This window comes from Tiliqua scincoides, chromosome 1 (genome assembly GCF_035046505.1).
Source record: "Tiliqua scincoides isolate rTilSci1 chromosome 1, rTilSci1.hap2, whole genome shotgun sequence".
NCBI lineage: Eukaryota > Metazoa > Chordata > Lepidosauria > Squamata > Scincidae > Tiliqua > Tiliqua scincoides.
Genome location: NC_089821.1, coordinates 13,323,690 through 13,445,585, shown reverse-complemented (window position 1 = coordinate 13,445,585; position 121,896 = coordinate 13,323,690). Strand labels below are relative to the sequence as shown.

At 45.4% G+C, this 121,896-nt stretch overlaps 1 protein-coding gene across 1 annotated transcript; it reads right to left on the bottom strand.

Annotated features, from left to right (window-relative positions):
* Positions 1-5,921: 5,921 nt before the first annotated feature.
* BAHD1 (bromo adjacent homology domain containing 1) lies at positions 5,922-67,131 on the bottom strand. Its single transcript, XM_066631084.1, has 7 exons — positions 67,035-67,131; positions 23,564-25,191; positions 12,921-13,282; positions 10,822-10,981; positions 9,493-9,569; positions 7,145-7,236; positions 5,922-6,357 (listed from the first exon to the last, which is right to left on the bottom strand). Exons 2-7 carry the CDS (start codon positions 25,173-25,175, stop codon positions 6,168-6,170), a joined length of 2,493 nt encoding a protein of 830 aa, XP_066487181.1. The 5' UTR covers positions 25,176-25,191; positions 67,035-67,131; the 3' UTR covers positions 5,922-6,167.
* Positions 67,132-121,896: the final 54,765 nt, after the last annotated feature.

Below are 121,896 nucleotides of genomic sequence, written 5' to 3'. Positions count from 1 at the left end.
TATTTATAAAGATTAGTATTTATGTAGGGTTGGGTGGTGACAAGGGTGTTCTGCACTGTGTATTTGGTTTTTTGTGGGGAGACCCACATACGCAGAGAGATCATGCTCTGAATTCTTTGCTGAAATTGTGACACTGTTACAGGAACATTCTTCACCCCCTGGCAATTGCAGGGGGATTTCAATTTTCACAAGCGTAACTAGCATAAAAGCAACATATTGATGACCTATGGAGCTGTATTCCAAAGACTGGCAGAACACTGCAATGCTGGGAACACCTTGCACAGGTCTGTGGGCTCAGAGACGAAAACTATTCAGAAATGGCTCCTTCATGTACTCTCACCATTGAGGCAGGCAGGGACATAGCTACATCCATAGAAACTGACATCCATGAACTGCAGGCATTTCAAGCCTTGGGTAGAAGAAATAACGGCAGCCACAAGGTACATGATGTTCCTAATCAAAAGAACAAACCAACCAAACAGAAAGTGTACAAGCAATAGACTGCTGCATTGAAAACACAACTTGCTGGCTTTATGGAAAAAAAAAAGAAGACAGATGGAAGCGATGTGAGAGTCTGCCACCCAGAAAGAAAAATGCTAAAAACAAGTAGGCTAGAAAGGCACCAAAAAGTCAATGCTGTAGAACCTAAAAGGTAGGAAGTAGTAAGCATTTAGGGCCCAATCTTGTTGGGGCCAGCGCTGGCACTGAGCTCCTGCACCGGTGCTGGGTGCCATAAAATGTGCCCAAAAGCACTTTTATGGCACCCTCAGAGTAAGCAGTGCTGATGCTGGGCCCACACCAGTTGTTTTGCACTGGGCATCAGTGCCAAGTACAGGGTGCCTCGTTGCCACCAGAGCCAGCTAAGACCACCAGGTGGGTGAGCAGCATTTCAGAGTGGGGGAAGGATCATGCCTGTGTGGAGACCGGCAGAGGAGGTGTCCGCCAGATCCTATGCTCCGCATCAGATTGAAAAGCCTGACATGGAGCTCCTCCCATCACCACCAGCAAAACAGTCAGTGCAGACTGGAGGGGACCCATTGTGGGGCCTGCACCCCTATCCAGGGGATGGGGATGAATGTCCCCTTCCCTTGAGGAGATTCCGGCAGCTGCCCGGGCACCCACAGGATACAGCCGTAGCCATTTCAGTGCTGTTGCTCTTCTAAGCACTAGGCATTGGGCTGCCTGCTGCGTTAAATATTTCTTGTATAAGAGCATGATATAAACCAGGGGTGTCCAAAGTTTTTGGCAAGAGGGCCACATCAGCTCTCTGACACCGTGTCGGGGGCTGAGGAAAAAAGAATTAATTTACATTTAAAATTTGAATAAATTTACATATGTTTACATAAGTGAATATATTAAAGATGAACTTATATGAATGAATGAAGGTCTTGCAATAGCTCAAGGCCTATACAAGGCCTTGCACAAAGCAAGACTGGCCTTTTCTTTGCTGCCGCTACTGCATCACAGACATGAAAAAGCAAGCAGTGGAGGGAGCCCTCATCCCACAGCTCATGCGAGAGGTCACAGTCGCCCTCACTCTGAGAGCAGTTGCGCTGGGCCAGTGCGGGCTTCAACAAATCTCCGGAGGGCCAGAGGCTCATTGGAGACTGGGGGTTCCCTGAGGGCCACAAGTGCCCCAGGGCCGGGGTTTGGGCACCCCTGAAAGTATCTATATGTGTAAATTTCATACTAGAAGAAAAAATGCTCAAGGGAAAGCTGATCCTGTGTGTCATTCCTCACAAAGAATTCACAGAAATATTCAGCAACCTGCAGTTAAAGGACATGGGTATTACACCAAGATCATACATGAAACCATCACATGTATGGGAAGTTGCAATTTGTAGCACAATCCTATGCATGTTTACTTACAAGCTCAATTTAATGAGACTTATTCCCATATAAGTATGCTTAGAATTGTAGCCTTACATTTGTGTGTGGCACCTACAGTGGGAGCAGTCATGTTTAGACAAAGCTGGTTAAGGAATATTCCACTGGACTGGTAATCAAGGTTTTCCAGGTGCACTGAAGACCAGCTTGCAGAACCTCCATCTTCTGTCAATTCTGTCTTCAAACAGGAGACTAAGGGGTATTAAGGTCACCATTTTGACAGATGGAGCGAAGCTCAAGTTCATGAAGACCTGACTGGTTCCAGAGTCTGAAACTTGTGTTCCAACTCAGAACCAAGCTTACAATTGCCCCAGGCTGTCTGCTGCAGAGATGTAATAACCCTAAGACTCAACAAGCCATAATTTTCCATCAACTGCATATGAGATATCTTGACATAGGCAAGATGAAAACATTGGTTACATATGGTGGCCAGATAATTGAAGTGAGTCATTAGCCAGGAGCTGCTCTGGTGGTTAGTAAGTACACAGTATGCCTGGTTTGACTCCCATTTCATTCACTGAACCGGTCAGTGGCTCTCTGGAATACATGACTTGCATCTGATTTTGTGTATGAAACCAGTGTGGTTCAAACTAGTGATGACAAAAAAATAGCGCCCATCAGTACTGATCACAGGGGAACAAGAACCCAGTGCATCTCCATGACCAACTTCTTGAAATACCTATAGTAGTCCAGATCCTTAAAGACATCACACCTTTGTTTATGTGAGAAAAGCATCCAGTGGGCGAAAACAGTAACTGAACTAGCAGATCCTGTTAACATAACAGGACAGGGCAGACTGCTCATCATGTCAGATATTCTGTGGGGTGGAACAGTTACTGAAAGGAGGAAGGGCTTGTGCTGGTTGCATATCCAGCTTCTCCAAGACTTTTGAGATTTCCGTGTGTGTGTGTTAGGTGCAGAAACAAAGTGAGCAGGCCAACAGGCAACAGGTTTGTCTAATAAAGAATCCATTACTTCAGAGTTGTCTGTCCAGAAGTAGCTGCACTGCAGAATAAGCATGTATTAAGTTACACATTACTATTTACTATGACCAAGTTGTCCCTGCAATATCACAGTAAATACAGTAAATAAAAACAAGAAAATTTCACCTTTGTTTTCTAAATCAATACAGTTTCTCAAATTTATTTTTAAGAATTACTTCTAATATATCTTTTTCACAGAAGAGGGGGTATAGGGAATGTTTTCATTCCATCTGTAAACACTGAAATACAGATCTGGGAAACAAGGGAAGAGACACAAAAAAGTGCATTTTACAAAATTATCAACTAAAATATATTTTACATGTATTACATTTTCAATTTAAATTCTACTGACTGCATTTTCCGTTTCAAAAATATTTCCATATCTAATAGATTAAAAAAGCATGAAATATTTTCATTTCAGATAAGACATTTCAAATCATTTACATGCTGTCCACAAAACAGCATAAAACAACCACACAAGTCTTTAAACAATATTCTTGGCCTGAAGTAGATTCTGACAATATCAGAAGCAGGGGAGGGGAGGGGGGAGTCTCTCCTCTCCAGAAAAGGGGCTCCTCGCCTATCCCAAAATATGGGTAGACAATCCCTCTTTAGACTTTTGTCTGCCTGGAGGAGTTGAGACAGGTGGAAGAGGAAGCAGCAGAAATCAGGCATTCAGGAAGATACTCTGGTTTCTGGAGCCAAGTGTCAAAACTTCAAAAGGGCAGTAGCACCCTGAACTCGAATCTGAATTAAAATGTTGAGGATTCCCGTCACTACACCGTGAACACTACTCTTTCTGCAAAAGAGAATATCTAGCAACATGGTTTCGTCTCCCCACCCGCAGCCCCTCCCGCCCCTGATCACAACAAAAGGTAATCCCAAATCTGATTCTGCATAGATCAGACTGTCCAACTTTTCACACACACTTTTACCCATATCATTATGAGAACATTCCCAGTTCCAGTTGCTCTTTTTCCCCTCGAGAATTCCCTCCTCTCATTCAGGCAAATGGAAGAACAGGCAGCAGCTACAGAACCTACAATATTGCTCCCAAACCACTCCTGCTTACCACTAGACTGCAAGAGTAATGCCAGTCCTACCCTTCTTTGTATCAGACCAGAGCGTCCCCCTAGCAATGCTCTCACTGGCTGGAGTGAAGAAGAGTTGAAAGGAAGCTCCTGTTCCATTCCTGTGCTATAATAAGATGGACCTTGCAGAACTAATTCCTTCTCTGTGTGTCCAAGCAATGGCTCTGGAAAAACAAAACCCATTACTTTGACGCTAGGTGATCTTGGAACAATTTTGAATTCTTGTCCAGATTAAGGTGGTTTTCCCTAATTGCAGGAATTCTCTTTGTGAATCATCCAAAGAGGAATCATCCCCTTGTGACCAGGAGGCCACAATGACTACCAGCACTGACTTTGACCTTTCCAACTCCATCACTATCTCCCTCTTTGGTACGCAGAGCAAATCTGTAGATTCCCTGTGTGTTAACACACAAGGAACCGAACGTGGTAGGGCTACTTTCTCCAGGCCAGGCCAGGCAAGCAGAGATCTCAGGTGACAATACTCTTGATTCCAGCCCCTGGGTAAGTTCAGGGAGTGCTACTTCTACTTGAAAAAGACAACAACATTAAAGCCGTATGAACACTTCTATATTATTTAACACTATTTCAGAACTCCCCCCCAAATGCAGGTCCCTAGTTCAGGTGAGTGACTCCGGCCATCAGCAGGTATATGGACTGATACAGTGTTGATTCGCATTCTTTAGAAATAGTGCAATCTACAAATGGAATCCCAGCTTTATGTGACTGATTCAGTGGTCTCTTCTTATGCTGTCCTTTGGTTTGCTTTAGAATTAACTGAAATAGCTTTGTGTTAAAGCTAAACTAAAAGTATTTCTAAGAGCTATACATGTAAGGCAAGAGGCAGAAGTATCCATAGGAATCAGGTAGCAGTTTTTTTTTTTTCCCAATAATGCAAACCTCTCATTGGTCAGTTCCTTTTGGGAGCCACAGAGTCTTGCCTTGGTGGGCATGCTCAGATGTCAGCATTGTAGAGATTTGGGGGACTGGAGGAGAAGCGAGGTAGACAGGCAACAAGCAACCAGGCCAAACTGGTCAGATTACAATGCCTGTTTGAAAGAATGCAGCCCAAGCAACACACTGGCATTTCTTCACCCTGCTTCTAGCCCTCCCAAGGACACTGGAGTGTGCAAACCCAGGTTCTACAAGGACTGTAAATGTGAGTAAAGGAAATGATACTGGGATAAGGAAAGAATATGAATTCTTCGTACAAACAGGAGGAATGCCTTGCAAGACTCCTGGGGGGAAGAGATCAGTATCACAGCAGCTGTCACCTAAACCTCACGCTCCGAAAGTTTTTCAGAAGCAAAAGTATTTCTGGCAACCCCTGGCAACAGGGGTGATCCTTCAAGTTGGGTTCTGTTTTCTTACGTTTCAGCATTAAATCATATACAGGTATTGGAAGTAGGTTCCACTGATTCCAACGAACCTTTCTTCTCTGAGCAAGTGGTTTAGGATCAGAGCCTTAGAAAGATATGCAGCTTTACATGATGGGGGTGAGGTATTCCTATTAATATCTCCTTCCTACTTCAGAGATGAAGTTCAACGCCAGCCAGGAAAACCCCCAACCTGACTGACAACCAAAGAAAATAAAATGACCTCGAGTGTGGTCCCTCTTCCCTTGCAAAGAGAAATATATTCCACATGTTAGAAGGATGGATACTCGGTACATTAAGGTCTCCAGAAGAAAGATTCCCATGCCAACCTCAAGTATTACACCACCCAAAAGGATCTCCGACCTTACCCTTCATATTAGGACATGAGATCAGGGACTTAACGTATCTCCATTCATTCCTGCACTGGACTTGCCCTTCTGTATAGTCTAACCATACCCACCAAGACTGGCTCTGGATTCAGTTTACTGGCTTTTTCCCCCCTGGACCATCCTCCCCCCACCCTCCCCAATATATGAAGCTCATCGTACATATATATAGATATAGATTTACAGAAGCAAGTACCTATATCTATATACACACACATTTTTTCTATAGATATATATTTCAATGCATGTTCTTAATACGAAGTGCTGTGCTTTCAACATCTGCCTTAAAAGGAAATCTGCTCCCCAGTGCAGAATGTAGAGCTCTTAGGCATTCTGTTCTGTGCCTATGGGCAGTGCTCCAGAAGAGCAGGACCATGCACGGACAATGAGGTCAGCCTGCCCTTAGCTCTCTATCGACACGTGTCACCCCACAGCTGCAGAGCTCCGTTACTGGGGATTCTTCAAAATGCGTCCGTGTCTGAAGTCGTAGACGTGGCGGCAGAGGAAAACCAACTCGGGGTCAGTGTCCTCCGGCACCTTGCGATGTGCAGGGGTAGAATACTGTTCTGATGGAGGAACCATCACTGCTTTCTTGCCAGGGATCCCCTCGATGCGCCGCTTTGCCAAGGCACAAAATCTGCAAGACAGTTATGAAGTCACCATAGGGTGTTTTTTTATTCTCAGGCACCCACAGTTGAACCAAAGCAACTTTGCTATCTTACAAGCTTGGGGCGAGAAGAAAATGAGCAAGGCAAACCTTAGCTCCATATAGGAAGGGCTGGACAGAAATTAAGAATAATAAGGAGGAGGAGAAAGGTACTTTAGAAAACAACAAAATCACCCATTCAGATAACTGTTCCCTATTTTCAGCTTGCACAAAAGGTGGAATAGCCTTTGACAATACACAGAAGTTTAATCACATTTAACACAAAGTGTTCCACCACCATTTCCTTCGGAACAATCATATCATATTTCTCTAGTGAAGAATCTCTTTCCCATGCTGTCTTTAGCCTCGGCAGTAGGAGGCATTTTGATGACAGGGTGATTATAAATTGCACAGAACGTAGATGTTATTTTCAAAACTCCTTTTATTTAAGAATTATTTTTTAAAGTGGCTTGTGCTTCCCAATTCTTGCAAAATTCACTGGAAGAGTGGTAGGGAGGCAGATGGATAGGAAGTGGGCAGTTTTAAAAAGCAAAAGGTGGAGGGTGCCGAAAACATAGTATTTCGTCATCATTTTTTCTCTTACACTTACAAGAACATTAAAAACCCAGTAGTGCTGCCCTGGAGAAGCCTAACAACTAGAGAGATGGAGTGTAGCAGAGCAGACTAGAAACAAGCACATGGCAGAAAGCAAGGCACATGACACTGTGAAGCTACATTAGGGAGACAACAGCAAAAGCAAGTTAAGAGCACCACCTACCTGCAGTACTCTGCAAAGGTCAGCACATAGCACTTCTCCTCAATGCAGGCAACACTGTTCTCATCCTGATGTCGGGATGCAAAGATCTCATTCTGCAGGAGGGCACATGACCGAGACCATAACATTAGACAAGACTTTCTATATCCATAATGAAAAATGTTACATGGCAAACATCACGGACACATTTCAACTGGAATGAGGAGTCATTACCTATTTAGGAAATTATATTTTGTATATGATCTCTGTATAGCTATTTGGGAGCCTAACCACTGGATTTTATGCATGGCTATTTGAAAGTCTGCTGCACAGAGGAGTTTACTCCCTTGTAAATGTGTAGAGGACCACAGTCTTAACCTAATCTCAACATCAACAAGTCTTAGAGCTTCACCAAAAATTGGTCACTGAAATGCTCTGAATAATAGTAAAGGTATATAGCCAGCAACAAAGTTGAAGAATATAAATATACAAGAATAACTTAAGAACCATATTTCCCCCCACTACTACATAAGTATTAAAAATTTATGAATACCACAGAGTTTTCTAAACTTCCATGTATACACACAAAGAGTGATTTAAGCCATTTCTGCCCAACACTGCATATACACAACAGGGATCAAACGTGTACACCTATGGGCCAGGCAAAAATGGGTTAAGACACCTTAACCTTCACCTCAAGAGAAAAGCAGGCTAGAGAAAAGCAAGCTAGAAATCAAATAAAGCAAGCAGATTTGCCACATAGTACCTATTCTCACTTACCTAAGAGCTTTTAAAAATGTTAGTTTTAAAATGAAACCACAGGTGCGCTACTTGAGAGGTTGTGTCCCGATACTCCCAGATCCCTCAGATACCTCCTGCCTTTCTATTAACCAAGATTCCTCAAGCAACTTTAACTGGAATCAACTTGGGTGCTGTTTTAAACTGAACTGCTGCTTCCCCCTCACCCTTGACAATGGATATAAGCTTTTACTCCAAAAATGCAAGGTACAGAGCTAAATACAGAACTCTGCTCACTCAGAGACATGCATGAATTTCAGAATCCTGCATTGCTAACTCCCTCTCCCATACAGTCTGCAGCAGTAGAGGGTGTAACTCCACTCAGCCTGCAGCTTTCAACTTCTGGAACCTCAATGACAACTCTCCATACCAAGAATTCCTGTTCTTCCTCAGAAAGGGAAGCTCCACATTCCTCCTACCTCTTGAAAGTACTATTTTAAGATGAAGACAAGTGACATCATGTTTTTTTTCACTGGGTCAGCCTAAGCATCCTACATTCAAAGCAATCATGAGTAGCTGAATCATCCAGCTAGCTGGCCAACTGGAAGTGTTTTATTGAAAGGAACGGGGGGGGGGGGAGAGATAGCACTTTCACAGGAACAAAGAATGCTATGGGTTGAGTACTGGAAAAATGCACTTGTCTTCTACAATCCCAAGAAGACTTCATTCCTCCATAAACACACAACTCTGTATTAATCGTGCAATTAAACAATTATCTGGAAAGACAGTAGTACAAACAGGGGGTCTGGAAAAAAACAGATCTAGTCTTTAAGAATAATTTGTTATTACAATCATTGCACATTTTTAAGGTCTGGCCAGTGGCATTCCCAGTGGGGGGCAAAGTGCTAAGTTTTGCAGGGCCCCTAAATACACCCTGTAAGCCGCCCCTCCCCCTTGCCACTGGAGCTATTCCAGGCAGTGAGGAGGTACTTTCTCTGTGTTTCACAACTTGGAATGGCTCCAACGGTGGGGGGGACGGGACGGGACGGGGACAGCTTACAGAGCGCATTGAGGTGCTCTGCAAAACTTAGCATTTTGCTTTCCCCCTCTGGGAATGCCACTGGTCTGTGATCTCACAAAGCTCTCTGAGTCTTACAGGGTGCGGGGATAGGGGTGGGGGGTGGTGGAGAGAAGATAATTTTAAGATGTGAACAGGCAACAGTTTCCAACAGATCTGGGCAAGTCTTTGATAGAAATCATGTTTCCAGAGCAGCTGAGCTATCCCAATGAGCTGTGGGGACGAAGCAATGGGGGGGCTCTACAGGATTGCCAACTCTGATTATTTGCCAGTTATACAATATCACAAGTTTTAGCTCATTATACTAGCAGTGCAATCCTATGTTTGACTACTCAGAAGTAAATCGCTTTGTCTTCAAAGTGGTTTACTCCCAGGAAAGTGTGCATAAGACTGCAACCTAAACATGGAAACAACTAACCAAGAATCGGGACCGTATGGTTTGAAATGCTAAGAACCTGCATAGGGCAGGCATGTTAATATCTCACCCTTTCTCTATGCCAAGCAGCTCCCCAGTGATCCCTGCCCAGATGCCCCAATCATCACACAGACAGCTCACCTGATGCATGCTGGGATTGCGACCTCCCTGAGTGTGCTCTGGTCTGTAATACCACAGGAGACTCATCATCAGCTCCCCTGGAAGGAGACAAGATAGGGTTTTAGATTCCTTAACACCAGAGGAAGCAGGCAGGCAGAAATAAGAGAACTTGTGGCAGGTCTCATAAGCCTGGCACCACAACACAAACAGAGGATGCCAGTTAACTGAATGCCAGCTCAGCCCTCCATCTTGGCCTTCTGCTCCAAGCCTTTGGGTTGCCTATCCATTTTCTTTTAAGTGCAAAGCTACTCTAGCTGGTTCCCACACCCCCTAGGGAGGGGGCTTCTTGGTGACATCATGGGAACCTGCCAATTGCACCATCAACAGCAAGCTTCTGCTCCACATTTGCATAAGTATTGGTTCCCCCAGTGCTCAACTCTCAAGGAAAATAGGCAGCATTTTCCTGAGTACAGTAAAGGTGCTTCCAGAGGGGATGCATTGCTCTAAGACTGTTGCAGGTGTGCCTTCACTTTAAAGCCACCAAAAGTAGGTAGAGGTGTATTTTCTCTAGGGTTAAATTGCTGGAAGTTTTAGTCAACTCAGTTTTGATATACAGCCTTTGGCCTTGCCCAGAAGGGGTGCTCTGCACACTGTTATGTACCATAGCCAGCCATATAGATGATTCGTCAGCTATATGCTGGTCCCAAGCCCGGATAAATGGGGAGGGGTGAGGAAACTATCCCGCAGCAAAAAATTTAACCAGAACACTTTATGGAAGGAACTCAGTATGACTCCAATATGGATACTGAGAGTGGATTCTCCAGACTGGATGGTAGCCTACAAGCAACTGGAGAAGAGTAAGGGATAGTATTTAGTAGTCAGAGATTTTATGATGTTATTGGAGGAAAACCTATGGGAGGCCCAACAACTGATGGTGCCTGTGGTGAAACGGGTGGCTTATGCTGTACAAAGTTCTATCAAATTGGTACGTGGAATATCAGAGGCATGTCCCTTGGCAAACGGGAAACTGAATGTCCATCACTTGAAAAAAGCTGTGCTTGATACGATAGCGTGGAGAGCTCTCACCTACAGAGTTGCCAAAAGTCGGACAAACATGCACCATACCAGTTTGAAGGTATCCCTCTGCTTTGGCAGTATCTGAAAAATTTGAAAAACTGCAAAATTTGAGAAGTGTACAGCCAAGCTGGAGAGGATGACCTCCATTTCCTTATGAACACATTCAATATTTTATCTACTTTTACAAGCCACTTGCCCCATTCCTTGTCATTATCCCTTTGCTTTTCAGCACAAGAGGATCGCATATTCATTTTTTTTTTTTCAGTCCAGTACCTGTTTTGGGGTCTTCCCATAAAGCAGATATTTTTGCCACATAAGGCATAGACTTCTTTCGTGGTCCTGATTTCAAGAGGACTGTGTCTCGGACCCGGATGATTTCTCCATCTCTCTCCACAGCCTGGTAGCTCTTACGAACCGCTGGCTCTGGTTCATTCTACAAATATTGACAAGAGAGATGCCAAGAAAAGAAGTGAGACTGGATAACAATGCCAAGACCAAATACTTTTAATTCTCTTACAACAAATAGGAAGTTTTGCCAAAAAAGAGTGTGCTTTTGCTTCCGGGCAACTGGTGGAGAAGTTGGCAAGTAAAAAACTACATGAGGAACCTTTCTTTCCAGAAGGTTATGGTCAGCCCTCCATATTTGCAGTTTTGGGACCCACAGATTTGACTTAATGCAGGTCAGGAGGACCTCTCTGTACCTTGGGATGCAACATGCCCACTTCATAAGTCTTTAAATACACGAGCTGTGCATGCAACGATGTTTGTTTTGTAATGTGGGAGTAGTTGCACAGTTTTGTACCCAACTGAAGAGGAAGACAAACAGCAGCAGTCTCCATTGCCATCTCCTCTGCCAAGCTGGGACTGGCCCCTTCTCCCCTCACAGAGGTCAGCAGAGCCAACTGTCTTGTGAGCAGAGCAAGGAGACTCCACCAGAGCAACATTTTTTCATACATCTTGTCTTAATGATTTGCTTATTGTTGATGTTATGTAAACCACTGTGGGAACTGTGTCAGCAAAACAGTGGGTTAGAAATAAATGAATAAGACTAAGTCCTACTTGACTAGTCACAATATAAGCAAATCTCTGCATCTATTTCATGACACAAATGCATCAGGACAAAAGAATATTCAGTGGCGGCATTACGTCAATAGGAAACATATTTTGTACTATGTTCTTATAAGCAATCAACACACTTGCATCCACAATGTGTTCTGTATAAATATGATGTGGGTATTGGACTGATACCAGTTTTAGCCGCATATGGCAAACTTTTGAGTGCTTTATAGATGAACCTACAGTGCTGAATGCTACTTCAGACAACACTGGTTTTTTTTTTTTTAACTGCTGTATATTTCCAAATACAGGCACCCCCCAGAAACTTGGGGGATCCGTACCAGGTCTCCCCAACCCCCAGGTACGGAAACCACAGATATGGAGAACCCTATCTCTGAAGCTCCCGTCCCCTGTGCCTATTAACATTGTTTAGGTGCTTACTGGGGCAAAAATGTTTCTTCCTTTTACAGGGTGCTATAAGTATGCAAGCTTATAGTGCATGTGGGCAGCCTAAATGCTTGAAAAGACTAGATCTAACAGGAAGCAGTCTTCTTAGGTCACTATTGCCCTACTGTTGCCCGTGAAGAGTGCCATTTTTGGGTTTCACTGAAGGACATCCAATTATAAATTTTAGGGAGTTACACTTGAATTTTCAGACACCAATATATCTCAGGGGCTGGCCATCTTTCATCTCAAAGATCACTGGGAACACCACAGGAAAATGCAGAATTTTGGTACTCTCCCCCACCCACCCTTGTAACAGCAGCCCTGATAAGCAAGTTGAATTCAGGAAAATATTTTTGGTACTTTCCCTAAGGAAAGGCAAAGTGTGGCCTTCTCCAACATTCGTCCCTTCAACAGAATCAAAGTAAGTTTCAGAGTTTCCCTTCCAGTCCAAGTCTGATTTTATTAATATAAATATTTTCTTCCTGGACTTTCAGTTCTCTTTCTAGATCACTTAAAATGTCATATGAACTACTCCAATATTTTTTTTAAAGGCATGATAAAGATCTTCAGATCAAGTTGGTTTTCAACAGAATCTGCAGGGTTCCAAAGGCAAGCTACAACCATATTCCAGAACAGGCTACTCTGCTGTTCTTGCTAGAAAGGCTCTAAGTTTCACAGATCTTCTTAGTAATTAGTAGGCAGAGGCTTCGCCCAACACAAAGAGATAAGAGATGCTGGCAGAAAGCCAAAGACTCTGTCAACCACAAGCATGGCTAAACCAAACACCTTTGGCTTCCTCTGCAGGCTTTACTATGAATCAAACAGTATTCTTGGCCCTGCACACAGAAAAGTAATTGCACAATGCTTACCACGACGTAGACAGCCTTCTCGGAGGCTGCCCCCACAGGTATCCAGCCATTGGTGGCTCTTCGCCGATTGATGCGCTGCTGCTTTGGATGAGAGTGACCCCCAGTGGCTTTGCTGTCGGACACGTGTAAACAGCTGGTCGTATTCCGGAGGCCAGACTTCGAGCCGCTGGGGGGCTTGGAGCTTTGTGGGCACTCGCGAGCCATAGTCTGAGGCTCCGAGTTGGGTGTCTGCAGGTGAGGAACAGGTTCTGCAGCTGGCGGCACACTGGGTACCGGACATCCTGAGAGTGGGTGGGCAGGCGAAGCAGGGTGCCCTGCCACGGGAATAGTGAGGCTCAGCGGGTCCAGGGACTTGCAGCTATCTACAAGGAGCGGGAAGAGGCAGGAATGCAAAACGTGGCATCAGACATTGTCATTTAGAGACAGACTCAATCTCTCAGGAGCATGGTGAGGATTCCTAAGAGGAGGAACACTGTTTGATGCCTAAACACAAATACTACATCTGAAGCTCAGCACCACATTTCAGAAAGATTCTGTTTTACTATATTACTAATAGCGAGTACATAAGAACAGCATTCTGGTTTTGTGAAACATGTTGTACTCCTGTCTTCCTCCACTTTCATCATTAACCTAGCATATTCAGTTTCCAAAGTACCTGATGAGAGCCAAATCTATAGGAACTTCAGATCAGTCTTAATCAAAACTTAGTTAGCAACTTTTTTTTCCCTCCTCAGACTTCGGAGGAGAAAAAAGAAAAGTCATTAACAGCTTTGGACTGAGGCTTAGAAACCAAAACGAGTCTTCCAGCACCAGGATTCCTGAACCTGTCCTATGCTGTTTGTTTGCCCCCGGCCCCTACGCAGCCCAAGTTCCCAAATGAATTTAGTTCATATTCTAGCGGTCGACCAAAAACGTAAACACACATCATGCACAAAGAGCAAGAAAACTCTTTACACCAGAAGATAAGCAGAATTTGATAACGATCTTCACACGAGCAGCTCAGTGGTTCCCAAACTTCCAAACTTTGGACTGCTTGCTTCCTTGATTAACTGGGTCATCGGTCACGGCTCCCCATTAAGGCTACAATCCTTACGTTGCTTTGGGCAGTAGGTTGTTTGCGAGAATTCTGTGGTTCTCCTGGCTGATTTCCGTGGCTCCCTGGGAAACCACAGCTCACAGTTTGGGAACCACTGGGTTAGTTCTTCATCTGAAAACACCCTCCTGCATGTGCTAATCATTCACCAGGTCAGAGCACACAGAGTGCACACAGAGCACTCTTGTTCACTCTCACAAAGCTGCTGCCAATTATGGTGTGTCGGGCCTGGGTCACGGAGGATCCCTTTGGTCGTCGGAGGCAGCGGTGGGGCATCTTGGGGTCTGGCCTCAGTGATGTCAGCCTGGCCCAAGTGGCCTCAGTGTTGTGGGGGAAGGGGTTGTATCACCCAGGTCCTTCTCCCCACCATCTGGGACTCTCCCAGCCGCAGGCTGCTTTGGCTCATAGGCTAGCCGGCATCTGCTCCAGACAGTAACCTAGCCAGTTCTGCCATCATCCCTGGCCAAGCCGGGCTTTATGCCGAAGACCAGACCCCCTTAGGCTCCACCCCTTCCTCCCCGTGAGGGTTATAATGATGGCCACCTGAACCTTTCCTCCCTCTTCTCACCTGTGCCTCTCCTTCCTGCTCTGCCTGCCAGGCAGGCTGCAGGGACTGCGGCCCACCCCCTCGCCCCTGGAGTGGGCTGGGCTTGTGGGCAGTGTTGTCCCCACAGACCGGTAGGCAAGGGGGCAACAACGAGCGCTGAAGCTTCATGTCATCTGCTGGAGGTCTGCCCAGTCGGCCAGGGGCTGGCCTGGTCCCCCATAGCCCCAGCACTGGGCTCAGGAACAGGCCAGTTGAGGATCCCAGTTGAGGATCACTGTAGCTTGCTCCCAGGAGCCCGAAGGCTAGTCCCCTCTAGCCTTGTTACTTCCCTCTTGGTGGGTGTGAGGATCTTCCTGTGGCCACCCCGTGGCTCCATTTCCCCTGCAAGTTGCAGGGGCTAAGGTAGGCTCCCTCCCCCAGCTGCTCTTGCCCACCCTGGGGGCAGGCTCCTGGGTGGCTCTACTCCCAGGTAAGTCAGGGGAACCCTGACATAATGAAAAGATCAGTTACCTAAACACTACTTAAAACTTTCAAGTTTCAGCTTGAACAAATTCAGCTTCTTTGGAAAGATGAGAATGAATTTAACTATCACAACAAAAATTTAAAGACCCTGTACTTCCTTTGGGAACTTGATTGGCTGCTGCAGCACCATGAAATTAGAAGGGTTTCTCCATTTAAATGAAGTTTTCCTACAAGCAAGCATATACTTCTGTCAAAGAAGAGTGTGAATTGCAGGCTGGAATCAACAGGGGTGGAAATGTGCTTGCCCCTGACCAGTCCAGCAGGAAGGAAACCCCAAATTTAAGAACAAAACTGCCTAAGCAAGTTGGCCCAAGCAATCTGCAAGCGTGGAACTTCAGGCCACCTCTGAAAAGTGAGGAAGTGCCCAGAAAAGGAAGCTGTGATAAAAGCAGGTTCCTTGGAAAATCCCAGCAATTAAAAGAATCTGCGCTACAGCTGGTTGTCGTCTAGCACATGAAGCACGCTTGAGGCTTTTAGCAGTGGCAAACTGCTGCCCTCTGCCTCCCACTCTGCAAGCTGTAAGAAAGAAAGGCTACGAAACAATCTCCCCTCTTTAGAGACAGTGTATTAAGAAAGTGGTACTGCCAACCTGCAAGTACCAGGACTGTAAAAACCAAGTACAGATAATAAAACAGGACAAGATTTTTAAATGACCCAGCTATCACCTTTCCAGAGCTCCCTAAACTGCAGCTGCCTCTCCCTTGCCGTGCTAGTATCACCAATACAAACAGGAGAGGATTCCCAAAGCCAGGGAGGGGCTAGTGGTGAGCCTAGGAAATGCTCTCTCCCTGGAAGGGCACAACGTTTTATGCATCTTAGGCCTAACTCCTTGCTGAAGTGGTACATCTGTGCCTGGACTGTACCAGTTCAAACTGCAAGGTGAGCGCTCTGCCGATTCAATGTTCCTTGGCACAATAAATTCTTCTGCACTCAAGCTGAAGGAAGGGGGCTCAGTCCTCCTAGTTTGCTATGAGAATTGAGCCCAGGCATACAGAGAGACTAAGGTTGAATTCTTGCTTCCTGCATTGCTTGGAAGATAAAGGTTGCTATTGAGAGTGAGCAAAGGCATCTTGCAATTAGCATTTAATCTCCATTTATTGTACCAGAAACCCAGTACTGCAAAGCTCATACTAATTTAAACAGTTTCCAGATTATGGTCAAGCTGCAAGTGAGGCACTGGGTTTTACTTGCCTGTTATCCTGTTAACACAAGTAACACAAGACACCAAGCTGTGTTTTATTCTTACATAAGTGAGTCCTTGCCTTGGATGTTCATTCCCATTCTTCAGCATCCCATTTTCTACTTGACCGGTCAGTCCATGGCTTGCCATAACATCTGAACCAGTCAAATACCGTTTGCACTTGCCTTCTAGCCCTGGGTTGGAGGGCAAGTGTAAACAAGTGTTTAGTAGTTCAAATGCTGAGTGCAAACCATGGTTTGCCCTTACAGGTAGAAAAAAAAATTAAGTGTCTCAAAAATGTGAGCTCATCCAACAAAATTGGTGGATCAGGTTTATGACACAGGCACGTACACACCCTGTTCACGCTATGCACAAGAAATGACAAAACTCAATACCACAGAAGATTGTGATGACTGTAGTGCTAATATAAACAGCTTTCAAAAACAAAACATCAAATTAGTACAGGTACAATAAATCTACTGAAACAAGTAGCCACGATCACCAGAAGTGCAACTTCCCGCTTCGGAGTATACGTCTGTGCAGTAGCATAGCTATGGGGGGAGGCTGTGGTAAGCATTACAGGCACTGCAATGCATCATATAAGTGCCCCCCCCCCACTTGCTGTTGGAGCCATTCTGGGCAGTGATGGCAATGCACCCTGCTAAAGAAAGGCCACAAGATGGACTGCTTAGACGGCACGTTCTGGCGCTTGCGATACTTACTGCGCCCCCCATAGCTATGCCTTTGCATCTGTGTGCTTCAGAAGCAGCAGCAGACAAGGGGTTGCCAGAACCAATCTGCCTTGTTTCTGACCTTCTCTGACATTGGCGAACCCAGTGACTTCCTTCAAGGCATTTGTGTGGCCCAAGTCAGAGAGAAAATGCACAGTTAAGGTGATCAGATCCAGTACAACAATCACCATCACAAAAGGCTCACTGATGAATCCTACATGTACAAAGCTGGATTTGGGCCTCATATTCCACTTTTAAAATTCAAACTACTGCCCAGCAGTTAAAGGCAGTTCTGGCTTCCTTCTGCAGGGCTCACAGAATGACGTGCCTGAACTAGGGAAGGCTTGCAGAAAACAGGAAAACATCTGTACCTAAGGTGAAACCCACATCTTCAGAACAAGCACAACACATCTCTAATATTTAACCTCACACCACGGGGGATTCATGCCACTAGGGATGACTGCCTGCCAGACAACAGACAGCTTATTTGGCTGTGGTCAGCTATTCCACAAATCCCAAGAATGCCACCATGAGGGTGGCAGCATCACTTTTTAAAATTCCAGTGTAATTCAACGGTTTCCAAAACTTTTTAGTACTGGGACCCACGGTTTAAAGCAATGTTCTATTGGGACCCACCTAGCTTCATGAGACCAAAAATCAGTTTTACCTTACTAGCTGCTCAAGCCTTTGTTTTTATCCTTTTTACTATGGAGGGACGGGGGATTTTACTGAACTCCAACTTCATTAGATTGGGACCATTCTGGTCATTCTGTATTCCCCTTCACCTGGCCTTCAATAGGAGCTGACATACATTTACTAGAGCTGACACACATTTACCTAATCATGAGTAAATGTGCACGTGTGACTCAGTTTCATTTTCCATAGGACTCAATACTTTTTCCTTGTCAGCTTGGAGGCAGGGGAGCTGCTTGAGTGTTTTGGGGGGAGCCTGTGTTCATTGGATCAGGACCAATAAGATGGCGCTGTGTTCCTCTCAGTCTGCCGTTTGAAGTGGACCGAGGCACAGTTGCCTACTCATGAGTAAACATAAATGTGCGGTTCCGTTTCACTTTCCATAGGGCTCAATACATTTTCCTTGTCAGCTATCAGCTTGTCACTTTCATGACCTACCAACAATCAGGTTGTGAGCCACTGGTGGATGTGGCGCTTGGAATGGGGAACGCTGGCGTAATTTGTTGACAAGGGCAGGAGCACAGGCTGGTAGCTCCATAGTTCCAAGGTATACTGATGACAAGTCTGATGCAGAGGTGGTGAAAAATCTGCTGAGGCGGAGGCTTGAAGAACTGGTCTGCTGGCTACCCGGTACAGCTGTCTTTAAACAGTTGCTCTTACTTGGCTTAAGTTCGGTTTTAATTTTATTTTTTTCAAAAATGGACACTGTAGGCTGATGCTTCAGAACGAAAGCCAAAGAAAAGCACTAGTCGCTGAATTACTTTTTTAACGGGAGCCTCACCTAAACATACAAACAGTTAATTCCATTTTTAAACAACAGTTAATGAACTTGTTTTTATAAACAGCACAAGCGTAAAACCTCTTGAATATTATAAAATATTTTGTTGCTTCAAGTTAGCTTCTGCCTTAAAAATACTTGACCATTACTTGATCATATCTGACCAGTCGGAATCTCCTTTCAACTAGTCCAACCCCTTCTGTCATCGCTCTCATGTAATTAGTGCTAGCCAGAAAACCTATTAAGGTTTATGCCAGTGGTCCCCAAACTTATTGTTGCCAAGATGCTCTCCATGCTGCACATGCGCAGCTTGGCACTTAGAAGTAATTGGCAATGAAGTGGAATGCAATGATGCCACTGCTACTTCTGGGTTGTGAGACCATAACACAACCTTAAAAACAGTGGTAAAGGGTTTAGGGCATGTGGGCAGTTTTTTATGCAGCAAAAACCCTGTGTGTGCAGCTCTGCCTGCCAAGCCATGACTATGCTCTGTGGTCTTCGGCGCTGCATTGTGGTCTCGCTGCCGAGCAGCTCCGGCATCCACACTTCGGTCTGGGAATCACCGACTTAATCTATCAGCAACTCAGTTGGGGAGGGACAGTGATAAGTCACACGCAAGGATGCAAAAGGGCTCTTGTTCAGTCGCTGGGTATGGCTAGGTATGACCCCCACGAAAACCCTGGAGAGCTGTCGTCAGCCAATGTAGACATTACAGAGCTCAATGAACCAACAGACAACTGAGCAGACGATAGCTTTGTACGTTCATTTGGCGGGCAAGCAGGTCTAGAGGTAAGGGCTAAGGAAATGAGTGACAAGGAATTTCCACCTTGGCAAAGTCCTTAGAACGGACTTACTGCCAGCCCCCGGGGTTGTTCCCCCTGTTGTAACCTCAGTCTGAGTTTCATAATAGAAGGAGGCATTCTCTGGAAGGGGAAAGTGAGGCAGTCATACTCAATTGCTGCTAATTAGGCTCCAAATAGGTGATGCACAAACCAGTAGCCTAGCCAGAGGGGGCGACATGTTAAGTACTGCAGGTGCCACAATCCTGTGTAATCCAAGAGGTGACAAAACATATGACCTGCAGGCTGATTGTGGCCCCTGGAAGCAATTTATCCGGTCCCCGTTATGATTGGGCATGATAATTGGGCTCTCTCATACCTTGAAAATATGAACAAGATTTGCACATTTTCTCTTTGGCCGCTTGCAGCGAATGAACTTCTGTATGACAAAGTGCTTATTTCTGGCCAGCTTCTGCTTAATGATGTCGCTTTTGGCTTAGGGATGTCACTTCCAGCCCTCAGCAGACACCATGAATCAGCAGCGTAGCTGGAGGAGTAGCATAGCTGGAATCAGCTCCTTGCCGTACGGCTCCATTTTGCTCCCCCCGCTGGGAATGGCTCCGAAGGAAGGGGCCGCTTGCCCGCCTTGCTGAGGCTCTCTGCCAGCCTGAGCGCTCCGTCTCCCCTCCAGCTACACCACTGCCATGAATGCCAACTTTAGCCCTCTGTATGAAACAAGTTTGACACCTCTGGTGTAACTGCCCCCTCCCACTCACCTTCAGAGCCGTTCTAGGTTGCCTGGAATTGTTCCAACAGCAAGTGGGGGGGGGGCTGCTTACATGGCACATTTCAAAGCCTGCAGTACTTACAGTGCTGCTCCCTCTCTAGCAATGCTAATTTTGGGACCTCTAGCTACGCTAGTGGTACAAATGGTTGTAGCCACCTAGGTGATTCTCTTAACCCCTCCACCTTTCCTGTAAACTTTGTACCTGCCACAAAGTCCACAGTCAGGGGCTTCAAAGTGCCTGAAGGCAGGGCTTTGAATTTCATGGACCACTTAATTCCTGAGAACTACCAACTGCAGGTCACTACCCTCAAAACCTTCTACTTTACATAGGACTAAACGGCACCACCCACCTTTTCTTTATTAAATTCATTCCCTTTCCAACCAAGGTCGTAATTAGTTATTAGGTTTTCCCATATATTATTCAATACTGAAAACACCTTCACAGTTTTGCATATCAAACTACAACCAAACAAGGTCAGCATAATCTGGCTGTTTTGGGGCACTGCCCCTTTATGTGGGCACTGCACTAAAGGCAAGCTGGCAGTCCTCCTTCCAACTTCTTGAACGTACCATGAACCTGACTGCAACTTTTGTTCACTTGCTCTGTTTTGAATTGCACCACCTTCCTGCAACAGGACAGGAGGAAATAAAGCCACTCATTTCATTCCATAGCCCTAACTTAAACATTTCATCCGTCTACCTACAATCCCCAAACAGTTTAATTGGATTAGTTTATCCTTTCCTGAGAAGCCAAGAACAGTTTTCACAGCAAGGCTGCACACAGAAAATGATGTCCACAGAGGCAACTGCCATTTCAGATAGAGGAAATTATGGCTCTGTATTGACTAATTGTGTAAATAACAGTTATTACAGATACAGAGCTGAATCGTCCTGCAGTTTTTATATGAGACACACCAATGCGAATTTCCTAGCACAGCAAGCGTGAGAAGCGGTTTTGATAGTTGGGAGCAACATTTTATACACTGCAGGCAAAATATGCAGAAGGTGGTTGGAGTATAGCTAAGCAAGTACCAGCTTGAGAAGCAGCCTTAGCCCAAGTCTGCCTATTGCTCCATGCCAGAGCCGTAACTAGGGCGGTGCCTGAAGGGACCTGTCTCAGGCACTCTGCCGAGTGGGGGCACATAACTGCCCCCAGGCTCTACCTTAGTTACGGAGGCAGTGCTGGTGGGTTGTGTGCCCTGGTACTTCTCCTCTGGAGACTGGGACCCTCAAGAGAAGAGGGTGCATGAAGCCACCAGCGCTCGCTCAGGCGCTGGAAAATTATTTCTGAATTCCTGGGTCCTAGAATACATGCTACTATTCATTTTGAATTTTCTTTGTTACTTGGAAATAAAGTGCCAAGTCTTTGAACAAACAGTGCAGATGGTAAAGAACCTCCCCCTACCACTGACAGCAGCTATGAGGGGGGCCCACGGAAGCTGAGCGAGGCTCAGAACAGAGCCATGAGCAAAAACGGTTGAGCAACCCTTGTTAAGCCCGTCTATCTCACAAGGCTGCCATGGGGACAAAAAGGAAGGAGGGGGGAGAACTGTGTATGACACTATGAGCTTTGCTGGAAAAGGACAGGCAGGATAAAAATGCAATTAAAAAAACTTGAATATAGCATCTGTTTTCTGGTTATGATTGCAGTCTACAAGGTGCAAGTGAGAGAACTGTTCCCTTACAACCAACAGGACTTTTTTCACTCTGCTGTACCTGAACTTCAGCTGCTCTCCCAGTTGTACAATGACTTGAGATGTGTAGAAAAAAAAGAGCAATCCCTTTAATTGGAGCTTTAAAAGGAGCTCGTTGAATGTCTAAACTTTAAAGGATAACACGACACTTTTCTAACCTAAATACTTCCAGGGATTAACCAGGCTCTCTCTCTCAGCGGCCCAGGAGACATTCATTTAAAAAAAGCAGAGCGGCTGGCTGGCTGGCTGGCTGCCCCAGACGAGAGCACTGGCCAGGATGGTAGAGAGACCCATGTTCAAATCCCCACTTAGCTATAAAGCTTACTGAATGACTTTGGGTTAGTCACTGTCTCTTAACCTAGCCTACCTTGCAAGCCTACTGCGAATATAAGATGGGGTAGGAGAACAGCGCACACCATTCTGAGCTCCTTACAGGAAGGGCAGGGTAAGAATGCACCACACAAAACACAAAGTCCACTCTCACCATATATATAGCTCCCTCTGCCCCTCAGCCTCCTACCTTCCACTTCTGCATCATCAGCAGTACCGGGCACACACTTTCAGCCTGACATGGGAAGCTCCACACAGCTGCCCGCTTACACCCTCCACAGCAGCTTTCTACGACCACTCGCTGAACATGATATTCCCATTTTGGAAAAGCCCAACACAGACTACAGGTTTGGTTTGGGTCGCTGCTTAACTGTGCAGCCCATCAAACAAAAGTTTCCAATAGTTAATGAAATGGTTTTTCTCTCAAACTATCCAAAGCTGCAAGAAAACAGACACCAAATTCCCACATCAGACAAACGGCTCATTTATAAGCCTTTCATCTCATGCGGCAAATTCCTGCAAGAACAGTGGTTCCCAAAGTGGTGGGCTGCAACCTACCGCCCAGGGAAGCAACTGTCCCTGCCCCTTTAAGGGCCAGGGATGGGGGAAAGGTAGCAACACGATCCCCAGGATTACACTGCTGCCAGGGGTGGGAAGGCTTTTTTCCCCCCTACTTACCAGCAGCCAGTCCTGGAAGGGTTCAGAGAGCCCTCCGCAGGGCTTCCCGTGCCTCCAAACACGCAAAAAAAGAAAATGGAACTTCTGGTTTTCATCATGAAACTGGAAGTGGCCTTTTTTCTCTTTTTTCCATGTTTGGAGGCACGGGGAGCACTGTGGAGGGCTCCCTGGACCCTCCAGGACTCCAGCGCTGGCTGCCGGTAAGTTAAAAAAACCCTCCCATCCTCGGCAGCAGTGCAATCCTGGAGATCGCATTGCTGCCATAGCCCCTCCTCTGCACACACTTACAGTGCCCCCAACACCCTTGTGAGAGTTTGGGAAGCACTGAGCTAGCATCATAGGAGCTGGGGAAGACGATTTTAAAAGTCATAAGGAACACTCCCCTCTGTGACACTGACCTTTTTTGTAATCATTCCACTATGGCACAGGGCCACACAGGTGATCAAGCCCCAGACCTCTGACAGGAGAAACTGACTATGGACAGCAATCAAGAGACCATATGCAACACAGCAGGACTTTCTAGAAAGCAACTTTCTATGCAGTTGCTCTGCGATAGCAGATTCTAGTGGGAATGCCACTTCCTTGCCTCTGGCTTTCATCTCGGTTTATGAATTAAGACAGTAAGCAGGGGAGGAGATTGATTTTGACCTCACCGAGGCCAACACAGTATCAGAGCATGCAATCCGACACAGCTAATTTGCTCTTAACTATCTGTATTAAATGCTTGCAACCATGAAGCCACCGCTGGTTGCTACATTCGGCAATACCGGCAGTCAAGTTAACACGCCAAGTTATCCAACCCACCCACCACTTCTACGTTTTAACACTTACCTGCTGCAAAAGGCATCTTATAAGGGTAGCCGTTCCGCCCTGCGTGCACACTACCAATTTTGCTTTCCGGCACGTGCATAACTCCACAAAGACTGTAACTGTTAATTGTCGTTCCTTCCCCACAACAGTACGGAGAGTTACACCAGTGAAATGGCTGATACGAGGGATCCAATGGCAAGGAACCTGGAGACAACAAAAGCCCCTCGCAACCCGTTGCCTGTGGTAGCTCATCCTTCGAGTAGAACGAGCAAGGAGTGTAACTACTGTATCCACTTTGGCCGTAATAAACATAAAACCTGTTCAAGTCTGGCGAGTCGTAGAGAAAGCCACAGTTTGCATGGTTTCCCGGCACAGGCAAAGGATGGAACTGAGGTACTGGGAAAGAAGGCTGGTGAAATTCCTGCTTAGGGGTCGGAGATTTCTCTCCAGGTCTTCCATATTCAGGCTTCATGGAAGCTTGTCCGCCCATCAGCAAAGGCAGCCTGTGATAGAAGCCCTCTGTGCCCTCACAAGAGCTAGATGGTTCATAACCGATAGACTCCGTTTTCCCATAGATCTGAGGAGAATCCAGACAGACGCCTTTTCTAAACGCCCCCTCGGTGACTCCTTGCCAGCCATGCTGACCTTCTAGCTTTATAGTGGATGTCTCCTTTTTGGATTTCACACAGTTTTTCCTGTTGGCTTTGGCCCACTTGAGTTTTGATTTCGAACAGTGGTTTTCGGACTTGCTTTCTCCAGTCGGCTTATTCCTCGGCTTCAGGGGTTGGTCTTTCTCATGGGTCAGTTTCAGAAACGCTACAGCATTGAGACTGGCCAATCTCTTTGGAGCAGGATGGTAGGAATTCCCACTGTCCTCCTGTCTCTTGCTTTCAAAGACATCATCCAGTGACAGGTCATAAGGAGCACACTTCTGATTTGATCTATTTTGGTTCTTTCCCTTCACTGTTTTAGAGCTTGGCTTCTCCAGCAAGGGCCAAGTGCCCTGAGTTTTGCAACATATGCTCTTAGTGCAACAAACTCCCACTCCTTTGGGGGAATCTTTCCGAAAACGCCTGCCAGACAATAACCCTTCATCGCGCTCAAAAAGCAGGTTATTCACAGCCTCCGCATTCAGGGAGGCTAGCCTCCGTTTCCTAGGGGCTGAGAGACAGACATCATGGCTGTCCTCAGGTCGACAGGAGATTGTGCATTTCCCCACAGAGGCATCCTTTTGTCCTGCTCCCACCACCTGAACTGGTTCTGGGAAGCAGACGGACCGGAGGTCATCCATACGACTGGAAAGACCTCGTTTCAGCCCATTCTGAGTCTCCTCTGAGAGTGATCCAGAGACATCCTCCAGTCTGGTGAGGATCACTGAGCATGTTTTTTTATCCACGGCTGAGCTGAGGCGTTTCCTCAATGGGTACGTCTTTCTGAGTTCTTGTGAAGTCCTGCTTTTATTCACGCCTGCAAATCTAGTCTGGCAGTTCTGCCCCTCAGTGCCATTTCCTTGCTTGCCATCCTCCGTCTCAGTCCTATCCATTCTCTCACTGTCAATCGGTGACAAAGCTTGGCCAGCAGAACCAGCTGAGTGTTTCAGAAGCAAGAGCTGTTTCTTCCGGGCATGCGTCATAGGATCAATGTCCACCCTTGAGAACAAAGAAGAAAACGTTTTAGTACCACTGGTGGAGAAATGCTTCCCTCACACTATACATCAATGGATGTCTAAAACTACTGGAAAAGTTTGTGCTCTGTACAAAGTATGGGCTTCAGGGAGGAGAAACAGTTTATAATCTAATTAGAATTCTGGCTACATGGTTATAAGGGGGCAAACAGAGCTTGATGATTACAGACAAAGCTGAAGGCCCAACATCTCACCATTTCCCATTTATTTTTAGACTCAGATGTATATAAGGCAAAAAGCTAGATCAGGGTAGGCAACTGTTTGCGGTAAAGGGGCTAGATGTTCCACAATGACGTTATTGCTGAATTTCTGGGTTGCTGAGCTCCCAGAGGTGGATGTGCAGAGCTGGGCTTCCACCCAGATTGCCGCATGCTGGACAGGGAATGGCACAGCCATACTTCCTGTGCTGCAGCAGAGAGAATCTGCAAGCCTGGGGAAGTGGCTCTATCATTCCCTGTCTGGTACGCCTCTCAAGCACAGGTGTGCACAGGCTATACGACCTTGGGTGGTGGGCAGGATTCGGCATGTGGGCCATAGGTTGACAAGCCCTGAGGCACGTGAACAGTATTTAAGATATCACGGGACAAAAAAGTGTCATCTACAGCTCTTGCCAGTCAGAATTATTCACTTTAGGATCCTTACAGAATGAAAAACCATTCACTTCAGGGGGAAAAGAATGAGAAAATTGGAACATTTTCTAATTGACTTTTGATATATGCCACTATGTGATACATGAGTGCAGAACTACCTCATTCTCCCCCCCTCCCCGTGCCATTATATGTTAATAATCAAATGGCTCATCAGCAGAAGCAGCTACTATGTGGCAATTTGCTTTAAAAATTTAATGTAGTTTTTGGGAATTGGGATCCTGGAGTGTGTCATTCTACTTCATGTTTAATAAATGCTGTTAAAAAGCTCTAAAATGTGTGTTCATAATATAGCTGGCTTGAAATTTACGACTTAAAAAAGCACTAGGAAAGATAAGAGGCATAGCGATGTGGGTCTGGAAAATGACAAGGGAAATGCAATGGGCTAAAGCAGTGGTTCCCAAACTCACAGGTCTGTGCCACCCTTTGAACCCACAGGGGCACTGTGCAGCAGCTTCGTCCTGGCTTGCTGAACTGACATCACACAGTATCTTGTGCCAATAGTGCAAGATGTTAGTCCAGCAAGCCAGGAAGAAGAGGCCACGCAGCGCCCCTATGACTGAAGGAGTTGTGGTCTGAGCAAGGGCCACACAAACACCTGGGATAAGGGATTCTTGAAGCTTTATTATGCAAACACAATTAGTCCAGTCAGGTTTAGTGTGCCCCACACTTCTGTCTCAGCGACAATCAAAGTCATGCGCAACAGCAGATCAAGCATCTTTCCTCCAATTCTAATTAACATGAGTCAAATTTTATACTACTACAACCATTCTTCTGAACAGTTTTGTCATCCAACTGAGTGTTACCTTGGAACTTGTCTTTTAAAACAACAAGCAAGAATACTAACAACTGAAACTGCTCAAGTGCTACAGCCACCAGATCCTGGAAGAAGTTTCCACTTTAAAAGAAGCTCCATACAAGGGCCGCTTTTTACATTGCATTTGACTGTAGTCCCAATATCTATACAGTCTATAGAATATATATGCATCACATCAGAAAGAAGAGCACGCGTGTTCTCTATTCACTGCCTTTCCCTTTAGCATACGCGAGAATAACAAGCAAGGAAGGACTGGGTCTCCTATCACTTATTTAAAGGAAAAACACAGTCATTTATATATGTTCACCTTGTATCCGACGCAAATAACAGCATTATTAACATGCATGTATTTTGGATGTACAATATAATATGCATGTATTTTGTACCAGAACCAGAATACAAGTGGTTTATGCACATTCCATACATTTATACAGTTTTCTTCCAGGTGCATTTTCTAAAACACCAAGTAGCAAGTTTTAACAAGGGAATGGCTGGGGGGGGGGGGGGAGAACAGAAGAAAAAAAGGCTACATAATTCTTTCCCTTCTGGTTGGTTTATTCTGCTTTTTAAAAAAAAGCAATCACAGATTTTTTCCCCCCTAGTGGGGGGATGAGGACAGGAAGAAAGAGGTATCCAGCTCCAGGTACTGAATTATTTCAGTAACACACACACACACACACACACACACACAGAGAGAGAGAGAGAGAAAGAGAGAGAGCGAGAGAGAGAATGAACACAGTTTTTGACCCTTAGTCAAAGAAAAAAAAGAACACCTTAAAACCTGTGGCTGTTAAGAACAGTATATTTAGACTGCCTTCCTATGTCTAGGCTTGGAAGGATTGGTTGTTGCCTCTTTCTTCGCCAGAGACCACATCTGAAAAACATGAGGGCCATCAAGATCTACAAACGCAAGACAAAGACAGTGCTCCATAGACAGTTATTATTTCCATGGCTTATTTTGGAGAATCCTTGGCTTATTTTGACATTGTCGCTGTACTAATGACTTACAATTCGGTTATTTGTATCCTGATGCAAGTCATGGAGTGTTCTCACTCACTCATTTCCACAACTGTAAGCACGTGACAGATGTTGAAATGCAACCTTAGATACTGACATCACAATAATCCATTAAAGGGAGAATAACAAAAAAAAAATCAGTCCGCACCACCACTGTACATGCCATAAACCGCAAACAACAAATAGTTGCATTTTAATGAATCAGCACATGTGATCATTCCCACTCAATCTGTGCATTTTTTAAAGAGCTACCTCAGATACCTTGCAACATTCTCCATTCATTGAAAAGAAGGATCAGCAAACATTCCATTTATTACAAGAGATGCTCTCCTGCCATTTGGTTACCGGGCACAGCCATGTCCCTAGGAAGCAACTGAGAATAAAGTGGAGGGCATGTTCAGCTCCCAGCATTCCCTCTGCTGGCCATTAGAGATAAAGGTGGTGTCGATGGTGGCCAAGAAACAGAGACAAGCCGCCCACAATCCTCGAGTCTTACACTACAGCCCAAGAAGAGGATGGAGCCAGTGTAGATTCCATGGAGGTGGCCAGCTGGGGAGGCAGCAGATGAGCATATGGTACCTCCCGCCAACACATCACCACCTCCAATTTGCTGCTTGACACAAAGTTCTCAACTCACGGACAGGTTCCCCTGTTGGGGGTATACTGGTTAATGCATATTCAGGACTGTATGCCACTGTCTGTAGTCCTTAACCTTAACTTATTCCACTTATGGGAGAAAATTCCCCTTTAAGTGAAGAAGGTTATGGATGTAAGTACAGTTCCCATTAGCCCTCTATTTACACTATTTCTTATGGAATTCTGCTTTATTGTTGTTTTGTTACAAGCCCAAGATTTCAGATCCTTAAACTTGAATTATAAGGGGGAGAGACCCCATACCTCTTCTTCATAATGAAACACACCTAACTGCTTTGAGTATTTGCATTAATACACAAGACAATTTAAAATATTGCTGTGGCAGAGAAGTGAGTGAAGCAGGCAGGGGTTGGGGGAAATTCTCCCTGTTATTCTAATTAATGACAGCACTATCACTGACAGTATTGTTACAAATAATTCTGTCCCTTTAAGAGCTTGGAGGGTGTGGGAAGGAGAAAGAACATGCAGGCTCAGCAATGGCAAAATCAAAATATCAGGGACATCCCTTTAAGAGCTCAGAGGAGTAAAAAGATATGCAGGCAGGACTACAGAAGTTAAGTGCTTTGTGGTAAGCAAGAGTAGGGAATTTTTTCATTTAGCTCAATGGTTCCCAACCTTTATAAGCCCATGGACCAATGAGGAAAAAAATGGAATCATCATGGACCGCATGCAGCCCCTCCACCCCACTGCAGACCAAAAATACAATTAAATTTGCAGTGATCAGAGTGATTATTTAGAGAGAAGATTTGTGGGTTTTTTTGTTGCCAGCTGAGGGCAGTACGTTCTCTACCTCTCTGGAAGTCCTTGGGGGGGGGGGGGAGTTGCATGGCAAGATACTGGAAATGACTGAAGGCAATCTTTTTCCCTAGATCTCGTGGACCACTTCTCAGGGTCTCATGGATCACCTGTGGTTCATGGACCCCAGGCTGGGAATCAATGGTCCACTACTTCAAAAAGTCAAGGACTTAAATGTAGGGAAAGGCATAATAAAGACCCTGTGTAAGAATTGTGAACATTATAACAGGTAAGTTTTAAACCACTGTAAATGTATTAGCACCGGGATATAGAAACGTAAACACGAGTAAACGTGTCAGAGTGAATTTGGATGGTGCTTTGCACCTTTAGAGAGAATTTTAGATAGGACAGCTTTTCCTAGCAACTATTAAAATTCCATGTTCACACAAACATCTCTCTTTATATTGAATCTGGCAATGTATGTATGTATTAAATGAATATATGGCAATGTATGTATGTATTAAACAGTAATAAATACACGTGCTGGGATGCAAGCAGTCTGCCTTAGCTGTCAAAATTATAGAAGCCCCTGAAATAAGATCTCAGATGGGTTAAAGAGTACAATGGAGAGGACCAGTCAGAGTAAGACCCAAGTACTGACAAACTACAGTACAGTACAGGTCCAATCTTGTTATACATGGATTTTTTATACATGGATTTGACTCAACAAGAATGGCCACTGCAAATGAGAAAGAATCTGCTGATCCCTGGAGAAGGGGAAAAATGCACCCCTTTAAAATGCTTTTCTTACTGTTGTAGAGATTTTTATCTCAACATGATGAGAAGGGCCCTTTAAATTAAAGGAAAACAGTCCTTTACAATGGTCAGAGAGAGGGCAGTCAGCTGACAATCCATCAATCATTCTCTCTCCATGGGACCCATCCCATCCCCCTGAAAGAAAATCCTTTCTCAGCACCTGGAGAGAACATAAGAACAGCCCCACTGGATCAGGTCATAGGCCCATCTAGTCCAGCTTCCTGTATCTCACAGCGGCCCACCAAATGCCCCAGGAAGCACACCAGATAACAAGGGACCTCATCCTGGTGCCCTCCCTTGCATCTGGCATTCTGACATAACCCATTTCTAAAATCAGGAGGTTGCGCATACACATCATGGCTTGTACCCCATAATGGATTTTTCCTCCAGAAACCTGTCCAATCCCCTTTTAAAGGCATCTAGGCTAGACGCCAGCACCACATCCTGTGGCAAGGAGTTCCACAGACCGACCACACGCTGAGTAAAAAAATATTTTCTTTTGTCTGTCCTAACCTGCCCAATACTCAATTTTAGTGGATGTCCCCTGGTTCTGGTATTATGTGAGAGTGTAAAGAGCATCTCCCTATCCACTCTGTCCATCCCCTGCATAATTTTGTATGTCTCAATCATGTCCCCCCTCAGGCGTCTCTTTTCTAGGCTGAAGAGCCCAAATGCCGTAGCCTTTCCTCATAAGGAAGGTACCCCAGCCCCGTAATCATTTTAGTTGCTCTCTTTTGCACCTTTTCCATTTCCACTATGTCTTTTTTGAGATGCGGCGACCAGAACTGGACACAATACTCCAGGTGTGGCCTTACCATCGATTTGTACAATGGCATTATAATACTAGCCGTTTTGTTCTCAATACCCTTCCTAATGATCCCAAGCATAGAATTGGCCTTCTTCACTGCTGCAGCACATTGGGTCGATACTTTCATCGACCTGTCCACCACCACCCCAAGATCTCTCTCCCGATCTGTCACAGACAGCTCAGAACCCATCAGCCTATATCTAAAGTTTTGATTTTTTGCCCCAATGTGCATGACTTTACACTTACTGACATTGAAGCGCATCTGCCATTTTGCTGCCCATTCTGCCAGTCTGGAGAGATCCTTCTGGAGCTCCTCACAATCACTTCTGGTCTTCACCACTCTGAAAAGCTTGGTGTCGTCTGCAAACTTAGCCACTTTACTGCTCAACCCTGTCTCCAGGTCATTTATGAAGAGGTTGAAAAGCACCGGTCCCAGGACAGATCCTTGGGGCACACCGCTTTTCACCTCTCTCCATTGTGAAAATTGCCCATTGACACCCACTCTCTGCTTCCTGGCCTCCAACCAGTTCTCAATCCACGAGAGGACCTGTCCTCTAATTCCCTGACTGTGGAGTTTTTTCAGTAGCCTTTGGTGAGGGACCGTGTCAAACGCCTTCTGAAAGTCCAGATATATAATGTCCACGGGTTCTCCCACATCCACATGCCTGTTGACCTTTTCAAAGAATTCTAAAAGGTTTACGAGGCAAGACTTATCCTTACAGAAGCCATGCTGATTCTCCCTCAGCAAGGCCTGTTCATCTATGTGTTTTGAGATCCTATCTTTGATGAGGCATTCCACCATCTTACCCGGTATGGATGTTAGGCTGACCGGCCTATAGTTTCCCGGGTCCCCCCTCTTTCCCTTTTTAAAAATAGGCGTGACATTTGCTATCCTCCAATCTTCTGGCACCGTGGCCGATTTGAGGGACAAGTTGCATACCTTAGTCAAGAGATCTGCAACTTCATTCTTCAATTCCTTAATAACTCTTGGGTGGATGCCATCAGGGCCTGGTGACTTATTGATCTTTAATTTATCAATGAGGTCTGAAACATCTTCTCTTTTAACCTCTATCTGACTTAACTCCTCGGTCAGGAGGGGCCGTTCGGGCAGTGGTATCTGCCCGAGGTCTTCTGCAGTGAAGACAGATGCAAAGAACTCATTTAATTTCTCTGCCATCTCTAAGTCTCCTTTTATCTCCCCTTTCCCTCCCTCACCATCCAGAGGGCCAACCGCTTCTCTGGCGGGTTTCCTGCTTCTAACATATTTGAAGAAGCTTTTATTATTCCCCTTAATGTTGCTGGCCATGCGTTCCTCATAGTCTCGCTTGGCCTCCCGTATCACCTTCTTACATTTCTTTTGCCACAGTTTATGTTCCTTTTTACTTTCCTCATTAGGGAAAGACTTCCATTTACGGAAGGAAGCTTCCTTGCCCTTTACAGCCTCTCTAACTTGGCTCGTTAGCCATGCGGGCACTCTCCTGGATTTAGTGGAACCCTTCTTTCTTTGTGGTATACACCTCTGCTGGGCCTCTATTACTGTTGTTTTAAGCAGCGTCCATGCACTCTGGAGAGATTGGACTCTTTTTACCCTCCCTTTCAACCTCCTAACCAGCCTCCTCATTTGGGGGAAGTCTGCCCTTCGGAAGTCAAGGGTTTTTGTTAGAGATTTGCCTGGTATTCTTCCCCCAACGTGCATGTCAAAACGGATCGCAGCATGATCACTGTTCCCCAATGGCTCAGTAACGTTTACATCTCTAACCAGGTCCTGCATACCGCACAATATTAAATCCAGAGTCACCTGTCCTCTGGTGGGCTCCGTGACTAGCTGCTCTAAGCCACAGTCATTTAGCATGTCAAGAAATCCTGTTTCCTTATCATGACCAGAACACAAATTGACCCAGTCAATATGAGGATAATTGAAGTCCCCCATGATTACAACCCTGTCCCTCCTTGTCACCTCCCTGATCTGTTTCCTCATTTCAAGGTCCCCATCTGAGAGACTGATTGTTGAACTGTCATCTTAATGACTCTATCTTAACATCACAAAGGAGGGCAAGGCTGTTTTTAAATCACTAGAGCAAAGGCACTTTGTTTTTTAAATTGATTTGCTATAGTTCGATTTTTGCCATCCATGGTGAGTTCTGAGACTCAACCTGTACATACTTTTGAAATATTTCAGACAGCAGGTGTGAGGTTATTGGATCTGAAGCATCATCTTTAGACTCAGTCCAGATCAGTGATGTAGCTAGAGGTGGTGCAAAGCACTAGGTTTTGCAGGGAGCCTCACCACAGTGTGCAAGGGGGCCCCTCCCTTTCAGAGCCATTCCAGGCAGTGGGAGTAAAATAGAGGCATTAGCCTCTATTTTGTTCCCACTCCCTGGAATGGCTCTGAAGGGGAGGAGAGGGCCCCCTTGCATGCTGCGGTGAGGCTTCCTACAAACTTAGTGCTTTGCACCCCCTCTAGCTATGCCACTGGTCCAAATACCACTCAATTTCTTCCCCAGCACATCCTTTTAAAAAGAAAAAAATTGGAAGTAGAAGCCAAATTAAATGTATCTTGCCCTCCCCCAACTCCTCAAATTTCCCAAAAAGTTTTCCAAAAATTGGAATGTTTTTCCATTCCAATTGCACCAAAACTTGAAAAAGCAGCACTTTTGCCTCATTTGCAAAATGAGGCTTTGAGTAAGGGACATTTATAGCTTTGAGTATATTCTTGAAACTGGCACCTTCAGAGCACAGAGCTGCTCAGCTCTAGAAAATCACGGGAAGAGGAACTGCAGACCTCTGTCGCTATCGCATAACCAATGGAGTCTCTAATTTTTCCAACAGACCAAAAATACAAGTGTCTGTGGAGTAAGCAGCTTTGTTGCTTTGCACTGAAAACTGGAGTTGCAAACATATGGGTACCTCAAATCTCTGTGGGTGCCTGCCCCATCCTAGCAATTATACTGCTATCAAGCAATCACGCACCACAGTAAATTACAGGACACACTACACTGGCACTTGTCCTTGCCTGACTGTTTGATTTCAAGACTATGAGGAAAGCACATTAGAATGTAGGCAGAAGTTGCAGGCTCACCGCCGACAGGAGCCTGCAGCTTCCCTTGAAACTTGCTGTTAATTGCATGTGTCTAAATCCTCTGGAATACTGCAATGCTTGCTTGCCTTTAATTTCTGGCCAAACAAGCAGCACTAGGAACTTCCTGGCAGGAGAGAACAATAAGCAATCACAAAGTTTTATCACAACTAAAAGAAACTGACATGGAATTTAACAGTATTCAGATAGTGCTGCTCTCTTGCTTCCGTTCAAGGGCTATATGGTGCAATTTGGCTGTGCTCAACCCATTCATGAAAAGAAAACCCATTCATTTGGCAGGTAGCTGCTCCAAGACTTACACAAGTTCCAGGCAATATTTCAAACTCCCTCTTCCAGTTCAATCTGCCAGAAGATACCAAAATTGTTTTTAATGGACTATTGTAACACACTCTGCTTGGGACCGCCTCTGAAGCCTGTTTGAAATTTCAAGAGCAAGGTTTAGAATGTGGACGAGACTTAATTATCATGCCAGATTTCAAATTTTCCAGCTGCATTGGCTGCCAATGTGTTTCTGGGAACAATTCAAAAGTGCCGGTTAAGTCCTAAACAACTTAGACCACCTTCTCTCACCTGAATCTACCGTTCCTACAAGATCTTTTAAAGAAGCCCTCCTGCAAGGTTCCTCTGCCACTAGAGCATTTACAGTAGTGGCCCTTGAGTTATAAAATACCCTACCCTTGGAGGTGTGGGTGGCCCACTGTCTCTGTCTGGGTTCCATCACCCATTGAAAGATCTAGCATTTTAGTCAGACTTCACTGAACTCAATTTTGCCCCCTTAAAATTTATCTGTAGGTTTAATTATTAGCTGCAATAGTTTTGTTATTGCACGGATTAAAAAAATGCAAGCCACTCTAAACACTTGCTGACAAGGGTGGGGCAGAAATGTTTACAATATAAATTCTTCCTAACAGATGCAGTAAAACTAAGACGCTGGCAATTATTTCCATCTGAAGGGATTTAAACTCAAGTCAAAATTTCACAAATAAAATTTATGCTTTGGCTCTCTGAGAGGCATCCTCCAAAATTTAACAAAATCACCATCTCGCCAACCAAACTCCTTGTCTACAAATGGAAAATGGAAAATCTTCCTTTGAATAATAGCCACAATGGTTGCTATTTCCCCTTAGAGTTTAAGTTTGCTTCTCATTACCACACTCAAACAATACTTGAGTCAAAGAAATGTTCTCTCGCACTGAAGGTGCAGTTTGAAGATCTGATGCACAGTTTTTGCTCTTCACCATGGCAAAAAAAAAAAAAAGGCATTTGTTCAATGTACAGCTTTGCTTCTCTTTCAGTTTCTGGCACGTCAACACATTGGGCTGAATCTCAGAAATATGAACAATCCCTGCGCAATTACGCTGCATACTGGGGAGAAAGCGCTATATGAATGATAAATACTGTTTCTGCATTGTAAATGTAAATCTGGTAGTTGGCGGTTCATGTGAAAAGTAGAAAAGGAATCAGTCTGATATGACCCAATGACAGAGGTGGAAGCGAACAATTTCCTTACCAGACGCATTCTGAATTGCCTGAAGAGCAAGAGAGATGGAATGGCTGACTCAATGTTGTTCACACTTCGGGAAAACAATTTCAGAATAATATTTTAGGATAAATGCCGTCTGTCTGCCAACTATTCTCCAACATCTGTCACGTTCGTGAGAATATGTAAATTATGTTCAAAAAGCATCTAAAATATGCAGATTTCTAACGTGATGTCGAGTAACTTGCTCACTTCTGTTACTGACTATGCATTTTAAAATACAACGCAAAAGGAGGGAGTAAAGCAGAGATGCAATCTGAAGAGTGGCAACTTCAACAGAGTAGGAAAGCAGACTCAGGTCCACTGCTGACAGAATTTCACGTACAACAATAATTTATAGCATAATAATAATGAACAGAGGTAACTCAAGTTATAACTCCCCCCTAAAATTATGCAAGTTAGTTAATGAAACATATACCAGCAACTGTTAACATGCGCGAAAGGGAGTTGCCCTTAAATACAACTTGGAAACTTCAGCTGATGAAAACTGCTGTCACATGTTGCAGGAGGATGTGAGATGGTGCAAACATGCACAGCCCACTTATGCCAACCAGGCTGGCTGGAAAATTTGCTTCCCGTTTCAGTTCAATGCTTACCTTCAAAGATCTTCACAATCCTGGTTCCAAATATCTCAAAGAGTGCCTCTCCTTATGTTTCCCGCATTCCAACTTCAAGATCCTCCCCACTGAGGTCTGGTATTCCCCCTATTGGTCTTCCAGAAGTGCATAGAGCAGCCATTTTCAGCCACTGTGCCGTGGCACACTGTGGCAAGTGGTCCACAGGTGTACCACAGGAATTTGGGGAAAGGTCATTCATTAGTAGGACCAATGGGGGATGTGAGTCTCACACTGGCAGCATGGTGTGCCTTCTCAATAGTCAAAAACTTGATGGTGTGCCCTGACAATTTTAGTCCCTTGTCTGGGTACCATGAGATGAAAAAGGATGAAAATAGCTGGCATAGAGCATACCTGTTCTGTGAACTTGAGTTCATGCGCTAGTTTGCTTCTTTTAAGTTTTGCTTGTTTTACTGAATGTTTTACTCTGCCCTTCCCTTTTTTATTACTTTTGTTTGTTATACGTAACCTAGTGTAGGAAAAATGGCCAAACAGTAGTTAAAAGAAAGCCATTATAATCCACACCCCTACATTGGCATCCTTAGTGGTCTAAAACCTGCTTGAAAGAGCGCGAGTACGTAGCAATGATAGCAAAGACCCCTGAGAGGGTTGCTAAGTTCCATGACCAAAACTAATTTTTGTGCTTGTACTGTATGTGCAATCACACCGTTATGAAATACTCACAATCCTGCCAACAGCAACCTTACCCTCAAGACTCTGCATGCTCTTCAATGCCCTGCTACCGTTTCCCGTTTGAAGATCCTAGAGAGTCCTACTTCTGCACTCACAAGCAAATCCACACAAACCTTTGAAGACTCAGAACATAGTCATGTAAATCACTGTGTCAGAGCACCCAACCACAGCACTGAATTATTTCTTCAAGATTTGAACAAGGAAAAATAGCTTCCAATATCCATGACCAGGACTCTGCTTCAGTCATTTTCCCTCAGTACACAGGTGACACTAAAAGGGCTAATCCATGCAACTGTGGATGCTTCCAACCCAACCAGATGGACTACTTCACATGCTTGCATTCAGTTACCAGTCACATTGAACTTTCCATTTTTCCTTTGTGCCACCAAAACTCCTCAGGGGAGGGCAGACAGTGTGGTCAGATGAAGGTAGTGCTTCTGGATCCTTCACCCCCTCCCACCCACACACACCCCATCTCCTACCTACAGTCTATTCTTTACTGCAGCCATTTTCAACCACTGTGCCGTGGCACACTGGTGTGCCGCAAATGCTCTGCAGATAAGCCATGGGAGTTTGAGGGTCACTGGGAGATGTGAGCTCCCCACCAACAGTCTTCTGTCAATTGTCAAAAGACTGATGGTGTGCCTTGACAATTTTAGTACCTGGTCAGTGTGCTGTGAGACGACAAATGTTGAAAATCGCTGCTTTAGAGGCAAGGAAAAGTCTAAGTGGGAGTCCAAAAAAGCATCTTCAGCCAGAACTGTGGCTATTCCATATTTGTGACTCTACTGCCAAGCAAGGTATATGTCTTTCTGAGAATCCTTTTTGGGTTCATGTCCTTGACAGGTGTGGAAAAAGGCTTAAAAAGGCACAATCAACATTCAAAACACTTAGGAGGGCTGCACATGCCTCTAGAGGTCACGAAAGGCAATATTCCCAGGATATGCAAAGTTCTGTACACTTCCTGCTGCTCCAAGTAACACAAATCTTCACGCCCTTGTTTTTGCCAGAGTACCAAAGTCCTTACAATATTCAAATTATTTGAAAATATTCATTCTGGAGACGTCGATAAACAAATATTCTGGATACAGAATTTAGATTTAGGGGGAATCCAGGGAAACCCATGCAATGAAAGCACAGATCTTTGGCTACCACAGAGAAGTCTTGCAGTGCGCGGTTTCTGAGCACTAACCATTTCAAAGAGAGTGCAACACTCTGGTTCTCTCTAACAAGGTGAGATGCAGATTAGGAAATGAAGCAGCTACACATTTCAGATTGATGCTCACAATGCCCAGAATTGTGTTAAAACACTTAGTTAAAATTGTAACTGCAACTAAATAAAAGGAATAAGCAAAGTTGTATTAACAAACCACCAATGAAATCCAAAGCTGCTGAAGCATTACTGATAAGAGCAGCTTCAACAGAATGTTTAGCATATGATTGTTTCCTGTTTTCCTCAAGTAATTGTCTGTACACCTGAATGTGCTCCTACATCTCTGGTCAGGAGGCAACTGTATATTAATTTAGAGAAACGAAAAAGCCTGACTCTCCAATTTAATTTAAAACATGGTTGGGGTGCGAGGAGTGATCCCATAGTCCTAAATTAAACAAGGGACAAACAAAAAGGCACCTAATTCAGGACTTGATAAGTCCCAGATGCCAAGTCACCCTGGCACCCAGAGATTTCATCATGGTATTTAGTATTTTTGACAATTATTCACAACTTTTCAAGTTACTTTAATAGTAAAACACGATCACCAAATGTACCACTTGACTGCTGATCTCAGCAGCAAATCAAAAATAAAATTTCTTTGTTTAGCAACATTTGTGATCAAGTGTAGCATAGTGTATGATTAGTAGATATTCTGTAAACATACGGCACAAAGACCAGAGCACGGTCACTGGTTTGCATGCCGTTCTGTAAGTAAATGCATTGTCAGCACACGTGACGAACAACCTTTTACAGTCTCATCAGTGTGCTCTGTGTGCTTGAAGTATTAATTTTTATTATGAAACTTATACCATTTCCTGATGGCATGTGAGATTGCCAGCCCCCCCTAAACCAATGTTGAAAACTGAAATCCCTCAAAGCTACAAAATGTTTCTGGCTCCTAGATCCAAAACAAATTTGCCAAGCCTTGACCTAGCTAGCAAGATGCCCCCTGCCAATACAGAGAGCTCCTGGTGGTTTGAAAAATCATAGGGGCATGAACTTCTAAAACTATAATTGCAACACATCTTGCTGTGCTTGTGCTTTGGGTGCCCTTGTCACACTGGTAGATACTACCATGCACATTTGGACTTTGGAGTTTAGTCCAAAGTTGCACTCCTGTTCATTTCAACAGAATCCCCTCCCATTGTAAGCAACACAACTGAGTCCTATGGCAATTTTGCTCTCTGCTGAATTTTGGGTGCTTCTAGCCACAGGCACAATTAATGCATGAGACTAGATCTTGTCAGAAGTGAACTAGTGATGATAATACAAAGTTCCACTCACTTTCACCAGAGACATCATATGATGAGTGTGACAACTGCACCAGAAAGGCAAAGCTGCAGCTATGAATCTGTGGGCACTATTCTATGCATGCCTACTCAGAAGTAAGCCCCATTAGAGTCAATGGGGCTTACTCCCAGGGAAATGTAGACAGGATTGCAGCCTGTATTGTGTTTACAGGTTTGGGTGTTTTGGTGCCCTCACTATTTTAACCAACCATCAGGAGATCTCTGAACTGCAAGGAAAAATACACTACCAAAGAGTAACAAGGTATTTTTCTTGGTCCCTTTCTAATATAGAAACAGGTTCATAGAACCCACCTTTACCAAGGATTACCCATCAAGATCATAGGTATGTGGTATGGTGCTGCAGATGACACCCAACTGGACATCTCTGCCATCCCCAGCTGAACAGGCTGTGAATGCTCTGAATTGATGCCAGGAAGCAGCTGAAGGCCTGGTGGCGAGCAAGTTACAATTAAATCTGGATAAGATGGAGGTTCTCCATAAGATACAGGGTTGGTGAAGTGTTCTTGATAGGGGTGCACTCAAGTAACCAAGTTCTACTGAGTTTGATTGGTCTGAACCCATGCACAGCCTTAAGCCTGAGCGGTTAAACTGAGATTGGTTTTTAAAACCAGTCCTTTGGGAAACCTTATTTTCCCCCCAAATAGAACAATTTAGAAAACGTTTGGACTGGCAGATGCCATCTCACACATTCCCTTGCTTGTGTAAGAATGAAGGCCTCCCAGGCTTTGCATACTGCAACATATTTGTAAATACAGGCAGGCGCCCATATCCGTGGATGCTGTATCCATGGTTTCAATTATCCAGATGCAGGGGGCCCTGGCAGCCTAGATGCTTGGAAAAAAACTAGATCAACAGAAAGTGGTTGACATCTGCTTTCTCTTAACCTCGATCTAGTTTTTTTTTTTTTGCAGCATCCAGGCTACCAGAAGACAATCTGAATGTCACTATAAGCTTGAATGCTTATAGCAACCCTGTTAACCCATTTCTGCCCAGCCTACAGCTGTACACATTTGATCCTGTTGCAATGTTGGGCAGAAATGACTTAAAGAAGACCATTTTCACTGGAGTAAATCTCAAAAACATGTTAATGCGGGAGGGGGGGCATGGAGGCAAGCGTCCCCTGTATCCATGGTTTCCGTATCCATAGGGGTTCACAGAATAGATCCCCTGTGGATATGGGGACATACCTGGATCTAAAAATGAATACCTCTCATCAGAGCTATTGCACATGTGAGGATTTAAATGACTGCTCACCTGATAGACACTCATACAATTAACAGATTAAAGACATCTTACTCAGGTAACAACTCTATTGTATAGTAATGGCTGTTGTATGCATTCTCCATAACCTTATGTGCTAAGCCTTAGACACTTAAGAAGTGCAATGTAAATACACTATCATTTTCAGCAAAATACTGGCAAAAGCTTCAAGACAGGAGCCAGTGTTTACTCTGCTTCCCTGCTCTTCCAGTTCCCTCCACCTAATCACCCGAAATGTCATATGGCAGCTACTCCACGCCAGAAATAACAGCTCAGCGTATTCTGCTTGGGAAGGACTGCACAAGGCTTAGGAGAGGCCACCAAGACAGTTGTAGTTGCTGCAAAAAGGAGTGGTGTTAACAGCTCAATTTACATTGATCTTATACATACACCCATCTGGTTCTTACAACCCTCGTGCTGCAGCGCAGAGAAACTGATGACCTTAAACAAATGAGAAACTGACTCCACTGGGTATTTTTCCTCTTGAAGTTAGAGAGATGCAAAGCAAAGGGAAATTTCTCTTTTGTTAACTGACATCTCCCAAGGGATCTCCTTTGGACCTTATGAGAAACAGCATTCCTGACCTGAATTTTTGACAGGGCCTGTGAGGCAGCCACAGTTTTGCGATCACTTTATTTCCATTAAGTTGCATATAAGGACCTGCTGCCAATTTTGTTTCCTCGGATCCAGGTGGACCTTGAGTCATGCTGAAATGCAGAACAATGCAGTAGTATTTAGGGAAGTCACTGAAAGCTGTGCCCCAAATACTGCAAGTGCCAAGACCGCAAACCTTACTCAGTTAGGTTGCTTGCATCTTACGAAGTCAGTTACCTGTACACAGGAAGGCAACCCAACTCAATCCGACCCAACATTTACATTGATTTCAGCTCTTAATTATTGTTCTTGTACAGTCAAGTCACATTATCAGGCTTCGTCCTCTAACTCTTACAAAGCTAGGCTTGCCTTTAAAAGGGTAGGGAATCACTATATTTCATACAATTAATAAAGTAAAATATCTAAAGATATTATGGGTGACAGCCTTCCTATGGAGACAGCCAATTATATTATATTTCCAAATTGTTATACATCATGGCAGATGTCTGAGGTTGCTGCACCTGGACTGAAAGAGAACTCCTGCTAGGTTTTTATATACAGAACACCCATCTCAGAAAATTACACTCTCCTATTGACCCGGGGGCATGAGTGTGCTTCTAACTTCCCTTGGTGAGCAAGTCTTCATACTGTAGTGTAGCCCAAAAGTGATTAAGTGAGAACCAGCAAAGCAGTCATTCTAAAATCCATCCCCATCTTACTACCTGCCTCCCTCCACCCAAATCTTCAGGGTCCAATTAGCCTGAAGGATTTCGTTATCTGATTACACTGATATGTTGGTCAGGTTCAGACAGGGTAGGAAAACCTTTATTTTTATCAAGTTATTAAACACTTCCATCAGAATAGACAGTCTCCGCTAGTCACTTTTCCATAAAACTTAATTGCCTGGTGATTAAATATTTCATTACTAGGCAATTAGCACTTAAAAGGTTTAAGTGCCAAGCACCCTGCTGCATTCCAGACCTACCCAAGGAGGTAGGGAAGGGGCCATCTCTTGGGCAGCAAAGGAGATCAGGTCTGATACACAAGCACCTGTCAGATGCTATGTTGTACAGAGGAATTGTACGAGGATGCAAGCTGATCACCCATGAAGTTGGGCATTCATACAAAAAACAGTAAGCTGCCGGGGGAGTTGGGGGCACACAAGGGAGGAATGGACAATAGGGACACTGGAACCCTTTGAGAGGTTGGGGGCCCAATCTTATCCAATTTTCCAGTGCTGGCACAGCCATGCCAATGGGGCGTGCACTGCAACCTGTGGTGGGGAGGCAGACACAGAGGCCTCCTCAAGGTATGGGAACATTTGTCCTCTTACCTTGGGGCTGCATTGTGGTTACACTGGTGCTAGAAACTTGGATAGGATTGGGCCCTAAGTCATTAAAAGTTATGCTCCTGCCAAAATCCCTTGCCTTGAATATCATCCAGAGTGTTGCTGATGCAACATATCTTCCCCAAACCCCTCCTGAAGTTCCCTGTGTCACTACCCTGCAAAAAAGCTGTTGCTGAGCATTGGGGGACTTTCAGTAGCATGTAGGATGCAGCGCAAGGAGGTTGAATACCCAGAAACCATATGAAGAACTGCTGGTGGGGGAAGATGACTTGTGCTGGCCCACTTATGTCGGTGGAAGGATACTGCCCCTCATTTCCTTATCTGAGCAGGAACCCGCAAAACTTTTTAATGTGAAATTCCACAGCAATAATGGTGGAACAGATATGCTAAAAAGTGTGATACTAAGTAAGTTGTGGAGAAACCACAGAATCCACTGGATTCCAGAATAAGCAATTGACAGAATCAGCTGAAAAGAACACTGGAGAGCATATGTCATTTGTTCAGGAGTCCTTCATAAGGTGGTGCCAGGCAAAAACTGACCACTAGCTTGGATGGGTCTGAAAGGGAATTGGGCAAATTCACAGAAGACTATCAACGGCTGCATGATGATGATGCAGCCATCATGATTGTTGCAGGCTACCTCCAGAGGCTCTAAATACCAGGAACAAGGGAGGAATGGCGGGAGTACGCCTCTTATTCTGGTTTGGCACTTGCGTGAACCATTTCAAAATTTCACTTACGGGTTCTTTAGCAAAACGCCCAAGAACCTGCTACAGCATACTTTACTGAGCACTGTATTAAAGAAAGGCAATACAGACAACAAAAACAGCACAATTTTATTACGTGTGGGATTTCTCCCCAACCACTATGAGAGAGCATTCCAACACATGCATATTTTAGTGATAAGTTATCGCACATTGTGGAAGAATGTCTAGCATTTATTCATCAAAATGTGAATACAAAAGAAAGACGACAATTCCATGTTGAGCTATTTCGGACATTAAAATTTTAGGCACGTGCAAAAACAATTTGGTTTCATTATACATTTTTCTATCCACAGAAGCAAAGCTATTTACAAGGGAAGGGATGATTTCCACCTATTTCTTCTCCCCCTGTAGTCCCCGGCCCAGCCTGAAGATGTGTTCCTCAGGGCTGAAGGGGACCCCCTGAGAATAGATATTTAGGGAATGTAGGGAGCTGCAGAGGGAAGGAGAGCTCAGCAAAAAGTGCCTCCCCCCCTCATGCACACAAATTTTTTCCATAAGCAGAATGTAACATTTGGATGCAGAGGTCCACAATGCCACTTGCGATGGCAAAATTTTCCATCACCCTCCAAGCAGGTCTAATGAGAAGCCCAGTTTTCCTCTTAAACATGAAGCTGGCAAGGGAGACAGACTGTCCCTGCAATTGTACTGCAAGAGTCTCCGAGTGCCCCAGAAAGGCCATGTAACACAAGGAAGGCCACCACTCCTTCCTCCTGCTTCAAGCTGGAGTGGAAGTTAGTATGTCTTCTTTTGGTGCGGGGGGGGGGGGGAGAGATGCAGGGCATGGTGCAATAGGCTCCAAGCCTGCAATTTACAACAATCTTTAGCTGGAGTTCATGAGGAGTCACAGACTTAAGATGACCAGCCCCAGCAGCTGTCAAGACAGAGATCTCAGACTGCAAGCAGGGCTTTTCAATTTTTTTCCCCCCGTTCAAGTACCCTCCTTGCAGGTGTCCTCACTGACACCGGAGACAGGAGTGGGAAGCTTGCCCCACAGTTGCAGCTTCACTCTGCACCCTCCTTCAAACGGTGCATCTTCTGACGGACCAGGCCGTTTTCCAGGTGCATCTTCTCACTGACGTACAACCATTGCGAAGGGATGGTTCCAGTGAGGCAGTGCCATTGCATCAGCACAGCCCTGTGGGGCACATCACCTGCCATGATGCAGAGTACCAATGGCTGAACAATGCTGTGCTACAGGTATTAGAACTGGCTGTTCCCCATTTTGAAAAACTCCTAGAACAGGGGTGACCAAACCATACCTTGTGAGCCACGTGCGGCTCTTTGACATACGATGCGTGACTCTCGGAAATATGTTAGCTGAGCTCCTTTTTGCATCACGATACATACAACAGGTAAATAAGATATTTTCAAGCTTTATATTTATAAGGCATGAACTGAGAGTTCACTGGATATATACATGAGTTCATGGTAAATAAATATATTTAATAATTTAAATGCTTTTTAAATATTGTGGCACTCAAACACCTGAAGTTTATCTTATGTGGCTCTTCCATTAAGTTTGGCCACCCCTATACAGAACCTAGAAGCTACTCAATTCTGTCTGCAGCATGAAACACAGCACGGCAAAAAGGAGAAGACAAGAGAACAGTCTTTATACTGCAGAGTTCCCAAGAACTCAAAAGGCTGCTGTTGCTGCTGTGACATTTATCTGGTCCCAGTAAGAATGTCATTTTTCTGGTCCCAGTAAAGGTACTGGGAGTTTTTAATTTTTCCCCCCAAACAGACCTACAAAGCTACCTATGATTAAAATAAAATAAATGCACAAACATTTTAATCAGAGAATGACCAAACCCTTCATCTCTCTCCTGCAGATCAGCACAACAGCGGCATGCAGTGCAAGTTAGGTTAACAACTTCACTGTGGAATCCTAACAGGACATTAGGCTGGCACAAGTCCCTTGTGCTGGCCTCCTGGTATTGCAAAAGGCACTTCTGTACCACTGGGAGAGCTGGCAGGCTGGCACATGGAGGTGATCTAGCCTCGTTGCACCTGCACAAGATGAGTTCGTGCTGGCAGTGTGCTGCTGGCACAGGGATCTGGCGAGGGTGGGGGAGAGTTTCAGAGGCTTTCAGGGGCAAGGGGACAGTGGGTGGCAGGTAGGCTGGTTGGAGACTGGGTCTGGCAGGGGGCAGGGCCAGGATCCTACTACCCCCCCCCCCCAAGTGGCCCCAGTCTAATATCTGGCCGCTTGGATTTGCACCACCAATGTAGGTGGTGCAGATCCAAACTGCGCGATGGGGCAGTTACTACGTGACACAGGGTAACGGGAATGGATTCTCTTTACTCTGAGTTGTGCTACAACCCGGACCGACCCTGCTCTGGATGCAGCACAGGCCATTCAGCCTGCCTGCTCCGGGGCAGGTTAGAATTGAGCTGCCCATCTCTCAAAAGTACAGTCCTCAAGAAGCAAGCCACGCAATTTCATACACAAAGCTCCTCCTGTTGCAGCCACCAGCCTACCACTGCCTGGCTCCCTTTCTGAAAAACCTACTGCCTCTGCCACTTGCCGTATCCCAATGGGCAGCTGTACCCAGGCAAGCCAAGTAGCCATGAACAGCAACACACACCTTACAGTCAAACAACTCAACAGTCAAAGAGTGGAATCACATTATTCCCATGGCCTCCATATAGATGCTATTGTTAACCATGACCTCAAGCAGTTACCCTCTTACCTTTACAGTTACCCAGGAGAGAGAGCACATTTACATACTAAATGTAATACATTTGCCTGTTTCAATGATCACAACCACTGCTTCCCTCCACTCCTGGAATATCAGCAAAGGCACCATTTCAAGCAGAATATACAATATTCCACCTGCCAAATAAGATACAGTTGGCAGGCCAAATTCCCGACAAATTTATTATTAGCCTATATTTCTACTATGTGGTTCTCAAACCGGTAGTTTGTGACCCATCAGCCTGAGAGAACCCTTTCCCTTTAAGGGGCAGGGGCAAAGCGGCAATGCTATCTACAGGATCATGCCACTATGGGGGAAGGGGAGGCTGTTTTAAACTTAAACTCACCTGCTGCCAGGGTCCGGGGGTTGTGGGGAGCCCCAATGAGCCCTCTGAGCAGGCCTCCCCATGGCTTGTAGAACATAAAAAAGTTCACAACCTACTTCCAGGTTGCGATCGTGAAACCAGAAGTGAGTTGCAATCTTTTTTTTTTTTTTTTACATTCTACAAGTTGTGGGGAGCCCTACAAAAGCTCCACAGGGCTCCCACAACCCCCAGACCCCAGTAGCAGGAAAGTTTAGTTTAAAATAGTCTCCTCTTCCCCAGCAGTGGCACAATCCCTTCCACCCCACCCCTGTAAAGACTTACCCTGGTTCTCCAACTCCTAGAGAGTTTGAGAACCAGTGGTGTATCCTATTTGAAGCCTGATCCCAGGCACATTTATGCAAAAGTTAAGTCCACCAAGTTCAACTGAATATAATTTCAAGTATGCCTAGACTAAGGCCTTCAACCAATGCTCCTCCTTACCTCTAACCATGGCAAGGATCAGCTTCTCTGAAAACAGCAATCCTCACCAAAGCACATTAGGATGGCAGGACCTGTTTCAGTCCATGTTCTTCCCCAACATCCAAGAACAAAACATCCCAAGTTAAGGAGGCCCATAACATCTCTGTACTCTACACTGAGGTCACTTAGAGAAGCAGTACTCCCTGCACTTTAGTACTACATCACCTATTCAAGTTAAACCACATTCCAGAGACACAAGCAAGGCCTCGGCCATGCTTCAATCGTGGTAGCACAGTTGTGTGTCCCATTGGTGATATTACATCTTCGCTGGATGTCCTTGAATTGCTAAGCACCACAGCAGTTATTTTCCATGATCAAAAGGCAAAATCATGCCACAGCTGCTTACTCCAGTATTTATAGCCTAATGATCAGAGGAATTAACCATTCTGAAGTTGTATACTACTTGAGGGAGTAAAAGTACCTTCAAGATTTATAAGAATTAATCACTACTTAATGCTTTCCTTGCCACAGCCAGTATCTGCTCTATTTCTTAAGTCATTTATGGCATGATTTACCACACAAATAGTTTGTGAAAGCCCATTCTCAGCAGGGATCGGAGAGAGTGCAGAAATATGGCAAATATATTGCAACTTCACCTGCCGGGTGCAGACATATGTTGAAAATCTGCAGGTCACCTAGATAAATCTTTTACACTGTTCAGATGTTGCAGGTAACTTTTCCCAAGGTCAATGGAACTTTCTCATAGGCAAGTTTGCACAGGAATGTGTCTTTATCATGAAAGATTCAATCACTAGAGGTGCTTGTTTCTGGCAAGTAAGATAGGATTACAGCCTAAGTCTTACTGAACACAACTGGCTTACTTCTGAGTAAAGTAAATAACGCCATTTTCAAACACCTCGATCAACCATATCTTTATTGAGGAACCATTTGACAGCATGAAGGCAGGAATTGGGGACTATGCCATATCATCAGGGGGCACAAAACCCTACAAGAAACAGTTTACAAATTCTACAATCATGCAAATTAATTACCACTGCATTGTTTTCAGCCCTCCAACCTGCTTCCTGATAGAGCTGAAAAGCAGGACAGGGGAGACAACAGGAGGTCTGCAATCAAGACAAAGATAAGTAATCTCTATGAGGAGAGTTAGGTTGCAATTCTAACCTCACTTTCCTGGGGGTAAGATCCATTGAACACAATAGGACTTACTTCTGAGTAGACCTGGTTAGGATTGTGCCCTTAATTTGTGAACTGCGGATAGAGTTGGGGAATGCCTGTACAACCAGCTTTCTGACTCATATGCAGATTGACAATTGCTCTCCGTGTTTGGTTTTGATTTATTTGCACTTCTGTTAAACAATTCTTAACAAGTTAGAAAGGTGCAACAGAGAGGATGGGTAAAAGTCTCTCTTGTGGCCTTGCTCACATGGATGTGTCCTGATCATACAACCACAGAGCATGGATGGAAAACTACTGCAAAAGAGTTTAAGCCATCTAAGAAGTTAAAAACAACTCTATCCCTTAAGAAAAAAAAGTCATGCAGTTTCTAATTAGCCTAGCATGTAAATAGTGCTTTAATGCTTGCTAATAAGTAGTTTCTACCTACCGAGCACGTGATGATTGGTCCTCTCAGTGACACATTTCCATCGAAATGACACAAAATGTTTTAAATAGACAAGGGAGAGAGATCCAAAAGTGCACTAGCCCTGCTCAACTATGCCTCCACCCACACTGAGACATTTAACTCAAAGTGCCAACATATATTCCTCAAGCACTAACATGTCACTGGAAGACACAAGCGATGCTGCTTGCCACTGCCACACCACCATTGCCCATCATCACAAATTGACACACGTACACCATGTGTTGTGGACGCAGAGAATCAGGGATGACTAGTCACTCAAGTCATGACTACTCGATTCAACTTGTGTCAACTCAAGTCACGGACATCACTGACTCAGATCCGACTAGTAACTTGGGGCCAGTGACTCAGTAATGAGTCATGACTTGAACTGACTCAAGTGACGACTTCCTTTTCCACCACTTCCACATCATGCCAAAGACCTTGTGGGTGATCCAAAAGCCAGGATTCAGATCGATGGCAGTAGCAGGCATGGTAGAACGAGGGCAGGTTGGTTCCAGGAGATGGAGGGAAGGAAGAGGGCTTAAGGTGTGTTTTTTTCCAGCTTCATGAGGCTGAGGGAGGAAGCAGAAGAAGATGGGGCAACCAGGACATGGGGGAGGGGGCTCTCTTAGAGATCTAGGAATGGACAAATGGAAGGCCTGATTTTTTATCCAGGCGAGGGAGAGGAGCAGTCCAATGGACAGGGAGGAACAAATGCAAAGGAGGAAGGCAAAGGGGGGGAGGCATTTCCCTGCGATAGGAAGAGGAACACTTTATGACCTTGTGGCATTTTGCATTCCTGAAAGGCAGGTGCAAGACAATATCACTCTGCTGCTCTCCTGCACGTTCTCTTCCAGACCTGGAACTCCAACATACACCCCAGTAGCACCTCCTTTTCTTCTACAGAGTCACACCTGACTTTCTTCTCACAATGACTCTCAACGGAGTCAAATGACTCTAAGTGGCTCAGGTCGAGTCATAACAGCAGTTCGTTATGACTTGCGAGCTGAGTCGAGTCAGCGGGTCAGCAATTCAGGCGCAGTGGCTCCAGCACTTCCCTACAGAGAATACACACACAGTTTGAGCACTGTATGTGTTGCAATCCATTCACAAGAGTCACAAACAGTGTTGGGGGGAGAAGCTCGGTTTACAGAGAACTGTCCCAAAGTTATTATTAAGCCAGTGGTTGAAAGGCTGGCTATAGAAGTGCTGATGTGGCAGATCCCCCCCCCCCACATCCAGCTTCATTGTACATCCACATGCTGCTAGTTAGGTCAGGAAAGTTCTTTGCTTCATGTTCACAGGTCAAGCAGGACAGCTGATGCAGAACAAAAACGCAGTGCGCTGTAGAGCGTTTTGCTTGGGCCACACAGTGCTACAGCCCAACACTTCTATACTATAGTGCTTAAAATAACTCCTTTTGTTTTTTCTCTCTGAACCGCTGGAGAACTGTTGCATGCCATCAACAGACCCCTGACCTGTGAGAAGGTGACACACACTTTTCTATAACCCCCTAGGAAAGCAGAAGCAGCACACTTTGCATGGATGCCTGCAGGCAACAGAGTTTAATTCCTACACATTTCTAGGATGCTGGTAATCCATGTTTTTATGGATGTTAATGTTTTATGGATGTATAATGGATGTCCATGTTAATATGTTTTTATTTGTTTTAAATTATATTTTTAATCTGTTTTAACCTGTTGTAAGCCGCCTTGAGTCCCTTCGGGGAGAAAGGTGGGGTTAAAATAAAGTTGTTATTATTATTATTATTATTTAGAACCATCAATATCATCTCTCCAATTCAGTTCAGCCATGCTCATTTCCACGCATCAGAAAGAAGAAAGGAAGGTGCTTCTCTTTCCAATCTAAGATTGCTTTGTTTGTGTCACCGTTTCACAGATAGGAGAAAAAAAAAACCTGTTGCCCTCTATAACCATCTAGCAATCTTGATCAGAACCAAGCAAAATGACAGAGTCTTGTGCTGCACGTTTTTGAGTTATCCAATACTCATCTCATTGGATGTTAACATAACAGCTCAGCTCAAGGCGATGTCATTTCAGTTTATGAAAAGTAATGGATTTTGGCTATTTTCTAGGGACCTGTCCTGCTGCCTGAAAATGTTATAGTGATCTTTAGACTCCTAGTAAGAACATAAGAGCCCTGCTGGATCAGGCCAAAGGCCCATTAATTCCAGCCTTCTGTATCTCACAGTGGCCCACCAGATGTGTCGGGGAGCACCCAAGACAAAAAGAGACCTGCATCCTGGTGCCACTCCCTTGAATCTGGCATTCTGAGGTAGCCTACTTCTAAAAACAGGAGACTAGACATACCCATCATGGTTTGTAACCTGTAATGGAATTTTCCTCCAGAAATTTATTCAATACCATTTTAAAGGCATCTAGGCCAGATGCCATCACCACATTCTGTGGCAAGGGGTTCCACAGGCTAATTACATGTTGGGTAAAGAAATATCTTCTTTTGTCTGTCCTAACTGCCCCAGCAATTAATTTTAGAGGATGTTCCCTAGTTCTGGGGTTGTGTTAGAGTCCCCAGTCCTCAAGTAGTCACCCAGTCCTCAAATAACTCAGAAAGAAGTCTCAAAGAATCCTGGGTACTCATTTACTTTACTTCTGCACTCCCAAGGCCAAAGGGACTTCAGTCCTCTGCACATTCTTTCACATCTGCTCTGCTTACATTTTTGGATCATTTTTAACTTAGAAAAAAATTAAAGGAACTGAGAACACCCAAAGTTGAGCTCAACAATCATGCATCTATACCTGCTTCCCCCCTTGTAGTAGTCACTTATTTTGTTTTTAATACAAATTTAACATATTCAAATGTTAACCAATATGATGATTTTATATACTGTACTGATTTCATTCAAATTATAGGAGATGGTGGCAGCCACGGCTCAAAACTTGTGAGGTATCACTAAAACCATAAGCTACATTCCAGTACTGAGTAAACCTGTCACTTATGTAGAAGGGACACAAAATCCCTTCCTTCAATTTTACTGAAAACTTAACTATTTCAAACATTTCTCCAAAATTCATTCAGTTTTCTATGGCACATTTATAGACTTCCATCACTTCACCATCTCTATTTTCACTCCTGTTATGAAACTAAAAAGGATAAGGATAAGGAAATGGTTGCTAGCAAACTTAGGGTTTGTTAACAAACCCTAAATAGCCAAGTAAAATAATAACTGAAGAAACTCATTAGCCTGGATTACTCATATCCAGAGTTTTGGAATCGCCTCACAGTCCCACCGTAATGCCTGCCTGCCCACTTTTTCAAATACTGCTCAGATTATAATATATTCAATTCAACTTTTTAGGTATGATATACCACCTGCACATTCCATTATAATCATCTGCTTTTAGATTAGCAGGTACTGTACATCTGAGTCCATTTTAAAAATGCAGATCTATAAAACTTTTATTATTCTCCCTAAATCTCTTTCCAAGGTCTTCTCAAATTTCACCTTTTGTAAACTTCTTAAGCAAGTTAATACTAATACAGTAACTCTACTTTGGTTTATTTGTTTCAACATCACAAATTTAGTCAATAAGCAAAATATATTGACATTCACCCACCACTGAACATAATGCCTTGTATGGAAAAACAAAATACCAGAGGGTTGCACATTCTGCATTTTAAAACCCTGATAAGGATAATCGTGCAATAAATCATGCAATAAAATCACATTCTTGAAAGATCATATAACTCCCATTATTGCCTAGTTCTCCAGACAAATTAGAACACCTATTATTAAAAAAAAAAACACTCAGAATCATGAAAACCAGGATCTAAATTTAGTCCTTATTTCAGGTGCTAGCAATAATAACCCTTTGCTGCTACCTTAAATGCTCTCTCCCCCTTACAATCCCTCCCATGGTGATGTAACAGGATAAAACCACAATGGTGCACACCAATATTGCTTATCCCTGGCCAAAATTATCAACACCAATGCGGAGTCCTTTTTAACATCAGATTCCTATACTTTTCGTTTCTGCATATCTGATAGTGATTCTGATCTTTTTATCCACTGAAATGAAGATAGGGATTATTTTATGCATGTATTTAATATGTTTTAGTGGCATATATACTGGAATTTAAGAACAGAAGACTTAGTGTAGTCATAATTTTTACACATACATTCCTCCCTATCCACTGAGCAATACCTACTATAAAGCTGCTTCCTTTAACACTCTTTCATTATACACTTTTTGCCAAGTGAGTTTTACAGTATCATAAAAAATAAAAAGTTAAAATCCACAAACCACTCAAAAGTTTAGTGCAGAAAAATATAGCTCTCTGCGCTGTGCCTTCAGCCAATGGGAGCTGCATATTCTGGCTAGAATATCATGAGCCAATATCCTACGACTAGAACGGGGCAAATGAGAACAGTGTATTCTGGCTAGCATAGGGCCAATGGTTTGCTATAAGGAATGCTTCAGGAGAGAAAGCAGAAGGCAAGGTAATCTACCTTATCCTAGATGCCTTCTTCAACAAGGATGACTCTCAACCTGACCCAACCTCCTGAGAGTAGCTCCTCCTATCTTCTTCCATCACTGCCATGTAAGAGTGTCAGCAGGGCTGGCCAATTCTACAGCTGGCTCTGACAGTTCAGTGCTGTGAACATATCTACACTGTTACTGCTACCTCCTACAGCACTCTGTTTGCCAGGAACACATTCACAGTGTTAAGAGTGATTCCTACATTCTGTATGCATGCCATTGGGTCATCCTTTTCCAAACTGATTCACAGGGTGATGATTATTTTGATTACAAGCCATGTGTTAAGGTGCTCCTGCAGCTCCTGAAAATCTATTTCTGCGGATTATGGGAGAAGCAGATTTGGGAGGCTTGGAGGGGCAGCAAAGGCAAGGGGAAAGGGACTGTTTTTGCCTAATAGGGCTTATTTCACAAAGGGAAGGAGCACCTTCGGATACAACCTTCTTTGCTAGATTTGGAAGCTATTGGAATCCTCAAATATTTTATTGGGGTAGACTTGGACATTTGTAATATGTGACATGATTAATGGTTGTTCATATCTCACTGCTGCCATTCTGACATGGTTCTGTTAAGCCATTTTTGCCCAACGTTGCATATACACAACAGGGATCAAATGTGTACACCTGTGGGCTGAACAGAAATGTATTTTAATTCTCTGTGCTTCTCTTTGCTCTCCACAGTCAGTTGCTCCAGGTGAACAGGACACATAACCCTCCACATAGTCAGCTGTACAGACCACAAGGGAAGCCCATGTGTTCGGCAGCAGTGACCCACGTGAGCCAGCTGTTCCTCTGTGGGACTGCCGATCTACTTGAACCAGAAAGACCCCTATTGCTTTGCAAATCCGTGACAAGACATTGAACCAACTGGTGCAGTCAGATCTCATAGGCATATGTTATCTGTCCATTTGTCAGATAACTTGCAGAGGCACAAGAGCCCTTTGGGATGAGATGGTTGGCAGCCCCACTTGTGTGCTTCTCTTTCAGATGATGCCCCAGCTTTGAGACTATGCAATTAAAGAATGTTGACTTGATCATGCTTGTTCCTTTATTTGCAGACACAGGATGCTGCTCCACACCTTGGACTTCTGCTCTAGAGGAGCATCCAACTGCAACTTGTTAATACTCTTAGAAATTGATATTCTTGTCAAATATTCATCTTTTGCTAGCTTTGATGGATTAGCTGATGTCTACAAATGAAACAGTTTCTAAGGGCCCAATCCTGCCAACTTTCCAGTGCTGATGCATCCTGCGCTGGAAGGGCATGTTAATGTATTTTAACATTATCCTTGTAGCTTTAGCCCACTTACTCACTTTTTTACACTTTACAAAATGTAAAGATAGGCCTAAGATAGGCTTAAGATAGAAGGCTCTTTCCCATCCAATTCACACCACGATTGTCTATTTTTCTCTTTCTGATCTTCTAGAAATCTTTTGAGAGCAAGTATATTTGTTTTCTTTTGCTAGCATATTTTCTTCTTAGTTCATTCTTTTATCAAATATGAGATTCTGATAGTCAAACAGATGGTAAACATGGGTTTTGGATTTATCCCAGATTGTTGTAAACATCATATCATTACAGAGTTTTAAATCTTTAGCCTCTTTCTTTACTGCAGTGGTTCTCAGACATTTAGCACCGGGACCCACTTTTTAGAATGAGAATCTGTCAGGACCCACCAGAAGCAATGTCATGACCGGAAGTGACATCATCAAGCAGGAAAATGTTTAGCAATCCTACACTGCAATTCTGCACACTTACCCATAAGTAAAGTCCCACCTACTATTGTTAAAAGAATATGCATAGTAGCTTGTTAAAAGTACAGGTCTGTACCATTTCCCCAGATGCAGTCACATATCATGGGAGCATCAAGTCTAATATATTTAAAATAGAATATTGAAATGAATGGGGACCTGCCTGAAATTGAATCACGACCCACTAGTGAGTCCCGACCCACAGTTTGAGAAACACTGCTTTACTGTATTAAAAAATAATATTGGATTCCCAAAAGCAAAGGGTTCCTAATTGATACACAACTGGTAAATGGTCCTTATGCACAGATCTCTAGGCATCCATCAGAAGCAGGCCCTTTCCAGTGATGGCACCAACCCTCTCTGCTCAATTTCAACATGCCTACCTCCTTTGGTTAAAGCCTGACTTTTTTGCTTTTATTTTTTCAGAAGCAAGAGTGGTGGTGGGGTTGCTGGAATGGGATTCAAGTTGGAAAATTAACCACTTAAATTTTACTGCATATTCTCTGCTTTGTACGCTCCCTGGGTTGCCCTGTGGCAAGAAACGCAGGACAGAAATATTTTAGACCAGTGTTGCTCAAACTGTGGGTCGGGACCCACTAAGTGGGTCATGAGCCAATTTCAGGTGGGTCCCCATTCATTTCAATATTTTATTTTTAATGTATTAGAGTTGATGCTACCATGGTATGTGACTGCGTTTGGGGAAATGTTACAGACCAGTACTTTTAACAAGCTACTACCGTGTTTCCCTGAAAATAAGACACTGGCTTATATTTTTTTTGGCTCAAAAACACACACTAGGTCTTATTTTCGGGGTAGGTCTTATTTTTTTTTAATGTACAACAATCCACAGTCATTCATGTACAAAAATATACCTTACAACAATATCCCCTCAGCACCCAGAAGGATGCCTGCCTGCCTGTCTACTCAGAAGTCAGTCCCTTTATAGTTAATGGAACTTACTCCCTGGAAGGTGTGGAGAGGATGTTCCCTAAGCACCCAGGAGGATCCCCGCCTGCCTGTCTACTCAGAAGTCAGTCCCTTTATAGTTAATGGGACTTACTCCCTGGAAGCTGTGGAGAGCCTCAGAGCCCAGTAGGCAGGGTTGCCTTGCTTGCTGCTTCCCACCTCAGCGTCCTCTGCCCAAGGCAGCACAACAGGAGCTTTCTAGGTGGCGCACGGGAGTGCAGCCTTCCCAGTCATGTTGTCCACCCGCCCCGCCCGAGGATCCCTCCTGCCCCCCCCCCCCGGCTCTGATCACTACTAGGTCTTATTTTCAGGGTAGGTCTTATTTTCAGGGAAACACGGTATGTATAAACTTTTAACAATTATAGTAAATGGGTCTTACTCCTGGGTAAATATGGGTAGGACAGCCTAGGATTGTTAAAAATTTTCCCGTGTGATGATGTCACTTCTGGTCATGACATCACTTCTGGTGGGTCCTGACAGATTCTCATTCTAAAAAGTGGGTCCCAGTGCTAAATGTGTGAGAACCACTGTTTTAGACCATTTTTATCCAACTGTATACAATGCATCAGATCATGCAATGAAGAATAATTCTAGAGCAAGCATGAAGAATTGCTGAGTAAGGACAGGGTTGGAGCCAGACCTTTAATTGAGCAAAAGGAGGCTTAAGTAAAAGAACTTTCCCCACACAGCGACCCTGAATTCCCTGAAAAGCTGCTTCTGTAATCTGCGACCTTTAGAAATTGAGTGGCACCTAGCGCTGGGACGGGGTCTGCGGGAGAAGGGAATATTGCTGAACCCTGGACAGAGACATTCTGCAAGCTTCTTTCCACCCACCAGCTCTTCTTTAGACTGCCCCTTCAGGGTGTGACCCAACATGCACTTTTTCCAAACTAACAAGGGGGAAAATCCCATGCGCAAACATTATTGGAAGCAATTTCCAAGTAATTCAGTGGGCTTTACTTGGGAATACACACACACACGGAAAAAGACTGAAAGAAAAAGTAGCAGCCAAATTGTTTGAAGGAAAGACATCACTTCCCATTTAACACACACCTTTTCTCCCACTATCACTGCTAGTCTGACAAGTTTTTGAAAGGTAGAAAACCCACTGAGAGAAAAAGGCACAATCAAGTAATAACAGTGCAATGTTCATCTGATAGGGCTACGAGGTAACTTCATGCCAAAACATACAGAGGAACTTGTATATAGTTACCTTGTTGAGTGATTTAGCAAGGCTTCACAAATTTCAACAATTATAAGAAGTGATGCACCCAGTTTGACCACAACACAAAAAGAAGCTTTAACAGAACAGATGCAATTCGCTAGTGACAACCATGAGCAAGAGTGAAACTGAGCCTATTTCTTTGAATCCTCTTTAGAGCCAATAAAGTGATAGTTCTCCAGGAGGTTAACCACGCTTCGTCTTTTGAAAACAGTTAACTTCCAAACGACATTTCCGGGGCCAATAATGAAAAAACTTAAGTCAATGCTCTTGGGACAGCTGAAATTTTATAGTAAGAAACAAAGAATTCTAGTTTTCCTCGTTTATCTTAAAGGGCAATTAGCAGCTACTCTTTACCATCAATACAAGTTAACAAGAACTAAATAAACTGGTTGTGGGGTGAAAACAAACATTTTCGCTGTTACAGCAGATCCTCTACAGGTGGTTTTGCTGCTGAACTAAAGACCTGGAAAGACCAGGCTCAAATTCCTGTTCAGCCAGGAAGCCTCTTGGGTTATCATGGACCAGTCACTAACTCTCAGCCTAATCTACCTTGCAGGGTTGTTGTGAGGATAAAAAGGAACAAACAATATACACCACCCTGACTGCCTTGGAGGAAGGGAAGTATAAAAATAATGTATAGTTGTTATGCTCCAACAGCAATTATCCTTTTTCGTCAAACACCTTAAACGGGACCAGCTTTTGGTCTTGCCCATTTGCCTGCAGTATCCTCTCATTCTTCTTCTCATTCCAGCCCCCCTCCCAGTCCTACTGCAAACAGGCTAGTAAGCCACAAAGACTTACTTGACCAAGTGCTTTCAAAACATTCACACACTGTCAGTGTTTGGAAGAGGTTTAGTTCCTAGGTTTCGCCTTTATGTTCTACCCAGTAATAGTACCAACCCAAATACTTATTACACAACATACAGGTTTACTGTGGAATTTTGCTTATTTCTGTCTGGTTCAGTGTGGTTTATTTGAAATGGAGCACCACAGGAATACTGTTGAAACTCTCACTTAGTTCAACTGATTAGCTGAAAGCTAGAATTTTGTTCTTCCCCTGGGGAAGTTTTAATTCTCCTGGGGAATTTTGTTATTCCCCTGGGGGCTGGGGATAAGAATAAGCCCTCAGTTTGGCTGTACTTGTAAGTACAGCCTTGTTTGGCTGTAAGAGGCAACTAAACAGCCACTGGGTAGATGGGACTCCTTAGCCTGGGAAGGCAGCTCATCTGAGAGAAGGAAAACTCTGATCCCAAACCTCCACTGCCTTGTGGCTACATCCAGTTATGGAAAAGGCTTCAGGAGTCAACCTCGAGGCAAAATCTGGAGCCAGAGTCCCTGAGGCAATTCATGGCTGAACACAGTCACGTTCTGGCAACTCCTGCTGGAACCAACAGTATTGGCTTCTGCCTTTCCATTGGACCATTTCAGTGACATGGAAAGGGGGGATTTGCTGCACGGGTAACAGTCTATCCTCCATATCTACTTTACCCAGGCTTCACACACTGGAGAGGACACACTGTTCCATAACCACTATTCAGAGCGCGATACCATAGTCTTTCGAGACTGAAGGATGCCAACACAGAATTTTGTTCTCTTGGGAGCCTCTTTGCAATACATTTCTTTCCAGGATCTTTACAAATGCTTCTGTAGGTTGGCGTGGAGAAAAAACACTACAGGAGTAAAATCCAAATAGGGCAGTACTGTACTCGATCAAGATCTTTTTTAATGAACAGGTATTAACTGGGGCAGTTAAGCTGCTTGTGGTACCAGCTGATTAACATAATTGTATGTCTGACTACCTAGGTTCACCATCTATTTATTGCTAAGAGCAGAGATGTAGTAATGAAGTCCACCTGATCAGTTTTTGAAGAGTATTTATCCAAGTTTTTATAGCCTGACTCTCAGCCTCTGAAGAAGTCCCCAAGGCAATTCACAACATACACAGCAATACCTATCAAAGCCAAATTCAATAAAAATCAATGTTTAATATGCACAAACTGAAAAAGCAACCAAAAGGACAATCAGGGCAATATCAAAAACAACTGAAATACTTGTCAAAGCTTATTTGTTTCAACATAATTAAAATCTAAGCTGGAGAGTCAAGGAGATCTCAAATGCAAGAAGTTCCAGTTTGGGAGGTGTACCTAAAAAGACCCTATCACATGTCTCTCCTAACTGAAGAACATGTGGGGGAAACACAGGACCTCTGATGACTAAGGCACATGCAACTGATTTGACTCTTGCCAATCACCTACTCTGAAAGTTTCAAATATTGTGCAAGTAGCACAAAAATAAATCAAAGGGATCATAATTCTGGGAGAGAATGAATACAGCAATGAATAAAGCAATGAATACAGGCTCTTGCCCTACAACTCCTCTATGTATTTATTCACATTCTCAACAAATATTAACCAATCAACTTTATACCAACAGGAAAGGAATGCCAGGGAATTCATGAGACAATTCAGCAACAGGCAATGAACAGTTAAGAGACCTACATGGAATTTTTAAAATCTGCTAGCATTTTTAAATCAATTTACATTCTAAACTTTTTCTCAATTTTCAAATAATGCAGTGTATCGTTCCTAAGTTAGCACAATTAACCACCTGGAACTATAAACACCATCTCAGGTATATCACAAATACAGTACCTCAAGTTGTCCTAAATTCAAAGTGCATGATTTAAGGAACTATCATTCTGGTTAAAAGAGGAGAAGAGAAAGGCTATAAAGAGGAGAGGAGAAAGGATATAAAGGAAACCACAATTCTACTTTTAAAAGGATGACAAACCTTCAGCAGGATAAGGGAGGTGTCTTTAGGGAGTCTCCTATAAGGGCAACAGTTAGGAAAATGAAGAGAATACGTGGGACCAAATGTCACACCTTGAAAGACATTTTTAAGACACACTACAGATCTGTGTCATATTTTACCCCATTTTAACTTATTGTTACAACTTCCCTATTTCCTCTCCCTCACACAAGGCATACAACATCCTTTATGGATGATCCATTTTCAACTGATACGCCTCTCATATCAGGGATAAGCACCAACTAAGAACACTTCACTACAGGCAGTTGCATCACTAGCAGCTGCCATTCAAAGAAAATTAGACAAGTATAGAGTTAAGGACAAGTTAAAAACCAAAACACAGAAATGAGAAAAGGAGAAACCCCTGCTCACAGCGTGAAAATTCTGCTCACACCCCAGGCAGAAAAGCAGAGGAAGAGCAAGAGAAGTCACTTTGTCCAGGAAATATATTAAGTTCAGGTCTGTCCATACATTAAAATGACGACAATGAGATCAAAAATGCTGAAGACATCACTTTAGAATCTAGTATTTGCCACTCAGCCTGCTGTTACAGCATGAGACTGAACTCAAATCCATGTCACAAGTTGAATTCAAACAGTTAAAAAAACAACAGTCCAAAAAAGACTAACATTTCTTATTTAGCTCTCACAAAATTAGTCATGGATTATGTTTTGCCTCTACAAAAGCCCTCTTCAACATGTTAAAATAAAGAACAGTGCAAACTTTGCTCACAGCAATTAATGCTTCCCTCCACAGGGATACTAAACTTAAAAGGCAATCCTAGGCATGTCTACTCAGAAGCAAGTTTCATTGTGTTCAATGGTGCTTCATCTCAGGGACATGTGCATACCTTTCATTGAAAAGAGCAGAGGTGTTGGTTTCTGGAGAGTAAGACAGGTCTACAGCCTAAGTCTTACTGAACACTGAGGAAGATAAATACCATTTTAAAACACCTTATGAGGTAATGTATTGTTACAAACTAACAGTTTAAATAACTTGCTTTGAAGACAGGAAACTTTTGTTGCTAAAGGTATTCCATCGTTTTTTTCTCTGAAAGACCACAAACATGTTCTGCTGAATCAAAGATCATAAAGATAAAAACCCTATATGTAACAGATGAGGTTCTTACTACAACATTATAGCATTAAAGGGATAGGAGAATCCCTGTATCACCACCACCACCACCACCACCCCCAAATTCCATTAGTAGTTCAAAAGGGGTGATTTATTACCTTTTCTTGCAGAACAGATAAAAGATTCTTAGCTCAAGTCAGTTCAGGGAGTCATTCTATAAAATGAACTCTGAAACTCACTGCTCCAACTGTTTGTAGTATACCACAGTTTTACTCTAATGTGTGAACTGATGTCACATAGTTGATTAGGAGTAGGAGCTGGCAAACCCCCAGGTTCAACTCTCAAATCAGCCATAAATTCACCAGATGTTCTTGGGCAACCCACTAAAGGTCAACCCTTGTTATACACGGATTTGTAATACATGGATTTGACTCAACACAAATGGTCACTGCAAATGAGAAAGAATGTGCTGATCCCTGGAGAAGGGGAAAAAAATGCATCCCTTTAGTCCCTAAACTGCTCTTCTTATTGTTGTAGAGACAGTCATGTAAGCAAACATTCCATTCTTCAGCTGAGCCAGGCAAAGGCAGGGGTTCCATTGCATTTCTAATTGTTGACTGCCTCTCTATAACAGTAAGAAAAGCTGTTTTTAAACCACAATCGCAAAGGGATGCACTTTTTTATTTTTTTTTAACTGCTTCTATTTAACACATTTTATGGTATCAGCAGGGAGTCCCAGAATCAAACCCCTGCAGATGTCGAGGCACAACCGTATTCCATTAGGAGCAATAGAGAAGAAAGAAACTTGGAAGTGGGTCTTTAAATCTATTTTTCCACTGTTTTTTTTAATCCACTAGGGTTTTAGAATGGAACCCCAGTGGATAATAAGGGATGACCTGTATTCTCTCAGACCCCTCACCTGCAACAACACACCACTGATCTACCTTGCAGAGAAGTCAAATGGATTTCTGATATGATGCATGCAAAGCACCACAAACAGAGGATGCAATATAATTGTAATGGTGTTACTATTTCTTTCAATAACTTTACTGCAACAACAAAGAACTGCAGCCACTGTTATATAAGTAGAACAACTAGACAGGAAAGAAAGCTAAAGAAAACTCTAGTCAAAGAAAGAGAAAGTCTACAAGCATTTAAAACTAGAAATTAAATGGGCAACTGCCCCCTACTAATGGGGATGAATACATATACCCACAGTCATTATTGCTATAAAAGTCTAGCTCAGTGGTTTTTGAATGTTTTAAAACCAGGACCCACTTTTTAGAATGACAATTTGTTGGGACCCACCAGAAGTGGTGTCATTAACCTGGAAGCCATCAAACCGAAGCCACAATCAGCCAAAGGTCCCATCACTCAGCGCACTTGTGCTGTTATTTTGAATAGCTCAGAATCTAAACATTCCCGCCTGGAAGTTAAAGCAGAACGCAGACTTCGAATCCTTTTCAAACCACACAGCCTTTCCCCCTTTCCAGCACCCCATCCATGGCAAAGCACCATGCCTCTCTCCCACCAGAAGCCACCCTGCCCAGCAGCTCCATAACCTGTATTTCCAGCTCTGAATTTTCAATGGCTGCCTGTTGAGCTAGGTGATACACCTGAAATTAGCTTGTGGCCCACCTCGTGGGTCCCAACCCACAGTTTGAGAAATGCTGGTCTAACTCACCTTTGCTTTTGCAACAAGCAGCAGCTCTATGGGTTTTCAAACAAGGGCCTTTTCCAGCCTGAGCTGGATATTCCCAGAGTCTGAACCTGTTTGTCTCCATGCAGAGCAGATACTCTTACTCAGAGCTACAGCCTTATTCTGACATCAGTGCAACAATGTTCTTTGGAGGATAAACAGTTAATCTGTCTATTCCCTCCTCACTACTACTTGAAAGGCTCTACCCTGTCACCTTGTCCAGATCATCTGATTTTAAGCAAGCGTGAGCAATGCCCCATCAGTACTTTCAATACTGAAAATGTTGCATTAAAAATTCCCTTAATAGGCAGGCGGATGTTCCCACAAAAGTATAGCCTGATAAGTATCATTCAGGCTAGAGGATCATTATCATGGGCCTTGCCTAGACAGCGAGTACTGTGCAACATGGAACAAGTACACACAGTCTTATCACAAAATTTTGGATGGGTGAAATTCATATAGAATTTAAGTATTCACTAAAACTCACTAAATGAATAGATGCCTTTAAAAAGAAGTTTCTCCTAGACCAAGCTACAAAACACAAATAAAAATTCTTGGACCCAAGTATATTCTGATGCCAAATGTCCTTTCAAAATCCAAAATTCCTCAAGTACTCTGTAAAAGTCGTATCGGGATGTCACAAGGAAATATTTGCATTGTATCAACAACTTTAACCAGAACTCTAGTCATCTGAATTCAAATCACAAAAGAATTGCTAGCACTGTTTTCGAGATTGTGGAAGAAGGAGCATTACACACGGGGGGGGGGGGGGAGATGATAAAGTCAAGGCTCATATTCAGGCTTTAGCCTTGCATTTACCTACCAACCTCTAACAAGCCATAGCATCCTTAGCTCCCTTTGTTACAAAAGGGAATCAGAGAAGAACTTAAGAAAAGCTCCTGCTGGATCAGATAAAAGACCCATCTAGACTGATTTCTTATTTTCCACAAGAGTCCATGCCGGTTGCCTCTGGGAAGTCCACAAATAGAGGAGAGAAAGAAAATAAGAGCCTCACTGGATCAGGCCAAAGGAGACCCATCTAATTCAGCTGCCTGTATCTCACAGTGGCCCACCAGTTGCCTCTGGGAGCACACATGTATCCTGTTGCCACTCCTTTGCACCTGGAATTCTGATGTAGCCTACTTCTAAAGTCAGGAGGTTGCACATTCCTATCATGGTTTGTAACCTGTGATGGACTTGTCCACCATCAATCTGTCCGATCCTGATTTAAAGGCATCTAGGTCAGGTATCGTCACCACACCCTGTGGCAAGGAGTTCCACAAGCTGGGTAAAGCAATATTTCCTTTTGTCAGTTCTAACTCTCCCAACTCTCCCATGTTAGTGGATGTCCCCTGGTTGTGGTGTTGTGTGAGAGGGAAAAGAACATCCCCCTATTCATCCATGCATAATTTTATATGTCTCCATCATGTCCTCCTTCAGACACCTTTTTTCTAGAGTGTACAGCCCCAAACACCATAGCCTTTCCTCACAAGGGAGGTGCCCCAGCCCAGTAACATTTTGGACACCCTCTTCTGCACCTTTCCTACCATTACTGCTCCCTGCCACTGATAAGGTGTGCAGTTTCTGAACCTGGAGGTAGGATGTAGCCATCAGGTCTAGTAGCTACTAATAGTACTTTGAAAAACAGTTCCTTCTGAAGGAAAAGTCTGTGACAAAACTACATGTAAAAGGAGGCGTGTTATGCCTTAAGGATCAGCCAGAATGCAAATCTAAACAAAATAATGATCCATCTAGAACTTGCTAATCTCATGGTGCATGCTCCTTTCATAAGCTGATCTATTTGTTATTCCATAGCACAGAAAGAAACACAAGGAGCTGCCCTCTGCAATACAATCTACAGGCAAGAAGACATGGAAATCTTTGAGCAAGGACAACAGGATGACAACATTCATGTCACCCCTATTAGCGTTATCCCTCTGCTAACAGAACAAGACACATTAAATTCCACAACAAACTCAATAGATACTTTCGGAACACTAAGCAGCTTCCAGATCTCATAAACACTGATCACGGAAACACTGTGTGACCCAGTAATATGTGGTCACCATCCCAGAACAGACTGCCTGATGATCCACACAGTACTTAGCAAAGTTTCTGGCTTCTACACAGGGGAGATTGACACAACAAAAATGAAACTCATCTGCTTCAGTTTGGCAATAGAGTCAAAACAAATCTCATACTCAAACACACTTTAAGCACTTGTAAAATACTAACAGAACCCCTGGAATCCACCAACACTCCCCTTCTTCCTGCTGCTCTAAGAACAGTGGGGGATTTGCTTCTTCTCTTCAAAAGGGCATACACTTTAGATAGCCTACCTTATATTTAAAACAAGTTTTTCCCAACCTTGTCAGTTTCACCTGAGAGCAAAGATGGAGACAAGGAAGGACAAGGCCCTAGGGTAGGCAAGAGGTATACTTTTGGGATTCCACAGGAGTCTAAGCCCAGGATAATACAGAAAAGAGTCTTCTCCCGTATTACCAGACGAGGTGTGTGGTTGACAGTCAAAAGCAGGAAATGCATCATTTGTGATAACACATAATACACAAGAGGGAGGGAAGATTTTAAATTTTAAAAACCGGCTACATTTTGGAAACAGGTATGATTTTGGCCTATGCAGACATTACACATCCACAGTCTGCCTCCCAAACCAAGGTTGTGATCTTACGCACACTAAGGAGTGTAAAAGCAAGAACCACATCTGAACAAACATGGACAGAACTGGGCCACAAATTGTGACAAAGCAAGATGTACCAAACAGAAAACCCTTTAGCTCCCCTGAATTATTGCCACCTACACCATCACTGTCTTCAGGAAACAGTGATACCAATTCAGATGCTCCAGGGTTTTTCTTCCCCCTTCAGAAGGTCTGTCACTCCACAAAACTTTACTTACAGCTTTTTTAACTACTTTCAGATAGTATACTGATAATGTCAATGTACCTTGTGTTACTGAGTCATTTCTCTAAAATCCACTTCAGGTTTGCATACATCTTGCCCCAATGACCTGTTTTTTAAATTTTAAAAAGCAATATACGGCTTGATTATTTCTGTCCTTGTGCTGGATTCCCAAGTCTCCACTCCAAGAGCCCACTAACCAGGCACAGAGGGTCTTCTGTGTGTCTTTGTCCTTTCCAGCCCATTTCAAGCAGCTGTCTCTGCTTCTAGTTCACCGCAAAAAAAGCATCAGCCCTCTGAAGTAGACTGGCCAATCCTAGACACAGTTTCCTGGGAGTAAGCCCCACTGAACAGAATAGGATTTACTCCTGAGTAGATATGCTTAGGATTGTACCCTAGGAAAAGGGGCTGGGTAAACAAGTCTTTCCAAAGAGGGCAACATTCCATGAAAAGGAAAGAGGAGAAAAGAGGGGTGGCTAAAGCCATTCAGGTGCCCATCCAGGGATCCAGTTCCTGCCTCTGCCCACATCAGTTGGGAAAAAGGGTGTTTCCGGGGGAGTAAACATGCACAGAATTGTAACCTAGGACATGGGGCTAGGAAGTGGGGCTTGTGTCATTCCAAGGGGGGCAAGGTTAGATGGGGTGGCCAAGACACAAGTGCCAGTGCCATAGAGGTGCCCACCTAGGGATCCAGTCCCTGCCTGTGCCCAGATCATTTGGAAAAATGGGTCTTTTTTGGGGGGGGGAGTAAACATGCATAGGATTGTACCCTAGAACATGGGGCTAGGAAGTGGGGCTTGTGTCCTTCCAAGGAGGGGAAGGTTAGATGGGGTGGCCAAGACACAAGTGCCAGTGCCATAGAGGTGCCCATCTAGGGATCCAGTCCCTGCCTGTGCCCAGATCATTTGGAAAAATGGGTCTTTTGGGGGGGAAGTAAACATGCATAGGATTGTACCCTAGGAAGTGGGGCTAGGCAAAAGCACCCTAGGAAGTAGGGCTCATGTCTTTCCAAGGAGGGCAAGGTTAGATGGGGAGGCAAAAGTGTTGGTCAAGATGTGGGTGCCGGTGCCATTCAGGTGCCGTCCAGGGATCCAGTCCCTGCCTGTGCCCAGATCATTTGGGGAAAAGGGCCTTTGGGGGGGTGTAAAATGTGATGGTTTTATTACATAACTTTCGACCCAGAGCTAATCCCAGCACGCCCAGCAGCAGCCTGGCCCTGCCGCCCGACGTGAGCCCCCAGGAGGCCCTGGCCGGGCTGCCCACCTGCCTCCAGCCCACGGGGGCCATTTCCTCCCTGCTGCTGGCGCGGGGGAGCAGGCGGCCCGGGGATGGGCGTGGAGAGGCGGCAGCCCCCGAGTGTCCTTCAGCGCGCAGCCCAGGCCACGGTGTCCTTCGAGGGGGGGCCGCGACGAGGCGGCAGCGGGAGCGCTGAGAAGGGGAGGGAGCCGAGCCCCCCAGCCCGGCACGAGGAGGGGAGGCGGAGAGCCGATCCCCGGAGGATGGAGGGAGGCGCCCGGGGCGCACGCGGCCGCCAGAGGAAAGTTCCCGGGCGCGGCCCCCTCCGGGGCAAGGCAGGCGGCAGGAGCCGCGCCCCCCTCTCCCCCCGGCGGCAGCGACGGCACCTGTTCTCCCCCGACGACGCAGCGCGCTCCGGCGCCGCCACCTTGCGAGGCGGAGCCCACCGCGGGGCCGGCTGCCGCCCTCCCTCGGGGCTTGCTCCCGAGGAGACCCGCGGAGGGCTGGGCTGCGCCGCCCCCCGCCCGTCCGTCCGCTCGCTCGCTCGCTCACTCACCGGGGCGCTGCTCCTGCTCTTTCCGGCAGCGCGGGAGGCCGCGGCCGCGCCGGGCCGGGCTGCGAGCGGCGGCTGGAACGCCCCGGGCGCCGGACTGACTCCCGGGCTCCGGCTGCTGCGTCAGCGCCGCCGCCTCCTCCTCCTCCTCCCCAGCGCGGGGCTGCGGGCGGCCGCTCCAGGCGCGCCCCCTTCTGGGCCCGCGTGCGGAGGGAGCGAGCGAGCAAGGCCGGCCGAGGGGCCGGGCGGCGCCGCTGCCGCCGCCTCTCCCGCCCGGGGGCCGCCGCCTCTCCCGCCACAACGGCCGCTCCGCGCTCCGTCCCCCGACAGCCGCGGCAGCATCGAGCCCGTCCGCCCCGCTCCGTCCTCCCTTCCTGCTTCCTCGTCGGCCGCCAATCCGCGCCCGCCCTGCGCCCAGCCGCCCGCCAATCCGCGCGCCCCGCCCGCCCCCGCCAGCCAATCTCGCACCAGCAGACCCCCGACAGCCAGCCAGGTCCCGGCGCAGGCGGCGGCGGCAGCGGCTCCCGCGGGCACGGCGCGCCCCCGCCCCCTCCCCGGACAGCGCTCCCGGGGGCGGGGCGGGTCCGCCGCCCCCCGCAGCAGCCCCCGCCCCAGGCACTGCCCCTCTGCGCCCAAGGCAGACCCGGTGGTGTCACTGGAGGGGCGCAGAGCGCTGAGTTCTGCAGGGAGCCATTGAGGCGGAACGCCTCCGTTTTGCACCCCCAGTGGCTCCGAAGGGGGGCCCGCTTGCACGCCGCAGAACGTAGAGCCCTCGCCTATGCACGTCTACTCAGAAGTAAGTCCCATTATAGTCAATGGGGCTTACTCCCAGGAAAGTGTGACTAGGATTATAGCCTGTGTATCCGCTCTGGGATCTGTGGCTCCAATTCTACACCTGTCTACTCAGAAGTAAGACCCATTATAGTCAGTGGGGCTTACTCCCAGGAAAGTGTGCTTGGGAGGGCAGCCTTATGGCCCAATCCTATGCACGTCTACTCAGAAAGAAGTTCCCAATGGGGCTTACTCCCAGGAAAGTGTGGAGAGGAGGGCAGCCTGTCAGTTCAATCCTAGACATGTCTACTCAGAAAGAAGTCCCATTATAGTCAATGGGACTTACTCCCAGGTAAGTGTGGATAGGAGGGCAGCCTTGGAGTCCAGTCTAGCTACGCCACTGCCCCTCACCCTCTCTCTACAGGGCTGCAAGTCCTTTGTTGTGCGGGCTGCGGGGGGGGGGAGGTAGAGCGCCCCAGCCCGGCCCCCCCCACGGCGCCACCTGCCAGTCCCCCCTCCTGCACGCCCCTCCCCCGCCACTCTAATAACATAAGAACAGACCCACTGGATCAGGCCATGGATCCATCTAGTCCAGCTTCCTGTATCTCACAGCGGCCCACCAAATGCCCCAGGGAGCACCCCAGATAACAAGAGACCTCATCCTGGTGCCCTCCCTTGCATCTGGCATTCTGACATAGCCCATTTCTAAAATCAGGAGGTTGCGCATACACATCATGGCTTGTACCCCATAATGGATTTTTCTCCAGAAACTTGTCCAATCCCCTTTTAAAGGCGTCTAGGTCAGATGCCATCACCACATCCTGTGGCAAGGAGTTCCACAGACCAACCACACACTGAGTAAAGAAATATTTTCTTTTGTCTGTCCTAACTCTCCCAGCACTAATTTTAGTGGAAGTCCCCTGGTTCTGGTGTTATGTGAGAGTGTAAAGAGCATCTCTCTATTCTTCCTGTGCATAATTTTGTATGTCTCAATCATGTCTCCCCTCAGGCACCTTTTTTCTAGGCTGAAGAGCCCAGACCTAACTGTAGCCTTTTCTCCTAAAGAAGGGCAGTCCCTTGGCTGCCCTGACACTCCCCCCTCTTGGGCTCCAGGAGAGGAGGGGGACTGGTCAGGAGATGCTCTCTCAACAGATCATGGAAGCAGCCACAGTCAGCGCTGGGAGGAGAGAAGAGGGGGAGTGGACTGGCCCCCCCCCCCCCCCCCCCCGCAGCCCCTGGACGGACAGCCACCCGCCCAGGCTAATCCCAGGCTGGGTTGACTTGTTGGACTGGGATGGGCCCCTGGCATCAGAGAGAAAACACTTTTCACCTGAGCTGCCTTTCTCTCCTTGCCTCCTGGTGAGGCATACCCGGCCACCAGGACCAAGCTGTCCATTTGGGCCCCTGCCTAAGAGCCCCAAGCCTAGGCATGTCTACTCAGAAATAAGTCCCCTTATAGTCAGTGGAGCTTAGTCCTATGTAAGTGTGGATAGGATTGCACCCTTACAGCTCAATCCTGTATGTGTCTACTCAGAAGTCCCCTTATAGTCAATGGGACTTACTTATATGTACGTGTGGCTAGGATTACAGCCTTACAGCTCAATCCTACGCATGTCTACTCAGTAGTCCCATTCTAGTCCATGGGGCCTACTACTTCTATGTAAGTGTGGCTAGGATGGCAGCCTACCTCCCTTGCCCCACTCATGCATTCCTGTTTCCCCAGTTTTGCTGCTGAGAGAGCCAGAACAAACACAACCGAGGCAGGTTCCTGGCAGGACCCTCCTCTGTTTGGGGCCCTCAGGCAACCCAGGATCATGTCCTGCCGAGTCATCTCTTGGACTGCTGGGCCAAAATGGGTCATGGAAAGACAACCTTCCTTACCTTCAGCTGGTGTTTAAGTCCACCCAGTGCCAGGCTTTCCATTTCTCCCACTCTGATGTTTACACAAATTCTGGTCATCCTGGATTCATTCTAAGCACTTTCACCATTTTGACTGATTTCCTTCTTGTGGGGGGCTTCCCTCCAGGGCTGTAAGCCTGTGCTGTTTGACTGGGGAGTAGATCTCATGGTATTCAGTCAGTGGGATTTGCTTCCAAGTAAGCTCAGGATTGAGTTGCAAGGACTAGAATTGCACCCTTGTGCTGTGGTCCCTTATGCTATAATACTCAAGCAATATGCTACACTTTTTAGTCTGTGTGTGGGGGGAGGAATGAGCTTATCTAAGTGAACTGAATTCTCCAGAGTGGTAGGATGGCTGCAAAAGCAAGACCAGGTAGGCCTTCTATGCCCTTAATGATTGTGGCAGAAAGCAACTTTTCACTCCCAAGAAACACACTTCACCTGTTGGAATTCATACTTTGGGGACTCTTCAGCCATTTCTGCCCAATGTTGCATAAATGCAACAGGGATCAAATGTGTACACCTGTGGGCTGGGCAGAAGTGGGTTTTTAAGATTCAAGAGCCTTGTCCTCCTTGACATCTGATGACAATACAGAACCATTTAGCCCAGGGGTGGCCAGCCTTACAACTTTAAGGCTTCTGGACCTTTTACAATTGCAGGAAGCAGGAGAATTTCAGCAAGCACAGCTTGTGAGATGACACAAATGCTCTTCTACACTATTGTTAAAGATCCAGGAGCCCTGAAGTTGAAAGACTGGCCACCCCTCATTTAGCTGACCATGGAAGCTTTTCTCCATCAAAGGGCCCAATCTCATCTAATTTTCCACTGCAGGTGCAGCCCTGCCAATTGGGCATGCACTGCATCCTGTGGTGGGTAGGCAGTCACAGAGGCCTCCTTAAGGTGGTTCTGCCAGATTCCAAGGCCAAGCTCTGTCTGGAGAATTATGCCCACTTTAAGCAAATTAGCTCCCCTTCTTTCTCCCAACAAATGACCCTGGTTCTGCCCTGCAGTCCTGCTGGACCCCACCTCCAGGGTAGCTCACCTGTTCAACCTGTAAAGGTCCTCTCTCCTGCCAGCAGCCTCCCACCACTACACCAGAACCTTGGTCCTCAGCAGGTCTTGGGCACAGCAGCCACACACCAAACTCCAGTGTCTCCAGCAGTCTATTCCACCAGTCCATTAGTCACAAAGTCAGTCAGAGTATCCAGGGCAAAGTCCAAAGTCAATAAGCCAAGTTACAGTCCTAGGTCAGATTCCAAAGTCAATAAGCCCAATCAGTCTCCAACCTACACTCCTCCTACAACCCACAAACCCTTCCTGTCTCAGGTGCTCCTTATATCTCTGAGGGTCCTATTGCCTTCAAGTGGCTGTGCAGCACATGCTGCTGGATGCCCAGGCCTTACTGTTAAAGGGGCCACTGCTGACACCACATCTACCTCCTTGCCAGATCTTCTGTGATTCCAATACAAGGTATGGGAATATTTGTTCCTTTACCTTGGGGCTGCAGTGCTGGAAGATTGGATAGGATTGGGCCCAAAGTCTATTATCATTAGAGAGAATACTTCTAGGTCTAGCTAACATAGCTGCCAGGTTATTACTGGACAGTAGTGATGACTATGTGAACCTGATCATACACTTGATTCATTATTTTCCTGGCTACAATTCTAAAAAATGAAATGAAATCAGCAATTCAGTAGTCCCATGGTACTAGCCTAGAGCTACATGTGCAATATTATACCCTTCTGCTCCATGTTAATTATTTTAGAATAATTAACTGCAGTCTCCTGGTTCATGTTCACCATCACTAGCCTAGATTAGACTAACTGTTTTAGCTACAAACACACATCACATTTTAGCTACAAATAGAAAGCATATCTGTTTACCACTCTGAAATTGCCCTGATTGTGAGTAGAGCAGGGTGTAAAGAGGGTGTGAAGAGGTAACTAATCCACATCAAGTGATCTTGAGCATGGGGAAGGTGGAATACTGAAACTGTCATCCTCGAAGGAGGAGAAGAGCACTTCCTTGCAACACCTGTTAGGCAGGGAGATGTTAGTACCAAGTGAGGTCCCCAGTATGGCAAGCAAGGAAAGATCTTTTGTACATCAAGAGCAGCAGCGCTGTGACTTCTGTGTGATTTCTGTTTTGTTTCTTGAAAAGGTCCTTTCAGATTGCAGCACATCCTGACTCATCCTAAAGTGAAGCAGCTGTCACTGCTGGATTCTTTAAGAATGATTTCTTTAAAATGAGGGCATCCTCTGCCTCCAAATTCTTAGAGATGCATCATTTCCCCTCCCTCAGCTCCCCCCTGCCTCCCAAAATAGCTTTGTGAAATTGCTATCTGTTCAACTGTTTAAGATACAAGAATTCTGAAGAGCTAGCTGCACAAGGAAGTGATTTCTGTAGCACTAAGGGGTAGTTCACTGCACCCAAGGATACCAAGGTGGCTTTTCCAGATCAACAATTTTTCCTTCTGTTTAAGACTCAAGGCACAGCTGGATGGGCTAGCAGGAAGTAATACAGCAGTTGATGCCCATTGACCCCACTGTTGATGCCTGCCTTGCCTTTCTGGGGAGAATTGAGCCCAGTCAACAACCAATGGTCTCTGGCTAAGTGGGGTCAACTCTCCTTTCTGGGGTAAGGTACTTTGTGCATTATATGCAGGGCAACCTGTGCATGAGGCCCAGCTGTAGGCTAGGCTGATGGTTGCCCTGCTGAGTAGCACAACAGAGACCTACCCCATTCATGCATCTTTGTACTGTGGTCTAGCTAATGCCACCACACTAATGGAATTCCCTCCTCAGGGAATTCTTTTCCGAGTGGTAAAGACCAGAAGTGATTGTGAGGAGCTCCAGAAGGATCTCTCCAGACTGGCAGAATGGGCAGCAAAATGGCAGATGCGCTTCAATGTCAGTAAGTGTAAAGTCATGCACATTGGGGCAAAAAATCAAAACTTTAGATATAGGCTGATGGGTTCTGAGCTGTCTGTGACAGATCAGGAGAGAGATCTTGGGGTGGTGGTGGACAGGTCGATGAAAGTGTCGACCCAATGTGCGGCGGCAGTGAAGAAGGCCAATTCTATGCTTGGGATCATTAGGAAGGGTATTGAGAACAAAACGGCTAATATTATAATGCCGTTGTACAAATCGATGGTAAGGCCACACCTGGAGTATTGTGTCCAGTTCTGGTCGCCGCATCTCAAAAAAGACATAGTGGAAATGGAAAAGGTGCAAAAGAGAGCGACTAAGCTGATTACGGGGCTGGGGCACCTTCCTTATGAGGAAAGGCTACGGCGTTTGGGCCTCTTCAGCCTAGAAAAGAGACGCTTGAGGGGGGACATGATTGAGACATACAAAATTATGCAGGGGATGGACAGAGTGGATAGGGAGATGCTCTTTACACTCTCACATAATACCAGAACCAGGGGACATCCACTAAAATTGAGTGTTGGGCGGGTTAGGACAGACAAAAGAAAATATTTCTTTACTCAGCGCGTGGTCAGTCTGTGGAACTCCTTGCCACAGGATGTGGTGCTGGCGTCTAGCCTAGACGCCTTTAAAAGGGGATTGGACGAGTTTCTGGAGGAAAAATCCATTATGGGGTACAAGCCATGATGTGTATGCGCAACCTCCTGATTTTAGGAATGGGTTAAGTCAGAATGCCAGATGTAGGGGAGAGCACCAGGACGAGGTCTCTTGTTATCTGGTGTGCTCCCTGGGGCATTTGGTGGGCCGCTGTGAGATACAGGAAGCTGGACTAGATGGGCCTATGGCCTGATCCAGTGGGGCTGTTCTTATGTTCTTATAGGGAGGCTCACCTGCCCCCCACACTGTTCTGTTTCCTAGAAGGTCTCTTAGAAAATTTCCCAGGCCATTCATAATTCTTTTCATTGTGGTTTACTGTGTTTTTCCCCATGATGTTATGATAAAACTGTCCAGGGAGTGAGACTGAAGATGCTGCATATCAAAATGAATAAATATTGCCCTAAAGCATGCCTGGCTTGGCGTGATAGTCCCTATCTTTGTTCTGTTGCCTTTGGTGAGGGCCCCCCCCCGTATGTTTGCTTTTGTGAGGGCTCCACGTCCCACCTCAGCATAGTCTTCTCAGTGGTCCGCCAAGCTCACTCTTGTCTGCACAGGCTGGCAGTGGCTTGGAAGGGTTTCAAGCCAGAATCTTTCCCTGCCCTACCTGGAGAAGTCAAGATTCAAATCTGTGGCTTTCTGCAGGGAAAGCATGTGCTTTGCTACAGAGCTATGGCCTTCCCTGGCATGTCCCTTTCTTGCTGTGGCACTTTCAACTTGAAGGCATGCTTCAGTCTCCATCTTCATCCTCAAGAATAATCCTTACTTTTTAAAAGAGAAAACATGTTCACTTTGACCATTTATATATTAGGTTGGTATATTTTGCCCTTTCTTCCAAGAAGGGCCCTGCAAAATTTTATCCTCCCAACACCCACATTTAGACTTAAGAGGTAGCTAATGGCCCAAAGCCTCTAAGAAATTTTCACAGTAGAGCAAAGCCTGAGCATCACCTTGCCCTCTCAGTATTACCAGGCAGTAAGAATCCCTGCATATTTCCCTCTGTGGCATACTTTCATCAGCCTAATTCAGGGGTGCCCAAACTCCGGCCCTGGGGCCACTTGCGGCCCTCGAGGCCTCTCAATGCAGCCCTCAGGGAGCCCCCAGTTTCCAATGAGCCTCTGGCCCTCTGGAGATTTGTTGGAGCCCACACTGGCCCAACGCAATTGCTCTCAGCATGAGGGCAACTGTTTGACCTCTCACGTGAGCTGTGGGATGAGAGCTCCCTCCACTGCTTGCTCTTTCACATCTGTGATGCAGCAGTGGCAGCAAAGGAAAGGCCAGCCTTTTATAGGCCTTGAGCTATTGCAAGACCTTCATTCATTCATATAAGTTCATCTTTAATATATTCATTTATGTAAACTTATGTAAATTTATTCAAATTTAAATGTAAATTAATTCTTTCCCCCGCCTCTGACATAGTGTCAGAGAGCCGATGTGGCCCTTCTGCCAAAAACTTTGGACACCCCTGGCCTAATCCAATGCAAGTAGTGGGATATCCTGTTCTCACATAACGTGGAAGGGGGGGGAAGACAGCTGTATTCTTGTCTACCATCCGAAGCAATCAAGTGATACATGCACTCCATTCATGTCTCTAGAAGCCCCTCTCCCATGTTTGATGTAAATTCTAAATTAGCAAAAATGTGTGTTCAATAAAAAAATGGTTGTCTGCTGCTTTTCCTCATATTTATATTAACAAAAATGTCACAAAGAGTGGCTCTAAGTGCTGTGTGTGACTAAGCCATAAGAGAAACAAAGTCTTCCTCATTTAATCTAGCCCCCCTCCCACCTGAATAACTGGCGGAGTGAGGCCGCTCTCTGGGTCTGCAGCCACAGAAACAAGAAAACAGTACATTTTTCAGTATAGGGCTCGTATATTTTAATGTAAATGCTGAGGGGATGTGACTTATTCTCTGTACATTGCTATTCCATCATGCTTTGTGGGTCCTGCTGTTTATTTTTTTTTCTGAATTATTACATTTTTTAAATCCTACTCTTCCTCCATGGAGCTCATGGCAACACGCATGATTTGCCCTCTTTCCATATTATAATATTATATATTATATACCATATTATAGCGACCCAGTTATAACCTCTGTCTAGGCTGTGAGGGTCACCCAGTGGGCTTTATGGCGGAGTGGGTATTTGAACTCAGATTTCCCTGACCTAGTCTGACACTCCAATCGCTACACCACACTGAATTCCCATTCACTTTGCGGTCCATTCCATTGACTGGGGGCCCAATCCTCCAGTGCTGGTGTAGCCATGCCAATGGAGCATGCACTGCATCCTGTGGTAGGGAGGCAGTCACAGGGGCCTCTTTAAGGTATGGGAACATTTGTTCCCTTCCTACAGGGCTGCATTGCGGCTGCACTGATGCTGGAAACTTGGATTGGACTGGGCCCTGAATTAGCTGCAAATGGAAATGCCATTGCTAACAATCAGCAAGGACATAGTGTGGGAGCACAAGAGTCACATTGAACCCCTTTGTGAAGGCCTTCCATGAAGAGGATCTGATTCTTGTTCAAATCAAAACAGCACCTCTACCCCTCAAAGTTATTTCAAGGATCCAAGGACAACAGTAACCCACCATAAGTCAATCCTCAGGCATTACAATACTGTGAACTTTAGAGACCAAGTTCCTAAGTAATTCCCTTGTGCAGAGAACAGGGTATTTCCACTCCCAAGGAAAGGTGGTTAATGCTTTCCTGGAAAGTTGGAGTGGGAGTCAGATAAAGAGGCAGGTTTATAAGGTAAAATCGAAAACAAATGCCAGTTTCATGTGCTCTATTTTTACAGATTGTTGGACAGAAATCCATCCCACTGCTGTTTGACCTACCAGTAGTTCTTCCTGGAATCCATTTCAGTATACCTGTATATGGTACCTGCATCTCACTATCAGTTTAAACAGTTTTCTTCTTTCCCACCCCTCTCCTTAGCAAGGCTACAAGAATACTTTTAAAACCTTAAACACAAAATATAACTATAAATAACCAATGAATAAATATAACAAATAAATAAATATATTTATAACTATAAATAACCAATGAATCAAATGCAATGAAGTTATATACCATATTGAAGTGAACGTAGTGTAATCTGACTCTCCATAAAAGCTTGCTACATAAAGCCGCTCAGTAAATTTCTCCATTAGTACCTTACAATGCAGTACTCTTTTGTACCATGCCTAATGATATATTGTCCAAGATCTTCCAACTTCTAGTAATTGTCAATCTTGCCATTGTTTGTGAATACCTTATTGAAGCCTTCGGTACTTTAATACATCAAACAGCAATAATAACACCAGAGTAGGGTGTATCTTTTGTTCATAATTATAGATATTTCTTCAGAAACATTCCTCCAAAATTGAATCACCTTCCCACTCTCCTCATGTACTTAGGTGTGCCTAAATTTTATCCTCATCAGCATTTTGGACTGACTTAGGACTGATGTTCATTTAATGCACTTTTAAAGGCTAAGTAAACCATTTGTAGACTCTTTTATCATATTTTCTTTCAAAGTTAACAAGACAGACTTAGAAAAATAGTGAGATAATGAAACACTCCATAGCGTACTCCATGTGGCCTCAGATATTTTTTAATCAGCTCTTCCCCTATACACACACTAAAAACATGCACTATCATTGTTACCCAATGAGGCTTCCAGTAAAATTCTGTAGATCAGGGGTGCTCAGTACTTCGATCGTGATCCACAAATCACGATCACGTGGTCGATCGTGAGGCAAAATGAATCAATCGCAAGCTTCTCTCCCAGGGAGTGATGCTCCCTGGGAGTGAGCTCCTGTCCATGCATCCCTGGGAGTGAGCCCCGTCCTGGGAGTGAGCTCCCTGGGAGTGAGGCATCCCTAGGAGTGGAGATCTGCCTCCCCAACTTCCATCTGTTGGTTCTGTGTGCAAGGGGTTTTGCACTGGTCTTGCTGTGATGTCTATATAGAGATCTTCCCTCCCCCACACCTTTCCCCTGTTTTTGCACTGGTACATATGGAAATCTGCCCCGCCCCCCAACTTCCATCTGTTGGTTCTGTGTGCAAGGGGTTTTGCACTGGTCTTGCTGTGATGTCTATATAGAGATCTTCCCTCCCCCACACCTTTCCCCTGTTTTTGCACTGGTACATATGGAAATCTGCCCCGCCCCCCAACTTCCATCTGTTGGTTCTGTGTGCAAGGGGTTTTGCACTGGTCTTGCTGTGATGTCTATATAGAGATCTTCCCCACACCTTTCCCCTGTTTTTGCACTGGTCTGTATAGAGATCTGCTCCCCCCCCCCACTTGTATTGGAATCCAGGAAGATCTGGTGAGGAGGTAGATGTAGTGTCAGCAGTGGCCCCTTTAAGGGTAAGGCCTGGGCATCCAGCAGAGTGTGCTGCACAGCTGCAGCCACTTGAAGGCAATAGGGCCCTCAGGGATATAAGAGCACCTGAGGCAGGAAGGACTCCACTTATTTATGTGAGTCAGCCTTTTCCTATATGAAGATCATTAAGTCCAAGTACTGTTCCACCATGACTGATGGACATTTGGAAGTGTGCTTGAGGCTGGCTGTCAGCAGCTACTGTCCAGACTATGCATCCTTGGCTGATTCACTTCAGTGCAAGTCATCAAAGTAAACTCAAGTAATTACAAAAATGTTTATAGTTAATTATGTTGTGTTGTGCAATATTGGCTCATGCGGTTATGCAAGGTACACCAACATACATTGTACACATAAATGTTATATGTTATGATGGCGTGAACATTGTAAAAAAACTCTGGTAGATCTCCGGGCCTTGCTGGGTTTCAAAGTAGCTCTCAAGCCAAAAAAGTGTGAGCACCCCTGCTGTAGATTATTGTTGTTAATCCTTTAGATACATTGAAAATTGTCAATATTGAATTTTCAAAGTGTTTGTAATCTTGATGCTTGATCTTACATTATCTTGAGAATTTTCCATTCAGTTCAGCATCACTTCTAGCTGTTTGATCTTCTGTCAAGTACAAAATGCATGCTGACAATATGCATGGAATGGTGTTATGGTCAATATTTATTGGTGTTTATTTCCTTTAATTCAAGGTGTGCTGGAGACACACATCCAAAGGCATGTATTTGATGCTAGGTGCCCATCTGGAGAGCAATGGCCAGATGAGTAATATGGCTGTTTACAATATTGCCATTTACCAATATGGCAAGAGGTCATAGACCCAAAGGCCAGGAAGGCCACACGCTTCATGGAACCATGCAATCATCTCCTCTCCACTGCCTTAATTGATCCATAGAGTTCAACACCACAAATTTGAACAGAGGCCTGTCGACTCCTTAAACGTACATGGAGTTTTCATACTTCCAAAATGTAGATGGTTCCAAATCCTGCCAGAACAGCCAATTTGGGGTCCTGTGACCATGGCTGCCTGCCTGAACTCAAGTTTGGGAAAAGCAACTTCTGTGAAACAATGGAAAGGTTTCACATTTCCAACAGTCCTCACAAACCCCATGCTTGAGCTTCAATCTAGGAATGATTCAGTGGCCCTCCAACTCATTACTGTATCCTCAACTGGGTGGGAAAAGAAAGTCAGAACCCAATAGGGGTCTGCTATAAGTAACAGAGGGCCTCCTGATTGAGTCACCCCACCTAAGAATTCCATACGATTCTATAGGGTAAAAATCTAGAAACACTTTGAGAACTACTGCCTTGTGTTCTTTGCTTTCCTATCTGTTATTTTCCTACCTTTCAAAGCAGTTCTCCTGTAGATCTTGAGTTAAAGAAAATAAACAGAAATAAAATTTTGCTCATGTAATGTTATAGATGAAAATCCTGTCATTCATAAATATGTGCTTGTGTGTATTTTGTACTCAGGAATTAGGGCCAAATCCTATCCAACTTTCCAGAGCCAGTGTCAACAGGGAGTATGCTGCATCCTGCAGTTAGGGGGCAATAAGAGGACTCCTCAAAGCAAGGGAATGTTTGATCCCTTAACTCAGGACTGCGCTGCTGCTTCTTTGGTGCCGGAAAGTGGGATAGGATTGGGCCCTTAGTTCATATACGCTAAGTATCACCTGGAATGTCATTCAGTTCCAGCAGTGATACAGGAGCTAGAAGTTTCAGAATACATCCTAAATAAACAACCTAATCCTTGTGCATTGGCATCTTGAAATAGCAATTGTGTGGGCCTGCCTGAAGGGTGGGTAGGGTTAGCAAGCTCTGTGCTTGTCTGCACCAATATCCCTTGCCACATTTCATTTCATCACCTCTTCTACTGCTTTTGTCCCACATCATGCAGATACTAATCCTTGTGTGTTTGTCATAGATATGGACTTCGTCCCCGCCAGACTGTAATGATGAATATGTTTTCATAACAACACTGAATATGTGCAATTGCACCTGTATACCCACTCAATATCAAATAATTTTGATGTCATGTTCAAATGAATGGGGGGGGGGAGAGAAAGATGTGAAGCGGTTAGGCTGGGCAAGTTTAGACACCCCCCCCCATACTTTCCACAGAAAGTAAGATTTGTTTGTGATGAACAGGTGGGTCTGTTCACATGCTGCTCAAGGATAAGAAGAAAGCAGGAAGTGATCTGGGAACCAAGAGCAACCAGAAACAGGATTTAGCTGGAGACTGAATCAGCTCCTTACGTTAATTGCATTGACATAATGTGCAAACACAAACACACATTGGTGCAGATATGGGAAGCATAGAAGAAGCACATGGGAAGCATGTGCCCCCTAAGAAGCACATGGGAGCTGCTGAAGGCAATGTGATCAGCTGAGAGAGGAAGTGGCATGATCATCCCCTAAGGCAGGGCTTTTCAAACTGGGGCATCGCGACGCCCCAGCCTGTGGGCCCTGGCCTCTGCCCCCTTAAGCGGCGGGGGCAGCCTGGAGGCAGGGAGGAGGCAGCAGTGTGATCCCCAGGATTGTGCCGCTCAGGGGGCTGCAGGGGCTTGAGAGCACTTACCCAAGCCTCCTGCAGCCTCCCCAGGGTGCTGGGAGCCCAGTGCGAACCTTTGTTAGAGCTCCCCGAAGCAGTGAAAGTGGAGCAATTATGCTCCACTTCCACTTTAGTGGAGGCAGGGCACAATCACTCTGCTTTTACATTCCACCCACCCCTGTTGTCTCCCACCCCTGCCCCCGCAAGAACTTACAGTGGCTCAAACTCTCCTGGAGAGTTTGAAAACCACTGCCCTAAGGCTGCAGTTCTTACTTACATACCTGGGAGTGAGTCCGACTGAATTCAGTGAGGTTTACTTCTGAGTAGACATGCCTTGGATGGAGCTGAAAGAGTCCATAGCCATTCAGAACTTCTCTTTGGCAGTGATGTAGCTAGAGGGGTGCAAAGCACTAAGTTTTGCAGGGAGCCTCACTGCAGCATACAAGGGGCCTCTTCCCCTCCCCTTTGGAGCCATTACAGGTGATGGGAGCAAAACAGAGATGAACATCTGGCTCTGAAGGGGAGGGGGAGGAACCCCTTGCACACCGTGGTGAGGCTCCTTGCAAGACATAGTGGTTTGCACCCTCACTGCTCTTTGGTCATCCATTCAGCACAGCAATTGACACTTCCTAAGAGAGCTAGCAAGGCAGAATGCAAGTGCATGAGCCAAAGGCCACCTATGGTGTACTTTCTGCTTCCCCATCTCAAAGTTACACTGATGGAAGTCAAGAAAAGAGGATAAGCAACACAACTGGCCACAGAACAGAATTTTCCAGTGCAGACTCATCCTGTCTGAATCAAGAGACAAATAACAATAACTGTACAGAGGAAAACCAACATTTGGATGCAAACTGACATTTACCCTGAGTTGTTTTATTGGCATACTCCATTCCGAAAAGCCCATTTGCAGAACTGGGGGATGTCTGGCAGGAAACAAGAAAACAGGAAGACATAACTAAATGAGGAGCAGCCAGATGTATTGATCAGGGGATGCAATGGCAGATTACAAGTGATGGAGAGGCAGTTATGCAGTAGTACCACATCCTGAAATCTGGCCATTTGGGCAGTTGTTTGTGAAACCAAACAGGAAGCTAAAACTAACAGAGCTTTTACAAAACTAAAATAAAAATAATACCTTGAGGGCAAGAGCTCTTCTGTCCATGGCATAAAAAGTACTCCTTGTGGTGATGCAGCCTTGTGGTGATTCCATAACCAGTCTGGGAATCAGATTTTGGATAATGGATTTTGGGTAACAAGACAATGGCAGAGCATCCCACTTTCAGGTCAACTACATGTACCAGGTTCTAAGAAATGCATACAAATTTCTACATAAACTAATAGCACAACACTCCAGTTGGGCTTCACAGGTTTAGTGCAGCATGTCGACCTTACTATTGCAGAAAAAAATGCAGCAAGCTAGGCACACTCTGATGCATGTGTATAGTATGCTAAACAGTATAGGATGAATGAAATTTAACAATGCAGGGAAATTTTGGGTTGTTTCCTTGGAAGAGATCCTGAACATTGTAGATGACCTCATAGTATTCTCTGGTGACATTTGTTACTAATAGCAAAAATTTCATGATTAGATTTAGGAAGTAGCTATCACAGGGGGGAAAAAAACACCTGAAATGTAAGTAAACCTTTGACTGTTGTGAAACCCCTTTTAACGTTTTGTAGAATCCGTCAATAAAGAATCCACTAAACCTCATTTATACCATAGCATTTCATCACGTTGCATGTTATATTCAAAACATGATGCATGTTCCATTCAAAACATGTAATATAAAACAAAACTCTTAGTTACTCACAAGCACTTGCTGGGGGTCTAATGGTTGCAGGGGGACCTGCAGACTCTACTCTTGATCTCATCTTGTCTCAGCTTGAAAGAACATGCAGTCATTCATAGAAGGTTCTCCCATTAAACTTTATTAATTTAGGAATGGCATTTCTTAAGCTGCCCAGTGCCCAGGAAGGAACTGATCATTCAAGCTCTTGATCTGAAAATGAACTGAATCAACCTTAAACCATTCACTTTAATTTTCAGTAATGTTATCTTTATTGTGTCTCCCTTGGACTGTGCTCCTGCCGGAAAAGACTGCGTGTATTCAATTCTGGTCCATACACAGGGGACCTGTAAAGAATACAAATTAGGCCATACAGTCGGAAGTGATGCTGATGAGTTCATGGGTGAACTTTGCCCTGCAGCCTCCACCTTGATCAATACAACAGCTCTGTGCTAGAGGTCAGCAGGATGCTAGCAAGACCATCCCTTCTGATAAAGTACCACTTAGATCTCAGTTTTGCTTACAGAATGTCACAAGCTACAGTGAGAGGAACAAACAAGAGATTGACACATGAGGGATGTCCTGAACAGCTTTCAGTCTATAACAGCATCTTCTCAAGTGTTCCTGCAGAGAAAAAGGCCTATAGCATATATAGCAATTTGCCTCCAGCAACATTCATGTCCCCCAGTGTCCTTCCTTCTTTAGTTCTTACTTGCTTATTACTTATTTGCCTGTAACCCAGATAAAGGACGAACAGCAAATATAGAAATTCTATTGATGATGAAGACATCTATCATTTGACAACTGAGACACACACACGCACACCCCTCTTTAGCAAAAGGTATGCTGAAGAATACAGGTAATTGCAGGAGCTAATGCCACCTCCTACAGTTTAGGAATAAGAGGCACCAGATTATAAGGATCAACAAGCTTAGATTTATTCATGTTTACTTTACTAAAGTGTGTCCAGGCATATACAAGCTGTGATTATACCTTTACATGAGTCATCCGTGCAGCCCAATTCTATACATATTAGTCATCTGGAAGCAAATCCTACTATGCTCAGTGGTGCCTACTCCCAAGAAGTGCATACAGAAATGCAGCCTTTGTTAAGAAACTTGGCATTAATGCTTTCAGTGCAGACAGGAGCAAGGTACAAGGAGAAAGGGATGACAACAAGCCCCGTGACTTAATTCTCTGCACTTAGAAAGCACAATGCTTTAGGGCAGGGGTGCCCAAACCCCGGCCCGGGGGCCACTTGTGGCCCTCGAGGGCTCCCAATCTGGCCCTTGGAGAGCTCCCAGACTCCAATGAGCCTCTGGCCCTCCGGAGACTTGCTGGAGCCCATGCTGGCCCGACGCAATTGCTCTCAGCATGAGGACAGCTGTTCGACTTCTCTCCTGAGCTGTGGGATGAGGGATCCCTCCACTACTTGCTCTTCTACATCTGTGATGCAGCAGCGGCAGGGAAGGAAAGGCCAGCCTTGCTTTGTGCAAGCCCTTTTATAGGCCTTGAGCTACTGCAAGACCTTCATTCATTCATTCATTCATTCATTCATTCATATAAATTCAATCTCTAAAAAATTCATTTATGTAAATTTATTCAAATTTTAAATGCAAATTAATTCATTTTTTTCCCGGCCCCCGACACAGTGTCAGAGAGATGATGTGGCCCTCCTGCCAAAATGTTTGGACACCCCTGCTTTAGGGAGCAAGTGAAGTGTCGGTGCTTTACCTGCAACCAAGATAAGCTGCTAGCTTGGATAAATGTGTGTCAGAAGCTGCAGTTATCTGAAGAAAGGGGCATCCATCCTTGTGAAGTCTTGTGTCACAAGATCACCAAACCATCTCTTGCCAGTCCCATTGCAACACACACACTATCTTACTCTCACCCCTTGGTGTTGCTGCACAACAATTCAACAATTGTGGCATTAAAAAAAAAAGATTGAAAGCTGTCAAGCCCTGCCATGGCAAAGTAGGATTAGGCATTCATCTGCACCCCTACAGTCCTTCACATCAGTGTACTACCAGCCAAGGGCAGGATCAAACCAGGTGCTTAAAGTGAAGCTTCCTACACAGGAAATAACTCTAGATGATTCAAACCAGTAATGCAAGCCACATGATCTGTTAAAAAAAACCTCGCTGTCTCCAGCCTGGAAAGGCCACTGCTACACGGCTCTCATACCACAGGGATGCCAGATACTGGTGGAGAGGAGGTTTGGTTTGTTTCACTTCACATGAAAAGAAACCTGCTAGATCAGAGCCATCAAGCCCAGCAACCCATTTCCTCCAGTGGCCAGGGAAATGCTGCTGGGAAACAGGCAAGTGGAACATGGAGTTAATAGCCTTCCCTTGCTGCCCCCCCCCTCCCAGCAACTGGTATTCAGAGATAGACTGGTCTCAAATATGGAGGTTCCATTATGACTAATAGCACTGATAGACCTCCATGACTTTGCTTTTTCCCCCATCTGAAACCACCCTGGCAAGCCGCTTCTATTGTGGCCATTAATTCCATACATTAATTATGTACAGAGTGAAGAAGTTTCTTCCTTTTGTTCTGACCTGAACTCCTACCATTTACCGTAGTTGCTGTGTGTGATCCTGAGTTCATTATTCTAAGGGAAGAAAAACTTCATCCACTTTCTCTACATCATATATATTTTCTAGACCCTATATTGCATTTCATCCTGTTCCTCTCCCATCATTTTTTGTCCTAAGTTAAAGAGCCCCAAATCCTTTCTGCTTTCTGCAAGATGCTTCTCCTCTCCGGAGCATTCTCTTCTCCTGCCTGCTCTGGTGTGTAGTATGCTAACAGGGACAGTGTGCAGAGGCGCATCTTAGGTGTGGTGAGACAGGAAGGTGCCATGAAGGGGAGGGGTGCCATGTGCAGACTTACCAAATCACCCTAGCCAAGGTGCTCCAAGTGGCTCCCGGCCTCGTCACAGGGGATTACTGGAGGGTTGTACACCCTGTTCCTTCTCCTATGGAGGCTTCCCTGCAGGATGCAGGAAGCCACTGCAGAAGCAATCCCTGCACTAGCAACACCCAGAAGCAACATCACAGTGTTGTGATGATGTTGGGATGTCACCATTCTGGGTGCTGGAGCAGTGCAATATGCCACTGGCAACATGACCCAGAACACTGCCTGATGCCATTTGGGGTCCGCGGCTTCTGCGCTACAACCACCCCCAAACTCGTGAATGCTGCTATGCAGTTCACATCGGAATCATACTGCCAGAACCAGAAACACCAGCAACTAGATCAGTGGCTAGTAGCAGGCAGCAGTAGGCAGTGACATAGATGAGAGGGTTCAGGGGGTAGCAAATGCACTGGGCAATAAGCTTTAGGGGGCAACAACCTAAGCTTGACACTAGTGGCCAAAATTGTGAAAACGTTACAAACTTATATTTTCAAATAATACCATCATGTTATATACCATTTGATGCAGAATTCAAAGCAGAATGCAATTATACAAACTGTGTAAAAATATATCTATCCTGTCAAAAGGTATAGCCAAATAACTAGAAAATAAAATACAACTGCATTATGTAACAAAAACTAGATTTTTAAAACTCAGAAGTGACCAATGAGTCTAATTGTTCTGAGAGCCAATTAGGTGCTATTATGATACAGCAGGGAACCAATAAGGTGTTAATATGGGGGAGAGCCTGTGGGGTGGCGGCAGAGCAAGCTGCTGGGAGGAGGAGGCAGATTTTTCCCCATTTTCACTTTTTAAAAAGCCCAGGCATGACATCACTTCTGGGGCATCATTTTGAGCTCAGCCCCAGGCTTCTCAATCATTAGCCACACCACTAGCAGCAGGAATCCTACAGCCCACCCAATATTTCCCATCCCCAATAAAAACATTCAGCTACAATCAAAAAGGCAATTACCAACAACTTTGTAGCAAAACAGCTTTTTAGAGATTATACAGTATCTTAATTACCATCATATCTATTTTTTTTTTAAGGGCAAACATCGGCTAAAGAGATTACCCAGTTTAAATTTCTGGGATTATTTGTCCACCAGCCATCAGTGGTGGTGGTTGTCTACAAGCTTCTAATAAGGAGGACACACATTTCATTTCCTGTCCAAACAGCTGGAGAGGGGAAAACAGCTGGAAAGGGGTGCCTTTTCTCCCCATCTGAAGTAGCACAGTGTGTTAAAGAGCATCATACTCTTGCCCTGTGGACAGCCACCACCCACACATGTAATGAAGGCCTGGCCATAATTTCCTGCAAGCTACCCCTGCAGAACAAGATCAGCAACTACTACTACTACTACCACTACTACTACTACAGTCAGCTTGGGGAGAGTTTACAACAGGTTCTGCAATCCAAGAGGCTGAACACCTGTCTCTTGTGCAATAACTGCAGCAAGTGTCAGGTAGTTGTCAAGTGCTACAGAATTGGGATCTGTGTCAGGCAACTATTTTGGAGAAGAGGAGAATCTTACAGTTCTATGAATGACTTTGGTTGCAAAGTGTCAAGCAGCACAGAACTGATTGACCCAACAAAAAAGGTGTGTGTGTCTGTGAGGCAGTAGGAATAAAGAAAGAGGGAGAGGCAATGTTGCTAGATGATAATGGTGGGGGCTATCAAGTAACAGGGTAACTAGAGAGTGCCACCTGCCCCAGGTGCAATTTGGATAAGGCTACAAAATCAGTAAACAGGCAGAGCCTTGGATGCTCATGATAGTGAGCTAAAAGTGCCCAAGAACCAAAACAGGGGATTTGAACTGGGGCTCACTAAACTTATAAGGGCCAAATCCTATCCAACTTTCCAGTGCCAATGCAGCTATGTGGTAGGAGAACAAATGCTCCCTTACAAGGTAACAACAAGTTGATGTTCCCTTACCTTGATGAGGCCTCTGAGACTGCCTCCCCACTGTGGGAAGCAGTGCATGCCCTCTTGGCACAGCTGCATCAGTACCAGAAAGTTGGACTGGGCTCTAACATGCTCACTCTATACTACACAGGTGCGGTTCTACCACTAACCTGCACACGAAGTGGAACCTTAAGGAAAGCAGTTAAGAGGAGGAGAGAGAAGGAGAAGAAGCACAAACTCCTTAGGACAGCAATTTTCAACCTTTTTCATCTCATGGCAAACTGAGAAAGCAGTAAAATTGTCAATACACACCATCAGTTTTTTTTTTTTTACAACTGACAAAGCACACAACACTATTGGCAAGGGGCTCTCATCCCCCTATGGCCCTATTAATACATGACCTTACTCCAAACTCCAATGGCACAACTGGACAGCAATGTGCTGAAGCCCAATGACTGAAAATTGCTGCCTTAGGAGAAAAAGTACACACCCTACTACACTCACTGACAGAGAAGAGGTAGAAACAAAAACTAAGCATGCAGTCAATTTGACTTTCCACAAGACAAGGAAAAATAGAGGGGATTTGGTATGCCCTTGAGAAGGCTGCATTCTGTTCCTTTTCTGCAAATCTTGAGAGTGTTGCAGGGGTTTCAGCAGCCAGGGGCCAAGCACACAAATCTCCCTGGACAAAAGGGGGTCTTAAAGAGAGAAAGAGGGCTATGTAGTATGCCCTTAATGTACAAGGTAGACAGTAGCCTTGAAATTTTCTGGGTAAGGGCCCAATCCTATGCAACTTTCCAGCACCAGTGCAGCTGCAATGCAGCCCTGATGCAAGGGGACAAATGTTCCCTTATCTTGTGGAGGCCTCCATAACTACCCTCCTACCACAGGACACAACGCACACCCCATTGGCAAGGCTACACCAGGGCTGGAAATTTGGATAGGATTTGGCCCTAAGGGAGCTGAGTTGCCTTTCTTCCCAGGAGGGAGAAAGGAGATAGTGGCTTTTAGAGAGAGAAGCAGCCCAAGGTTGGCTGACCAGCTCAACAGTTTAGCAGGTTTTGGGGAGAACGGGTAGAAAAAGCCAAGAAGGAAAGTGGATTGTGGGGTATTACATCCTGGGTACCAACCAGGCCAGCAGTTCTAAAATGGGGGCTAGAATGCGGGTGACTTGCTGTAGCACCAGTGGGTTTTTCTTCTACTGACCACCAGCAATGCAGAATAACAAAGAGCAGACATGGAACAGATGTGGACCACATAAAAAGAGCATAAGGCTCTAAAGCCAAGGGTTTAGTTAGATTTTCACCCCATAAAATCCTATTGGATTATTAGGTGGGGCAACTCAGGAGGTCCTCCATTGATAGCTAGGGATCTCTCATGTGTTTTGTCTTTGTCCCACCACTTAGCTGAGGATATGGTAGCTGGCAGGGTGGCTTCAAATTGAGCTTCATGAGTTTGGTGAGGACTGTTGGAGGTGTGAAATGTCTGCCACCAAAAGTTGTTTCCCCCAAACTTAGGAGTCCAGGGAAGTGGCTACAGTCATAAACCTTTACTCATGCCAGCGGTTCCCAAACTGTGGGTCTAAAACCCACCAGTGGGTAATGATCCAATTTTTGGTAGGTTGTGAAACTGACAGGGCAGATTAGGCTAAGTGCATTCAGAGTTAAACAAGCTGCTCCTTTGGGGGAGCACAGCTGTCTAATCACCATTATAGCTACACCCCTTGGCATTTATCGATCAGACAGCAACCTCTAGGGCCTCCAAATCAATGTTTCTCAAACTGTGGGTTGCAAGCCAATTTCACATGGGTCCTCATTCATTTCAATATTTTATTTTTAATATATTAGACATGATGCTACCATGGTATGTGACTACATCTGGGGAAATGTTACAGCTCTGTACTTTTAACAGGCTGCTATGTATATGCTTTTAATAATGATAGTCAATGGGGCTTACTTCTGGGTAAGTGTGGGTAGGATTGCAGCCTAGGATTGTTAAAAATTTTCCTGCTGGATGATGTCACTTCCAGTCATGACATCACTTCTGGTGGGTCCTGACAGATTCTCATTCTAAGAAGTGGGTCCTGATGCTAAATGTGTGAGAACCACTGTTGTATATAGGGTAGCAGGATTTTCATGAGGATTCAGTGGCTCCCCAGTTGGGAGCTTCCAGTTGGCAGCTTCCCAGGGAGCCATGGCTAACAGTTTGGGAACCATTGGTTAAAGGTATAGGGACACTTTCCTCCATTGTATCTTGTCACCCTGGATAAAAACAGAGGCTCGAGAACCATTGCTCTAAATGTTTGAGAACCACTGACTTGTGCTATTCCAGCAACATCTAGAGAGCTAGAAAGCTTCCTCTCCATTGTGGAGGCCTGAAAACATTGACATTTAAGCAGTAAACCAGCAGTAAACATTCAAATCCGGAGTTTTGAATTTCCAAAGTTCAGTTAAGGAATGGGGAAGTGATTATATGGTTCAAATATGAAATCAGAAATGTGGCCTTCCTGGCATGTGGACCTGTGGCCTCCTGCCAGCAGTCCTTCTAACAGCCACGCTGCTGGTCTGGTCTTTGCTCTCCAGACAGGCACCAAGCACCAATCTACATGTGTTTAAATATGAATCTCCTTCACATACAGAATTAAGCCAGAATAAAATATTGACCATGCAACAAAAGAGAAGTATCAACTTGTACAGATGCTTAGTGAGGAGCAGTGGCATCACTACGGGGGTGCGGGGGGATGCGGACTGCATAGGGGGGTGACACGCACAGGGGGTGACGCGCACTTGGGGGTGACACGCTAAAATCGCAGTGGTTAGGTGTAATCCCTTCATGTTATATACCGTTGGATGTGGAATTTTGAGTGGAATGCAATGCAAAAAACCAGAGTGAAATCTCTCCTTTCTATCAAAAGTTATTGTCGAAAGACCAGAGAACAAAAAATACATGGAGCCCTATGAAAAGTGAAACTGAGCTGTATCGCGAGTAGCTGTATCGCTACTCGCAAGTAGGTGAACTTGCCTTAGTCCATCAGAAAGGGCAGGCTGAGAGGAAACCAGTGATACCAGAATGGTCCTGATCCAATGAATGCAGCCCCCCAAAACACCTGAGAAGGAAGTCCCTCCCTCCAAGCAGACAAATATATTGAGCCCTATGGAAAGCAAAACTAAGCCTCACTGTTGTGTTTACTCACAAGTAAGCAAATATGCCTTAGCTGGTGGTCAGGCCAGGCAAAGGAGAATGTTAAGCCACAAGAATGGTCCTGATCTGATGGAATTGGAGCTCAACAAATGCTCCAGCAGGCAACCTCCCCCCCCCCCCATTAAAAAGGATCAAAACAGAGGCTTCAGTTGATAAGGTGAACCTTTTTGAGGCTTGCAAAGCCAGGTGGATCCTGACACTGATCTGGTTTAAACAGAAGTTCTTAAATTGAACTGGGCACTGGGTAGGGCTGAAAACCTTCCTGATTTTGGAGGGGGGGGGGTGTTCCTGCAGGCAGGCTACAGAGGAAATTCACTTGGTGAAACAGGGCAGGCTTCTGCTTATGCAATTATTTGTTTTACTTTAATTATTTATTTTTATTTATTTTAATTTGCCTGATGATGCGACTGCCACCATGACATCACTTCTGGTGGGTCTTGGACAGATTGTCATTCTAAAAAGTGGGTCCCAGTGCTAAAAGTTTGAGAACTGCTGCAATAAGGTGTTAGTAAGTTGACACCCTGGGGATATGTGTGACACCACTAGTGACCAAAATCACAGTTTGGAAGAATAATACCATCGTGTTATATATCAATCAATGTGTAATTTCATGCAGAATGTGTTCTATCTTTGTTCTGTCAAAAGGTTCAGCCAAAAAACCAGTGGGGGTAGAATGATGGTACATCACCACGCCCACCACCTGGGGTGTTGCCCTGCCCACTGCATGGGGGTGTGTGTGACGCGCTGGCATCCCGCACCGGGTGACGCGAACCCTAATGACGCCACTGGTGAGGAGAACAGGCCAGGCAGAATAGCTCTCCTTAAGCTTATTGTTCCTTTGCCTCCAGCCTAATGACCCAATCACATGCTGCAATGCAGCTCCAAAGTAAGAGAACAAATGTTCCCTTACCTTGCAGAGGTCTCCATGACTGCCCCCAAACCTCATTGGTACAGTTGCATAAGTGCTAGAAAGTTGGTTAGGACTGGGCCGTAAACACAGTAAAGAACATTCTGCCACTGATAATGCGTAAAAGGCCAGACAAGAAAGAAACCAAAGACCTGCAACACTCTAGAGAACCATCCAGCAAATTAAAAAAATGCACACCTGAATTGTGCAAACCTTGAATTTCTGCTGACATACCTTCAAAGGTCCACAGCCATTCTTAATGTGCTCCAGTATGAGTTTCTGGTGGGTGGGCAGTGGTGCAGGTAGGTCATTTGATGCCGGAGCCCATACATTTTTGTCATCCCCCCATATCACAAAATTAATTTGTCAGAGGGTAAGGGCACCCGCCAGGATGGGGAGTGAAACTGGGTGCCAGTTGGAATGGGAGCCCAGGTCTATCCAGCAGGAAGATCTGAGCTCCAAGTTCAAACTGGAGCCCAGGTCTATCTGCCTAGAAGAGGGCTCCAGAGGGCAGAGGGAAAGGGGGCCCAGGTCTACCCAATAGTAGATCTGGGCTCCAAGTCTGGACAGGAGCCCAGGTCTATCCGCCTGGAAGAGGTGGCTGCAGAGGGCAGTTGAAATGGGAGCCCAGGTATAACTGGCAGGTAGATCTGGGCTCCAAGACAGATGGGAGCTGGGTCTATCTGCCCAGTGTTCCCTCTTTCCCCAAACAGGTGTCCAGTTTAAACTGACTCCACTTGGTTTCAGAGTCAGGCAGGCCTCCCTGAAGTGAAAAGGGATGAGATTTTGCTGGCTAGGAAAGGCCCCTCTATGGTGGATTAAATCTGGGTGCTTCAGGTCTGACAAAGGATAGCTAGCAAGAACAAGTCCTGCCTGAATGTTAAATTTGAATTACAATTGCCCAACTGGGTAGTTCCTTTTCAGACTCTAGGCCAAGAAGTTTTTCCACCTGAGATAACACACCCTGCAACAGTATTATTCAGTAGAAACTTCCTGGATGGGCCATCAAGCTCTTTTCTGACCTCCTAGAAAACTCAGTCAAGGCCAGGAAGCTGAAAATGTATCACTCAAGAAGCTCTCCAAACTCCTTTGTCCTGCAGATATTCCTTTGTTTCCTTTGTGAAAAGTCCTGTAATTTCCCTGCTCTAGAAGACAAGGCAAGACACAAGAGCAGAAGAGAAAGTTCATTCACTCCAGAGGTAGTGGGGGAGTACAGCCTGGCATTTCACTTTGGAAGAACCCAGGAACTTTGCAGCCCTGCCTTACTGTTCAAGAAGGACTTCACACTCAAGCAAACCAGCAGACTAGGATAGGTGATTCCCCCCTTTTTTTATCTCTCTCTCTCTCTCTCTCTCTCTCTCTCTCTTCCCAAAAAGATCATTTCTTTAATAAACTCTTTATTTTTTTTTTAAAAAAGCTCTGTCTTGTGGTTACTGTTAGTCTAATTTTGAGGCACTTTGAGATTGTTTGTACTGCTCATCTATGTCAATGATCCCAAACCTTGTCATGCTGTTGGATTTGACCCCTGGCTTGCTAATTTCCCCAATTTCAGAGGAATGTGTATGTGCACATGACATATTTGGTGGGCCACTGTGAGATACAGGAAGCTGGACTAGATGGGCCTATGGCCTGATCCAGTGGGGCTGTTCTTATGTTCTTATGTGTACATGTGAAGGAGCAGTGTTGGCAACACCAGCAAACCTTGGTCACAGAGGCAAAGTTAACCAGGAACTCTGGTCTACAAGCCTGGTTGACCTGGACTCTGGAGTTAAGGTGGGGCTCATGCCCCCCTCTAAACACAAACACTGGAGCCACCCTAGGTTTCACGCCCCACCCCGCAAGGTGTCCCTTGCACGCACCAACACCTTATTGGTTCCATACTGTGTCATAATAACATCTCATTGGCCTGTTTTGAGTTAAGGAAATTGTACTTTTTGTTGCATAAGACAGCTGCATTTTTGTTTTCTGGTTTTTTGGCTATAACCTTTGGTAATACAGAGATATGTCACTCTTTGTTTCATTGCATTCTGCTGTAAATTACACACCAAATGGTATGCAACATGATGATATTATTCATAACCACATTTTTAGCAATTTTGGTCACTAGTGGTGTCACCCCCTGAAAGTGGCACCTGGAGTGTACCACCACGCCCCGCAAGCTACACCATTGCAGGTGGGCTATAAACAAGGTGCTTGTCCCCAGGATAATTGTGGCATTGCAATCAAGAAATGTGTGAAGTGTTTAAAACAGAAGTCTGGTCTCTCAAAGGAGGTGAAGCACATGCCATAGTAATGAAGTGCGAAGAGAGATTTAGTGCAAGAACCCCACTACACCCAATTACTGGCACATATGTCCTTATGTTTACACTGAGTACACTCCTTGACCCAGGCCCTACAGAGGCACTTCTGTACAACTCATTACTGCTGGGCTGGTAACTTTGTAGTCCCTCTCCATTTACAGATTACTAGCTTCCCTTGGGTCTCTCTCTTAACAAACCTTAAAATACACTTTATATCCCCACACAGCCAACTCTCTCCTCTTTTGTTTGATCTGCCTGCTAATGGGGCAAGTCAGAGAGAGGATGTTGCCAGCTGTGCTTCCTGGTGAAGTTCAGGTGGAGCCTTTCGATACAGAGCAACTAGCTATGGCTGAGGACTTCAGAAGAAACAGAAAAGGGGGGGGGGACAGAAACAGGGATAAAATGTGTACACCTGTAGACTGGGCAGAAATGGGTTAAGTTAAGGCTGCCAATTTACCAGGCAGCCCCCATAGCTGTATCTTTAGCCTGGACTTAATATGCAGAAAACAACTGATGATGTTTGTTTCGTTGCTGTGAAAATCTTAACCTGCTGATTGAGGCAGATTGAGCTTCTGTTAAAGGCACAAGGGCAGGTTGGTTGTGTTTGATTGTTTTTTTTTCCTGGTCAGTTGGCAACCCTTGGTTAAATGCAGAGGTCTTGAATGGTTTGCAGTTATGCTGAACTTAACATCAGCAAGAAACTGCAAAGCCAGTTAATCCAAGTTTGCTGCCTAGCTAGCAAGCAGCTACTGTACTTCCCAAGTCTACTACAACCCCCTTCTGCAAACTAATTGCTTTTCTTTCCTTCCTAGTTGCTTCTTCCAGAGAGAAAGTAGGGCCATATCCACTTCCCAAATCACATAAAGCTGTGACTCAGCAGCTAGCCAGCCTGAACCTTAACAGGCTCTCCTCTCTGGTAAGTACTAAGTGCATTCTTTGCAATGCCATAGTGGCCTGTAAGTCTTCCTTAGTGACTTAATCCAACCCATTTCCATATGTTTCCTTTAACAGGGAAAAGTTTGTCAGTCATTCTCCTCTGACTGACTTCCAGACCTGAAGTGCTGCATATGGCTGTATGGCTAAGAAATACAGTGGGAATTATTAATTTTAGACATGAAGTGAAAGCCAAAAATATTCTGAGGTGTACAAGACTGTTCAGGTTACCCAGGATCCATATGGTGGCCAGATGCAAAGGTGAAGTGGCGTGGTAAGCAGTCCCACCCCCTCAGAGCCAATCTGAGCAGTAGGAGTTAAATAGAGGTGTACACCCACCATGTATTCCCACCACACAGAATGGGTTCCAGGGGGAGGGACTGCATGCATGCTGGGGTGAGGCTCCCTGCAAAACTTTGCAGATCCTCTAGCTATGCCACTGCTTGTGCTGAAGAGGGGATTTTCAACAAGCATGGCTTTTTGTGCTGCAGCAGTGAGAAAAGGAGCCACTGCTGAAATTTCTCCTTCTACACCTTTATTAGGAGGGTCTTCTCCTCCTTAGCATCCTATTTGGTTTGGGATGGTAGCACACAGTACTTTGCCAGCAGGATGGAGGATCTGGACCTTTCCATTCAGCATTTTGTTTCCTGCTCCCGAATACATGTGAGCATAAGAAGAGCCCCACTGGATCAGGCCAAAAGCCCATCTAGTCCAGCTTCCTGTATCTCACAGTGGCCCCCCAGATGCCTCAGGGAGCATGAATTGGACAGATTTCTGAAGGAAAAGTCCATCACAGGTTACAAGCTGTGACGGCTATGTGCAACCTCCCTATAAGTAGGGAGAATTATAAGTAATTCTATAAGTAGGCTACCTCTGAATGCCAGATGCGGGGGGGGGGATGGATCAGGATGCAGATCTCTTGTTGTCTTGTGTGCTTTCCCGAGGCATCTGGTGGGCCAATGTGAGATACAGGAAGCTGGATGGGCCTTTGGCCTGATCAAGCGGGGCTTTTCTTATGTTCTTAGGGTGTTCCTGTGAGCAGCATAAGGGGTTTTGACTCTTGGGGTTCCTGACTTTTTGTTTGTGCCCCTTACTGCTTGTACAAGGGTTGTTGTAGTGGAAGATGTTTTGGTCTCCTTGTGTGAGGCTTTTGGGTGGATGAGGTGACATCTCCTGGGGGCATCTCCCTATTGCTATGTGTTGATTGGCTCCTTCCATTCTGGCTGGCCCACATGGGGATATCATCTGGCAATGCTCCAAGACCGATGCATGCTGTTGGGTGTTTCCATGGATGCTGAGATAGTAGCCAGGAGACTTTGGGCCCCCTTGTGCTGAATGGGTTTAGAATTCTTCTGGCATTGCTCAGCCCTCCTGCTGACATGCTGGGAATGCTGGTACCACTTGTGTGTCCAGGACTGCACCCTGCATCACTTGTATGCATACATTACTAGATGATGCTTGTAAACACACCTTTGCAACACAGTCTAAATCAGGGGTGTCAAACGTGTTTCATATTGAGGGCCAAATAGCATTCATGATGCCTGCTGAGGGCCGGAAGTGATGTCGTTAGGCAGGAAGTGATGTCATTTAAACAGGTCATAACCAAAAATAAGCACTTTTTCTCACTTAGGAACTCATTAGCTGCAAATGACAGAAGAGAAAACATGCAGATCTTGATCATATTTCAATATATTGGAGAGTCCAATTTTCATTTGGGTTGTCCTTTCAGCAGCAACACCTCAACACTGCTCAGTAACCGAGAGCCTGAGGGCCTGATGAAAAGCTTCCATGGGCCTCATCCGGCCCCTGGACCTTATGTTTGACACCCCTGGTCTAAATGAATGGCCAGCATTACAATGAAGGATTCGAACATCAGGATTCTCCTGTGCAAGAGGACCCGAATCGGGTAAGAGGCAGGCCAAGGGATGTGGACAATGCTGGCTCAGGAAAATTAATTGGTTGTTGATTGCTGTCTATTTGTTGCAAGCTATTTAATTGTAAATGTTTTCAATAAATGACAATGGCTCAAATATCAAGAGTTCCAGAATCTGAGAAAAGTAGGACTCCCTCTCAGTCACTATAAGAGGCACACTGCATCTGAACCTGGAGGTAGCATAATAGCCAGTGATTTATAGCCAGTGATGGACTTGCCCTCCACTGCTAAACAAATCTAGCAATTCTTTGCTAGAGAAACAAGGGGGCAGGGAGCTTGTAGGGGCATCTGGTTGTCCACTTTGAGAAACAGGATACTAAACTTACTGGCCCTTTCTGTACTGTTTTAAGTTATGTGGAATGAGCCAAGCCAAGCAAGAACCTCTGTAGTTGAGAACTGGGGAGAGAAACCTCATCTTTGTCTTCTGTTTACTTTTACTAGTGACTTTATTATGTTCTACTTGTTTAATTTTACTATGTTCTACTAAGTGAACATATTAATTCAGTGGGTCTCTTAGCACCAACACCCACTTTTTATTAGGACACAGTATTGGGACCCACCTAACTTTACAAAACTTTAAAAAGGTGATCTAGTAATAAATAATATTTTTATTTATTTTTATACAAGTAAGATTTTATTTATTTGCAAAAAAATAATCTATTTTTCATAATAAGGCAGCCCTAATGAATAGCCTCAGGCTTGAGGGGCCTAGTTATGTGACCTGCACTCACTGCCTATCAGAGGAAAAAAACAAAACATTTAATTCCCATATTTACACAAACTTGCAAACTGCAGGAGCTCAGCTCTTTGCAAGGCACTTAGGAGCTATCTGATATTGAATAACCTCAGAGCTTGCAGCAATTATAGTGCAATCCTGAGCTGCACTCAAGTGCAAGTCCCTTGTGCCAGCCTAGGAGGGTTGTTTGCGACTTACGGCATGTTTGCGCCTCCTTGTGAATCAGCTAGGCTTGCGCATGGAGGTGCGCCAGCCCGTGGAAGCTAGAATAAGCCTCCAAGCTGACAGAGGCTGCGAGTCTTGCATCGGCCAAGCTCGGCCAATGCATGAGGAGGAGGTGGGGAGAGAGGCATTCCAGGGTAGGGGGAGAGAGGGCAGTGGGCAGCCGTGGGGGCAGGTGGCTGAGGAGCGGGAAGCGGGGATGGGACCCGGCAGTTTTGCCAGATTCCAACTTCCGTTCCCTCGAAGTTTAGAGCAGCTTCAAGCTGCTCCGCTGTCCTCGGACTTGTGCCATCTCAGGAGGTGGCACAAGTCTGAGGAGACCCATTGGGGCCAGGGTGCCTTACCCAGAGGTAAGGGGAAAAGTTACCCCTTACCTCTGGCTGAGCCACTTTGGGCCCCGATCCTGCGCTGGCTACAGCACAAGCCTCCTGGCTTGCCGTTCCAGCGTAAGATAGGATTGCGCCCTTCGTTATCTGAGCTTTCCATCACCCATGTTTTCATTGGAGGTTCTGCAGGACCCACCAGAAATTGGGTCCTGAACCACCTGCTGGGTCAAACCCACAGTTTGAGAAATGCTGTATTAATTTATTGATCCAGGGAGCTCAAGTCAGTGAACATAGATATCACCCCTTTTTTCCTTACAACAGCCCTTTGAGGTAGTTTAGATAAAGAGGTAGTGATTGCCCCAGAGTCACCCAGGGAGCTTCATGGGAGGATAGAGATAGGAACTGGGATCTTTCTGGTCTCACTCTGGCACTTGATAACACAATACTTAGAAGTAAACCCAGTTTTTACTGGGTAAACTGCATTGGGATGAAAGCTAGTTGGCCACTTCCTCCTTTGGTAGGCCTTGCTATTTATTTTCACAAATGGAGTGGAAAGAATGTGGTGACTTACATGGTCCTCTCAAAGCAGTGTGCAGCTATGGAGCCCATCAAATCCAATGGCATCAACAGGAGAGGGCATGTCTAATTTAATTCATTCCACACCAATGGTCAGTTTGCAGAACTAGGGAGCAAGGTGTTAACTGCCATTGCAAAACCTCATTCAAAATTCAGTCTCCTTCTTTCTCTTTCAAAGGGTGTGGAAGAGCAGGGAGAACAGACCAATAGTAAAGGCATGCATCTGGCAACAAAGTTTTAGATAGGAAAGTGGAAAAACTAGTCTTTTCATTTAAAACTTATTTCCTGCCATCTCTTTTTTTGAGTCGTGTGGCCCTCCAGATGCAGATTCAGAACCTGCACTGGGTCAAACCTGTGGGTTCCAAAGCCATGGATGATGAGAGCCACTGTACTAAATACCCATGAATGACCTTGGGCCAGTCACTATATCTCAGCCTTGCCCACCTTGCAGGGTTGTTGTGAGGACAAAAGGAGGGGAGGAACTATGTATACCACCCTGAACTCCTTCAAGGAAGGGTAGTAGAAAAATGTGGAAATATCTAAATAAAGCAATGGAGAAAATAATTTTAAAGTGCAGTATGAAGGGGTACACAAGCCTGCTCATACACTACCTCCAATTTGCCTCCTGCAGTGGCTGTTTTTATATGTGTTTTTCTTCCAGTGGGGTCCTTAGACCACACCCTGGTCAAGAAGAAAAACTAGAAGTTTGTGGTTTTAGGTGGGAAAGGATGGGTGAGTGGAACACAGTTCAGCTTTTAAGTCCCCACCTCCTTCATAAGGAATTGGCAGGATTCAAATTAGGTCTGACGAGTGGCGTACCAAGATCATTTGGTATGAGCACCTGGCGTATGACAATCCAGGGCCCATAGGTTTTTGGGACCCTCCACGACAAAATTATTTTTAGTAATAGTCATGACATGAAATGAATAATAATAATGGTCAGAGACGAAGCGCAGACATTGAACATTTTCTTTTATTCCAATTTATGTGTCTTTGTGCGTGCCTGTGTGTGTGGTAAATTTGTATATTTATATATTTCTATCTTTGTAACTTCACTTATATAATCATACCAATAAAGATGCTTCTCTTGCGGGCGGCTGGAGCCAGGGTCACCCCTGCTGCCACCGCCGTCTTGGGGTGGCCTCTTGGATATTCCTCTGCAGCCTGGCATCTGGGACTGGGGGAGCCCTGGCCACCCTCTTCGCCAGTGGGTCAGACCATTCAGAAATCCAGTTATGTCACTGGAGGTTTTAGTTTTCCACAGGACAAAGCACCATAAATCAGGACCACTGGTATGTAAGAGCAATATGGAGCAGGTGCTTCAAGAAACAGGCTACTGCTGTTGATATAGTCTTAATAATTTATATGATTATAGATCATTAATTTCCCCACTTCCAATTTCTATTTGTATTTAATGCCTAAGGCAGTAAGGGGGCACCTGCCTCTGTTCTTCTCCTGATTCTGCTGCTCTTAGTCCCCTTCCCATTCCCTGGAGTGGAGAAAGGAGACGGGAGTAGTGGGCTGCAGAGTTCTTCTCTCCTCCACTTCTATTTCATCCCCCTTTTCATTTTCTGCTGAAGCGAGTGGGAAGAGCAGAGGCATCGAAGGAAGAGGCAGCATTTGGGATGCTCTTAGTCATCAGGAGGTCTTGGGCTCAGGGCAATTTGACAAATTGGACCCCATGCCCGGAGGGTCCCTGCTCTGGGGCACTGAGCAGAATATTATCACTGGGTGGCGCTCCCTCCCACCCTGAGCCAAATTGATTTGAAATCTCCATCAGAAGCAGTTGGCAGTGATGTCAGGTGCCTTGCTACTCATCCTGGTGAGTAGGGGGCCTGTGGTGATCTCCCCCCCCCCCCCCGCAAAAATGTTTTGCATTGGGTTCTGAAGCTCCTAAGGCCTGCCCTGTTAGTGCTGGCCCTGTCTAGTCCAGAAGCAGGGACCACATCTTCTTGACTACCTGCTTCAGATGTGTACGTTTCAAAATCCATTTGTGTTCAAAAGTCCTGAAAGACAGGCATCTTTTTTTTTCCTGCTTTGCAGTGTTGGTTTGCCTTCATCTCAGAAAAAAGCAAGAAAATAGTTTCCTCTTTTCGTGGACTGATGCATTAGTAGTTCTCAAACCGCAGTGTCCCTGTTTAACCTGGATTTTTGCATAGACTTGCACTTTGTGAAATAAATCGACTCTGTGCATGCAGAGCCACAAGAACATGGCAGTGCATCACTCATTCACAATCTCAAGGCATAGAGTTCTAGTTCAAATGTGCTCTCTCAAAACCACACAATTCAGCAGATATTTTAAACTCCAATCTAGCATCTATCACAATGAGCTGCAGCATAGAGAATGGCCTTCATGTTATAAAACAAGATGAAAGATCTAAGCGACCCAACCGCTATGCAATGTCTGTCCAGAACCAACAAACATTCAGAGCTACCCCCTCTGTAAAAACATTAAACTCCTATGAACACAAGTACAACCTTGCTGAATTGGACCAAAGATCTACTTGCTCTAGCAATCTGGCCAGGGTCCAAAGAGTAACATTAGGTATATCCAAGTGCTTGGGTATACTCAGTGGGATTTTCTGAGCATTAAAACAAACAAAAAAAACTAACTCATTCATCCCCCTTCCCCCCAGTATTGAGTCTCCTAAGGGCATCTGATTGGCTATTGATGGCAGTGATGTGCGGTGAGGTCCAAGGGGAGGCAGACCTGGAAATATACTGGTGACATGAAGACATCACACTGCAAGGAATTCAGGGGGGCTACCCCTGCGCCTATACTAGCCATTTTCAACCACTGGGCTGTGGCACACTGGTGTGCTGCAAATGGTCCCCAGGTGTGCTGCAGGAATTTGGGAGATGGTCATTTATCAATAGGACCATTGAGGGATGTGAGCCCCCATTGACAGCACAGTGTGCCTTGTCAATTGTCAAAAAGCTGGTGGCATGCCTTGACCATTTTAGTGCCTTGCCAGTGTGCCGCGAGATGAAAAAGGTTGAAAATCACTGGCCTATACAGTCATAGCAGAAACTAAGCTCTCGACTGCCGTAACTCTAGTCTCTTGGAGAAACTCAAAGAGTCTTGGAGAGATTGGGGCTGGGGATAAGAACAGGCCCTCAGTTTGGCTGTACTTGTTGTAAGAGGCGACTAAACAGCCACCGGGTAGATGAGACTCGTCAGCCTGGGAAGGCAGCTCATCTGAGAGAAGGAAAACTCTGATCCCAAACCTCCACTGCCTTGTGGCTACATCCAGTTATGGAAAAGGCTTCAGGAGTCAACCTCGAGGCAAAATCCGGAGCCGGAGTCCCTGAGGCAGTTCATGGCTGAACACAGTCACGTTCTGGCAACTCCTGCAACGCCGCTGGAACCAACCGTATTGGGCTCTGCCTTTCCATTGGACCATTTCAGCGACGTGGAGAGGGGGGATTTGCTGCATGGGTAACAGCCTATCCTCCATACCTACTTTACCCAGGCTTCGCGCACTGGAGAGGACACTCTGTTCCAGAACCACCAGAGCGTGGTTCCAGAGCGTGACACCATAGTCTTCCGAGACTGAAGGCTGCCAACAACCATGGAGAGACAAGAGCTTGTGGCAATGACATCTCAGCCTCCCTTGTGATAGCACAACCACTCAGAAGGCGACTGGAGTGCTGCGTAATCACAGGGGAGGCTGAACTGTTGCTTCTGCCTCCAGTTTCACTTTGTATGTGAGGCTGTTTTCATTGGAGGCATGTGAGGCTCTGAGGCTGTTTTCCTTGGAGCAGGACAGGGAGGGGCAGTTCTGCCTCCCCTGCCTGCACATCCCTGACTGATGTTGGTGTTAAAAAAGAAGAAGAAGTTCTAGGTTCATTCTTAACTATTATGACTACTAGCAATTGATAGCATCTCCATCTTTCACTTCCCTAATCAGTTTCCATCAATGTGATTCCATTACTATTGTCTAGCAATGAGTTATGTAGACCAGCAGCTCCCCAAGTGTGTGTCCCAAAGTGGCACTTAGTGGGACATCATTGGACTTTCACTGTCTGGCAGCGAGACTGTATCATGAGCCCCCACACAGCAGCATGGATGCGCTGAGCTTGCAGCATGTGAAAAGTGTGCGCTAGGAAAAGCCCTCCTCCCTCACCACTGTGCTGAGGCTCATGTTTGGCCTCTGAACACAGAAGCAGCAATGATGTCATCGTGTGACATGTTTTGTGTCACCACCACTTACTTCTGGGTTCTGAGGGCGTCACAGCAGCGGTAAATTGGGGACCACTGCTATAGACTAATGATATACAGCATGAAGAAATATTTCATAGGGCAGGGGTGCTCAATAGGTGGATCGCGATCTACCGGTAGATCGCGAGGCAAAATGAGTAGATCGCGAAGTGCCGACTCCCCCCTTTCAGGTGCCTCTGGGAGGAAACGCCGGGAGTAAGGCCCATTGTACTCAATGGGGCTTACTCCCAGGTAAGTGTGGCTAGGATTGCAGCCTCACAGCCTAATCCTAGGCATGTCTACTCAGGAGTAAGTCCTGTTGTACTCAGTGGGGCTCAAGGTACACCAACATACATTGTACACATAAATGTTATATGTTATGATGGCGCGAACATTGTAAAAAAAACTCTGGTAGATCTCCGGGCCTTGCTGGGTTTCAAAGTAGCTCTCGAGCCAAAAAAGTGTGAGCACCCCTGTCATAGGGTGATCTCCACTTTTAGAGACTTTGGATGCAATCCTAACCCCTTATGTCAGTGCTTTCCAGCACTGACATAGGGCAATGTAGCTCCGAGGTAAGGGAACAAACATTCCCTTACTCTGAGGAGGCCTCCATGAGTGCCACCCAACTGCAGGATGCAGCACGTGTCCCACTGACACCGCTATGCCAGTACTGGAAAGCACTGACGTAAGGGGTTAAGATTGTGCCCTTTGACAGTGAATAAAGTCTGTATTAACTCTCTCCAGACAAATTACAACTATGTACATCTGAATCATATTGTATCTTCCAAGCAGTCCACTCTTATGCATGTTTACTTGGAGGTTAGGACTCAGTGAACTCAGCCAGCCTCATTTCCAGATAATTGTGCATGGATTGCAGACTTGAGGACCAAACTCTAAATGAATGTGTCAGGAGTGGCTGGCTTGCCCCACCCAAGTTGCTTCAGCATAGAAGATGCTTCAAAAGCAATTTCTTGTATCTTTCTTCCCTGAGAGACAAAGCAAATGCAGAGGACTAAATTCTTGCTGTGTTGTAACAATCATTACTCCCAATTACCAATTTGACTTTAAATTTAAAGATATATCCTGTTTATGTGAGCCGACAGTTGTCTTGATTGTAAAGGTCTCTTTGCACATGTGTAAGTGGCAGAGCAAGGAAGCTGTAGTGAACAAATAGGTTCCATGGAAGCTCCCCTTTGCTGAGTAATACCTAGTTTAAAAAAAAATAAAGCAATAGAACTGCTTTTGCAGATCAGTACTGCTGAAGTCTGAAAAAACAAGTGTGTCTAAGACACACAGTGCTGCCGCCCCCCTGGCCCTGCAGAGAGCAGAGTGCTTCCCTGGTTGGTTGGTCATGACCCACCAGATGTATAGGATTATACCCCTAATGGGGAGCTGCAGCCAGTAGGCCATTGTAGTAGTAACCTATAGGCACTCTGTCCTCTATTGCAGGGGTGCTCAAACTTTCAACTTTAGGGATGCTGGATCTTTAACAAGTGTATAGAAGAGAGAATTGCAGCAGGTGCAACTTGTCATCCCACAGATAACAAGCTACACCTGCTGAAATTATCTCTTCTATACACTTGTTAAAGGTCCAGCATCCCTAAAGTTGAAAGTTTGAGCACCCCTGCTCTATTGTATCTGGTCACCCTGCTCCCACAGAACCTTCACACTGCTTTTTAGTTTGAGAATTTGGGTTTGGATAGCTGAGGAGATGCAAAAGAGGACAAGAGTTCTGTAATACTTTGCAACACAGGTCATTGGCTCAAGGAAGTTCAGTATCACCCCAAAGAGTGCTGTAAAATACACTTGAAATACAATTGAAAAGGCAGGAAATGGGAGTTGATTTGTCCAGCATGCACAGGTCCCTTTGGCCAAGATAGCTGTCAATCGTGCCAAGACAAAGAGCACTGTTACAAAACCAGCACTACAGGAAGCGGTGTAATGGGAGGCATTACTGCACATTATTGTGTCGAAAGGGGAATTTCGATCCTTGCGGCATTTTTTATCTCAGTATTGACAAGCTGCCTTTGCAGGAATGCCGTCTTCTGCACAAATATTTATTTATTTATAGAATTTATATCCCGCCTTTCTGTCCCAATGAAGGGCACTCAAGGCGGCTCACAAATAAAACCATACTAAAAACATAAAATGTACATACTGTATACGTATAAAAATAAACATTTAAAACCGATAATACAACAGACCCAGAAGTCTTGTCCTCTTTAGAGTGTGACATAAGAGCTGCCAGTATACTCACACTTTCCCCCCCCCCAAACTCCTTTTCAGCTGTTATTGCACTGTGTTCTCTTTCCTCCATCCCAAATGTAATTTTCCATTTATTTAAATTTGGAGAAGTTAAACATTGTTTAGAGAATTTTCTGGGGGCAATGCTGCATAATTCTGATTATGCATATAATTCCCCCAAACTCGCCCCTCCATAATTTTGGTTCCCAAGTGGTTTGTGTTCATGTGTCTCTTACCCGCATATCCCCAATCCCTGCCTTACTCAAAGTACATAAGCCTATCCTGGTTCCTTTTGATCCGAGTGTCTAATAAGGATCACTATAACAGAACCAACGCAGGTGGTGATGCCTAGCTTCATACTCCAACAGCAGTTCAACATGTTTTCCCCTGAAGTAGGTGCCACTGAACAACTAGGGACACACTTTCAAATAAACAAGCATAAGGTTGGACTGAGTGCAGGCTAGGGTTGCCATCTCCTTTTGTCCGCTCATGGCCTCTGTTCTCTGGAAGTCCAGAGAATTAACTGTACACTTTCCTTCAGCCCTCAGGCCCATCCCAGTCTCATGTCCTAGATTAGAAACCATGTGCAGGCCTCCGTTGGGGAGTCCTGGCAGGGAGCTGCATATAAACTTGTACACAAACCAGTTAGACTAGCAACATGTATGTGGAGCTTGAATTCAGTTGTCAAGATTCAGTGGACAACATGCAGAACTCTAGAAGGTGAAAGTGTCTCCTGTTTCTGCTTCGATGTGCTTTGAAACGCTTCACCAGGTAAACTGAGCCAACAGATTTTACTCGGTTAGTAACTGCTACTACTGGGTAAAGAGGCTTGTTGTAAAGTGGTGCTGCTCTTATAGTTAGCAGAGGGAGAGCAACTATCCCTCTTCAGACCAGCATAATGTCTTTTCCAGCAATTGCTTGCTGGTGATTCTTCTGTCTCTTTTTAGCTTGTGGGGCCTTTGGGACAGAGAACCATTTATTTAATTTGCTCTGTAAAAATTGCTTTGTGTATCCATGTTAGGAAAAGCTTCCCTGGCTTAATTTCTGCATGCCAAGCAGCTGTTGAAGACACTTGGCCAGGATCAGGACCAGCAGGGGAAAAAAACAAAAACCTGCACTGCTCCTGACTCTTTAACAACAACCCAACAAGTGGAAATTAAGCAAACCTGGGGACTGGGGGGGCAAAAATATTACCTATTTAATTTCTGCTTCTCAGGTTGAAGACACACAAAGGTGGAATCAGGAAAAAAGGTGGCAGCCCTACCTACAGTGTCAAGCTGGCAATAGGAAGATGCTGTGGGCGAATGTTTTCGCAGGGAATACACTTGGTGCTGTTTTACCAATTTTTTTGTAAGGGCAGAACTGGATGTTAGATGAGCCAAATGCATTTTCAAAGTCAGATCTGCTGAGATAACACGAAGGGTTGGGGGATGAATTGTAGAGAGAATTTATGGTACTCTGCCCTTCTGAGCTCTTCCGGACAAATGCCTTTCTGATACTATTTCCCCCCAGGCAGACTTCTTTCTTTACAGTCTTGGAGCACACCTGAAGAAATAACATTATTTAAAATTGCCCAGGGGAAGGGGGCAGGCTTTACAGGGACAATCTGTGGGTGAGGTATGTGTTAAGCAGTGGTGTAGCTAGAGGGGGGGGCAAAGCACTAAGTTTTGCAGGCACCTGAACATGCCATGCAAGCGTCTCCTCCCCCTCCCCTCTGGATGCCTCCATTTTGCTCCCACAACCTGGAATGGCTCCAAAGGGGAGGTAGAGGGGTCACTTGCATTGCGCATTTAGGCACCTGCAAAACTTAGTGCTTTGCACCCCTTCTAGCTACACCACTGGTGTTAAGTATTCTTCTCCTGCCTCCTGATTATCTCCTAAAAATGCCCCTGCCACCCCTAAATTAGCATTATGAGCAAACAAGGATTAGTAATCTTGTGTCTCCCTCATAACATTTCTGACCTAACATATACAGGTGCAGCCTATTTATCCACGAATTTTTTATTTTGTCTTAAAGCAAATGGGGTGGGGGAAAGTCACACACACCTTTGCCTCCTTTGCCCTGCACTGGCATCTGGATCCATTTCCAGGCAGCCCAAAACACTGCAAAAAGGCTCTGCCTCGCCCAGGCAGGGAAATAGCCCTGGATCCCTGGAAGAGGTTCCCCTTGCAAAGGAACAGTAACACTCCTGGAGCCCCTGAGCCAGCAAAGAGGCTGAAGTGGGGAAGGGGGGGCTGAAAATCTCTGTAGCCAGAACATGTGCAGCAAGGTGGAGCAATCTCGCTCTATCTCTCTCACTAACACAGGGGCAGGTGTGGTAGCAACAGAGGGGATTGCTTTAAAAAACCCAGGGAGTGTTTGCCAAATTCCCCCCCCCCATTGAGATGGTGCGGGCAATCAAGCAACCCCCCCCCCCATGGTGCAGGTAATCATGACACAAGCAAGCCTTCCCACCAAGCAAAGCATGAGATTTAGCCTACAATCCTCTCCACACTTTCCTGAGAGTAAGTAAGCACCCATTGTAGTCCATGGGGCTTACTTCTGAGTAGAAATGCATAGGGCTGGACTCTTAAAAGATCAGCATCCCATGTGAAAGAAGCTGGGCAGCTGGCAATGGGGAGGGCTGAGTACGGAGGGAAGGGGATTGATAACAGCTGCCTTAGTTTCCTTCCACCCAGAAGTGTCAGGCTGCAGTGTATTTGCGTAACTCTATGGAATTTAGCACAACGGAACTAACATGGATAAATAGGCTCCACCTGTACTGCAGGAAACAAGGGGGTGTCCTCCTAGAACAGAGCTGAGAGTGTGGGGGTCCTAATGTGCAGTTTAGGTTTCTCAGTTCATGCTCTTATGAGGCTTCCAGATCTTTTAGCAGTTTGATCATAGCCATTTTAATTTGGAAGCAAAGTCTCAAGGAAATCACTAGGACTTGCAAGTATATAGATAGTGATCAGGCTGCATGAGAGGTGTGGAAAAGAGAATTCCTCCAGGAATGACATCTCCTGTAGCTGAAACAATAGGATGAGGTGCACTTGATGAAATTCTGCCTGCCTGCAAATTATCTCAGGGATTGGATTCAGCAACTCTAATTTAGGGTTCAAACAGATTCTTATCACAAACCTCCCACAACACTTCTATTTTGCCTTTTACATTGAGAGTAAAACAGAAAGCAGATTTATACTGAGAGTACCAGGAATAGGAATGATTCAGGTATTTATAAGGCAGGTATTAGATCTACAACTTGCTCTAGATGGGGTAGCACTCCCTGTGAAGGAGCAGGTCCACAGCCTGGTTGTTCTCTTGGATCCACAGCTGGCCTTTGGGTAGCCAGATGTCATCTGTGGCCAGGGGGGCTTCCACCTAGCTTCGGCTAGTGCATTGGCCAGCACTGTGTTTGAGTCAGGTGGATCTGGCCATGGTGGTCCATGCCCTAGAGACATCTTGCCTAGACTACTGTATTGCACTCTTTGTGGGGCTACCCTTGAAGATGGTTCCGAAGCTGCAGTTAGTGCAGTTAGTGCAGAATGTGGCTGCTTGGTTGGTCACTGGGGTTTAGGAAGCTGACTCTTGACATGCAGTTGCTGTGGCAGCTACCCAGGCTGCCTATTCTATTTTGAGCCCCATTCAAGGTGTTGATGATGACTTTAAAAACTCTGCATGGCATAGGACCGGGAAACCTCAAGGGCCATCTTCCCACATATAATCCTGGCATGTCCCCTACAATCATCAGACAGGGCCCTGCTTGGGATAACACCACCATCTGAAGCCAAGGGGATGGCAGCATGATGCAAGGTCTTTTCTGTGTGGCACAATGTCTTTGGAATCAGCCTCCAGAGTACCCGAGGACAGCCCCCTATCTATATAGGTTCTGGGGGGTTTAAAAACATTTTTATTTCACTTTGTTTGAGGAGAGAGGAACCACCTAGGGGGTCCCTTTTTAAATTAACACATATAGATCTTGGTTGCTGTTTTATACTATTTTAATTACACGTATTGCTGTTTTTACACCTTTTAATCTGCTCCAATATTATTTTAGTTGATTTTATTTAATGTTGTATTGTTTTTAAATGTTTTTATTAATTATGTGATGTTGTATTTTATTGTTGTATATCACTTTGAGAATTGAAAAAAAATAGTATATAAATCTTTTCAATAAATAAGGCAGAACATGGTATCACGGAGGGGAGCTTTTGCATAAAGTGGAATATAAATACATTACAGTATATACAATGCTTAACTATTGGCTTGCCTTTTAACAGGGGGTGTCAAACATAAGGCCTGCAAGCCAAATTCGGCTCCTGGAAGCTATTTATCCAGTTCCCATTACAACTGGGCTCTCCCAGCTTGATAACTGGGCTCTCTCATACCTTGAAAATGTTCTCTTCTGTCACTTGCAGCTAATGAGTTCCTATGTGAGAACAAAGTGCTTATTTCTGGCCATCATCTGCTTAATGATGTCACCTTCTGTTTAATGATGTCACTCCGGCCCTCAGCAGGTGCCATGAATGCTAACTGTATGAAATGAGTTTGACATCCCAGCTTTTAACTAATACAAGTGCATGAGCACCAGGGGTGTGGGGGGGGCAGTTGTTGGCATCCTTCAGTCTCGGAAGACTATGGTGTCACGCTCTGAATGGTGGTTCTGGAACAGAATGTCCTCTCCAGTGCGCGAAGCCTGGGTAAAGTAGGTATGGAGGATAGGCTGTTACCCATGCAGCAAATCCCCCCTCTCCACGTCGCTGAAATGGTCCAATGGAAAGGCAGAGGCCAATACGGTTGGTTCCAGCAGTGTTGCAGGAGTTGCCAGAACATGACTGTGTTCAGCCATGAACTGCCTTAGGGACTCTGGCTCCGGATTTTGCCTCGAGGTTGACTCCTAAAGCCTTTTCCAGAACTGGATGTAGCCACAAGGCAGTGGAGGTTTGGGATCAGAGTTTTCCTTCTGCCTTCCCAGGCTGACAAGTCCCATCGACCCGGTGGCTGTTTAGTGGCTGTTTAGTTGCCTCTTAGGACAAGTACAGCCAAACAGAGGGCCTATTCTTATCCCCAGCCCCCAGGGGAACAGTGCCGGGGGAGGGGGGCAGTGGCTTACAACAAATACTGCATCTGCATGGCTAACCTTGCAACAGCAGGATAATTGTAAATAAAATGTGGATTGAGTGAGATTCAATACTGGAGACACACCCTCCCCCTTAACCACTTTTAAATTCACTAGTCCTTTTCAGAGTGGACTCTCCTAGTTCAGCTAAGCTGCTTTAAACACTTCAAGTCTAATGAGGCTCTTAAAACACTTGAAGGCTGCCTTTGGCTCTGAAACCTTTAAAGCTAAAGCCCTATATGAAGAAGATGCTTCTCTGAGGTGCCTTTGCGCGCTACAGAAACAAGCCCTCGCTTTTGACACCTGCAATTCTTCCAGAAGAGCTTCTGTGCGTACACAAAGGAAATGCTTACTGGCCCCTTTTCCTGCATTAATTCATGATGTACAGTATGCGCAAATGAGAAACAGGGTTTGCAGCAGGCTGCTCCTCTCCACTGAATTTTTCACATGCATGCCCATGCATGAATGCCTTCCGGGAGGGCCAACAATGCATCTTTACTGTCTGTGTGCCCATGATTGCAACAGCACTGGCACAGGATGAACTTTCCTCCAATACAGAGTGCTTGGGAGAGCAATATGGTACAGCCAGGACAAACAGCAATGTTCTGGGTCCTCACACAGTACAATGTGTTCATAGGCACCTGTATCAGTCTGTACTTCTGAGTGTAATTAACCCACAGAGCAGTACTAATAAGCCTTAGAACCCAGGAACTTGCAGTGGGTGGGGCAGGAGCATGTGGGTTGTGAGTGCTTGTGCACCTTGCATGGCAGCAGCGCTTTTCGAAGGACTGCAGTGAGGAGACTCTGCCTCACCTGCCTCCCCACCCACCACCATCCCCATCAGAAACATCTCATTTGTAAACTCTGACTGACACCATTTCCACACATGTATGACTATATTAATACAGGTGTGCACCACTTAACAACGAGAATACGTTCGCCAATCCCCATTGTTATGCGATTAGGTCATTAAATGAACATTCAGTCCAAACTGTTGCTTTTGTTGTGTCAGCAGATACTTCCTGCCGCACAGGCTGTTGGAGACAGATTGCCTCTTCTTTGCATTAAGAGCCTCTCCATTGTGTAAACAGACACTCTGCTGCAGGCTATGGGAAAAGTGATTGCTTCATTAACAGCATCTTTATTTTGCTTTTACCACCGTCATATATATGGTCTGTTGTTAAGCAAATGGCTGTTAAGTAGCGCATACCTGTACATATAAAAATTAATGCATTACACTTACAGAAATGGGGTCTTTTACATGGATTAACCCATTTTTGCCTGGCCCACAGGTGTACACATTTTGTCCCTGTTGCAAATATGCAACGTTGGGCAGAAATGGCTTTTTAATAAGAAAGCACCATAGAATCTTCTCTTTGTTAAAACTTCAGCCTTCACTAAATTTCCTACACTTCAGCCTACCGAGTGTAGTGTACCTACACTTCAACCTTCACTAAATTTCTTTTCTACTGCAACCACTGTGGATGCAATGGACACAGTGCTGACATTTTATTAGAGTCAAGCATTCTCAAACCATGCAGGCTCTGGGACACCAGAAGCAAGATACGGTCCCATTGAAGAAATGCTGCTTTTCCTTAGAGCTTGACTGATGCTAGACATCTTCAGCAATGTCCCCATCATCTCTGCATAGCAGTAGAACATAAGAACATAAGAACAGCCCCACTGGATCAGGCCATAGGCCCATCTAGTCCAGCTTCCTGTATCTCACAGCGGCCCACCAAATGCCCCAGGGAGCACACCAGATAACAAGAGACCTCATCCTGGTGCTCTCCCCTACATCTGGCATTCTGACTTAACCCATTCCTAAAATCAGGAGGTTGCGCATACACATCATGGCTTGTACCCCATAATGGATTTTTCCTCCAGAAATTCGTCCAATCCCCTTTTAAAGGCGTCTAGGCTAGACGCCAGCACCACATCCTGTGGCAAAGAGTTCCACAGACCGACCACGCGCTGAGTAAAGAAGTATTTTCTTTTGTCTGTCCTAACCCGCCCAACACTCAATTTTAGTGGATGTCCCCTGGTTCTGGTATTATGTGAGAGTGTAAAGAGCATCTCCCTATCCACTCTGTCCATCCCCTGCATAATTTTGTATGTCTCAATCATGTCCCCCCTCAAGCGTCTCTTTTCTAGGCTAAAGAGGCCCAAACGCCGTAGCCTTTCCTCATAAGGAAGGTGCCCCAGCCCCGTAATCATCTTAGTCGCTCTCTTTTGCACCTTTTCCATTTCCACTATGTCTTTTTTGAGATGCGGCGACCAGAACTGGACACAATACTCCAGGTGTGGCCTTACCATCGATTTGTACAATGGCATTATAATACTAACTGTTTTGTTCTCAATACCCTTCCTAATGATCCCAAGCATTGAATTGGCCTTCTTCACTGCCGCCGCACATTGGGTCGACACTTTCATCGACCTGTCCACCACCACCCCAAGATCTCTCTCCTGATCTGTCACAGACAGCTCAGAACCCATCAGCCTATATGTAAAGTTTTGATTTTTTGCCCCAATGTGCATGACTTTACACTTACTGACATTGAAGCGCATCTGCCATTTTGCTGCCCATTCTGCCAGTCTGGAGAGATCCTTCTGGAGCTCCTCACAATCACTTCTGGTCTTTACCACTCGGAAAAGTTTGGTGTCGTCTGCAAACTTAGCCACTTCTCAACCCTGTCTCCAGGTCATTTATGAAGAGGTTGTAAAGCACCGGTCCCAGGACAGATCCTTGGGGCACACCGCTTTTCACCTCTCTCCATTGTGAAAATTGCCCATTGACACCCACTCTCTGCTTCCTGGCCTCCAACCAGTGCTCAATCCATGAGAGGACCTGTCCTCTAATTCCCTGACTGTGGAGTTTTTTCAGTAGCCTTTGTTGAGGGACCGTGTCAAACGCCTTCTGAAAGTCCAGATATATAATGTCCACGGGTTCTCCCGCATCCACATGCCTGTTGACCTTTTCAAAGAATTCTATAAGGTTTGTGAGGCAAGACTTACCCTTACAGAAGCCATGCTGACTCTCCCTCAGTAGGCGATGGGCTAGCCTTGCTGCTGGTGTGTAGCCTTGCTGTGGGCAGAGGGAAGGGGAGCACAAGTTTTCCCGTCTCTTCAGTTGTAGAAATTATGTGCTTCTCCAAAGGGAAAGTTGTGGAAAGCTCCCATGGCAAAACAAGAACACAGGAAACACAGTTCATGGGGCACTGAACAAGGCACTGGTAAGGGATGAAGGAAATTGAGATATGCTTCATAAACACTTGAACCATCCCTGTCCCCACATCAAAATAACCAAGTCTGGTGCACTGGGGGGGGGGGGGGGAGAGGTGGTGGCACGGTTTGTCTGCCACTAGGGTTAGTGGTCTGAATGCCAGCTAATGGCTATTCCCCGTCTTCCACCCACAATAGAAGAACTTGCAGAGATAACATCTGTCACAGGCTCCTTTGTTCATACAATAAGTGTAGAAGGAAGGGGCAGAAGAAGCAGGTAGTCCTGCCCAGTGACGTCACTAGGGTTCACGTCACCCGGTGCGGGATGCCAGCGCGTCACCCCCCCATGCAGTGGGCGAGGCAACACCCCAGATGGTGGGTGTGGTGATGTACCATCACTCCGTCCCCACTGGTTTTTGGGCTGTACCTTTTGGTAGAACAAAGATAGAACACATTCTGCATGAAATTACACATTGATTGATATATAACATGATGGTATTATTGCTCCAAACTGTGATTTTAGTGATTTTGGTCACTAGTGGTGTCACCCCCCCCAAGGGTGTCAACTTACTAACACCTTATTGCAGCAGTTCTCAAACTTTTAGCACTGGGACTCACTTTTTAGAATGACAATCTGTCCAAGACCCATCAGAAGTGATATCATGGTGGAAGTTACATCATCAGGCAAATTAAAATAAATAAGTATAAATAATTAAAGTAAAACAAATAATTAAATAAGCAGAAGCCAGCCCTGTTCCAAGTAAATTTTCTCTGTAGCCTGCCTGCAATAACACCCCCCCCCCTCCAAAATCAGTAAGGTTTTCAGCCCTACCCAGTGCCCAGTTCAATTAAAAAACTTCTGTTTAAACCAGATCACTGTCAGGATCCACCTGGCTTTGCAAGTCTCAAAAAAGTTCACCTCATCAGCTGAAGCCTGTTTTGATCCTTTTTAGTGGGGGGGGGGGGGAAGAGTGCCTTCTGGAGCACTTGTTTAGCTGCAGGTGCATAGGATCAGGACCATTCTGGTAGCTTTGCACTCTCCTTCACCTGATCTTCCACACCAGCCAAGGCACGTTTGCTTACTTGTGAGTAAACTTGACCATGAGGCTTAGTTTTGCTTTCCATAGGGCTCAATACATTCATCTGCTTGGAGGGAGGATTTCCTTCTCCTTTTGGGTTCTGCATTCATTGGATCAGGACCATTCTGGTGTCGTTGGATTCCTCTCAGCCTGCCCTTTCCGAAGGACTAAGGCAAGTTCACCTATTCACGAGTAAATGCACGAAACAACTCACTTTCACTTTCCATAGGGATCCATGCATTTTTTGTTCTCCAGTTTTTTGGCCATAGCTTTTGATAGAAAGGAGATATTTCACTCTGGTTTTTTGCATTGCATTTTGCTCGAAATTCTGCATCCAACGGTATATAATATGATGGGGTTATTACTAACCACCGCGATTTTAGCGTGTCACCCTCCAAGTGCGTGTCACCCCCCCTGTGCGCATCACCTAGTGCGGCCCGCACCCCCCCTAGCGATGCCACTGGTCCTGCCCCAAAGTAGGGCGTCCTGTACCTAAATCATCCCAGGCAGATGACTGTGACCTTTTACTGAAGATTTCCAAGGGAAGTTCCACAGCCAGGCAATTTCCACAACTGAAAAGCTGCTGTAATTGGGAACTTCCTTCTGTTACTAAAATTCACTGTCCAAAATCCCCAAACCAAGTTCCCTTCAGCCAAAACCAGTAAATCTTCCCATCCGCACTTGGGCTATCTCATAAAAGGAATATCCTTCTTGACAAAGATGTTGGATTGGTTCTCTTTGAAGCACACAAGGTAACCAATGTCATTTATTGACACATACTACTGATAATAGATACCCTCACTCACCCCCTCCTTTTTGCCAGCAAGTTGACAATAGTTTCACTTCAAATGTTCCCACCTACTCCCTCTATGTAGGTAAGAATGGCTCCCACTGACTTGTACAGGAGAAGGTTACAGGGCTGCTATTGGGAAAGACATTGAGGGAAGGCAAAACCTTCCCTCTCCTGTTATTGAGGACGCCAGTGTCTGGAAGTTGTGAACTTTTACTCTCACCTTAACCATGCCCGTCTGCAGACCCCTTACTTTCTCCCATTACAAATGATACAAAGAGGATATTGGTGCAATAGGGCAAAACATTTTATCTGCCCAGACACTCCTATTGAGCAGCCTGATCCTATGCCTGGGCTGCACGGGTTGTTGCCAGAGATCTATCTCGGCAATGGCTGTCACAAAAATGGCAAGTGTGCAGTGCAAGTGGCAAGGCCAGTGCCAGTCAGTGCTGGGCACCAAAGCTGGAAGGACCCATATGATGAGTGCTTAGTGGTGAGTAAGCACTGGCACCAGCTCGACCTGATTCTCACCAGACGCTCCAGCCTTCCCAGCATCAAGATCACGCGCAGCTATCAGGGTGCTGCTTGCGACACCGACCACTCGCTGGTGTGCAGCAGAGTGAAACTGCAAACAAAGCGACTGTATCACATGAAAAAGGAAGGAAGACCTCGCATTGATACCAGCAAGACCCGGGATCAGAGTAAAGTGGAGGAGTTTGCACGAGCGCTTGAGGAATCTCTTCCAGGCCCGGTCGATGCAAACGCATCCAACAGATGGGAACATTTCAAGAATGCCGTTTACAACAACGCCTTGTCCATATTTGGCAAGAAGACCAACAAGACGGCAGACTGGTTTGAAGCCCACTCTGAGGAGTTGACACCAGTCATTGAGGAAAAGAGGAGAGCTCAAGCAGCATACAAGGCCTGTCCCAGTGAGCGCAACCTGCAGGTCCTCCGAGCTGCTCGAAGCAAAGTCCAGCAGACTGCCAGGAGATGTGCTAACGACTACTGGCTCCAGCTCTGTTCTGAGATACAGATAGCAGCTGACACGGGCAACATCAAGGGGATGTATGATGGTATCAAGCAGGCCCTAGGTCCAACACAGAAGAAAATTGCCCCTCTGAAGTCTGCCACAGGCGAGGTCATCCAGGATCGGACGCAGCAGATGGAACGCTGGGTGCAGCACTACTCTGAGCTATATTCCAGAGAAAATGTAGTCACCGAAGAAGCGCTGAACAACACTGAGTGCCTGCCTGTGCTGGAGGAGCTTGACAGTGAACCAACCCTAGAAGAACTTCACGGGGCCCTGGACTCCCTTGCCTTTGGCAAGGCACCTGGAAAAGACAGCATCCCTGCTGAAGTCCTAAAGTGCTGCAAAGAGATCATCGTCACTGAGCTGCATGAAATCCTCTGTCTCTGCTGGAGAGAAGGTGGAGTACCTCAAGACATGAGGGATGCAAACATCATCACGCTGTACAAGAACAAAGGCGACAGGGGTGACTGCAACAACTACCGCGGCATCTCTCTCCTTAGCGTTGTAGGAAAGCTGTTTGCCCGAGTTGTACTAAAGAGGCTCCAGGTACTTGCAGAGAGCGTCTATCCAGAATCGCAGTGTGGATTCCGAGCCAACAGGTCCACCACTGATATGGTATTCTCCCTTAGACAACTGCAGGAGAAATGCAGGGAACAACGACAGCCACTCTTTATAGCCTTCATAGATCTCACGAAGGCCTTCGACCTGGTCAGCAGGGACGGCCTCTTCAAGATTCTCCCCAAGATTGGATGTCCACCTGGGCTCCTCAGCATCATCCGATCCTTCCACAAGGACATGAAGGGCACTGTTGTCTTTGATGGCTCCACATCAGACCCCTTTGACATCTGAAGCGGCGTGAAGCAGGACTGTGTTCTTGCACCAACCTTGCTTGGGATTTTCTTTGCTGTCCTGCTGAAGCATGCCTTTGGAAACGCAACAGAAGGCATCTATCTCCGGACCAGATCAGACGGAAAGCTCTTCAACCTCTCCAGACTGAGAGCAAAGTCCAAAGTTCAGCTGAAATGTCTGCGTGAATTCCTCTTTGCCGATGATGCAGCTGTCACTACCCACTCTGCCAAAGATCTCCAGCAGCTCATGGATCGTTTTAGCAAGGCCTGCCAAGATTTTGGACTGACGATCAGCCTGAAGAAAACACAGGTCATGGTTCAGGATGTGGACTCACCTCCCTGCATTACAATCTCTGTGCATGAACTGGAGGTTGTCCATGACTTTGTGTACCTTGGCTCAACAATCTCCGACACTCATTCTCTCGATACCGAACTAAACAAACGCATCGGTAAAGCAGCTACCACGTTTTCCAGACTCACAAAGAGAGTCTGGTCCAACAAGAAGCTGACGGAACATACCAAGACCCAGGTCTACAGAGCTTGCGTCCTGAGTACACTTCTATACTGCAGCGAGTCATGGACTCTTCGCTCACAACAGGAGAGAAAACTGAACGCTTTCCACATGCGCTGCCTCCGACGCATTCTCGGCATCACCTGGCAGGACAAAGTTCCAAACAACACAATCCTGGAATGTGCTGGAATCCCTAGCATGTATGCACTGCTGAAACAGAGACGCCTGCGTTGGCTCGGTCATGTCGTGAGAATGGATGATGGCCGGATCCCAAAGGATCTCCTCTATGGAGAACTCGTGCAAGGAAACCGCCCTACAGGTAGACCACAGCTGCGATACAAGGACATCTGCAAGAGGGATCTGAAGGCCTTAGGGATGGACCTCAACAAGTGAGAAACCCTGGCCTCTGAGCGGCCTGCTTGGAGGCAGGCTGTGCAGCATGGCCTTTCCCAGTTTGAAGAGACACTTGGCCAACAGTCTGAGGCTAAGAGGGAAAGAAGGAAGGCCCATAGCCAGGGCGACAGACCAGGGACAGACTGCACTTGCTCCCGGTGTGGAAGGGATTGTCACTCCCGGATTGGCCTTTTCAGCCACACTAGACGATGTTCCAAAACCACCTTTCAGAGCGCGATACCATAGTCTCTCGAGACTGAAGGTTGCCAACAACCAACAGTGGTGAGTATCCCCGCTGAACACCAGGGAGGCTTTTTGGGGTGGGGGAGGGGGGAAGGAGGGTCACACAGTCATTTAGCATGTCAAGAGACCGGATTCCTTGACATGTTAAATGACTGTGCCTTAGAGCAGCTAGTGATGGAGTCCACCAGAGGACAGGTGACTCTGGATTTAATATTGTGTGATACTCAGGACCTGGCAAGAGATGTCAGTGTTACGGAGCCGTTGGGGAACAGTGATCATGCTGTGATCCGTTTCGACATGCACGTCGGGGGAAGAATACCAGGCAAATCTGTCACAAAAACTCTTGACTTCCAATGAGCGGATTTCCCTCAAATGAGGAGGTTGGTTAGAAGGAGGTTGAAAGGGAAGGAAAAAGGAGTCCAATCTCTCCAGAGTGCATGGAGGCTGTTTAAAACAACAGTAATAGAGGCCCAGCAGAAGTGTATACCGCAAAGAAAGAAGAGCTTGACTAAGTCCAGGAGGGTGCCTGCATGGCAAACAAGCCAAGTTAGAGAGGCCATAAAGGGCAAGGAAGTTTCCTTCCATAAATGGAAGTCTTGCCCTAATGAGGAGAATAAAAAGGAACATAAACTGTGGCAAAAGAAATGGAAGAAGATGATGCGGGAGGCCAAGACAGACTATGAGGAACACATGGCCAGCAACATTAAGGGGAATAATAAAAGCTTCTTCAAATATTTTAGAAGCAGGAAACCCGCCAGAGAAGTGGTTGGCCCTCTGGATGGTGAGGGAGGGAAAGGGGAGATAAAAGGAGACTTAGAGATGGCAGAGAAATTAAATGAGTTCTTTGAATCTGTCTTCAAAGTAGACAGACCTCGGGCAGATACTGCTGCCCAAACAGCCACTCCTGACCAAGGAATTAAGTCAGATAGCAGTTAAAAGAGAAGATGTTTCAGACCTCATTGATAAATTAAAGATCAATAAGTCACCAGGCCCTGATGGCATCCACCCAAGAGTTATTAAGGAATTGAAGAATGAAGTTGCTGATCTCTTGACTAAAATATGCAACTTGTCCCTCAAAACGGCCACAATGCCAGAGGCTTGGAGGATAGCAAATGTCACACCGATCTTTAAAAAGGGAAGGAAATAGCGGGCAGGTCCTCTCCTGGATTAGGAACTGGTTGAGGTTCAGGAAACAGAGAGCAGGTGTCAATGGGCAATTTTCACAGTGGAGAGAGGTGAAAAGCAGTGTGCCCCAAGGATCTGTCCTGGGACTGGTGTTCTTCAACCTCTTCATAAATGACCTGGAAACACGGTTGAGCAGCGAGGTGGCTATGTTTGTAGACGACACCAAACTTTTCTGAGTGGTGAAGACCAGAAGGGATTGTGAAGAGCTCCAGAAGGAACTCTCCAAACCGGCAGAATGGGCAGCAAAATGGCAGAGGCGTTTCAATGTAAGTAAGTGTAAAGTCATATACATTGGGGCAAAAAATCAAAACTTCGCATATAGGCTGATGGGTTCTGAGCTGTCTGTGACACATCAGGAGAGAGATCTTGGGGTGGTGGTGGACAGGTCGATGAAAGTGTCGACCCAATGTGCGGCGGCAGTAAAGAAGGCCAATTCTATGCTTGGGATCATTAGAAAAGGTACTGAGAACAAAACAGCTAATATTATAATGCCGTTGTACAAATCAGTGGTTACACCTGGAGTACTGCATCCAGTTTGGGTCGACACATCTCAAAAAGGACATAGTGGAAATGGAAAATGTGCAAAAGAGAGTGACTAAGATGATTACTGGGCTGGGGCACCTTCCTTATGAGGAAAGGCTACGGCGTTTGGGCCTCTTCAGCCTAGAAAAGAGACACCTGTGGGGGGACATGATTGAGACATACAAAATTATGCAGGGGATGGACAGAGTGGATAGGGAGATGCTCTTTACACTCTCACATAACACCAGAACCAGGGGACATCCACTAAAATTAGTGTTGGGAGAGTTAGGACAGACAAAAGAAAATATTTCTTCACTCAGTGTGTGGTTGGTCTGTGGAACTCCTTGCCACAGAATGTGGTGACAGCATCTGGCATGGATACCTTTAAAAGGGGATTAGACCAATTTCTGGAGAAAAAATCCATTACGGGTTACAAGCCATGATGTGTATGCGCAACCTCCTGATTTTAGAAATGTGCTTTGTCAGAATGCCAGATGCAAGGGAGGGCACCAGGATGAGGTCTCTTGTTATCTGGTGTGCTCCCTGGGGCATTTGGTGGGCCGCTGTGAGATACAGGAAGCTGGACTAGATGGGCCTATGGCCTGATCCAGTGGAGCTGTTCTTATGTTCTTATGAGGGAAGGCCAGCAGGCAGATGAGGGGCAGAGAAGCTGCCACTGGATCCTATCCCCCCTCTGGAGACAAGCTGCCTGTCACGGGTCTCCACCGTGAGTACACACCCATCATGGCCAGCCACACTTGACACAGGTGAAGGGAAGCAATGTTACCCCAAGAAGACCCTCTGCATTTTCCCTGGCCCCACAGGATACAGCAGTGGCCATTTCAGTGCAGCTATACTGCTGTGTGCTGGGAAATTACAGAACTGGACCCTTAGTGTTTTCAAGACACACCTGTCAGGTACAAAGGGAGGGGATAAACAACAAATTAAGAACTTCCTTGAACCTTCGTCTCTAACCCTTTTCTATCTAGTCTTTTTTCATTTGTTAATAAATTACACATGCACAAACCTACCAGGACTCCAGTGTTAACATTTTAACGTTTCAAGCTCACATGGGTCACAGAAGGTCTTGCGAAGTCAGCACCACGAAACGGCACATTATAAGGAACCCTCCAGTGAAGGTCACAGCCGGCGTTCTGATTAACAGCTGCTTCTTCAAAGGGCCCTGCGATACTCCTGCAGAATTGGATGCCAGGCTTGAAAATTGCTGCCCTCTGTAGCCGAACACTGTGGGAGCTCCTTGGAAATGGTGCTGTGCTCTGATGAGTGTGTGTAAAAATGGCACTTCTTAGACAATTGTTCCTCCACCACTAAAATCAGCAAGAGTTTTCCAATTGATTTCACAATCCAGTCTTTATCATGTAACTGGCAGGAAAATAGAAAGACCTACATACTGCAGGGATGTTGTGTGTGTGTGTGTGTGTGTGTGTGTGTGTGTGTGTGTGTGTGTGTGTGTGTGTGTGTGTGTTAATACAATGGCAGCAATTAAATCCTTACCACAGAAGTGAATGGCACCCATCTACTTACATAGAAGAAAGCAAAGGGGTAAAACCCAGGGGTACAGGGTAGGGTTTAAAATTGGCTCTTGATCTTAGTGACCTATTTGGGGAGAGTGGGTTTTGCCCCTTCCCCAACAGTATAGCTATCTTCAGGCTGTTTCTTTTGTCCCATAGATGTTAATGGAAGCCATTGAGACTTAGTTTATTTTACTGCAGGGGTCTCCAAGCTACAGCCCAGGGGTTACATCCGACCCACAGCAACTTTTTTTTTTTAAATCAGAGCATTTGCTAATGTTTGACACTGTTACTCATTATATATCATTTCTCAGTTTAAGCTTGGCATTATTTCTTTGTAATTGTCACATTTCTCCTTTGTTCTGAATCATATCATGCTGATTACAAAAAAGATTCAAGTAAAAGTTACTCATGCATTCAAATTTCATTCATTCATTTATAAAGCTGATTTTGTTTCGGCCTGTGAAAATGCGAAATTTCTCCCCTTTTCTGGGAACTGGATTTGATATTGATAATTACCAGCTGCTGATGTTTAGTAACTATAGTAAGGGCCGAGGGAAATAGGTGCTACCTTTTCATCCCTGAAAACAGGAAAAAAAATATCAATGAGAAAATGGGCAACAGTAGCGAAAAATACCATTATACAAATAGAAAATTGAAACCTTAAACAAACAACCCAACCCACTAACACCTCTCCTCTACACTCACAGAACGATGCTTAGCCCTGACTGCCAAAAGTAGCCCAAATAAAATCATCCTCAGTGCTTCTGAAAAATGCAGGTTTCTGGAGATCTTCAAAGAACTGGAATGTCACAACTAGGAGCAGCCTCCAAGAAAACCACCTTTTGCTGTCTAGCTGGAATGGATATAAGGAACAGTGTGCTCTCAGACATCAACAGAAATGGGGGGGGAGAGGAGGCAGTCTTGCAAACCAAATTGCAGGTTGCATGAAACATGCAAGCGGCCCCAACTTGCTTGTTCTTTAATTCCCCCAGTATCCAATGGGAGCCCAATCCAGATCAGGATCACAATGTGAGGACAGGGC

Excerpts from the sequence above, each read along its gene's own strand:
- BAHD1 (XM_066631084.1), bottom strand. The coding sequence starts at position 25,175 with ATGACGCATGCCCGGAAGAAACAGCTCTTGCTTCTGAAACACTCAGCT. Across the intron at positions 10,982-12,920 it reads AGAAGGCTGTCTACGTCGTG|AATGAACCAGAGCCAGCGGT; the intron begins GTAAGCATTGTG and ends CAATATTTGTAG. Across the intron at positions 9,570-10,821 it reads ATGGGAAGACCCCAAAACAG|GGGAGCTGATGATGAGTCTC; the intron begins GTACTGGACTGA and ends GTCTCCTTCCAG.